Here is a 144,179-nt window from a genome sequence, read left to right as displayed (position 1 = left end):
TACCCATTGGACACCGTTTCTATCGTTGGGCATGCTGATTTTCTTGTTTTTCACCATGTCTCATACCTGAGTATCAAAGAATATGCATCTACTTGCTCCAGTCATATGTGCCTTTTTCTGAAGGGTAGGATACTTTGCATACACCTTAATCTTATTCACTTTAAGTCCTATGCAAAGTATCATGTCCATCAGACACTATTTGCATCATTGGGCATATTTTCTTGTTTTCCACGTCTCATACGTGAGTGTCAAAAAATATGCATCAGCATGGTCCTATTGTATTTGTGTTTTTTAGATGCAACTCTTTGCACATGCATTATATTATCTAATTTAATGCCCATTCAAAGTATCATACCCATCAAACATCAAATTTACATTATGCTTTTTACATATCGATCATGGAAGAACTTTTTGAGGTCCTCTTGATGTGGAAAAAGTAATAAGTGCTGCTTTAGATTAGATTGCTGAGCACCAATGAAATCAAGAACACCAAAGGAGAGAATGTGAGTGATTAACACAAGAGGAGAGAGATGAATCTGCAACTCAAAAGCGGCAAGAGAAGGAGTAGGGAAAAACAAAACAATGTAGAGTAGAAATAAGAAATTAATTTCAAGTAGAGAAGAGCTAGGGTTAATTATAAGAGGTATCCATCAGATGAAGAACAAGTGATAAGAAATCACCAAAAAGAATTTCAGGAGAGAATTCCAATTCTTTGCTTGTATTTTGTAGTTGTGAATATATTGATGGTGAAGATATGAAAAAAGCAAAGGAATCAATTGCTTCTCACATACAGAGAACTAATATGTGCGCACGTCTTTGATGCACATCTTTGACTGACAAAACTTTTAATTCAATAAATACACAAAGCTTTCTTGTAGAAGAATATTTAAATGTTTTAATATATTAATTTAAAATTTAAAAGAGAAGCAGGAGGGAAGGGGAGGAGGAGTGGCAATGAGAGGCTATGAGAGCTGAGGAGGAGGAGGAGGTATGCCAGAGGAGGAGAAGAGAGAGAAGGGCGAGGAGGAGGAGAGAGAGAAGTGGGAGGGGGAATTAGAAACGGTGTATAAAAAAAGTTCTTGAATATCAAAAAGTGAAACAAAAATGGATTTGGAAACATAAGTGCAGGAAATGTAAATCTTCTACCACTTGTTAACCTATGAAACATGAAGTTTAAAAAGTGTGGAGTTTTAAATCTTCTGCTATGAGATATAAGTTCTCCTTTTTGTATTTGACATTCCAAATTATCTTCTTTCTTGTGCACACGACGTTGTCATATCAACATTCAAAATTCTCTTCTTGTGCTGAGGATGTTCTCCAAGTCATTCTCTACATTCTCAAGACTTTCCTCACTTCCTAGGTACCACAGTTCTGAACATTTTCTCTAGAGTTTCCTTGCTTCATAGATACAACTCTTATGACATGCTTTGAACATTCTCTTTCATCATTTCCATCCCCTTTCTTCCTCTTTTCTCTCCTTTCATCCTTAAGTTAGTACATTGCTTCCCTCCCCTCTCTGCTTCATTTCTATCTCCTTCCATCCTTACATTTCCATAGTTTTCCCTTCCTTCCTTCACTTACAATGAAGACTCTTTCATCCCATCCTCTCTCCTTACTTGTGTCTTTGTTGTCGTCCCCTCCTTCATTACTTCTATCCCATCCCTCTGGGCAACCACCTATGCCTTTATGCAATCAAGTTCAATCATCACAGCTCACGCAAAGTCCCATGGGTCAACGAGTATTTCTTCTAAGACTATCACCACCGCCTTTCAGCTTACAAGGAGGCAATGCATCCTCCCTAATTTCAGTTTCAGCAGAGGGGGATGTCATGAGTATCTACAAGCCCATGTCATGACAGCCTTGCTCGCAGACAATGTGTAGCTGTACAGCTTGTACAGGCAGCTGGCATCGAGCTGCCACGTGCAGCAACAGGTAAGGGCTGGGAGAGCAAGAGAGAACCTGCTCTGATAGCAAAATGATGGAGATGGGTGCAGAGAACACAGGGCTATTGCAACCCAATTCCCCCTCATTGTCATACTCACTCAACAGAGTACACAAGTTCTTCTTTACAGTTCATCGAGGCTAGAGAGACGGCAAGGTAGACATCTTGCCTATTTCATCTACACCCTGGAGCACATCGTAGGATTCAAAGACCGGGTCCTTCTCAACAAGGTCTACATTCAAATGGAAGGGCCTACCAAAAGAAATCATGGCAGCCTGAAAGCTTTATACAAGAGCACGCCCATGTCTTGGAAAATTGATGAGCAGCTCCTTTAGACAGCCGTCACATGTAATTTTGAGAGCAAATTCTTTGGGAAAAGACGGCTGTAATGAAGATGAACATTATGCTCAGTTAGTGAGGTTAGCATTAGGGGAACAGCTTAGAGAGCTAATTAGGAGGATATGGGGGAGGACTATAAAAGGCTCATCTCGGCCCCCTCCTGTATCCATATTGGTTTGGCCCCTTGTTCTCTGATTGACTTCCAACTCTTGCCTCCCCCTTTTAGCCTCAGCATCTCTCTCTCTCTCTCTCTCTCTCTCTCTCTCTCTAGTTTTCTCTGTTCCTTACAATCTCAAAGGCTCCCACTTTCCTCCAATTAACCTGTTTCATTCAATTACCATATCATGTTGGCAAATTTACTCCAGGCTTGTAGTCCTATCAAACCCCCGATCACCCAGTCAAGATGCAAATTGTCCAAGTACCAAGCTTAAAACAAAGGGAAAGGAGCCTATTATTATATGTTTTTCCAATCCTGCTACTCCACCAACCCTCAATGGCATCATTGCATTGTGCACAAATAACCAAAGAGGGTTATTAATGTGGCAGTGCAGTATCTTTCACACCCGTCTGCTTCCCTTCATTAATAGCCAATCCTTAACGCCACTGAGCTGAATCCATCAACCTCTCCCAATTTGGTGGTCTCTTGGAGACATGCCTTTAGCATATCTTCTGGTTCTACTGACTGCTGTGCTAATATATGAAAGCTCACTGTTACACCTGACCGAAGGGATCCCTCCCAGGCTGAAAGGAAGCTGGCAGACTTGTGCAAGCCATCGGTCCTCCCAACATCAGGCCATACTAGTCCAGGAGCCTATGTAGTATGAGCTCCTAGACACAAGGCTGTCCCCCCCACATACGCAGCACCTTCATCTGCAAGCTCAGAGTCTAAAACATTGAGCTCATCACTAAAGCAGAGCTGCAGACTTGCAAGACTAGAGTCCTCGCATACAAGCCTCAGTTACCGCCCGTGCGCGCGTAAGAGAGACAGAGAGAAAGAGAGAGGAGAGGGGTGGGGGGAGGGAACATCCCTGCCAATCTGACTGTGGGAAGGGCCCTCCCATGTGTCACCGAATGGGAACCTCACTTGAGCTTTTTGAGTACAACACAGAGATATGCCAGCATCTCTCTGTCTGATGTGCCAAATCCATGCCCAATCTCTCCAGGATGCCTCATCCCATAAAAAAACACATGCACGTAGTGGATAACATCTGATGAGGGCAATTAGAGGTGAAGACCCAGCCAAATGATGGAAATCGCAGGCAGATGTCTGCCTCATCTCCCCTTTCCCTTAGGGATGGATGAAACAAATCCACCCTTTAAAAAGAGATGGAGGCATAGGTTACAAGTCACAAGATCTCGTAGAAAGCCTAACACAAGGGGAGCATGATGAAGTTTCATAATCGGTGGAAGAAGCCTCCTCTACCAGGCACTTCTGTCCTCGAAATGCCCACAAGCACTCATAACAGAGCCCCATCATCATCTACTTGTGACCAACGAGGGGACCTACAACCAGATCGCTTCCCTTGCTTCAGCCACCTGAGTGGAGGCCACCTGACTGGAGGTCTCTGCCAAAGGCTGTGGCCGTCTCTCAGACCTCATCCCCGAGCAACACTGTAAGAACATGCTCCACCATAGACCACGAGCTCCCCCACAATCTTGATGGAAGCTTCCATTTAAAGTATAAACACTTTTTATTCGTTCTGATGGAAAATTGAGCTATACTTTAACATGGGAAGGCCAAGCAGAAGCGAGGAGTCCCAGTGCCCCAACTGATTTAACTAACCAAGTGTCAAAATATGATAAGAGGCTAATGCAAAAGAGAGTCCAAAGTTCACAGGTTGATAGCATGCTCAGGCCAATCAACCGACTATGAAATTTACTACAAAGGAGATCCCGAAGAGACATTACCATCACCCATTCTTAGGGTCTTCATGTACATCGTGATCAGAGAACATAAATGCTCAACATGGGGCCCTACACTCCAGGATCAAATGCAAGTTTCACCAGTGACTTAGAGCCAAATATTTAGCTATGAAGCTTAAATCAGCCCCAGTCCTAGGAAGAGGATCACACAACGCTATACCGTCAAAAAGGAAGACTATAATTACCAACTAGCAAACCAAATGCGACTCGTTTGGCAAAACACCAGCATAAAAGAAAAGAGCTCAACGGAAAAGTAGCCCACTATCATAATTCTATAAGACCTCGCATGATGAGTTGCAGGCTGAAATTTTTCCGTATGCCTTCTAAGAGCCTTCTTTCCACGGATGTTGAGATAAGCATGGTCGGTTAAAATTTTCAACCATTTACGTCTACACAGGTGCCCTAGATTGCTCTCGGATGTTCGAGAGGTAAGTAAATACCCATGCATCATTTATTGTGAACGCGGTACCAAATATTAAAAGCGGATACTAGGGGACACTCTTCAACGCCGAAACTCAACAGTATCATGTGCTTTAACACCACTAACGAAGTCAAACAACATATCGATACGCGATTTCAAAGCAACAATCCCCAAATTATGCTGGTTCAAACGACAAAATTCCTATCGTTTAGTGAGATAACTCGATCATAATCACTCGAACGTTTCAGCAGCAGTATCGCGTTGGCAACCCTTTTACAAAGGCTTATTCTCAACAATAAAACTAGCACATAAGAGATGAAAGAGTACGCAGTTCTTTCCGGCTGCATAACATCTTTTATGGCCAGACAATGGGGAGTAGAATCAGAATCGCCTATTACGATGATCACCTGCCTAAATGTGGGGGCCCCCTGTTCTGAAATTGACTATGGTGAGGCAAAATTGAACAGACTGAACACTTCCCGTGGTAAGGTAAAAACTTGGACACTGGCAGCAACAGTGTCCCAATCCTTCTGAGAGCATGGTGATTCTCAGAATAGTGGAAGATCACCACCAGTCGTAAGAGAGAACTTCCCGGCATTCAAGGTCCACGTCTGGTAGAGAAGCCAAAGATCCATCCTCACCACCCAGTCCTTCGTCCATTTTTATGGCAAAAGACGACGCACTTGACGTTAGACTTGGAGTGAGTTCCCGTTGCGGAGGTTCACACTCGATTTCAGAATCACCAGCACAATGAATGAAGTACAGCTCACACAAGCATAAATCCCAAGAGTCTACGGCCCACGAAAGACGAAGCTGCAAAATGGAAGATATCAAAATCAATGGGCCACAATATAGACGGATAAACGGGCAAGAATGCGAATACTAATACAAGTTCGGCAGCTGGGCACATGCATGACGTTCATCAAACTTTACTCGCTTCCTCGAAGAACGAAAGATTGCTCGACTCCGCAATTGGCAATTTGACATCGCCGACGCCATACCTTTCTCTTGCCAATGGCTAAACCAGCATAGGATGCAGCTTCGTGGAATGCATGCTGGGCACTATCTTTGAAGAGGAAGCTCACGAATGCAGAACAACGGATGCGAACCATCTTGACCTTAGTAACGCATCCAAATCTCTCAAAAAGACACCCGAGCTGGGATTTTGAGGTTGTAGGATCGAAGCCACAAACGAAGAGCGTGCAATCAAGAAACTGTTGAATATCCATAGGGAGCAAAAACGAATTCTCCAACGTAAAGGATCGAGGCTCGAGGCTCCGGATGAGCCAGCGATAAAGAAGTTCGTTAAAATGGGTTAGCGATGGAGGTGCAGCCGAAGATAGAAGCTTCTTACAGTTATAAGGTAAACCGCTATACCATGCAGGGATGCAAGAATGTTTAGGGTAATCTCGCGAAGCTTAACTGCGGGAAGGAACAATGGAAGCCAAGGCCAATGGTAAACGTAGCAGGAGAGAGCAACTCATAGCAACCCTTGGCGTGGGGACGCAGACAAAACAGGACAGCGTTCCAAATAGTGGCGCACTCTCTACTAATAAGGCTAAGGTAGTGGGGGCTGGAGAGAGGATTGCCTTCATGTTAGCATTGTCATAACTTGCTCTACAAGCTTTCTCTTTTTCCCTACTGCAACAATGCGTTTAAAGAAGAGAGCGATCGTAGTCAGATTTCTGATTGGCTAAAGCTACTATATAAGACAACTTGAATCAGAGCCTTGAGGATGATGATGATGGTGATGAGTGTGCATTCAATTCACTTTGGTTCAGTGATGAGTACTTAATTGTGCACAATGTGCCAATTTCCAAATATCCAAATTTCCTTCCATAATTTCCCATTCCTTCAGTCATAAGCAACTACAATGCATACATATAATAAAAATCACCACATTTCTGTTTCTCACCAGTCACGACTCACGATTTCAAAAAATTCTTCGTTACTGCGTGGCCAGCCCAAAGATTGTACAGTAGTTGCACAGTGTGCCTAGACCCTGATTGGATCCTTAACAAATGCACGGCCCACCATTTCTCTCTCTCATGAATTCCATGGTGCATGATCCAATCTTCAAAAAGCATTTCGGATAACATTAATCCATTGGTGCGAAGCTGTACTCACTACGCACTTATGCCCCAATTTATTACTCATCGGTGTACACAATTCCAGCCCTTTTTCCCCTGTGATGAATGCGAGGAAAGTAGAGAAATGTCTGAATAAGGCCTTTGTAATCGTCTCGTTATGAGACAGATCTTTCTTTTATAGAGTGTTTTATTTCGCGAAAAAAAAAGGATAGTAAAAATTTATGAATAGAATCGCGAGGATTGCGCTGTTGAAAATATTCCGTTGCTGCTCGTATCATTTTTAAAGCGGCACCTAATTTCAATATCCGAGCACTTACAATACTTTACTCATTCACGAGTCGTTGCGTTCTGAAAGCGGATGATCGTGGGTTGTTGTAGCTTGGGTTCTCAAGCATTCGTGGAATGTCCACGCTCCCACCTCCATACGCCTTTATCCCTTTGACCGTTGAGTGTTTTATTTTCGCAATGTTAGCAATAGAAATCTCCTCCTTCACAGGTAAGAGGGCTTCCCCACGCAGGCTAGCAGGGCTATGCCAGCCCCACTAGCAGCAAGATTCCACATGCCCATGGTTGCTAGCAATGCTGGTGATCAGTTTTTCTGGCATTGGACTGCTAGCCCAGCAAGGGTGTTTGCAGGGATGCTGGTTCAGCAGTCCAATGCCCAAAGACTCTGATTCGCCATCTCCTTCCTCCATGCCATTTGCTGAAACAATCTGCAGGATGTAACACTCATTCCAAAAGCAGAAATCTCCTCCTACAGCAGGCACGCGGGGACGGGACCTCGAATGCTGAACCAGCAGCCTCCCCAGCCTCAGTCATGACACGGGGAGGCCCTCTAATCTGCTCTCAGGCCCTGTGGACACGCTGCGCATAATGCGCAATGCACAGCCAGTGATGGTTTTCTTAAAGTGGTGGCGCTCGAGTGCTCAAAAGAGGCATTTGATTTTTGAAGGTGCCAAAACCAGCACCAATGCGCGATTTCTGCAAGCTTGCATTGTTGCCGTCTGACTTTGGCCTTAGGCTCCAAAGCTTTAAATGTGGTTGCAACATCTGCCCTGCCAATAAAAAATGGATACTGAGAACTCTCCAACAGAAACAGAGCTCACTGCAAGGAGACATAGCTCACTACAGGACCATCAATAGCTAGTAGTGCGTACTACAAAGTAGTAAATGAGGTAGCATTTTTGTTCACGCGAAAGAATTCGGTCGAGGCTCCAACAATGCATTTTTAACGTTGTGTGCACAGACCCTTAGGGCCTTTTTCCATGTTCGAGAAATGCATTGTTGCTTTGCAGCACCGGTGGCCAGAGGGCTCAAGGCATGAATGGATGTAATTTCGATTGACGTACGTGGTGTTAATTGATGTTGAAAGTAGGGCTGAGGGAAGACTAGAGTCTGGACGATAACTTGGCGGGAGATGGTTGGTAGCCCAAGCTCTGCACATTTGGTGCACCTGGAGTGTGACCTTGAATCAATGAAAAAAGTGTGAAGGTCTCTTAATGCACTCAGGTCTCGAAGGGTTGCTATATAGTTGTCCCCACATGTGTGCAAGGGGTGATCAAATACCCCTATTGAAATATGGTTTTTGTGTGAAACTTGGCATTTTTAGAGCCTCTTGTTGAATGCGCGAAATTCTATGGCTCCAGATATTCCACCTTGAGGCATTCTTTTCACATCTAATTTCTAACTCTTCGATAGTTTACACACTTCAACCATTTAGAACTATCTCATTGTGGAGAAGTCATGCTCTCCCCTATAATATGTTAGCTTTAATTGATGAATTAATTTGATATGTTGATCTTCATGAAGGAAGGAATGGTCATTTTGCTATGCATAAAGATTCCAATGCATCCTTTTATTTTATTAATAGTATTCAATGTCCAATATAGCAATTAAAGACATATGATAAGCTATAGCTAGAAAAACTCAAGAGCTGATTAATGTATGATTATGGAAGAGTGGATTTCTTCATAAAAATATGGCTATTTACACGATAAAAGCGTAAACTCTTCTTTCACTTCATTTTCTTGTAAAAATAATATCACCCCTTTTGCTTCTAAAGAACACCTTGTAGTACCTCTTTGATGCATTGATCTATCTCAATTCTAGAGGATTATTAAATATAAATTCACTTACAATATAAAATAGCAACAAACCCTTTACCCTTTTAATTCTCCAATTAAAGATTTCCTCATCAAGTTATCTAGTTTTGAGTGCCTAAATCATTTTGCAAAAGTCCATTAAATGAGCAAGGATTTTAAACTAGGGTTTTTAGAAAACTTCATAAAATTTAGCTCAATTGTTAATTTTTCATGTTAATAGTTATTGCCATTCATAGTGGTGGAATCCCCAGAACTCAGACTAGCAAAAGCATCAATTTGATATATTATATTCACAATGTATCAACAGAAAAGTTTATTCTTCATCCTTGCTTCACAGCCCACCTTTGAATTAGCGGCAGCACCCCACCCACTAACATAGCCTATGTTTGCAAAGGTCAATGGTGGCACTCCATCCTACTTCATCACACACATATGGGTCAATAGGTGATATCCCCCCCACTCCCAAACCGCGACACAACATCTATCCTCCATCCCCACTTTTAACATTGATAATCACAATTCCCCATTTCTCTTAATCACTTGATGTAGATGCCTTGCCCCTAGCACCTTGACCCTTTGAGTGCCACTTGAGCTCTTACGATGGTTCTTCATGCTAAAATTGCTTAAACATACCATGCTTGGGTTTCTTTCTTCAAGTTATGGCTACTTTCTATTTACTTTTGGACAATTATGTGCGATAACGTTTCAAACATTAACAGGAAATACACATAACATGAATTAAAAGATAAGAAGAGGTTTTGCCACCCAACTCTTAGGCCTTGTCACCCCTAAACCCACTCAAAATCTCCCCTACTTACATAAGGATCACCTTTCATCCTCACATTTAGACACCTACCCACTCAAGCTTGATGCACAAGATCTAAGAGAAAAACATAATATTGACACACAGTCCCACACACAAGAAAAATATAGAAAATTATCAGAACTAAAGGGGTTTATCCAAGGTCTCAATTAATAAGCTGAATATGTTCGCTACAAATCTAAGCATGATTACTCAAAAGTGGAATGAAAAGCTATATTGCAAGCTCACCCTCACATCCAAGCTCCCCTTGAACACACTATGTAAAGAAATATGACATAGCGAAAAGACTGTCTTGCAACAATGATAGTACAATAACAAAAGAATAGACAAATGGAGTGAGATAAGACTTTTATCACCAAATAAGATATTGCTAATGGTGTTGTCCACTTGTGCACTCTCCAACAAACCTTCAATGATGATCCAGGCAAACTCTGGATGAAGAAGGACTCAAGGTAAGTGGTATTGGCATTTGATGCTAAGGCTTGAGTATTGGACTCGTTCTTAGTCAACCGATTCTAGCCACTTGGTGGGTTGGCGGTGGCACATGCATTTTGACTTTTCCACCATTTGACTAAAGTTGAGGACGATGGAACATGTTTGCTTGACTTTCATCACTGACCACTGACCATTGACTACCGACCACCAACCATGCATGCATAAGCAAATTCACATGTGCATGCTCTCGCGAATGCCTTTCTTATGGGGTTGAGGCCAAGTGACGACCCCTTGACCTTGCCACTGGGGCCATTGCCCCCAAACACTCCTCAAGGGGGCATTGCCCCCTGAACCCCTCACTATGTATGTTGCCCCTTGAACCCCTTAATAAGACGTTGCCTTTAGAAGCCCATCAAGGATGTTGCCCCCGAACCCCAAGGAAGTCCTTCTACCATCTCCTAACCATCAAAACAGGCACCATGAGATGGCATACCATGGCTTCTCCTCATAATGGGGGTCTTACAAAAGAGCACTATGAAACATTGGTGGTTATATATGATAGGTGAGCATTGGACATATACCAACACCCCCACTCAATGTCCACTTGAAGGTGAACTAGGTTTTTGGACCAATGCCAAGCTCGTGAAGATGTTGAATTACCCAAAGCCTTGGTGAAGATGCCATCACAATTTTTCTTAGTGCAACAGTACTCCAAATCAGTGATCTCATCTTGGGTCAGCTCCCATACATAGTGGTACTGAATCTCGATGTGCTTTGTGCGAGCATGAAACATAGGGTTCTTAGAGATGGCCATGCAACTCTAGTTGTCGCACCTTAGTGATGTTGGCTCTTTCACTAGAACTCCTATGTCTACTAAGGTCCTTCAAAGCCAAAGTGCTTCACATGTAGCAAAGCAAGCTACCATGTACTCTGCTTTTGTTGAAGCGAGGGCCACCTTAGGTTGCTTCTTACTTATCCAAGAGCAAATACCAGATCCAAGTAAGAAGTTGTACCTAGAAATTGACTTTTTGGAGTCTTTTCCTATTTTCTATGATCTTGTGCCATAGTTTAAGCTTTTTAAGAGCTTGAGACTTACCCCAAAGAAAACAAACCCACATCCTTCTACTATAATTGTCAACAAACATCACAAATTAGAGAGCTCCACCCAAAGCAATAGTAGACATCTTACCATAGAGATCAGCATGTACTAGCTCTAGAGGCTCCTCTGCTCGATTTCTGGTCCTTTCTTGTCTCACGTGGAAATGGCTTCCTTTGTTGCTTGCCCATCAAACAACCTTCACATGGCTACCACATGTTTTTAATTGCATCCAAATGTGCAACGATCTCTTTCTTTTGTGTTTCCTTTAGTCTAGCATAGCACTAATATGTGGCAAAAAATCTCGTGCCATAGTCTTCGTACTCCAAATCTGAAGTGACTGTAACAGTATTCGGCTCATATAGGTTATTTCGACTAGAACATTTTTGCCATCTACATTGCCCTTTGCATATAGTATTTTTGCTTTAGATTTCTTAAGAAAAACTTCCAGATCACAATCACTTTATTATAGCAACAATAAAAAGAACATTTCTTCTTATTTGGGAAATAAAAAATACATCAAATAGCTTCTTGGACTCAGCATTGGTTGCTACAAATGAGATGGTGCTAGTCTTGAACTGCACATTTGGCATCATTCCCAACTTAACATTGGTGGGCTCTCATAGAGGCTGAAGGGAACTATATTATTCATTTGTACCTATTATGTGTCGAGTTGTGCTACTATCCAATACCCACAAACTTTTGCTTAGTGAAGATTTAGCGGTGGAGCACATCTCCTCAAGAGCCATGAATAATTGAGCTCAACTTTAGCATTGTTGATAGTCTCCTTACCCTTCTATGAAGCTAAAAATGGTCCCATTCTTCCCATCATACTAGTTCTTTTTGCCATCTTTTGCAGCATGACCTTTCTTGCCGCAATAATGGCAGACCCTTGAAACTTCTTATTTTTTGTCTTCTTCATCTTTCATATGAAGAATTACCCTAGTTAGCTGTGAAAGAAACATCGCTTTCACCATCACGGCTCTTAATTAGCATCTCCTCCTCAAGTAGTAAAGCACAAAATTCTTCAAATGTAAGTGCAAGTGTTCTAGCTTGAGTGTTAACAGCAGTTACCAGACCGTCAAATGTTTGAGGTAGAACTCAAATGCACCTAGGAGCTAGCTCTTTGCTAATCTTTGCAATGCCCACAATAGCCATTTGATCACACAATTTTTTTATCCTTGTGATGAACGTTGCAGCTATCTCTCCTTTAGCAAGATTTTTGACCAAAAGTTGATTTTCTAAATTTTGAATCGAAGTCCGATTGCACATTTCATATTGATTCTTGATTCTTGATTGCACGTTTCATACTAAGTCTCGGATATGTTCCAAACCTTCAAATTTTTGAGGTAGAACTCAAACGCACCTAGGAGTTAGCTCTTCACTAATCTTTGCAATGCCCACAATAGCCATTTGATCACACAAATTTTTTATCCTTCTGTGACGAATGTTGCAGCTATCTCTCCTTTAGCAAGCTTTTTGACAAAAAGTTGATTTTCTAAATTCTAAATCCAAGTTTGATTGCATGTTTCCTATTGATTCTTGATTCTTGATTGCACGTTTCATGCTAATTCTTGAGCATGTTCCAAGCCTTAGATGCCTCTGAAGTGTGTTGAATTAGAGTCACTTTTGATGATGGCGCAAAGTACATCATCACTGCGCTGCTTCCATGCTAGCATTAGGAGGAACTATGTTATTGGGATTTGCAAGATCAAAAGTGCCAATCACTACGAAGAATTGTTTCCAAGAGCTGATATGAGTCTAGAATTGTACTTATCTTGAACTTCCAAAGAGTATATTTTGTACCATCGAGTTTTCCTTTCATAAAGGCAGGTGATCAAATGCAAATTGTTGGAGTAGGAGCAGTAGTGGCAGGCACTCCAATAGATCCACCAACAATAGCCATTGCACCAAGTGCTAGATCTTTGTCATGACTAGGTTTCTTGCACGATTGCTACTCAAAGTACCTAGTTCTTTGATACCATATAGAAATATGTCAAGGGTGCTTCCCTCAAGCCCTTAGGGAGTCCTTCTACCATCACTTAGCCATCAGATAATGCACATGAGCTCTCATCTAGTGTGCAAACTAGGGGCCTACCAACGTCCAATGCTTACACCATGGTTTCCCCTCATAATGGGGGCCTTACAAAAAAGCACTATAGAACATTGGTGGTTACGTATGAGAGGTGGGCATTGGATGTATACCAACACTATGGGCTTGATATCATGTTCAATTGTGTATTATTAATTTTATGCAATGTCACTGGAGCAAGGAGACACCAAGATGCTATATAGCATATACACCTTCTCTCATCCAAAAAGAGAATGTGATACATTGTATAATGAACATAGATCAAGTTGCCCAAAGTCCCAGACAAGTTCTTCACCAAACTTAAGTCCCATAAGGTTTCCCTAAAGTTCTAACCCAAGAGTTGTTCATGATTACTCAAGTTCCATAAGGATTCCCTATAATTTTGGACCAACCTCATGTACACACATGTCACATCATCTATACATGTTTGTTGATCATACCAATGACCATATCTCCATAGGTTGTGCATTTGGTTATAAAAATTTATTCATAGTCTTTTTGTAGACCACTGAATGTAATCTATCCCCTTTAATTCTTTGAACAACTTAAGTAAATTAATAGAGTCAGAGTCCTTCAATCTCATAAGATAACATTATTTTGATTCTATTTAAGTTTATATGCATCAATATATTCTCTAAGATTTCCATTCATCTATGGCTAGGGTCTTTCTTTGATGCTTAGGAGTGTGATATCTTGATGTTGAAGTGGATCGTGTTCATGGCTAATCAAGCTATTTCATCCCATAAACTCTTGCTTGTTTGTAACTTAAACTTATTTCACCTTTCATTGAATGTTTATATCATTTCTCTATTCGTATGACAATTCCACACGACTTCTTCAATCCAAAAACATTTTATACTTTGAATTTCCAATGCCCATAAGTTCTCATATATCTTGCTTTTTTAATATAAAAATATATAGTCATTGTGATGACCCTTAGACATGATGTTAGCCTAGTATTAACTAGTGATCTTTAATATTTTGAACCCTTGAGATTGTAGCTCTTAATAAGAGTGATGTAACGAAAATAGTACTAAAAATGTATCAATTATTGTCGAGAAAAATATAATACTTACCTTAGAATAACTCATTTGGTGCTGTCAAATGATGACTTTAGATATGAATTTTGAGTGTGTAAAGTTTCACCTAAAATGCATTTCTTTGATAGCCAAAAGTGTTGATAAAGGTTGCATTAGTTTGGACTCCAAATGGTCTCCAAACATATCAGATATGTGCCTTAAAATTTATGTTAAAGATGATCATGGGGTGACCTTTACTGCTTGATGAAGATTGATGATGTGAATCGCATGTCAACTTATGGGTTCACATGTCAATGTATGTGTTCATATTCCTTGATGTGACATTTGATTTTTTTCTTGATGTACATTGCTACCATGCATGCAAGGTAATGCTTGCTATATGGACATGCAACATCATAGATATGTTGGATAGGCTAGCATCGAAGAAAGGATGGCATAATAGATGTCATGCATGTAAGGTAATGCTTGCTATATGGACATGCAACATCATAGATATGTTGGATAGGCTAGCATCGTAGAAAGGATGGCATAATAGGTGTCTATGCACGAGTCACACCGTTCCCCATACCTCAAATAGTACAACACAAAAAACACATAGGTTACATCGTAGAAGCTAAGTAAGCATGTAAGCAAGTCGATAAGTAAGGTTTGAAAGTGCCTTCATAATTTCCATGGACCCTTTAAGGATCTAGAGTTGAGAATATGATCACTCTTAGAAGCCTTACATTAACACATGAAGTACCACACATGCATGGTAGTAAAGTACATAAGCAAAGACACCAAATATTATTTCAAATACAATGAAGCCATACATTCACATGTGAGACAATAAGTTGACATGTGACATGCATCATAGATCTTCCATAGAGGTGAATATTCTATACAAAAACTTGACAAATGTCTATATATTTAATCATCCCCTTATGATGTTCTACATGAACAATGATGTAAGACTCTAAAGCATGATTCACTTATAGAGACTATGCAGATGTTTGAGTCATAGACTTGTGACAATGGCTAGATATGTAGCTACCTACGATGTCACAAAGGTAATTATGAGCTTTGCCTTTTGGTCTTGTGTACTCTAACATCTCCTCATAACTCTCTCTCTCCCTCTCCTAGTCCTCAACCTCAGCCTCTATATATGTATAATTATTGGTTTAAAAATACCAATAATTTTTTGTCTCCTATGCAATAACTCTCTCTCCCTCTCCTCGTCCTCAGGCTCAGCCTCTATGTGTATAATTATTCGTAAAAAAATACCAATATTAATATGTTTATTTGCAATGTATGTAATATGGAATAGCATGTAATATATAGAATAAGAGAGCTAGGGACCCATCTTTGAGGTGGAAAGCTTACCCATGTGCCAACCCTAGGGCCCATATGTGAATTGAATAGGATGGTTGTATATAGTCCATGCAAATAATAATATTATAAGGAGGAGGTAGGATGAGGTGGCAAGCATCTTGTACCAAACCTCTACTTGTCTCATAGATGCTTGTGTGCATTTTAAAATAGGGAGAGGGTCCAAGGAGGAGTGGATAAATTAAAGCACATAGAGCAAGTAGGATCTAGACTTCAACCTTAATAGACACATGTAGGTGAATACATACATGTTACAATGTGCTTTTGAAGTTATAGAAAGAATGCATAAGGCAAATGCTATAGTAGACACATGTAAGTAGATACATACATGCTACAATATTCTTTTGAAGCTATAGAAAGAATGCATAAGTAAAATGCCACAATATTTGAAATTGTTCATAGGGATAACACCTGTCCCTTGAACCGGATTCGGTGTATTGTCTGCTGTGTAGATGACAATGTGCAAAATGGGGCAAAGGGTTGTTGCATTCCATTGAGAGATATTAGGCAAAGATGCCCACATGGAAGATGGCCCCTCCCAATTTATGCATGTGGCGATGCCGATGAGTGGAAAAGTGGATATAAAATGGGGATTCTCTTGCTTGATGCTGACACTCTCACACACACTCTTGCACATGTACTCCTCTAGATAGCTTGCTCGTGCATACATATTGCAATGCCTTACTAGAATAAGTCCTCTTATAGAGTCTCGTATTCAATTCACATCGTCCTCTCCTGTCCCTCATTTTCCTTCACATAATGTCTCTCTTTTGTCTTCCATAACTTCTCATTGTTGATACATGTCCCCATTCTCCTCCTTTCTCCCTTCGTCCTTGTAAGCATATCTCCACACTCACTAATCATGTACCCATAACCCCCTTCATTACTCTTATATTCTACTACATTCTTACTGTGCTCAAAAACAAGCCACCAATATGGTCACCATCAAGCACAACATGATGCCATATGGGATGGTCTTCTAAAATCCTTCACAATGTTGGTTGGGATGCAAATCTTTGCAACACGTCATGAATACCCTTATCAAAATGCTTTGCTCTCTATACCTCACCTCCATTCCTCTCTCCTTGTAGATCTCTATTTGCTGCACCTTTGCCCCCTCTTTACCTTATGTCAACCCCTTCCCCCTCACCTTGGCCCTTTAACTCTCCCTTGACAACTCCCTCACTAGCCTCTTTGTAACCCTTGACTACATTGTCCACCCCAAGCCCCTTGTCCACCATTAGTCTACAACCTCGTGTCTCTCTCTTTCTCTCATCAACAACCTCCTCATCTCTTAGATTTCCCTTTAGCCCCTTGTTGATTGCTCAACCCACCTACATGTGCCACTTGCTAGTGCAATTGCCTTATCTCTCAACCTCTCACACAATATAAATCCTCACTACTCGTGAAATCCCCATGTCCACCCACACTCTCCCCACCTCCTCAATAATTGACCCACACCACTCTGGTGCCCCCCCCCACCTCTGCTCACCACTTCCCTTTCTCCTCACTCCTTGCATTCCTACCTCCATTCCCCCCCACTAAAGAGCTACCACAGTCCCCTCACCAATGCAGAGCCACCCGCGCAACCTTGTGGCATGCCACACAAACATGGTGCCTTTACAAGATTGACAATTCAAAAAAGAATATAGGAAAAAAACCAACCTTGCAAGACAAAGATTGAGAAGAAGGGCACATGGCAACAGCCAGCAACAGTAAGTAAAACTTTTTTGAACCTCTCAAGGATCAAGAAGAGAGTTTGGAGAATAGACACAGTGTCAGCCTGCCAAGATGATAACATGGTTATTGCAGCTGGATGGTCCAAAGAGTTTGAGGAAGATGTCAACTGAGAGGATGCCATGGAAGAGGTATAAGGTAGTGAGGAAGAGTCAGACGATGAACAAGGGAAGGGTACTCAAATAATGGCACCATCTCAAGAGGACACTAGTCAAGGCAAGGAATTTATAGTGGTGCAACATAAGAGGAGACAATCCAAGGCTGCTATAGTACAAGTGAATAGTCTCAACCCCAGGGCTAAAAAGCAGCAAAAGAAGAATGTTAGATAAAGTGTTGATTTTCTTGACTCTCAATGTTAGAGGGCTTATGGACCCTGGCAGAAGTGAAGAGCTAGCCTTCTGGTTGAGAGCTAACTCTTTATCACCTCTTTTTTTAGCATTGCAAGAAGTCAAGGCTTCTAGGAATACTATTGAGGATAGAATTAAAGTGATAGATAGAAGAAGATTTTGGTACTACACTTCACATGAGGAGGGCAAAGGGGGCACAGCTATTGGAATTTTATCTCATTACAAAGATAGCATCACCCAAGTCACTATAGATGACCACAATATATGGTTAATGATGCATTGTTGTATGAAGGAAATTAATCTCTCAGTTATCTCTCTTTATGCTCCTAACTCAGGTATAGAAAGGAGGGCTTTATGGGAATCTCTACAGTGTGCAGATGGCAACTGCATTCTAATGGGGGATTTCAACATGGTAGAGAGCAAGATAGACAGATGGATGGAAAAGGGCACATGCATCAGAGATTCTGAATTACTTTCTTGGGAAGAGGATAAAGAGCACTGGTAGCTAATTGATGTGAGCACAGATAGGGATTTTACATGGTGCAACAATCAAGTTGGGGATAATAGAAGGGAGGCTAGAGATTAGACAGGCTCTATGTCTCCCAAAGTTTACTAAACAATTATCTATCTTTGAGAGTAGAAACATACTCCTCTTTAAGCTTGTTACACCACAAACCTATGTTTTTGAGGTGTGATTTTGATTCTAGTGAGAGAAGCCCTTCTTGGTTTAAAGCTAACCCTAAACTCTTCCACCTAGAGTGTGAAAACTCTAATCACAACAAGGATTGGCATAGTACTTTCTCTAAGCATAGCACAGCCTCATATGCTTGGACACTTGCTGTCAAAGATACTCAAAACATTCTAAGAATAGCTAGACAGTAAAGGGCATAGATTAGAGCTCAAAGAATAGCTTGCATTTAGGATAATATCAAAACTTTAGAGCAAAAAGCTAGAGCTAGAGATGTGGAGGCCCATGCAAAACTGAATAGTGCAAAAAATTTTCTCAGAATACAAGAGCAGATCAGGATAAATGATTCCAAAGTTTATTATAGAGATTGGTGGGCTGGTAAGATTGATAGGCCTACTAAGGAAAAATTCAAAATAATCAAAAGAAAAAGGTGTCAAGAGGAGATCCCTCTCCTTAAAAGGCCAAATGGCTCCCACTTAAATAACATTGAGGAGAATATTGAATACATCTAGCATCATTTTTAGGAACACTCTCCTGCACATGTCCCCTTAATGATGACACTCAAAGAGTAAGACAACTTTGTCAAATTATAAGGGAGAAGGCTATTAAAACTTTTGATCCACCCTACTTAGAGAGACCTTTCAGTTTGGAAGAGTTGAAAGAACCTATGGTAGTCATGGTAGATGGTAAGACACTTGGGGAAGATGGGTTACCTATTGAGTTCTACAAGGTTTTCTGGGAACTAGTTGGCCCATATTTATTACTATTATGGCAAGAAAGTTCAGTGAAAGTTTTTCTTCCCCTTCACTTTAATGGTGGCATTATTAAACTGATCCCTAAAGAGGCCCCCAAAGATGAGATTAAGAACTAAAGGCCTTTAACAATATTAAACTGCAGCAACAAAATTTTTGCAAAATTCTTAGCTCTAAGGATTCAAGGCAAAATGAAATATTGGATTCTTCTAGAGCAAAAGGGGTTTATCAAGGGACATTACCTTCTTGAAGCCATTATTAATATATGGGAAGGATGTGAATATTCTAAAGAAACTAAACAGGATATTTGATTTCTTAAAGTTGACTTTAATAAGGCTTATGAAATGTTGGAATGGGATTTTATAACTCAATCTCTACAGGACATGGGTATGGACCCTCTTTTGTAGCAAGTGTTAAACTTCTACTCACTAATGCAATAGCTAAGATCAATGTCAATGGAATGATGAGTGACCCCTTTTTTCTTAAGAGATCAATTAGACAAGGCTGCCTTTTTGCTCCTCTTCTTTTTGCTATAGCTGTAGGCTCTCTAGGATGGCTTCTTAGAATTCAAATTCAAGAGGGAAGTTTGAAAGGCATAGAGCTGATTAATGGGAAGCAAAGATCTAAATTATCACAAATCAACTTGCAAAGAAGACCCAATCCCCTAGAATTAGCATGAGAAAAACTGGATTGAAATGATTATCAAATCAAAAGTGAGCATACAAACATATTCAAGGTCCAAATATCCAAAGGTGCTAACTAATCTCATCTCTACAAGGAATTTGCCTTGAGGTGTGAGCTTGGCCAACCCAAAATCTAAAATTTTAGCCCTATAATCATCACTTAGTATATGTTGGATGGTGTGATATCTCTCTAAATGAAGCTAGTGTGAGCCCACCCATGCAAATATTAGAATCCATGAGCTAGATGCCCTTTCCAATTCAAAGGTGGTAAGTTCATTGTCATCCACATGAAAAGATCCTTGCTTAGATCTCCCAAGCATGTGCAATAGGAGACAAACATCATGGGGCATGTACGAGGAAAAAATCTACATGCAAGACTCATAACTATGGCTCCTATTCAAAAATAAAATCCATGTATCCTTCCTCTGCTCACCACATGGATATTTTTGACCCTTAGATGCAAGCTTCATCGAGACCTTAGCCCTAAAATCAACATCTAATAATACACTAGATGGCTTGAGAACCCTATGAAAGAAGCTGTTTTGTGCTAGTCCATGCTAATATTCCAATCTATGAGTGAGATCAACATGCAAGCAATTGAACAGAGTAGGCACATGTGATAAAAGTGAGCTTGATGTAGGTGTGGTAGGAGCAGGTAGACATCAAGAGTAGAATGACCTAAGCAAAGGGTGTGGTGAGAGGAGGTAGATGTCATCAGGTTTGTCAGAGAGACAAATCCATGTGCAAGGCATTCCTTTGATTCAAAATTCAAATATCCCTATCCTCCTATTTCCATGTTTTATTAGAGTCTATTGCCCATCCATTAGCTAAAGGGAAGATTTTTGCAATCTGTGATTTCCATAGATGCATGCTTTCCAAGGAGCCTACACAGTTGTTAGCCACACACAAAGTGATAGAACACTTGTCAAAGCCTTGCCATCTCATGAGAGCTTGGGGAAGAGCCATAATACCCTCATCATCCTATCTATCATCACTTGTGGGCTTTCATTGTTCCATCAAAGGAGAGAGCACATTCATAGCATGGCCCATGTCCTCAGGGCATAGGTATGGCTCTCAAGCTATCCACAATAGTCTAATATTTTGGCAACCATGCACATGCTTTTGGAGGTCTCATCACCCACCTATGATCATGAATCTATCAATGCCTCCTTATTCACCAATACCAACAAAACCAACTAACTAGATGCATGCTCAAACTACCTATTGTCTAATGTTTTGCATCCAATGATGGGCAAAAAAAAAACCCCCAAGATAAGTAGACATGCACCTCAATCACACATAGCTTACAATGAAAGCAAAGATCTTCATTAACACAAATTAGCCTACAAAGAAGCCCCAATCCCCTAGAATTAACATGAGAAAAACTTGATTGATAGGTCATAGGATTGCCAAATAGTGAGCATACGAACATATTTAGGATCCAAATATCCAAATTTGCTAGCCAATATCATCTCTATGAAGAATTTTCCTCAAATGTGAACTTTTTCGATCCAAAATCTAAGACGTTAACCATATAATCATCACCTAGTACATGTTGCATGTCTTGAGATCTCTCTAAATGAAGCTCTTTTGAGCCAACCCATGCAAATGTTCGAATCCACAAGCTAGATGCCTTTTCCAATTCAAAGGTGGTAAGTTCATTGTCATCTACTTCAAGAGATGCTTGCTTAGATAGCAAAAGGGTTTGCAACAAGTGGAAGACATCATGGGGCATGTTTGAGGAAAAAATCCACATGCAAGGCTCATAAATATGGCTCCTATTTAAAAATCAAATCCACCTTTCCTCCTGCTGCCATGTGTTAGTCTCCTGTGCTCACCACGTGGATCTTTTTTACCTTTAGCTACTACGAGCTTTACGGAGACCTAAGCCCTAAAATCAGCTTGTAATAATATGCTGGATGGCTTGAGAACCTTGTGAATGAAGCTCTTTTGAGCCAATCCATGGAAATATTCCAATCTATGAGCTATGATTTTCCAAGCACTCTCAATACAACCACCTAAATGAATCTTAGATCACTGATAGATCTTATGGACTATGCTATACTGATCCTTCTTAGTCGTAATCCTTTTTTGCACTTAATACAAATTTTGGTTTTATTAAGATAAAAAAACATTTAACACATCCATGATCTTAGACAGGTTTCTTTGGCGAGTCATGTAATTGTAATCATCGACTCCACATGCTAGTCGTCTACTCAAGAATTGAGGAGTTTCTTCTCGCTACACTTTGATGATCATCCATTTGGTAACATAGCCATCTTGGTTGGCTCCTTCCACTTCATCACATTCTTCCTCAATTCCACAGCATTGTCTACTTCCATCAGTTGACTCGATTTCTTTTCCACTTCTTGCCTACCTATTATCCCATCACCTCCCACTCTCAAATTTGAGAGCCCCACCTTCCATCCATCCACTATGCACTTGCTATTGATCATCAGATCTCCAAGTTAAGGCCACCCTATCCATTATGGTCTATAGCCTCAAAAAAAAAAAGGGCAAAAAAATAGAGGGTCTTTATTGCTTTAAAACATTTAGTACATCAAAAGATTTCCCGTAGACTATCAGTTGTGATTACATCAGTGCTTACATCATGGAATAACAAAAACCTACCATCTTCAAAAATAACTAAGAGTTGCTTCTCAAAGATGGAAGGAGAAGCTAGAGGTTTCCTCTTTGGAATCTAAAGTAGCAGCAGCAGTAGTATCTGTAGAGTGACCATGAGCAACAGCACAGCAAGGCCCTGAGAAGGGTCAATAGACATTGAAGCCAAATCATGCCTTGAAATAGGTAGAACCACTACAAGACCCTAGGTTGAATCAGGAAGGATAGAAGGGAACTAAGCAAAAAACCTAGCACAAGGAAACTAAATGTTGGATCCAAGAGAGGCAGCATCTGAGGTGTCCGCAACCAAGGGGGGGGTTTGCTAGAGAGGCTAACCACAGTAGGATAGAAGGGAGGGACAACATCATCAGTAGTAGCAACAAAAGCGGTAGGAGCTTTGCTTGAAGAGCCATCAAGAGGTAGAGAGGAGGATCCTGAAGAAGAGGGTATCTGTAAAGGAGCACCAATTGATGCAACTTTACTTTGTAAGAAGGGGGGTAGTTTGGCATGCTCATCTGATATGAAACAAGAATGTTTATGTCTGGAGATGTCTGCACTTAGTCTCTAGTGTTCAAGGTTGTATGCAACTAATAAAGAAGTCAAGTCTTCTCCTTTTCTATCCCACCATGAAGCAAACATAGCATTAGTACAAATATCTTTATGATTAAACCGAAAATTATTTCTAGAGACCCAGATGAACCAGATAGAATGGGCCCTTATGAAACCAATGCTTATGCCTTACTTTGCAAGAATCCCCTAGCAATATGGATTTCTAGTTTATAGGTTCACCACACTCCATCTGAATGAACTTCCATGCTCTTCTAGCATGAGGGCAAGCAACAAGTAAATGAAAGACATCCTCCATAGAGTTCAGGCATCTCATACATTTGCCATCACCTTTACCAATGTTGAGCCCTCTAGAGTTAGACCACACTGCTTTGGGAAGAATTAACCAAGCAAGAGAAGACATTTTCTCAGGCACATTCCTATTCCATATTCTGCAAAATCTAAAATACCATTTAGATCTATCATCATTTAGTTTCCACCTATTGTTAAGGGTTCTAAAAAGATCCTCCATATTTGCAGTGGGAGTTGGAATAGGTAGTAAAGAGGAGCGCCCTATCCAGCTGAACTCTGTGTATGCATAGTACTGAGCCTCCCTTCCAACTCACTTCTCCTTTCCATAAGTCTAGTCTGTCCATGATCAATCTCTGATGTCAGTTGGTTAGGGAGAACTCCCTTCTGATTTCAAGCCAAGATTTCCACTCAAAAAGCTCTTTATTCCAAAGCTGACCCTAAGATTGGATACCTTTTTTGAATAAGATAGCTGCTATTGAAAACTGCTCATCTGTCAGAGTGTCAGATTTAAATATTGAGGACACCCAAATAGAGGCAATGGCCATAAATGTTACTTTGCCAAAGAGAAGATGGTAAGCTTTTATTTCTTCAAAAGCTCCCCAAATAAACTTCCATAGGGGACTCCCCTTGGATTTACAAGGTTTAGGGTCAAAAAGAGTAGAGATAAAAGGATAATTTTTCCAATTTGGGGCCCTGCAGGGTCTAATATACCTCATATTTCTCAAAAGCAGTTGTGCCCAATCCTTTTTTGGATGAGGTGCTGCTTTAATAATCCAAGTAATAGAAAGCTTTTTAGTAGCAAAAGAAATATCTATCACCCCTAGTCCCCCTTCTTCCTTGGGCTTGATATACTAGTCCCACCTTACTTTGAATATTTTATTGTTCCCTCCCCATAAGAACGACTTGCATAATCTGATGAATATGTCTAGACCTGTTCTAGAAGGAGAGCAACAAGAGAGATAAAAAATACCAATGGAGTAGAGGCAATGGTTAAGAACCAGTTTTCTTCCAGTCAGGTTGGCTTGAAAGCTTCTCCATTTATCCAGCTTCTTTTGAAATCTATGAATTACCTAGTCTCACCTCTGCTTCATTGTAACCTCAAAGCCCATTGGAATTCCCAAAAGTCTAAGAATTGTCCCTTTTTGAATTTTGAGGCATCCTAACTGATGGTGGAGAACCCATTGCTCCTTGCCACTAAGTGTGTCATACCCTATTTTGGATTGGTTGATAGAAGATCCTAAGACTTGACAAAAAACTTCAAGACAATCCATTACACATCTAACATCCTGATCAGTGTTTCTAGGAGTCAAAGTGGTGTCATCAGCAAACTGCTAGCATACCAGTAAGCTATGTGTGATTGAGGTGCGCGTCGACTTATCTTGGGGTTCTTTTGTAGTAATGGGCTAAGTTGAAGGTGGATGTATTCAGATTTAGGGTGGTACTCATCGAGCACTTTTTGTTTATACTTCAAATTTAAATCTCCCGGGCAAATTTTCTCCTAAACTCTCTAGAAATTTGAATCCTTCTCATTTCTATTCTCACTTTCCTCACCTCTTTCTCTCCTAATCTCCTCCTCCCCTAATCCATCGTCATCAACCTTGACGACCCTAATAGGTCGATATTTTCCTCTCTCCCCACCCCTTAATCACCACCACTGCCTTTATCCCCTAATCCCCTTTCTCCCCACCCCTTAATCACCCAATCACCCCCCAAACTTGCGTCAACTTCCCAAACTTCTGTCACCCCACCCAAATCTTCGTCGCAATGCGACGGAAGAGAGGGATGGGATGCAGATGGAAGGCACAACGATGGAGGAACAAGAATGCGACAAAAGGAGAGGGATGGGGCATGATGGAAGGAGGGGATGAGGGAAGGAGAGACTCCCTTACCTTATTCCCTGGCGAGGTTGCGGTCGCCAAGGAATAAGGGGAGGGGGGTTAGTAAATTAATTTGTTAATTAATAAGGGGAGGGGGTTAGTAAATTAATTAGTTAATTTATTAATTATCTAATTATTTGGTTATTAGTTAATTAGATAGTAAACCAGAGCTCTCCCCTTATTCTTTAGTGGTCGTGGCGGCCAAGGAATAAGGGGAGGAGTTATAGGGGAGGGGGTTAGTAAATTAATTAGTTAATTTATTAGTTATTAGTTAATTAGTTGAGTAAATCCTCTCCCCTTATTCCTTGGTGGGCCGCGGCCAGGGAATAAGGGGAGGGGTTCTAGGGAGCAGGTTAGTAAATTAATTAGTTAATTAATTAATTAGCTAATTATTTAGTTGATTAGCTTTTAAGGAAAAAAGAGAATGAGTAAAATAGTGGACATGAGACGCATCACAAGGTTCGTTAGGACCCGATCCTCCCTGCAAATGTCAAGGATGGTGATTTATTATTGATTTTGTGATGTCCATATTTTGGAAGCTGAAGTCCAAAAAATGCATGAATAAGGTGATACAATAATTGATCCTCACTGTAGTTTTTACAAGTGTCACATGGACTACAACCATATGAATAAAGGTGTAGTCATCCTTAATCTTGCATCCATCTTAGATTTCCTTGCTCCCTCGCATCAATAACATGTGTTAAATAAGAGGAATGTTGTAAGAATTCAAATTAAATGGCAAGAAATTTTGAATGGACTAGTGATTGAAAATATTTATATTATAATATATAATATATAATTATTATAACCGCACATAGTGTGGGCAAGGAGGTGACAAACTTCCTTTCCCAAAGAGTTATAATCCGAGGGAACGAACCCTTCCCTAGGTGCCAAGATAATGCCGAGAATATTAACATCGAGGATGAGTCTCGTGAATGGATAAGAAACTTGCATATTACCTAAATGTCAATAGTCATAATCGTAGTTAAACACCGAGAGATAATCTCTGAAAAATTTGCCAATGTGACCCCGAGAGGATCTACATGTGTCGTTGAGTGGGATGATTCCAACATTCTTAAATCGTCTCCAAATCGTTCTGTAGACTCTGGATAGCACAAAAAGACAACTATCATTAGAGGAAGTCCGAGGAAGAGCACGCAACATTCTTACTTTGGATCCACTTAGCCAACATTACGTGCCTCTCCAACCTCGGGAAAATGGGGGTTTGATCATTGTAGTAAGTCGAGTGAGGCTCTCCAAATCTTCACATGCCAATAAGCCCAAACTTGCAAATCAAGTAGACCATTTTTTCAAGTTGAATAGGTTTGAAACCTTTATATAGTCTTTTTATTGTGAAAAGCACAGAAATGTTTTTAGTGCTTTAGTCAAAACCTCAGCTTTTACATCAAACCAAATCAAAGGCATAAGATGAAACCAGATCAAGGGCTTAGATTCATGATAAGTGGCTCAAGGGGGTGTGAGAAAACCCAAACATCTCCCTAGGCTGCCTACCATAACAAGCTAGGATAAGCCCCAAGTATTCTTTATTGATGAGGTTTCTTCCAACGATATTTGCCAATTCATCGATAGAATACTATATACCACCATTAGTAAAGTTGGAACTTGCAATATTGTCATTTTTGTCAATAAAGAAAACAAGGAAGAGATACATAACACTTTGGAGAAAGTTTATGCCTATGATTTCAAGATCTACAATTGTGTGTATGCATCCAAGACAAGCAAGAGAGAATGTGGATTAAAGATCCAATGCCTCGAATCATTCCTCTTATGCATGCGGAGTCCATATCCTAACCAATCCCTACAACATATCATAAGGGGGACTTCCAAGAGTTTGCATCTCATGCTAGAGGAGAAAGAAATCCATAGGTCCTCTCATCATTAAGTGCACTCCAAAATCTACGAATGTCCTCCAAAAAGTGGAAGTCTTTTGATTACTATGCTGGAATACTTGCAACTGCCTAATTGGGAGGTCACCTTACTACGGATGGGACATCTTTTTGAAGATCTTCTCAGAAAAGGATATTCCACTAATATTATTGAAAGAAAGGCTTGCATGGCACACTTCCACTTGGAGTCCACTTGCAAGCTAATCGAACTCTCAGCTATGAGAAAGAGGTGGAACATAAGAGGATTGGAGATGATGACATGGAAGATCTTTATGGCTCCCAGGATAAAGACGAAGGTGATGCACAGATGATTGCAGATGATGACATGGATGATCTTCTTGGCTCACAAGATTACGCAAAGAAATCACGGACATATATCCTGGTATGACCTTTTACTTTTCTTTTATAAGCATTACATTTAACTATAACCTATCAATCTCACAAGCTTTTGTATTTTTTACAGACAGCAAAGGGGAAGGTTCAGAAGAAATTAGTTCACATGCCAGATTTGAAGTTAGGAGGGCCACAATATTTCCTTCAAGTTTAGTCGATATGGTGATTGCTGGAAAAACTGAAAGTGAAATATTTAACACAATAAAAGGATCATCCAAAGACTTTCCTAACATAGAGAGTCAACTACATCACTTATATGGCAGCTCAAAGCATATGATGATGATGGCACTACATTAAAAATGAATTTGCACATTGACAAGTCTCCTCAATTTTTAAGTAGTACCACTCTCATTCCTTCTTCCATCTCGCCTTCTTCTCTCTCCACATTGCAAAGCATAGTTAGATTGCCCTCTCATTGGTATTCTACAACCTTAGCCATTGCTAAAGTACTTCGTCTCTCATTCTTTCTACCATCTTGCCTTCTCTCATTAGTATTCTCCAATAGTAGCCGTTGCTTAAGCACTTCATCTATCCTTCCCTCATTAGTATTTTGACATTGCAAAGCATAGTCTTGCCCTCTCATTAGTATTCTCCCACCCTAGACATTACTTAAGTACTTCGTCTCTCATTGTTTCTACCATCTTGCCTTCCCTCATTAGTATTCTCTAACTGTAGCCATCGCTTAAGAAATTCATCTATCCTTCCTTCTTCCATCTTGTCTTCTCCTTGCTTAAGCACTTTGTCCCTCCTTCCTTCTGTCATCTTGCCTTCTCCTGAAACTTTCTTCCATCTTGCCTGAGTCTCCTACTCTTGTCTTTGAGAGCTATCTACATATCAATGCATATTTTCAAAGTTGTAATTATAGTGGAGCAATTAATAAGTTCCAATTTGGCTTCGATTGTTGAGAATAAAGCACGTCGGTTGCTAAGAACAAAGCACGTCAAGCAGAGAGAAAAAGACAAGGAGCACCATATGATAGAAGATAAGAAATACGACTTTGCTCTTCAGAAGAGCCAAGAGAAGGAGGAGGTGGCGAAAGTAAGCATGAGCAGAGAAGAAATAAAAACTTTATTATCAACTAGAGAAGCATTAACATCGTATTTGGCTAATCTTTCTCATTGTAGCGCTCATTACAGGTGATTTGCTCAAGATGAAGGACAAGTCATAAGGGACTGGTAAATAAATTTCTAAGAAAGAATCTCAAATTCCTTTTCTTGTGTTGTGACTTTATTACTCACATAAAGAGATGTGCAAAGCAAACAACTAGTCAGTTGCTTCTTAGATAAAGAGCACCAATATACATATCTTCCAATAACTACTATGAAGGAGAAGAGATTTTCCATGGACTTAAATATTGCTTTTCCTTTGGAAAAATGTTTTTTAACATCATTACAAAAATTCCTTAAGATTTTATGAGTGCTTTTGATGTAACCCTACTTTGGATGTAATGTAATGTTAAATTTCATAATTTTAATTTTTTGAATATTCAAAAAACTAATTTTTTTTGCTTTAATAGGTTTTTCCAAAAGTGTTTTTTTCATCCAATTTTTATTATGAAAATGAATTGGGAGAGTGCACCAGTCCATGCAATCGAACATTTCTAATCTTCCTTGTGCACCTACGGGTTTACAAGCTTCATGATGCTATCTTGTGCAGTGGTTCATCCATCCTTGCTCTCGATGACACAATCTTGTTATTGCAACTTAAAACTCTAATCACATTAATCCGATCGAAAAACACCCAAGACTTGTCCTAAATAGACGATGTTATCCCAAAATCTACAGTCGATCGATCAAAAGACCAAAACACTTTATATTCAACATAGACCAAACTCTTTATATTCAACATAGACCTTGCTTGCAAGCCAGAACAATAAGATCAAAACTTTGAAACTATCCACATTCAACACTTACTGTAGTTACAACAAGGCAGAACAATAAGATCGAAGAAACTAAGTGACCCACTTTCAGTACGATATGAAGTTGCAAGAAAGAAGAATGGCTCAAAAAATGCAAGCATTCCACTTGGTATTTTTGCAAACGAGAGAAGGCAGACACCCGCTGTATTGTGTCGCTCCTGCGAGCTTCCCTCCCCCCATCGCTAGCTACCTCCACTCCCTAGCCCCCCCCCCCCCCCCCCCGCCGCGACCACCCCCCGCCCCCTGTCTCTCCACCCTCGCCTTCCGCTCGCCATCCCCCTCACCCGCCGCCTCGCTCGCCTCACCCGCCACCCATCCCTCCGCCTCGCTCGTCGCCTCCCATCCCCCGCCCCCTGCCTCTCCGCCCTCGCCCCCCCGCCCGCCCTCGCTCACCCGCCCCCCTCCCTCACCCGACCCGCCCCTCGCTCACCCGCCTCGCTCACTCCACCCGACCCCCTCGCTCCCCGCCTCCATCCCGCTCCCCCCCGTCCCCCGCGCCCTCACCCGCCTCTCCGCCACTCCGCCTTCCACCCCCCCTCGCCTCCATTCCGCTCCCCCCGCTTCCTTCCGCTCCACCTTTTTTTTTTTTTTTTTTTCGCCTCCACTCCGCTCCCCCGCCCTCCGATTCACCCCTCCGCCCCCGCCACATCACCCCCGCCCCCCCCGCCCTCCCGCGCCACCCGCCTGCCCCGTACCCTTCACCCCGCCTCGCCCGACCCCCCCCCGTTCACCCACCTCGCTTCGCCCGCCCCTCTGCTTCACTTCCCCACCCCGCCTCCACCCTCCGCCTCCGCCACCATCCCTTCCATACCCAGGCGCCATCCTCCCGCTTCGTCTCCCCTTTTGGGGTGGCAGCCTGTTCTTCATCGGAAGCTTGCAGTTAGTCTTGGCGGTATGGCGGCCCCCTGCCCGGATCCGGAGGCCCAGTCGGACCCTCCCTCTCCAGATGCCTACCGCGTTATCCTGACAGAGCAACAATCATCCCGTGTGCAGGAGGTTGCCACTGACTTTGCCCGTACCTCTGTTTACAATAGAGTCATTGGACACTCTCCCTCCAGAGCAGCCATCAGGGACTGGCTCCAGTCCACTCTCCTGCTAGAGGAGGGCCATATTGAGGAGGTGGCCCTTATGGGAAGGGGCATCTTCTGGCTCAAACTCTCCAATGAGAAAGCTGCGAGCAACCTGATTGCCGGTTCCCCCACATCGGTGGATGGAAAGATTATCATGATAGTCCCGTGGTACCGTGGATTTAGCGCAGCAGATTTTGATGTTCGATTCCGTATACCTCGCCACCCAGTGACACTAGTTTTTCCAGGGCTTGCTGCTGAGCTGCGGCCGATTGTCAGGGACTTGGGCTCCCATTTTGGATGGGTTATGCACGACACCTTCGCCGATGCGGTGACCACGGCAGGAGCCCCCCGTGTCCGAGTGGCTGTGGCAGACCCTGCGACCCTCCCTGCAGTGATCGAGATTGTGACAGATGCCGGCAGCATCACCCAGAGCATGATAGTCACCGGACAGCCAGGTCAGTGCCTGAGGTGCCATGGCTTTGGGCACTTGGCGGCTGCGTGCCCACGCTTCGCCAGTTCATCTCGACCCCCCCCGCCCCCGCCTCCTCCGCCCCCGCCCCCGCCCCCCCCCCTGGACAGTCACGTCAGGAGGAGCCGAGGCAGGCGGAGCCCGGTCCAGAGTTAGTGGGTGGCTGGACCGAGGTTAGAAGGAAAAGAGGAAGGAACAAGAAGATCTCGGATAAAGGCAAGGAGGCAGAGGTTACCCTTCCGGCAGCAGCACCCCAGAGACCTGACAGGCAGCCGCCCCAGGGACCTGGGAGAGCTTCTTCGTCGACGGCAGGCCGCCCTTCACAACCTCAGATCCCCCCCTCTCCTGCTCCCCCGCCCCTTTCCACTCAGTCCCAGTCCCCTCCCCAGTTTCCCCTCCCTTCGCCCGGCCCGCAGCCTCAGCCTCCGTCTCTTCCTCCTCAGTCTCCTTCTCCTCCCTCTCAGCCCCAGCTCCAGAGGAGTCCCCATCCCCCCCCTCCCTCCGCCCCCCTCGACTCCTCTACAGTGTTAGCTGCACCCTCGGCTTCCCAGTCGAGGGCAGCCCCTGCTCCGCCTCCTCCACCTGCTCCGCCAGTCGCCTCCGTGGAGCTCGAGTCGCCTGCCCCTCAGCCTCCTCCCCCTCCCCCCCCGCTGGCAGGACACCCAGAGTCTACACCACCACCGGAGTAGACTTCCATGGCCGCTAGCCCCTCAGTGGCAGACTCTGATGGGTCTCAGCTTCAGGAGAGAGTGCTTCCTCGAGACTTTTACAGATCAGGCCCCTGGGACTACTTGGACGTGGCCGACCTTGGGACCTTCCCGGCTTATCTCGACATCAGCATCTTCTTGCTCCGCAAAGGGGCGGATGGGAAGATTGTCGCCTTGGCCCCTAGGGATGGCCCTAGCTTCGCCTTCACGCTCCTCAGCGATGGCACCGAGACCTGGACAGACGACTCGGTTTGGGAGGCGCTTAGAGAGCAGACACACGCCCAGGTCTGTTCCTGGATAGGCCCATCCGGTGGGCAGCTTCTCGAGACTCAGTGGTCCGAGGGCGATGTGCGCTTGCGGTGGCGCTGCGCCGCCAAACGCTTCCGACTGATTGTGATCCTCAGACCTACCCCGTCATGGCCTCTCCCCCAGGATGTCAGAGCTTGGTCCCATCAGAAACTCCGCACCTTCTATGGGATGACCACTTCAGAGATCTCGAGCTGGCTCGAGAAAGCATTTGTTCATGGCACCAAAGGCCTCTCGCCTTTGTTGAAGGTGTTGAAGGACGGGCAGGACGATCCCGTCTCCCCCTCCAAACCTTCTCATAAGCGGCAGCGCCTCCATTCCGACATGCCTGATTCTTCATCGACTTCGACCGCGAGCAGACAGTTGTTCGCAGCCCCCCATCCCTCGCCATGAGCCTACACCTCGTATCCTGGAATGTGAACGGGTTTCACTCTTCTGGCACCCGTGGTCCCAGGAAGCTCATTTTGCGGCAGGAACTTCAGCCTGCAGTGATTGGTCGTTTGGATGTACTTCTGCTCCAGGAGCACAAGCTCTCTGCGGCTCATTCCCGTAGCTGCGGGAAGGTTCTCCCTGGACGTTCCTACACTTACTGGGAGCCCTCGATCGGCGCACAGGGGAGGAGTGGGGGTGTCTGTACCTCCGTGTGCGAGCAGTTAGCCCAGGGAGTTTTCGGTCATGGCACGTTGATCCCAGGCCGAGCCCTTTGGGTAGGCCTGGATTTGGAGGGATCCAAAATTGGAATACTCAACATCTACGCTCCTACAGACCTCCGATGCAGAGCCACTTTCTGGAGGACACTTACAGGGATTCTTCCAGTCATGGATTCCTGGATTGTTGGAGGTGACTTCAACAATCTGGAGTCATTGGAGGACCAGCAGGGCAGAGGTCCGGAGTTTACAGGTATGGCTCAGGCAGAGCAGTCAGCTTGGGACTCCTTCATCTTCGCGACAGGAGGTAGGGACAGCTGGAGAGACCCGTCCTTCCGGCGTTGGCACGGGAGCCTGGACTTCTCTTGGGGCTTCCGCAGGGAAGGAGGCAGACTCCTGGAGAGGCTTGATAGATTCTATGTCAGTGATTGGGCCATCAGTAGAGGCGGTCAGGCGGGTATAGTTCCAGGGACGACACTTTCCGACCATGCGCCGGTACTCCTCTCATTAGATTCGGCAGCCCAGACCCTCCCCCCCCGGTCATGCAGGATTCCCGATTCTATTTTCTCGAGGGAGGACGTGCGTAGCAGTATTTGCAGTCTTTGGGACAGAGATTGGGGGGAGTGCACGGATTTGGTGGACTCAGTTGTGCAGGCTCTGCAAGAGTCCAGCAAGATCTGCCAGCTAGCAGCCCTACAGGTTCGTCAGGAGTGGTGGAGTAGAGAGAGAGCTCTTCGGAGGGACCTCGCATCCATTCAGCGACTCCAGCAGGCTTCCCCGGGCTCGGAGGAGCTTCGGATCCAGGCCCTTCGAGCCAGAGCCCTCCTGGAGGAGCCCTCCTGGAGGAGACACTCCAGCGCCGCTCAGAGTTTTCCTATCACGCCTCTCTCTCCTTCTGGGCTCGGAAGGATGATCGGATGTGCAGAGAGTTCTTCAGGACGCATGGACAGAGAGCTGCAGGTGATCAGCTTCGGAGTCTCAGGACAGCGGATGGTCACATCGTTACGGATTCGGGGGAGGTCCTGGGGTTGGCCACTGACTTCTACAGGACCCTCTTCCAGCAGGAGCCGCTTGCCCCTCGTGCTAGTCGTGCCCGTGAGGAGGTGTGGAGGCACATTCCATCCCTGGTCCAACCTAGCATGCAGGCGATGTTGTTGGCGCCGTTTACCTCGGATGAGATGCTGGAGGCCTTGATGGCTATCGACGGACAGAAATGCCCAGGAGAGGATGGGCTTCCCCGAGCTTTCTTCATTTCCTTCTGGGACCAGATCCATCAGCCCCTCCTCGCAGCTCTGCAGGGGATTTTCAGCAGCGGTTTGATGCCAGAGAGCCTCTCTTCGGGACTGATTTGCCTCATCCCGAAGGGAGGAGATAGACAGGAGATCCGCCAGTGGCGTCCGATCACTCTCCTTACTACCGCCTACAAAATCCTCGCTAAGATGATCAGTGCCAGAGTTCGGCCTCTACTCCCAGACCTCATTCATGACACTCAGACAGGCTTTGTCCAGGATCGCAGTATCTTGGATAATGTCTTCACCTTTTCAGAGGCGGCGGAGTGGGCTCAGCACAGTGGATCACACCTTGCCATTCTACTTCTCGACTTTGAGAAGGCCTACGATCGCGTGGACTGGGCCTTTTTGGAGGGGACTCTGGAGCGGCTAGGTTTCCCCGCAGGATGGATTCAGGGTATCTCAGCTTTGTACAGGACAGCGTCTAGCAGGGTCATCATTGGTGGAGGCAGGATGGGTGAGCGCTTTAGCCTGGAGAGATCAGTGCGTCAGGGTTGCCCCCTTGCTCCTTACCTGTTTCTTTTCTTCGCCGAGGCCATGACTTACTACCTTCGGGCGAGGTCTACCGGGATCCGGGGGGTTCGCCTTCCACTTCGGGAGGACACGGAGCTTCTGGACTCGGAGTACGCAGCAGATGATACAGCCCTTTATGTCCAGGATGATGAGAGGATGCTAGAGAGGGTGCGGATGGCCTTGGAGGTCTTCTGCTCGGCCGCTGGTGCAAAAATCAACTGGAACAAGTCAGTTGGTTTTCTCACAGACCCTGGGGCGTGTTCTCAGTGGGGGCGATTTCTGGGTTTCAGATGGATTCCGTGAGGACAGACAGCTAGATACCTTGGCTTCCAGGTTGGCCTAGACATCACGCCAGCTCAGCAGTTTCTCCCGGTGCTAGACTCCATCCGACGGAAGCTGGCTTTCTGGAGTACTGCTAAGCTGTCTCTTGCAGGTCGTGCCTTGGTAGTTAACCAGGTCCTTCTAGCCACGGCTTGGTATGTGGCTTCATGCTGGTGCTTCTCGAGATCCAGCGTGGCACAGCTCAGGAGGTTGGTTCGAAACTTCCTTTGCTCTGGGGAGGATGGTCTTAGAGATACCAGAGCCAGGGTTGCTTGGCAGACAGTCATTCTTCCGCAGGTTGAGGGTGGCCTGGGGGTTATCGATCCAGAGCTTCAGAGTCAGGCCTTGTTAGGCAAGCTTGTCATCCGCGGTTTGACCCCGGGGGGGCAGACGTGGAAGATGTTACTTCAGCAGGGAATAGGCTCTTGTGTCCCGCGCCGAGGTGGAGAGTGGCCACCATCCCTCAGGTGGATCTTCACTTCTGCCCCGCTCACTCAGCCCCGTTCTCCACTCGTTCGTAGCCTCCTCATGGTTTGGAGGCGGCTTTGTCTCAGTCTCATACAGTCCCAGCCCAGCTGTCAGGAGGAGATCGATCGCCAGCCGCTCGTCTGGAATGGGCAGGTCAGAGACGCCGAGGGCCTTCAGTTGGGGGAGAGATCACATATCAGGTGGGACGGCTGGATGAGGGGGCCAGCCCGGTCCCTTCGGGTTTGGAGGGATACGTACAGACATCTGGAGATGACCGATCTTGCAGTCGCAGCTGGAGGTGCACGTGGAGTCCAGGCGAGACGCACGGAGATTGACGGAGCGATCCCAGCCGCTTGGTTGGCTCCACCTGAGCCTCAGGTCCTCATGCCTGGAGACACCCGTTGGCTAGGACAGTTCACCCCCCGTGGCATCCCACTGGTGGTCCAGGACGTTTGGATGACTCCTCTATCGCCTTCTTCGCGGTTTTAGGGGATGGACGACTCACGAGAGAGGATGCGCTCATCGACCCCCTACTCCCGTGGCAGAGGGTTAGGGTCGTAGGCCTTCTGGGGAAGGTCTGGCGTACCGACCCTAGTATCGAGCAGGACCAGTTGCAGCTTTGGCGTCTTTGGCTATGGGAGGGGCGGGCCTTGTCAGAGCTTGAGTGGGACCCAGGAGAGTGGTGGTGGCCAGAGATTGTGACAGGACAGGGGCCGACTTCCTTCTTCGCTTACAGCACGACTCTGGGCAGGCGAGTTCTCGGGAGGATGCAGAGCCGCCCCCCCACCCAGCGACCTAGCTGGTACGCACAGGGTATTTCCAGGTTCTTTTTGCAGGCATTCTGGAAGGCCTTGTGGGAGAGCTGGCGGCCGCGGAAGATCTCATACTTCCTGTGGCTTCTTGCCCACAAAGGTCTTCCAGTGGGGAGCTGGTTGAGGCAGATAGGCCAGGACGGTTGCTGTCAGATTTGCCATGCGGACGAGGAGTCACCAAAACACTGCCTGTGGAGCTGCACGCGCGCCCAGGAAGTGTGGAGGTGGACCTTCGGGCTTCTTACCCGCGCAGCACCAGAGCTAGGAGTGATCACTTGGGGCGCGTTCTGTTGGTGCAGCACCGCACCTGGTCTTCATCACTTGTTCGAGGCATGCCAGCAGGACCCCACCTTCCTTATCACACAGGGGACGTGGGGGCCGCTCGAGGGTATCCCACAGCACCTAGCAGAGGCTGATACAGGAGTTCGGGAGAGGCAGCCAGTCTGGGAGATTATCAGCAGCATTACAGGATGGCACATCTGGACCTCGCGCTGCGCGCAGATCCTCGGTGGCACTTCCTTATCGACTGCCCAGATCATGGCGGAGATTTGGAGTGAGATTATTCATACCCTCAGAGGCCAGTGGGACCAGATTCAGGGAGACTCCCGGGCTGGTCAGGAGAAGCGGAGACGCTTCCTCCAGGCTTGGGACACACAGAGCCTCTTCTTCGAGCAGACTACGCAGGGCCTTCGGTGGCACTACTCACCACCCCGATGGCTGTTCATTCACACTCAGCATATCCCTCCGTGAGAGTATGATTTATTATGCTACCTTTTAGGGCTGCGTCCGGTTTGTGAACGCAGCCCGTCAGCTATAAGCTGACCTCTTGTATTTTGTTCTCGAAGTAATATAATTAGCACTGTTTTTTTGGAAAAAAAAAATTTTGCAAACGAGATGATTGGAAGGGCCAAGGGCCATAGTACAATCAACGGGACATGTGGGATGATGGATTGATGTGTGCGGAAGGAGCGCTCATGGTAGGGATGGCGCTACAGTACGGGGAGGTGGATGGCTAAGAGTGCAAGAAAGGCATGCCATAAATGGATATGTGGGGAGGGAACGTTCATGGCAGGGATGGCGCTGCGGTGCAAGGAGGTGAATGGTAAGAAGGCATGCCATGTGGGTGCTAAGAGTGCAAGGAAGAGGTGCCACATGGCATATTTATCCGAGTGCCATGTGGCACCTTAGAAATAAGTATATATAGATAGATAGATGATTGTTGCAAAGGATTGAACATGAGTACCTTAGAGTATCTCCTTAATGATCTACTTATATGGTATATTGATCTTTTTTTAACTAAAGATTTGAGTATTTTGCTATGGAGTGCAAGGAAGAGGTGCCACATGGCACATCCATCCGAGTGCCATGTGGCACCTTAGAAATAAGTATATATAGATAGATAGATGATTGTTGAAAAGGATTGAACATAAGTACCTTCGAGTATCTCCTTAATGATCTAGTTATATGGTATATTAATCTTTTTTTCACTAAAGATTTGAGTATTTTGCTATGATGTATTCTTTTATATGTTTGTCATCGGGTGACAAGAATATGCACACAATATGAAATACAAAACTAAGTAATTTAGTTTTCTCATATGCTGCCTACACATGGTAGCTCCATTGCTTTGCCCACACTAAATCCCTAGAATTAGTTTATCATCAAAGGATGAAAGACCATGCTCTCAAGACCAAATTATGGTCTTTTTAAGCTCACCACATGAACTACGTCTCAATTATATGGAAAACTCTCTTTATTATGGCGAAAATGTACTTTGAAGTTCTCCATTCGAGTCATATCCAGGGAATTGGAAGACGCCATATAATGCAAAAGGTAGCAACCTTGGCTACAACGCAGTAGTCCATAAGCTACAGATTACTCGGAATCCTAATCAATACATTGTCGTTCAATGTTAAAATACATGCTGATTGAAAGGATGTACACAGGAAATTTTACATGTCAAGCGATGGTATTCTTCGTTGCCCTCACTCTTCTATTGACTAGTTCCTTGATCTCCAAATACGAGCCGCTTGGGCAGAAGCGCTGAGCTACGCAGCAACCTGTTGCTGTAGCAAAGGTTCGTGGATGTATTTAACATGGGCGAGGTCCTCGTTGCAGCTGGCGGGAAGGAGCTGCTGGTAAAGTAAAGTGAGGTTGGGAATGGCGGCGAGGCCACGCTGCAGCTAGTTTTGGACATCATGATGCAGTCCCTCACGGGAGAGCCAGTTAACTGCCCCTCATCTAGAATTGTGCCGACTGAAATGGATTGCGATCTCAGCTGAGAAGGAAGCAGCTGATGCGGTTTCACGTTGTTGGTTGGCATCGAGACGCTGGGAATTTCGAAAGTATCCACTGTTGGAGGTGGTCGACGCCATTGTGGGAGAGGTCCGGCGAGGAGCAGATTCTGCAACAGAGGTCCGGCTTGCATGACGGCTTGGAGGAGCTTGCCTTTCTCTGGCAGTGATTTCAACATGAATTCAGGATCGGCCTCGGGAGGCTCCGGAAGATGCGACCGCAACGGTGGTGGACGTGAGAAGTCCCCAGATCGCTCAAGCGGAGCAAGAATTGCGGCAACAGCCGATCCCTTCTTTATGCAGGGCTGAAAATGCTCGTTCGAGACGAGAGGAGGCAACCACGCTCCAGCAATTGTCTGGTTGCGCACCACCCCAAACGACACCGAGGACGCAGCGCCAGCGCCGCGCATCATCCTTGACGATCGACCAGAACCTAGCGAACATACGTCCGGGAAAATCACTCCACGAGACGATGGCAATTGGCCCAGAGATGACTCGGAGAGAGTAGAATCCCATGATCGAAGCTGTTGCTCTTGCTCCAGCGCCAAACAGCGCTGCTGCTCGAGCTGTAACATCAGGCTTTCTTGTTGGAGCAAGTGCGGCAAATCTAAATCTTCAGGTAGAACCTCAATGTTAAAATCGTGCGAGGCTTCAAGCGACATGGAAGCTGCCAACTGCGCTTCTTCTTCCATGGACTCAACAGAGAGGCAGCCGCGAAGTTGATCGGGGAGGTCATTTCCCTCGTGAACCTCGGTTATATGTTGCTGATCAGACTGATGCTCCCGAGCTGGCTGCGTTGGATCATCCGCGGCACGTAATGCTCGATCAAAAGGGTTCTTGCAGCTCTGGATATCGGCATCGTTTTGCTCCACGGGCTTCAGCTCGGGCAAGTCATGCAGATTCCAATGAAGCTCAGACAGATGGGTGCGTGATGATTCGAGCGCCATAGAGCTCGAGACGTGATCCACTTGCAGGTAGCGCGAAGATGAAGATGCCATGGACGACTGCATGTAGCTGTAAGGCAGTCTCTCTTGTTCTGCGAGGTCCGAATCGACAGCATTCGGGGAGCCACTCGTTGGACTGTCCTTTTTGTGCGTAGAGAAACCTGCTACAGCGTCGGAAAGCAGACCTGCAGATCCGGATTGCAGGAACATTTCCTGCACCTTCACGCACTCCTCGCGCGCAGCATCTCTCTCCCGCCGCGCGCGTCTCAATAGTTCCTCCAAATGGCGCACCTTCCCTTCGTAGACTTTCGTTTGAGCTCTGGCAGCAGCTCGGGTAGATTCAAGCTCCATCGTTGAGCACATCAACAGTTGCTTCAACTCCTCTGCGTTCTATCATCAACAGGATCTGTTCTTAGATGAGCAGACTAGCAATGCCATATCGTACACTCGGTGACAATTGATCAGCCTACATTCTTTTACCGAAACAAAGAAGCAATTCAGGCTACATGCTTATACACCGTCAATGCATCAGGGGCTATGCTGATTTCAGCTGACAGTCCCGTAGGCAGTGTCTCTGATCAATGCTCAGAGACTGAACACAAGCTCTGTTTTGCCTTCAATTTTGAATTCCAGAAACTATTGGGGATTACCTCTTCGAATTCAGCTGTTGATGAAGAAATGGGGAGTCTGGGGAGGTTGGCCTCCACAAGAAGAGCAGCCAAGGAGTTATCCATCTCAGCGGAAGTGCCATCCATCTGCTGCTGGGAGGAGACAGTAAAATAATCGGGGTGGTGGTGAGGAGTAGGAAGAAAAGGCGTAGGTGATGAGGGGATTGCGCCTAGAGAAGCGTCGAATTTTGGTAGAGTACCGCGCAAAACTCGGGGAAATGGACTTGGGCGAAAAAGGTAATCGAGAAACTGATGCTGGAAGTGAAGCCACTCCTTGATTACTGGAAAGAGTTCGGTAGAGATGAGCAAGGTGCTGAGGGAAGCGGCGAGTTAGGGGAAGGTCACGCTTGCCCGTCGTTCGCGAAAGCTGGTTCAGAGGTCGGAGGCTGGTTCGAGTCGCGTGGAGTTTGGAGCTAGGAAAGAAGAGCTGCAGTGCCGTCTTCAACCGGTAGCCGAAGGTGCGAGGAGACAATTCAATGCATCGCGTGCAATTTTTGACCATTGTATAGGTTGCCAGCCTTCAACATTGTGTGGGCTGCCATTGTGACCATTGTATGGGCTGAACAAGGGTGCATGTATGCAAAAAAGCAAGCACTAGCTTCACCTATGACTCTCTCTCAATTAAGGTTGTGTCCAAAAGAAATTTAACAAGTTGAATTACATTCATAAGGCCTTCCCTGTAGCTATATGTATGTTTGTGTAAATAAGCGAGTGGTTAGACCAGTACATGACGTTTGTTCTTGATATAGTTTGTTGTTGTGGTTTGTTGGTCCGTATGTAGTCTATAATTGAACCAAAAACAATTGTTGATTGTTGAATTAATTGTGTCATATGTATTTTTGTCATGAATGTAATGAGTTGTTTAGTTTTATTGTTGAAGTTGTTGTAGTTAATGTTGAAGTCTCCTATGATTGTTGTTGTTGTGTTTGGTTGTATGGTGGTTATAATTTCTTGTAGGGAATAGATTAGTGTAGAAGTGGATGTGGAAGGGGAATTGTATACATTGATGAGTGCAAAATTGTCCATGTTTTCGCTTTTGAAGATAGTTAGCAAGCATCCACAACCTTTGTTTTGTATGTATAATTCGTTTTGCAATTCCATTTCTTTTTTGTAACATGTAGCAATTCCTAAGCCATTTCTTTTTTGTAGACATGTGAAGTTAGGTAATGAGAGGATGTTGTATGTGTTATGCAATTCTTGGAAACAAAGTATTGTGGCACTTAATACACTTTTGTCATGAAGTATATCTTGTAAATGTGAGTTTAGGGCCCTTATGTTAAGTGATTATAGTGTTTTTTGTTGGAGAAGTTTGTTTGTTGTGGAACCCATTGCCATTCATTTTGCAAGCGTTGAATTTCTTTGAGAACATTGTTATCTACTTTGATATCATAAGAGTTTCTCAATGTTTGTACATCCTTTACTTGTAGTGTCCTCCCATTTATTTGTGCCTTTTACATACAAACCTAAGATGGCAATAGTACTTGTCACACTAGGATCTCACTAGGATTTTCATAGTCTTGAAGATGAGATTTTCTATGCATAGTGCAAATCGTCGTTCAATGTTTGTTAACTCCCAAGTAGCAATGACTTGGTAGGAAGTACATTTTGGAATATTGTACCGAAGAACAACTTGGGAAATGCAAGTTCTTCACAGTATTTGTCTTTGAAGATGCTCAATGGCGATTGCAATGGTTTGCTTTTCAAAATCAACGACTTGTTAACTTGTGTATATTCCATGAACTAAAATATCGGTGTGAAGGTTTTCATCAATTGTTTCATTGTAGCCTTCTTCTTTGTTTTGGTTTTGTAAGTCTTCCTCCTAAAAAGCCTTGACATGTTCATGCCAAAGGGGATTTATGAACACGTTGTATTGCTTGTACAAAGGTGTTTGCAATAGCTCTTTTAGTGTGACCATTGTGAACGTTGGGCAAACAATCCCACTCATGTAGTTGTGTTTAAATGCAAGCTTTCTTTTGAATGTAACTGCAACTTTGTCGTTCTCGCTCAAGAACCTAGGCAACACTCGTTGTGCTCTATTGACGTCAGCAAATACATTTACAACACTACCATGTAGACCAAATTGACCTTCATATGTCAGTTCTCGAATTTGGGCAAATGGTATTCTGATAGAGACTAAGCCTTGCCTCAACATCATTAAGATTTATTATGTAAGTCGTTTTAGCAACCATCTTCATGTTTTTAGAACATAGCAATGGTACTTTGTTATTGTGGATGTCTTTATAGCACATGGAACAAAGAGAATTACTTGATGAGTGAGAATTGGATATATTTATACCATTGCTTTGGAGAAATATACCGATTTATCTTTCACTTTTTGCAGTTTGAGCAATGGTTGTTGAGGTTGGTATTGGTGTTGTGGCCAGAAGTAGTACATGGAAAGACAAATCTTTTCATTTTGAATATTTTGTTACGAGTAGCTTGTATTGAGTAATTTTTTTCCAAACCATTGCAATGAAATAACAATGCTATATCTTTTGTATATAGTGTTGGATTTTGTTGAACAAGTCTTTGTAGTAGTTTCTCATCTTTGTTTATCAATACATTGTATGTACGTTTTTTATTCAAATGAATTAGTGGAATTATTATGGAAATGTCGTTTGACTCATATAAAAGTAGGCCTTTTATAAGTGTTTGTTTGGCTTTGCCTACAATAATTTTCTTGCACAACTTTATTCCATCGTAGCATACCAAAGTGAATGATGTTCCAAAGATTGCATGAAAGCATTAAAGGATATCTATTATCAGTGCACAAGAGGCCAAAGAGTTTTCCACCAACTTTTGTATGTTATGACTTGTCAACATTGCATCTTCAGCCAAGATGCTCAACATGTGCCATGGTGTATTACTTGCCTCAGATGTAGAGAGAATGTTCTCACAAATCGTAGTTAGCAATTGATCATAACTTAGAGAAGGGAAGAATTGTAGAAGGCAAACAAGTGTGTTTGTGTTCATTGGGTTTTTGCACATAAAATCTTCATTTATCCTTAGTTGTTTGTGTTGAAGACTATCCAATACATCCATACTAGTATGTTACTAACAAATGTTTAGGAGCAATACAATCCAACAATTAAAGATATAAATGTTGCAAGTGTTGTCAAACACAACAAGACAAAGCACCTACAGATGTGCACACAGACGCGTTTACTGAACTAAATAAAAAACTTATGGGCACATCTATTTTTGCATCTAGAGACTCGCATCTAATAGCGCATCTATATAGTAGACACACACGCATATAGACGTGCATTTAGATGCGTAACTAGATGCTCTGCTTAAAAATTTAAAAAATAGACAAACGCATCGTTAAACGCATGTATAGACGTGTTTTTGAACGGTTTTATAAATGCATTTATAGACGCACAAATAGACGCTTCTCGAATAGACAGACGTGTATATAGACACGTTTATAGATGCACTGATAGACGTGCTTTATAATATATTTTTTTAAATTTACAGAATGCTGTGTATGTTGTGTATGTTATATAGTTACAAGAATCCCATTTTTATATTGTGTAATTCAATTCTTACAGCCAACTGCATTTTAATTACAATTCCAAATAAAACATTACAACTCCAAAACGCAATAAAATTAAAAGCTTAAAAAGTGCTTGTATGTACATATAACATGAAGCTAAGCCACATCATGTGGCTTCAAGTCCAAAAAATAAGAGGAGCGTATATACAAGAGGCACGAAGCCAAGCTAGTGGCTTTAAGTACAAAAAAGAGTAGCTAGCACTACTTCTACGACTAATCTATGTTCTCCACGTCCTCGCTCCCTTCCACGCTCCCTTCTGCGCTCCCTTCTCCGCCTCCTTCCTCGCCTTCTTTCTCGTCTTCTTGTGCAGGGACTTGTAAACAAGGGACAACATATATCAATGTATGAAAAATCAAATCTTTACTTATAATATTGACATTATTTAATTACTTTCAAATACCTCAGGGGCCGCTCCAGTAGCCCGGATATACTGCTTCTCAGTAATCAACCCATCATGATAGAAGTGCTTCCATGTATCTCCTCTGTGATTGGTAGCAGTGGTAGGCTGTCTCGACAGGAGTAGGGTATCTGCCCACGATATCAAGCTACAAGATGACACAATTTGCAGAGGGATTAGTACAAAGAAACAACATCCTAATAAACTAAATAAGCAATATAATTTGAGATCGATACTTACAAATTGGGCCTCCCATGAATCAACACCCCCTGCTCCAAAATGCATGCTTCCATATTGCTCCATCTGGATCCTTCGTGCCTCCACGTGCTGCAGATTGGGGTCCTCCCTCGCTGACTTCATTGCTTTCTTCCACTCACGCTTGTGAGCGGTGTGGGGTGAGGCCCCTTGGTGATTGACTTCCCTCGAGCCTGGCAAGCTCCGCTAGTGCCTGCCTCTTAAGCAAAGATCTTTTATTACCAAGTATCATAACAATCTTTGACTTGGCCCATTTATCTATGAATTCGCGATTGGGGGGGTTAGGATACCTAGAGCGAACAGCAGCGAGGGTCTCATCAGCCAACCTCTTTGGCTGGTCTTTGTAGTGGATAAAGCAATCTCTGTAATTGTAAGCAATTACAAAGTGCATGAAGGCCATGATGTCCTTCCCCCGTGCATCCATCAAGATGCCTCCTATCTGAGTGATGTCATAGAATATCGTACCATCACTCAGAGGCACGTCTAAATCATCTAAATCATCATCGTCCCCACCGCCACCCCTCCCAAAGCATTGTGCCATGCATCCCCCATCGCTCTCCCTGCTACTACACCTGTTACCATGTCGTGTCGAGCTAGTACGTTGGCCACTTGTAGCTGGAGATTGCATGAGACTATGTGGACCACTCGTAGCTGGAGAACCAAGTCTCGACTGCACAGAAGTATGCCGACAGCTCTGTGAGACAAAAGGACCTCCAGACGGCATGGGGGAAGGGGCATAAGACCGCATGGTAGAAGGAGCATAAGACGGCATGGGGGAAGGGGCATAAGACAGCATGGGAGATGAGCCCATGCTATGTAGCCGACTGAGCTGTGTTGACTCTGCTGGGTGATCTCAGCTAGTGTGGGGTGGTTTGGAGTCTGTAGTGCCGACTCCTGGGGGGTGTTTAGGGTACTCGTCATATACCCGTATAACTCTGTGGGACTAGGAGGTTGCCCTAAAAGGTTATATAAGTCCCTAAAAATAGACTCCTGGAGATCAGGTGAGCCCAAAGCGCTTCCTGGCCACATGATGAACTGGAAATAAGAAAAAAAGACGATTATTGATGAGGTGAGAAGAAAGGGGAAGAGAAGAGAGGATTACTGTTACAGTGCGTCTATAGACGCGTCTGACTAGTGCGTCTATTTTCGTGTTTAACAGCGCATCTAGAGACGTGGCTATCTGTGTTTGCAAATAGGCTAAACGCGCATCTAAATGTGCCTATAGACGCGGTTTTAGACGCACTCTAAGATGCACCTATAGACGCGCTCCGACAGATGGACTTTTCTAAAAAGTAGAAAAGAACATGCACCCGATATAAAAATGTAACACTGATACCCAAATCATGCATTTTTTGGATATGAGAAAGTACAAATCCAAAGAGAGCAAACTTTCAAAAAAGATCAACTACAAAAAGACTTACCTTGGATAGAGGTATGGAAGGTTCTTCTCCTTTTTCAAAGTTGCTTCTCTTCCTTGTTCGCCCTCTTCTCCTTTAAGCTTGGAAGTAAGTGTGGGTGCCTTCCTCTTAAGTGTAAGCTTGGAAGTAAGTGTGGGTGCCTTTATCTTAAGCATCGAAACTGTGGATCTGCTAATAGCGAAGCAAGCAAGCCGCGCGAAGTATAAGTAATGTGAAGAAAAGCAAAGCGAGCGTGCTAAAAGCAGATTTAAAAGCCGTATCTATAGATGCGTCTAATAGCGCATCTATATATGCATCTAAATACACAGATCAGACGTGGTTTTAGACGCGCTTGTAGACACGCACCATAGAACAAATAGACGTGGTTTTAGATGTGCTTGTAGACGTGCATCACAAAATAGACAGACACAGTTTTGGATGCGCCACAGAGTTTAAAATTAAATATTTGAAGAAAATCAAAATTTTTTGGGTTGTTTGTTTGTAGGATTTCTTCATCTTCAACAAGTAGCTCCAGTGAGGATGAATCCCTCTGTATCCACCATCGCAAAATGTGGTTGGAGCAAAAAATCAAATGTATGTGTGATCGATGTCGAGAAAACATGTATCGTGCATGCAGGATTACACTCAATCACATCTCAAAGTATGGAGAATGGGATGTGACCGTAAACATGGTAAGGGTTTGTAAGTTAAGGTTGATAAAGATACCTATGGGTGTTCATATGTTTGAGTTATGATCCCGTTTTAATTTGATATAGGATGCAGTGCCACACCCGCATATGTTGCCCTATGCTCGCCGTAAGGAGGCGAAGCATCGGCGATATGAGGTGGGATCTTCAGGAGGGACTATTACGGATGCATGAAGTGATGGTGATAGTAGCCCTCCACCATTACCTCATGAAGCCGTGGAGGAGGAGGTGTTTGATGACATGGTGCAGGATTTATATGTCCATCAAGGGAGGGATGATAGCATGGAGCAGGATGATCTTTTTACTACAGCATCTTTTCCACTGTTTGAGGGGTGCACATTCTCTGTTCTATGTGTCTCCCTTGAGTTACTAAACTTGCAAACCATCTATGGATGGAGCAATGCAAGTTTGAATGCATTACTCAAGTAAGCTTTAAAGTCTATTTTGCAAACATGGTGAATTATGCTAGTGGGTCAATTACTCGAATGCTTTTCCTCATTTATGGTCTTCACGTGTAGGCTATTGTGTAAAATGCTTCCAAGGGAGAATAAATTACCGACCTCGGAGGATTAGATTACAAGCGCATCCATGCATGTGTCAACGATTGCGTTTTGTTTCATGGACTACATAAGGATGCAAGAGAGTGTCCCACTTGTGGAGAGGCAAGATATAGAGCAGATCTCAAAACTTTGGATGTGCCTCGTAAGGTTCTGCGACATTTTCCCATAATCCCTCGCTCCAACATATGTTCAAGTGCAAATCTATTGCAGAGATCATGTCATGGCATTCCTCCCATCGATCAACCGATGGAAAGTGGAGAACTCTCGTGGACTCTCCTGCGTGGAAGCATATTGAAGACACATGGCCAAGCTTCAAGGAAGAACCTAAGAGCTTGAGACTTGGATTGGGTATGGACGGTGTGAACCCATTTGGTCTCAAAAGCACCTCTTACAGTGTATGGCCAGTGATATTGGTGAATTATAATCTTCCACCCTCTATGGCTATTAAGAAAGGACATGTTATGCTGTCCCTTCTAATTCCAGGGAAACATAAAGTCAAAAATCCTGATGTTTATTTGGAGCCTTTGATTGACGAGCTAGAGATACGTTGGAGAGGTATTGAAGTGCATGATGTGAGCAGGCCTCCCTCATTACAAGACTTCAACTGCAAAGCAGTCTTGATGTGGATGATGCATGACTTCCCAGGCTATGGCAAGTGTTCAGGTAAGCATTGCACTTCTAATTATGAATAGGCAAAGGATGTGGCACCCTAAACCCACCTTCAACTCTTGATTGCATCTATTGTTCAAGTCTCACTACATCAGGTTACCATGCATGTCCTGTTTGTGGTCCTTAGCTAGTTGCCTCACGGGCAGACGCATTGAATAAGGTCATCTATGAGAATCACCATCGATTTCTCCCACCTGATCATCCTAGATATGTTGCCCCTTGGAATGAAGTCCTCCCACAATCACTCACCGCGGGAGATTGGATGAGAATTTGGGATGGTTCCAGGACTCCTCCACCACTTGGCATGAGCTGGTAAGGGTTTGTAACTATTGTGTGCTATATTGGCTGGAAATAAAGATTGCCCGCTAACACCAACTTTTGTTTAGATATTCCATCTTTTATCATTTACCATATTGGTCCCACCTCAAGATCAATCACTTGCTTGATCCCATGCATATCTTCAAGAATGTGACATCTACCATTTGGGAGCATTTGAATGGGACACGAGATTCCGTAGGCATAAGGGAGGATCTACGTACCACAGGGAGGATGCGTGAAGCTTGGCCACAAGAGAGACTAAATGGGCATGTTTTTTTACCTCGTGCATCGTGAAGGTTATCAAAGCTAGAGATGGCAACGGTGAAGCATGCTATTACTACAATTTGTACTCCCACTGGATGCATGAGGTGTTTGAAGGGAGCCTTTACAAAGAGCAAGAAAAGAGGTGTAGAGCAATTATATGGTTTGAAATCTCATGATTGGCACAAGATGCTCCAAGTAAGTATTTTACGTGCATAATATATTTTTTCTTTCAAATTTGTGAGTGAATAATTATAAGCAACTAATCAACCACCTCCTCGTGGGTTCAGTTCATACTACCTACTAGCATTTCATGTAGTGCATCGAAGGACGTGAAAGATTGTATTTACAAGATGGGCGAGCTTGTGAGGTACTTTACATGATACAAAATATGGTAATGATGTATACCAAAATCAATACGCATCTAATTCCCAATGTAAACGTGCAAATAAATGCCCTAATACACGCGCAAATAAACGCCCTGATAAACACAACGTTAGATGGGCCCGTATTTTCTCAGTTTAGATGTGCATATAGACGTGTTAATACATGCGCAAATAGATGCGCTAATAAACGCAATGTTAGACGGGCTCGTATTTTCTCAGTTTAAATGCGCAAATAGACGTGTTAATACACGTGTAAATAGACGAGTTGTTAGACATGCCCGTAATTCCTCTACTCAAGCAATGCTTATAGACGCACTCGCTATTTTGTGCGTCTACCAAGCGCATCTATAGTTGCTTTGTGTTGTTATGAAACCATTGAATAATATTAAAATACAAGATAGGGACAATGATATCATAAAATAAAGTCATACATTATGCATTTACCTGAAATGCAATAACAAAGCCAGAACTGTTGATGGTGGTAAAGCTTCCACTAGGTTTCAAAGTCCTAAGCTTGCTCTGTGCCATCATGAGATCTTGTTCATATAGTTCAACAAAGAGAACTCCTAGGGAATTTAGTACAATATCAACATACTGCCCATGGATATAAACAGGAACTTGTTCTCCACCACATTGCACAATATCTATAGTCAATGAAGGAATTTGTGCAATCATTTGAGGACTCTTGCAAGAATAGCAGTAAGGTCAAAGAAGATCCTGACTAACACAAACTCCTCAGCACGCCTCACAAACAAACTCAAGTGAATCTAGATTGATGTTGGTGAAGTGGAGAGTGCCAAATACCTGCAATTCAAAAGAAGAAGACCAACAAAATTCAAAGGCAAACATAATGATATTCAAATATTGTTACCTGTGTTCCATATCCAAGAAGTGCCACTTGGCTAACAAATGCATGCTTTAGGTTTGGGCTCTCAGGCACCTCTGCTAAGATGGTGAAATCAAAGACACAAATTGTTCCCTTTGCCTTTAAGAATGATACGTTCTTCAAGATGTACATAACCACTCCTTTGTTGAACTCTTGCACAAGTTGAGTGAGAGTGGATTTTCTTTCCTTTACAAAATACAACTGTATCCAAAATCTTAGTATGATAAGTGAAATTACTATCGAAGGGAATGAAGGGAAAAACAATCATTAACTAATTCAACTTATAACAGCCTTGTCTTAATCCCTTGGCCCATCTGCAACTATGATTTGGTCTGCCATTCCCTTGTCACTTGCAACTTTGATAATAACAATTGCAAGTGTTCCCATGATGTTAGAGATTGACAAACCCAAAGTTGATCATCTCAGCAACCCAAGTAGCATATGTACAAAGTGAGTGATCGGCGGGCTCCAACTGAAGGTTTCCTTCGAAAGGTTCTCCTCTAATGATACACGTGCTAGCATCAACAAGTAGAGAGAAATTTGAAGTCCCACCTTTAGTTGTTCTGCTTAGCACAACACTTGCACCCTCTATTCTATAGAACTCTCCAATTTGCAAGAAGCTCACAAATTGGTGAATGTATGTGGAGAGTATGAGCAATGTGACTGTATGCGAATAGAATTTGTCTTTCAAGTCACCTTTTAGGAATGTGCGGTACTTTGGATTCATGACCTTGTATGTGCCATATTTGCAAAGTAGTTTTCCCTCAAATACAAACCTATATGGTGCACAATTTGATAATTGAGTAATGCCTAGAGACATCAAAGAATTGCCACCCCCTACAAAGTTTTCTTTCAATGGCACAATGGCATTTGCAATACATGGGAAGTTATGTGGTGATGGTTGCAATTTGTTGGCATCATTAATTCCATTGTATGAATTTACTTCATCATTTTCTTCCTTGGATGCAAGTTGCTTGCTTGCTACAAATGCAAGAATGAGACAAAGTAAGTTGCTAATATTGTACTCACATTGGAAACATATGCAATTCAAATTTGCCCCATTATTTGCATGTGTAAACAAATGAGTTTTTTGGCTTCATATTAAAAAATAATACTAACCATACTATTCCTGTTGAGACATCGATGTACAAATAAATGAGCATAAACTAATTTTTTGTATAACAAGTATATGTAGAAACGAACTCCAATTTCACATTTTTTTAAATCAAAAGACCAATTGCAAATGTAGAATCAATAATACATAATCAATTAATTAAAATTTAAGATATCAAAGAAAGTTTCTAGTACATTGATTGTTCAATCAGAATCAATGTTGATAGCTTCACAAGCTCCTTTTTTTGTTGGGGGATTTCTTTCCACAGAACGGTTCACATGCAAAGACTTGCTTGCACATTGTACACAAGAAGTAATTGTTGACTTAAAATTAACATACTTCGGATTCTCTCGTGTAAGCCTTTCAACTGAATACAACATAAGAAAAGAGAAAAAGTAATTACATGTTGCCATTTCAAAGAAACTTACATAAATTGAAATCAACTGGTAATTACCTTGGGCGTACGCCTATTGGGCCACTTCTTGGAATGAATTCTTCAACAATAGTCATGGAGTCTTCTTAATTGGACAATCTTCAAGAGATTTTCTTTAGGGGTTCTACTTGGAGAAGCAAGGAGAAATGCATTTGGCTTAGGACTAGGTGTGGATGTAGTTTTTTCCACATAAGAGCATGGAGAGATAGCAGTTATAGCTACAAAACCAACGAGGATACTAATGAACAAAAAAAACTACATTAATCATTGTATTCAGCAAAGTTTTCTGACGTTACTACTAGGAACTAATCATGTAATGTGGCAATGGCTTACTTGACTCGGTAGAGTTGGATCTCCTCTATGGTGATGCTAGTCTAAAGCTAGACTACACATCAAAGCATCAAATGTAGTAAATGAATTTTATCTCATTCACTTTTATGTGCTGAATACACTGCAATGGATTAGGAGGTGGTTTTGATGATGAGGACTTGATGATTGTAACTTGTGGAAAAGTCAAATGGTAGATATGAAGTGCTCAACATGTAGAGCATGATCTAACGATCATTTTTTATTTTTGGGCCACCTCCAAATTCCACTTGGATCAAAAGTTATGGCTTCCGGAAGAATAGGCCAAACTTTGATCAAGGGAGTGATCAAAATGATGAGGTGTCCAAGGATGAGGTGGTAGGTTGAGGTCACATGTAGAAATGCATTGTGCCTGTGGAGAGGCAATTATGCCTCATTGGCACTCTGCCATGTGTCAGTGTTGATTGTATAGATTATGTGTTCACATAGATAGGCTAGGTATGCCTAGCAAGGTCACATGGCTGGGATGACCTGGCATTGCCACATGGCCAATGACATGGAACATAGGGCTATGCAAGATGATGTGGCACTGCCAACAAGGATGATGACATGGCAAGGCAACCCTATGTGGCTGATGTGGATTGGTGATGTGGCATGCCACCATGGCACTATTAATGTGTCAAATTTGTCAACAGGCCGATGTGGTAGCTTTGCCACTAGGGTGATGTGGTAGATAAGAGGTTGACACGTGTTAACCCAAGTACCAAGCAAACCATGGGTGAGGGGGCAATATTGAATGGCCAACTAACATGACAATTAATCGGTTAAGGTGGCATATAAGGTGTTGATGAGGCATTGGTGGCCATGTGGTAGCTGTGCAAAGGGATGATGTGGTAGATGGACTACCACGTGGTGCTTGGAAAAATCTCAGGTGTAAAAAAAATGCTACCAAAATTGTAGTTTCGAGAGAGTCTCTAGTAATAGTAGCAGAAGCTATTGCAAGTGTTTGCACTTGGTTTTCATTCATTTCCGGGTCTATATAAGAATGAGTCTCATAGCTTGCTTTCTCTGCATTGCTTGGATGTCATTTCTTGGTTTGTGTTGTGGGACTTGAGCTGCCAACGAGTGTTGCGGATGTTGATATGTTTGAGATGGGAGGTGTTGTCCTTGTCTTTTCTGTCTTTTTTGGTGCGAAATCACTGCTGTGTGTGTAGAAATCCTCAGCACTTCAAGATATCAAATTCTTGCTGTGTATTGCATGCTAGACTTTAGCTAACAAGTTTTGCATGAAATTTAAAATCATGAACTCTCTAGTAGCCTTGAATTGTTTGTGGTAATGGCGGGTGTTCTAATGAATCTTCGTATCTCGTTAGTCTCTCTTTCGCCCTCACCCTGAATCGACTCTGCGCGATGGTCCTCTGCTACTATCTCTTGCGTTTTCCTCTCTCTTTGCTTCTACTCATGATGGGCCTTCACATATTGTGTTCTCTATGACATGCATGTTGGCATCATAGCATAGAGGACTGGAACCAAATGGTTTCTCTACTTTGCTCAGTATCATGTGTCACAGTTTTCTTCTCTGTATGTGTCATGTGCAGTGTGAGTGTCAGCCTTCTAGCATTACATGTGATGCTATGGTAGATGTAGAGAGCATCGTGTTCCCTAAGTATGGTGCACAATTTCGATGACTCCCTTCTCTATTGTGCAAGACCATGTGCCATGCTTGTTGTTGCGTTCTTGTTCAGTATGCAAGTGCCCTTCAAACAAGCATGCTTTTATAACTGGCTTATACATTTCTCCCATAATGCTTATAGGTCTGCCATCTCAGACAGTTGTTAGAAAGAATGACTATGCCCTCTAGTGTTTCTACCGATAGTAAATTTTTTATTTCAGACGACTGTAGATTTAATTTTTGGTCTAATACGATATCCTCTATGGAGAGTGACATGTCTCAGTATATTTAAATTTATGTGTGTTTCCCCACAGTGAATTTATGGGGTACTATTAGAATTAGTAAACCTCGTGGGGTGCTTGGGTCTCCAAGGTATGACACTGGTACAAACTATGTGGTAGGAATGTCTGTCCTCCTCCCCAAATTCTCAGCAAAGATTCTTGACCTTTGGCATCTCATGAAAGAGTCCTATTGGAGCTGGTGATGAGTTATTAATTGGAGGAGCCATGATAGAGTCTTGTGGCAAGGAGTTGGCTGGAAATGCGTTTTTATTAGGAGTTGGCTTTCATGTTAATGCTATTTTTTTGTCACCTGCTTCTTCTACAATCACGTTTGATGATACGTGCTCTTTGTGAGGTAGCAAGTTGTTATGTTAGGTTGAGTATTAGCCATCGTCATATGAGTCTTTTCATCATTTTATTGAGTAGAGGCCTTTGTGGTGGCTAAGTTTATGTTGAAAGGTAGGCAAAACTACGATTTCTAGTGTATTGATTTATTTAGATAATGGAACAGTGTTCTACTATTGCAATCAAATTTTCTTTGTCTTAGAAGAGCATGATTAATAAGTAATTTGCAGTTCATTTCATTCTATTGATTAATTCAAATTTTGAGGGCTTGAACAATATTCTTGCTTCCCAATGAGGTCTACTTTGCTTTACATAGCGTGGAACATAAATTGCTTTTCTTTTGTGATGTCCCTATATTTCAAAATACTATGGATAGATAATTAGTCTTTTCTACCACTTTCAATGTTAAGGTCAGCTATGGGATGTAAAGTATACTTTGACATTGCCCATATATTTTCATAGTTTGAGCTCAAATTCCCAAAGTGTAGTGTCAAATGCCCATTTTGACCTTTCTATGTCAAGCTTCTATATTGATTGTTAGTAAATGTTAAGTACCATCTGTTGATTCTCAGATGTTTATAAATGTGGGAATCATGTTGCATGGTTTCCTTTGGCCCTTCTACACAAGGTCCCAACGGCTCTAATTTTTCAAGTTGTAGCATCCATAAACTAGTTGAGAGAAGCGGCAGCAAAGAGAAACCCATGACCAAGACTGTACAAGTGTCTCAGTCCCTGTGTTTGTCCATACATGAGCTATAGCAAGGACTCTATAGCAAATCACCAACTCACTATTGTCTTGTGGAGCTATTGCTAACTACAGTGAAGTGGGTCAAGTTCAATACGTCCAAATTAGACCCAACCATTGTAAAGAAGATGGCACTTGTAACAGAGCCTTCTTTTTCTCGAACTTACAGCTAAATGCTTATTCATATTGCAACACTTTATGAGACTTATGCATCAGCTCAATGTGCCTTACGTAATATGAAACCTTCAATTTGTTAAAATATACTTTTTTATCTTTATAATTATGTTGTAGTATCTATCTATGATTTTAATTGTAAATGTGTAGTTAAGTTCAATTATTTATTTAATGGAGAGACTATGTATCTAAGATACTAGAATGATATGGATCATATGATTATTTGCACTAGGATATTTTTTTCCTATGATAATAATAGATGGAACTTAAGTTTTTATTTCAGAGATCTAGATAAGAAGAATCTAAAAGTGTAGATGTTAGTAATTGCATTTTTCTAGATCTAGTGCTTTGAGACTTTGATCTATAGTAATGAAGTCTAAAAGCTTAGATATGAGTTGGTGATTTTCAACACTGATTATATAACTATTTGCTGAAAGCTTAGATGTGAGGTCTTGATTATGAGTAGCTATTTTGTTATAATTCTTTTGTAGAGATTGTTTTTCCAACTTTCGCACCCCTCGAACTTTTGCAGCTTGCCTATATGTCAAAACCTATCCTAACTTTAGGCTTCTCGTAGCTCAATCAAACCTATTATTAGTAGTTGAGGAGAGATAGTCGATCCTTTGATTATTCAAACTGATTTCATCAGTCGTTCCTACTGTATGGTACATGATGCTCTCACATAAATTTGAGTATTGGTCTCATGCAGTTCTAAATTATTTGCTATTGTGAACACACTTTAGCTTATCTTGATTACTAGTCTTTGTAGGAGTTGGATCATTGTCTTCAGCTTTTGTCCCCTACAAAGTGAGGCCTCACCATATTGACCAACTTTGATCCCTAATACTTGAATTGCCATGCCCCTAATCCTTATGGAGTCTTCAACTGTATGGGTCATTTAGTGCCTTTTTTGTGGATTGGTAAGTGGACTTCCATATAGGCATTGTAGAAGTGAAGGAATCACTAACTTGAACCAAAACTTAAAATCCTATCCCATTAATTACCTATGCAAGATTCAATTGATGATAGGCAGATAAGAAATTAGGACAGTTCCACAATTTCCCTGTTTCATTGGGGATTTAGCGGAAATGGTAATTTGTGTGGGATTGTTTCCTAAAATCAATCCAATTGACTCCCAATGCATAGATATATTGTTGTATATGATATTGCAATTCAAATTACCCAATTAGAGTAACATTGAAGGCATTACTCCATTAAGTTGTAGCGACTTGAGAATTATCATGTGGGAGAAATTCAATTCTCAATTGATTTGGGTGAATTTTAGGTGTTAGTAAAGAATTTTGAGGTATGAGCAATAAAGAAATGCCAATTCATTTGGATGCATTTTAACTCTGAAGTGCCTTAACATGCTATTAGTTGTTTGTAGGTTGTAGTGCTTTCAAAGATCGATTTAGATCAATGAAATCTAAAATCTTAGATGTGAGTTGTTGATTTTGACCAATAATCATATAGCCATTTACTTACAATTCTATTGTAGAGATTCCGTTCCTTGCTTCTGCATCCTTCAAACTTTTAGAGCTTGACTATATGTGAAGACCTCTCTTGATTTCATTTATAGCTTGGGTATAGATTGTAGCTTTTAGCAACCATAATTTACCATCAGGTTTTTTTTTTGCGAATCCATTTTTGGCAATAGGTCATAACTCTAGTTAGGTATTCTACATGTTGCCCTCAAATAGCTTTTCCTCTAAGTAGACCTTAGATGACAGATGAAGGACTTCTTTTTAGTCGTGTTGCATTCTAAGTAATGTTGAGAAAGCTTGCTTTACAAGTGGGGATTGGAGTTGAGAGCATGACTTTTTTATGGGTGAGTATTCTATTTTTAGGAGTTGAGATTACTACCCTTGTGTCATGCTTATATCTAGGGATGTCAATCCTAAGGAGATGTGACATTTCTTGCTAAAACATATACGAGATAATCATCACTAACCTGAAGGTTCAAGAATTGATTCTATCTTTGAGCATGCCTGTAAAGCAATCACTTGTTAGTACTCAAAGCATCAAGACACATCTGATGTAGGCTAGCGTGTCACATAGATCTTCTGGATCAGCAATCCTAACTTCTAGTGAAAGATAGGCTTGAATGGGCTCCAACCCAGCTCGACATTCTTGGAAGGTCCCACTCCCAAGGATGATCCAAATGAACCTAAGCTCATTCTTTCATAAACACAAGGTGCCTTAAGTAAATGCCTCTAACTAAACTTAGTCTAAATGTTGCAAGGGTACATGTCCTAATTATCCCAAGATAAGTATACATAACCATAGGTTGCGTGATCTCCATAACTCTAGCCATGCTATGTCCATACATGGACATAACATTCTCCCAGAAGGTTTGAGAGATACAATTTGGGACTTGGTTTCGAAGAGATAAGTCCTCTTTAGAGCAATCTTTCCAATTAACCTTGAGACTAGTATTCCTAAGCTATTTGTCCCTATAATCCATACCAAAACAATCTTTAGCACCCATATTTGCTAGCATGAAAGATGGGTATAGCGGTATTATAAGCCACATTATAGAGCTTTTAAAGGATAAATATGGTATCTTGAGCACTTTTTCTACTAATTGCAACATATTTTGTTGCTATCTCAACCAATCAATTGTGGTACCAAATTTGACATTCTGTGAGCCAAGCATCCATGGGGCTCTAGGTTGATATTCATATATAAACATGAATGGACTGAGTTTGGTGGCTGAATTCTAGCACTGTTATTAAAAAATCCATCAATGGATGATCTTCTTCTCAATCGGACTACCTTTGGGAAATATGCTCTCAACATGTCTTCCAAAGTCTCTTCAAATATGGAGGTCAACTCCCAATATTGTGAGCTCCCATCTGAGAAGGACAAGGGGAGTGAGACTAGTAGGTGCCCATGATGACTTTTAATTGGGCATTAGTGTTAATCTTTGGGCACAGTGATGGCTAAAACTTGATTAACCTAAGTGTGCGATGGTTGATTAATTTGCATGAGCATAGGGTTATGAAAAAATTTGTGTGTCTATTTCCAAAAGCTTCGTGAAGTCTTCTTTTCAAGAAACTTCTTGCTACCCCGAGCACCTATATAGAAGGGAAGGGAGAGAGCAGGAAGGGGGGGCTAAGAGGAGAGGGGGGGAGGGAGAAGGAGAGGGGTAGGGAGAGCAGAGCAATGAGAGGAGGGGGAGCAAGAGGAGAAGGGAGAGCAAAGCAGAGAGGAGCGAGAGGAGTACGGAGAGCAAAGCAAGAGAGGAGGTAGAGGGGATGTGTGAGCAGTGAAGGGGGGGGAGTGGGAGAGGGGGGTGGCTAAGCTAAGGGGGAGGAGATGGAGCAGGGCTGAGGGAGTGAGGCAATGAGTGGGAGGAGGAGAGGCGAGGTGGAGGGAGGAGGGTATCAAGCAAGGAGGGAGAGATTCATAATTAGTCACGTAGGATTTAGGTTAGTTAGGCTTCTGGCTTCTAGTGACTAATTGACTCTCTCTCGAGCCTTGCTCTCCCATTAGGAGGGATGGATGGAGAAAATTTGCCATGTGGGCAACAAGCAAGATGCCATATGCACAGCAGATCATGAAGGACAAATTGATGTAATGGGATCATATCTAGAGTCCTAAGGTCTAAGGTTGTGTGTGAACACATGGTGTGCCTAGATAGGTGTCAGTAGGTGTGATTGAGTGAATCTAGGTGTGTGGTGTATGATTGAGAGAATCATGGAATTGATTGAGAGATTTGTGGAACTAGATGCTCTACTGTGATGTCATTACTAGATGTAACTATAGCCTATATATTGGGCCTGTCTCTCTTGAATAAACTCTCTCTTTTTCTTCACTTGTTGAATCTTTCTTGCTACTCCAACATGTGGTATTAGAGCCATGTTCACCCTCTTTGAGTGCCATGTCATCATCTTCTTCCAAAATGAAGGATTTCTTCCCTCTCTTTCCACGTTTTTTCCTTAGGCTTGTTCTCCTCATTCTCTAAGCTATTGTCAATGCCCTTTGAGGTCAAGCATCTCCATGATGCGGCAAATCCCTGGCTAGGAGGAATTAGAGAATAGTCGCTTCCTTTGCCTGTGCTGACACATCTACAGTTTGTGCCATTTCATGCAATGTGACTTGCTGGAGCCGAATTTTGTCAATTCCTCTTAGGGGAGGATGGGCGACCTTATGAGCTAGCTGCTATTCAAGTTTGAGTGCATTTGGTCCATAGAAGGAGAAATAAAGAAAAACCAATAAAAAATGATGCATCTCTCTGATGTTCTGACGTGGAATTGCACCAACCCTCTATTGTCTGAGTAGTAATATATATAAGCTTCAATTTGGTTCAAGAAGCCCCTTATTTGGATCTATGGTTAGGGAGATATGAGTGATTTTGAGAGATTTTGGAGTTTATGCTATTAGAATTGTAGCATTTGATGCTTATGCATATATGTTGACCAAGTTTGACCACTATAATGGTGCTTACTTGATGTTTGAAGCTAATTCAAAGATGATTACAGTACCTAGCATAATGAATGAAGTGTATTTACATTTAGATGATTGCATTATGCCATACATTCATGAGCTTCTATGTACAAGAGTAGACACTACCCTTGTTTTACTAACAAGTGGTAAGACCCTCTTCATATTTAATTTATGTGAAGGCATATGGTATGTATGTGATCATGTACTTGAAGTCAACTTGCTTGAAGCTACTCATTTGGTAGCATACCTCATTAAAAGAGAAGGTATAAAGAAGAAGGATGCAAGAAAGATCAAAGGGCAAAGGAGTTACAAAAAGAGCTACACCAAGAACCTCTCCAATGACAATATGCCTCACACTATGGTAGCTTGGAAGAGGAGGAGGAAAAGGACAAGATATGCCATCAAAGGGGGGTATTTCCCCACATCTTCCACTTAGAATGTTTTTGTGTGTGTGGTGGCCAATAAGGGTTCTCTGCCTTGGGATGTCCCCCTTAAATGATTGCTAGTCTTATGTGTTACCTTGTTGGATCTAAGGGTATTCTCATGCATAGTCATTGTCTATCTCCCAATTGTAAACCAACAAACCAAAGTCAGAGTGAGATCATGTTGGGATGAGGATGCCCAAATGAGTCTACTACTGCTGTCACAATGAAGAAGAGCAAAGGCTCATATATGCATCTTCATAGAATGCATTAAGGCCGATCCATATGATGTACTAACATAAATGTTCATGTAGACTGTGGCACATATTGTGGGGGTTATTAAAGGTCACTGTGCCTTTACCCCGGTTATGTACAATACTCAAACACATATATAAATAAATGAAAAAGAAGATTAGGGTGGTTCTGCACCCACTAAAACTTGTGTGGCTCTCTGTCTCTCTCTCTCCCTCTTTCGTTCTTGCTTTCGTTGAGAGCACTCTCAACTGGTATCAGAGCCCCGGTGATCTAGCTGAGCATGTGTGAATGCTTGAAGCTCAACAGCTCTATGGGAGGAAGGAGAAGCTCTGTGGGAAGCTTTGTGAGTGACTTTACTTGCATCCAAGTGTGTAGAGACCTTGGAGGAACCTTTGGAAAAGTCACTTTGGTTTTGCAAAGTGGTTTTGAGAGCCTATTAGGTGTTTTCAAAGAAAAAGTCATTTTTTGAGCTTTTTCTTGTTCCGTTCGATGACAAAAACTCCGTATTGACTTGTAGAGGCAACTATTGCTTGCTTTTAGTGTCCACTTCACTTCAGGAGCTTGGAAACACCTTCATTCTTGAATCTAGGATCATTTCATTGGATTTCTGACTCACTGTGTTAGTTTCTGTGTTTTTCTACCTGGGTGTTGGAACTCAAATTGGAGCAACCATTTGCAGATCTGTCAGTTCCGGTGGACTCAGGAGGTCCTAAAACTTCTATGTTGCTCATCATTCGCACTCAGTGGAGTTTACAAATAGCTCTGTTTCCAAAAACGTTTTTCAGTCGGTGTGTTGGACCCAGTGATTGAGACCACGGTTTCCAAAACCGTCTATCCCATTGCATTCCAGATGCCCAAAAACCCCTACCTACCAGTTCTTATGCAATTGGTGGAGGATTTTCAGAGTTATAGATCTCTATGTATTCAATTTCGTCTCTCTGTTATGCATTTTTCATTCTAAGGTTTTGAAACCTTAGATTTATGCCACATGGTAGTCGGTTGGGATTTTGGAGTTCCAGCAAAAGAGAGATATTTGTAGATTTTCTTGCTGAGTCCAATTATGCAATGGCACCCATGTTTTGAGGCATCTTAGGTTCTATTTTCAGTAGCGGTCATTACCGTGGGACTATGATTTCTTGAGCATACCTTATGCAGATCACTTTGGTTGCAATTTGAGTAGTGTGTGCTCATTCATGGTGTGCATTAATTTGCAATGGATGATTTAAAGGCCATTTGGATGCATTGCAGTCCTTATTGGATGCACTGATAGGCCCAAATTGCCTTGTGGGATGCTATTTTTATGGACACTTTGCACATGGATGTTATTTTATGCTGAGGGACAACTTTGACACATTGCAGGTGATGCACTGATAGTGCTATGCTCTCTTGGATGAGATATTATTAATGCATATGCCAGTGGACGGTGTTTATGCTTGAGTCATTTGGCACTTATTGGCATTTTGGATTGCCATTGCAGTTGGCATTTTCTTTTGAGCCAGATTTGCTCATATGGATGCATAGTATATGCACATGAGTCAGATGCTTTGAGACATGAGTTTTGGTGATATTTCACTGTATTGTGGTATACACATTTGGGTGCACCTGGTATTTGCTATGATTCTCTCTTGCAGGCACTAGCATTTGGGATTTTGCTTTATTTGCATCATGGCATCCTCTTCCATGTCTAAAAAGGAGATTTTCAGCATTAAAAAGTTTGATGGGACAAACTTTTCTTTGTGAAAAGAACAGATAAGGGATGTGCTTATTCAAAAGAAGTAGATTAAACCCTTGGTAGGGATTGAAGCTAAGCCTGCAAATATGTCTGAGGATGATTGGAATGAGTTGGATGCATTAGCAAAGTCTACTATTAGACTTCATCTTGCAGAGTTAGTTTATTTCACAGTAGTAAATGAGCAGACTATGGAAGATTTGTGGAAGAAACTGTGTGCCACTTATGAGAAGGAAACTGCCTCTAATAAACTTTACCTCATGAAGAGGTTGTTTGAGCTGTAGATGAAGGAAGGGGTCTCCATTGCTTCTCACTTGAATGAATTCAATATCATTTTCAGCCAGCTTCAGGCTCAAAAGATGAATTTTGATGCAGAGACTAAGGCAATATTTCTCTTATGTTCATTGCCATCCTCATGGGATACCTTCCGTATAGCTATCAGTAACTCTGCACCTGGTGGAGTACTGAAATTTGATGATGTTGTGAGTACCTTGTTGGCCGAGGAGATTAGACAAAAGTCTATGGACGGCAACAAGCAGGATGCAGCCTTAAATGTGCAAAGGGGCAGATCACAGTTCAGGGGGAATTCCCAAGAAAGAGGGAAGTCTCGTAGCAAATCCAGGGCATGGAACATTGAGTGATACTAGTGTGGCAAGAAGGGCCATATGAAAAAGGATTGCTACAAGCTGAAAAGAGAGCAAAAGGATAAGAAAAAGAATGCAAATTGTAAAGTGCTGTAAAGATGCAGCCAAAGATGCAGCCAGATGATCTTTCTTTTCAATCATATGAGTGACTATCATGAGATTGATACTGCACAATGTGTTGTGGGTTTAGAGGATGAGCTTGGGCATGTTTCTGGATTCATCTAGATATATGATCTTTCTTTTCAACTTCTTAAGGGTGTTTTGCACACCTCAGTGTCCATCCGAATCGTGTGCTGCATGCAACAATATAGGATGGAACTAGGAAAATTCACTTAAGTGTCCTTTATAAAACAACCATCAGACATGTATGATTCACCGAGGTGATTGTTGAGCATCACATTGTAGTAGTGAGTCTAAAATTTAGGTGCATCATGGTACTAGTTTTGCATGTGTAGGAGTGGCTTCCTGGGCATCAAAAATGGAATTAACCTTGCCCTTCCTATTGAGAGCATCTGCAACCACATTGTCCACTCTAGCGACATACTCTATCATGCCTCCAAACTATTGGAAGGGTGTTAACACGTAAGTGTGTACTTCTAGGTGATATGTGAGAGTGCTCTCAATGGAAGCAAGAATGCAAGAGGGAGAGAGAGAGACAGAGAGCCACACAAGTTTTGGTGGGTGCAGAACCACCCTAATCTTCTTTTTCATTCATTTATATATGTGTTTGAGTATTGTACATAACCAGGGTAAAGGCACAGTGACCTTTAACACCCACAACCTCCCACTTAAAGGACAATGTGCCTTTAAGGGAGAACAACCAATGAGCATACTATCCAATGCCCATCAATACATGATAATATTCAAACCGCTGACTAGGTAGACTCTTCGTCAGCATATCTACAGGGTTATCATCTGTATGAACCTTGACAAGCTCTATGCGCTTGTCCTCAAGTACCTCCTTGATGAAATAATACCTGACCTCAATGTGTTTGGTCTTTGCATGAAAGACCGGATTCCGTGCTAGCTGAATAGCACTCATGGAATCACTATGCAATGTCGGTACACCTGTATGAATCCCCAAATCTCCCACTAGCTGATCAAGCCATATAGCCTCCTTGCAACCCTCTGTGGCTGCAACATACTCAGCCTCTGTGGTAGACAAAGCAATGCACTTCTGTGCGTGAGACATCCACGACACTACACCACCTACAAAGCTGAATACATAACCAGAAGTGGATCTCCTACTATCCACATGCCCTGCATAGTCCGAATCTGTGTACCCAAGTACACGCATGTCTCCTTTACCAAAGCAGATGCACATCTCCTTGGTACCCTTCATGTACCTCATGATGCACTTAACTACCTCCCAATGCCTCTTTCCTGGATTAGCCATACACCGGCTAACAACTCCCACTGCAAATGTAATGTCTAGTCTAGTAGCTATCATAGCATACATAAGACTCCCAACCGCTGATGCATAAGGAACCTTGGCCATCATGGCCCTTTCCTCGTCTGATTTGGGACTATCTGTATGACTCAGTTTCACATATGGAGGCAATGGAGTACTCACTGCCTTCCCCCCCTCCATATTGAAACGCTGCAATACTTTTGTAACATAATCCTTTTGTGAAAGCCAAAGGAGCTTCCTACTCTGATCACGCGTGATGCGCATACCAAGAATATGACCTACAAGTCCCAAATCCTTCATATCAAAGGCCTCATGCAACTTGGCCTTTAAGGCATCTAGCTCATAAGTATTCTTACTAGCCAATAGCATATCATCCACATATAGTGCTAGGATTATTAGGCTATTATCCTTAGCCCTTTTAGTGCAGAGGCAGTGATCAATTTTACTCCTTCTAAAACCGTGAAGATTGACATCAGGCAGCCATGCTTTAAGACATGTTGAAAAACCAAATGCTGATACACTGTAATCTCGAGCATCACCACCAATTTAATACATGGCAATGTGACGATATTGGGCATCATAAACAATTGAACATATGGGGATCCCCCCTTCATAAATTCTAAGTTCAATGTATATTGTTCAAGAGGACATAACTTTTGACTTGATTGTCTGATGCCAGTGTGATGGAAAGCGTAATTGATTGATATGTTGTAATCTTTAATGTGGAAGTCTTGGACCTTGGGAAGGAGAAGGCTCTACTAGTCAAAAACCCAGCCACTTCGTGAGACACTTTTTTTTTTTTGGAGTGACTTACCACCCCAGAGGTAACAATGTCAAAGACCCCTAGCAAAAATGAAATATCTCATTAGGCTCAAAGGAAGAGATTCGAACCCATTGATATGCCTATTGGACAAGGGAAATCCAACTACTTAGTGGTGGCAGAATCTTACCTAGCTGCCCCAAACATCATAGTACCACAACTTATGGCACTTACTCCACAAGTACTATTGCAAGCTCCAACAAGGCTTGTCTACTTAAAAATTAATGAAGGGGAAGGTACATCAGATATCTTCCAATTTTGAAGATATATATTGGTATCCACACACAAAATATATTGTCATAGACAATTGCAAAGTAAAGGGTGCTTGTGTTCATGAAGGAGTCACTTGTGAAATATCCAATGATTTTGAGCCATCCTTGGCTTAGAAAAAGTGATGTAGTGAATTACTAGAGGATGGGGCTGATGTCCTTTGGTTTTGGTTGCTCTAAAGAGAGAAACCCCTTTATACAAGCTAAGGATTTAGATGTTGAAGACATTCAAGGTACTGCTTTCAACTCCACAATTGCCTCTTCTACCATAGAAAGTTCTAAAGGCATAAGTGGGGAGGAGATATCAAAGGAAGAGGTGTTTAATCGAAACTCTAACTAAAAAAAGTGGAAATTTAAGAAATATTCAAAGAATTTCTTTAGTTGCTTGCCACCACTGATTAACACCACTTGAGAAAGGCAACTATAATTGAGCATAACATGGATCCAAAAGAGTATGGTAAGCTTGTAGTGTAATGCTATAAGAGGTTTGGGCCCATATATGGATAGATGTATTGTTCAATAAACAATTATGTCCTTGAATAGCATGGGCCAATAGTACCTTGAATGTAAGATCATTTTGATAGTATAGTTAGCACCATAATGTCCCCCACGAAACTTATCAAGGTAATGAGTTATCACTCACTGTACTTCTTCTACATCAAATTGCCAGTATAGGATGACCTCTACAGCATTATAGCACCTATTGTCTTTCCATATTCTTTTTGGGTCTTGGCTTGAAAAATTGTGAGGGAAGGAGTAAGTTGTTAGGAATCATTATGTCACCCCATACCATTGATCATCATGATCCTGGATGACAAGGGGTTCAATTCTTGATTTTTCTCTAGATTAGTTAGTGCATTTTTCAGGTCTGGGTATCCTTCTTTAATTTTAAAAGTGAAATCATATTTTGTCAACCATTTAGCCAATCTTCCCATGGGGTTAGGAGACACCTATTCAAAATTGCCATCACTTGTGATAACCACAACAAACTAGCCCACTACGTAATTATTACAATTCTCAATGAAAATATCAAGGAGAGTGCATGCATGTCAGACATAAGGCACCTTATCTCTACTTCCATCATTTGTTTAAAAGCATACCCTAAGCATGGATTTGGCTTATGAGACCACCTAAGAGTTTGAGGCCCAAAAAGCAAGGGTTAATATAAAAATCTTTAGACAAATCTAGATTTTGGAGAATAGGAGAAGAAGAGTGTTGCTTTGATTTCTTCAAAACCTTGTTTAGATTCTTCATCCCAAGAAACTTTATTCTCTCCTTCAATTGTGTTGTTATGGGGTGGATCATCATGGGCATATTGATCAATAAGCCTCATACAATACCGAACAAAATTCAAAAGGGGGCATACTTGATGCATGATAGTTAGAGGAGGGGGTTGGGGAATCATCTTCTACAATCCCAATCTGATAGAAGCCAAAGAATGGTCACAAAATGTATACATCTCCAGCCCATTATTATTTCTAGAATAAGATCCTCAAAGGGAAGCCCTCTTAGTGGTGGCGTGTTTCTTGTAGTTGATACGGACCCACCATTGTTGTTCTTATTTAGATTGACTACCAGAGAAGGTAGCCACTCAAAGTTGGGCACTGGGACAATAAAACCCGCTTCCACTAGCTTTCTTTACTTCTTCCCACAAAACATCTATCCATATATGGGCCCGAGCCTCTTATAGCATTATGCTACAAGCTTAGAATATTCTTTTAGATCCATGTTATGCTCAATTATAGCTACCTTTCTCAAGTGGTGGTAACCAATGGTAAGTACTTAAGGAAATTCTTTGAATATTTCTTAAAATTTTGCTTTTTTTAGTTCCTTTCAAAAGCAAGCAATCACGTCTTTTGGGGTAGCTATTACCATCTCCTTGATCAAAAGTTGGTGAAGCTTCCATATTATACACCTCTTCCTTTGATATCTCCCCCTTAATTGTGCCTTTAGAGCTTTCTATGGTAGAAGAGGGCAGTACCTTCAATGTCTTCAACCTCTAAAGCCTTATCTTGTATCAAGGAGTTTCTCTCTTTAGAGAAACCAAAGGATGTGCCCCATCCTCTAGTAATTCACTACATCAATTTTCCTATGCCAAGGATGGCTTTAAATCATTGGATAACCTCTCACTCTATCTTTGAAATCACCAATATAGAAATCTAGGAATGCAGTGATGCCATTCACAATGATGGGGAGGTTTTCAATTACTCCAAGTGTGGGCCGCTTTTGACCATTTTCTACCTTTTTGATGAGGATAGTCAATCTTTGTGCATGATAGATTAATTATTTTCATATGAAGGCATAATTATTTCACAAGTGACTCCTTCATCAGCACAAGCAGCCTTCATGTACCTTCCCCTTCATTAATTTTGAGTAGACAAGCCTTGTTGGAGATTGCAACGTACTTGCAGAGTAATTGCCATAAGTTGTGGTATTGTGATGTTTGGGGCAGCTAGGCAACCATTTGTCATCACTAAGTAGTTGGATTTCCATTGTCCAATAGGGATATCAATGGGCTCGAATCTCTTCCTTTGAGCCTAATGAGATCTTTCATTTTTTGTAGGGGTCTCTAACATTGTTACCTCTAGGGTGGTAGGTGGCCCAAAAAGGTTAGCATCTCCCAAAGTGGTTGGCTTTTTGACTGGTAGAGCCTTCTTCTTCCCTTGTTCTCTTCCCAAGGTCCAAGATATAGTTTTCTAAACAAAGAGTGATCAAGGACAAAAGCACCCTTTTCCCTTAGTTTATGGATATAGGAGGGATACAGTTGGGACTTGACATACTATGATGAGGCTCAAGAGATAACTAGAGTCCCTAGATCATGAGGAGAAGAAGAAATATACAAGTGAGCTCTCATTGGGATGACATTCATTGATGTGTAACACACATGCTAGGTTTCTTTGGATTCAATTCCTATTCATCTCTCAATAAAGCCTCTTCATTGAAGTGTGTTGTTTCCCTCCAAGACCTCACATTCTATTATAGATCTCTATGAGCTGAATTGGACTCCCTATATGTAGTCCTACATCTAAATATCATGGACATTTTGAGCTATGAGTAAGTCCTCCTTGTCAAGCACTCCAACATAAGGATGGCTAAGTGTCAGATACGGCTCATTGATTTCCAAGATGATTCCATTCTACTATCTAATGTTCACCTAGATGAGGCAAGCATATCCCATCTACAAATAGGTGAGCCTTATCACTTTGCATGACCACTCTTTTTTAGAGATAGTAGATTACATGATCGCATCATTCACAATGGTCCAGAACAATGACCATCCTTGGGTGGATTCACTTATCCCACAAGATCCTTTATCTTTGTCTCACACATCAGTGACTTCTCCACTTCTCCACTGCCTTTGGGATCCAATCATAATTATGCTTATTTAGCCTATCCATCCCTCACCAAATTCCAAACACCATGGTAGAGTCCATACGCACCACATACAATGACATTCAATTTTGATTATAGTTTATCTCCCAATTTCATCCCGTTGGCCTTTCTACCCTACTCATTGACCTTGAGGACATCACACATCATGAGGGTTGACCTACTCTGATCACCTGTTCCCTTCATGGTATTGCCCTCCACACCTTTCCATACAACACACACTCCATTTTCCCACCACCAGTTGGCTTAATCCCCTGTGAGGACATACAGAGCATGAGGTTTTGCACTTGCCTAAACCTTCATCCTTTTGTAATACGTAATATTTATTTCAATATGTATGAGCTTGCATGCCTACTCATTGGCACTACTGTGCCATAGAACCTAACACTCTGGTGACCTATGCCCTATTATGGACTTATTGGTACTATTGGTCTTTTTGCCATGGAAAAACAAATCTTATATGATGTGCACCCTTTTTTAAACCCTTTAGAGCCATACCATGCATTTTCAGCACAAGCATGGTATTCTTTCTTCCATTGTTGCCTCGTGCATTCGAGGTGCATTGCTACAACAATATTTGGCCATGTGGCCAAGCTTCCATAATTATACACTTCACATTGCTATTGGCCTATGCCTTTTGCTTGGGATTATCCTTTTGGCATTGGTCACATTTGGTTTGTCCATGCTTGGATGAAGTATACATTTATATATGAGGCTTCTTGCCTATAACTATATACTGGGCATCTTGGCAACTATTGCATATATTGATCTCCAAATCCTTTTCATCAATCCCCTTCTTAAGTTAAGAGGCTTATCAAGTCATCCAATATCTTCTACATAATGATCCCTAAATCCTTTCCATAAATTCTCTTCTTGGTCAACATGATAACCAACTCATTTGATTTAATATCCAAACCTATAGTAATAACTAATATGAGAGCACTTATCATTGTGAACCTTATTTGTAATTAGATGGCCGAGGATGGTATCACCATCCAACATCTTTAATTTTTACAAATGTGTTTTGATATTATGGTAGGTCACCATGTCTTGCCATCATAGATGTAATCCAATGTTCTCAAGTGCATCAATTGTGGAATAAATACATTCTTTAGGCTTGCTATGAATAAGTTGATTTTCATCCTAGGCATGCTTGCCTACCTACTGCGCATTTTGAGTTGTTATTGTTGCTCTTTATCCCCAATAAGAAGTGACCTTAGCTTCCTTCTCATAGATAAATTCTTGATGCAACATCTCCATATATAGAAATTGCTTCTCTAACCTCCTAGAGTGTTTGCCACTTTAAAGTCTACCATTGACATCATCTTGCTTATGACAAGTTCAATTGAATTCCAATGCCATGCACATAAAAAGATGTTGTGCCATTCACTCCCATGTTCTCATTGATCAATGTGGCATGTGGATGGTATTATTCCCTTTAATTTAATTTAGACAAGCCTTAATTTTAAGCTTTATGAAATAGTATATGCCCTCTCAAACCTCCCTCTTGGATATGTAAGTGCTTGAATACCCAAAATGAGACCTTATATGAAATCTTTTACCTTAGTAGCCTCGCTTGTCATATAAAATGGATTTGAGGCTTGTAACATAAGAGCATAGATCACCTTAGTGCTAGGTTATGCATAAGACTTTAGATGGTGCATCACAACACGTGTGTTCATGGAAGGATTGATTTAAAACTCTTACCACCTTTGAAGCTCCCAACTATCTAGGACACAAATGATCCACTTTCTATCAAAGGCATCAATGATATGACCATCTAGTTGCCTAATGGATAGATTAAGTCCATATGTGATTTTTTGTTTTTGATAGGATTGGTTAACCATAAATCTCTTATCTAAGCACCAATCTGCAAATTAGATAATTGGATATATCTTTTATGTCAAAAAGTTAGTTCTGCTTACCAAACAGAAAACATCATGGGATTACATATAACATTTTTGTCAACCTTATACAAGCACATATGTCAAAAGATAAGGATACCTTTATGGGAAGTAGCATAGAGAGACATTTACCAAGAATCAAGTTGCTAGGGAAAATAAACTTTTAAAGTTGGTGCATAATGACAATGTAGGATACATGATAGATATACTATCAATTATGGCAGAAAGTACTTTGGAACATTCAAAATATTTTGGTGTTTGTATACTATATGAAGAAAAAGTCTGAATTGTTGGAAAATTTCCAAGAGAACAAAATGCTCGCAAAAGCTCAAAGTGGTTGTTGAATGAAATGCCTTAGATCTACGAATGGGAAGAACCTATCCCAAATTCTTTACAAATTTTTGCAAATAATGGGGTATCCTTAAAGAATTTTCTTTGCTTAAGAACAAACAAAATAGTGTAGCAATACTTAAGAATTGCACCCTTGTAGAGAAATGTATGGAATATGATGTGAAATAAGGACATGCTGGAGAAGTTTAGTAGAATACATATACACTACAATGTACTAATCAACTGCTCACCCCATGATGCTTTATGGGAATCAAACCAAAGGATACATGGTCTAGGCATAAGCCTGGTATTCAACATCTCAAAATTTCTATGTTCACTTGCAAGGTAAATTTCATCAAAGTAAGATGTCATTATGGTTGGTATTCAAAAAATCACAAGGCATACAAGTACAATCCAAGAACCCACAAAATGTTTGCTTCTAGAGATATGGTGTTTGATGAGAAGGTAAGGCCAGCTATATTCCATCTTATCTATAAAGAGATAGAGGGAATATTTACATTCTATTAAAGAAAATGTTAGAGATGCAATGTTGCAAGTGTTCATAGAATGTGGATCAAGGATTTTCCACTTAGCATAGTTAATAGAATGTGTATATGTGTGAGATGGGGCATCCTCAAGGATCTTAGAAAATTCACAAATTGAGTGTGCATCTTGTAGTTAGCATGACCGTGAAGCCTCTTCATTCAAACCAATGTCAAAATGGGCCAAGATGAATCTAATGAAATTGTCAAGGATATGAAACCTAGAAGACTACATGAAGAGAATGTCATTGTCATTATCAAATTCAGTGATGATTGCATTGATCTCCTTGATCTTCAATTTTCCTTTGTCCTCCCTTGGACTCTCTTCCTTCTTATTTGCACCCCAATTTGTATTTTGTTTCTTATCCTTTTGCTCTCTTTTCAGCTTGTAGCAATCCTTTTTCATGTGGCCCGTCTTGCCACAACGGTAACACTCAATGTTCTATGCCCTGGATTTACTATGAGACTTCCCTCTTTCTTTTGACTCTCCCCTGAACTGTGATCTACCCCTTTGCACATTTAAGGCTGCATCCTGCTTATTGCCATCCATAAACTTCGGTCTAATCTCCTCAACCAACAAGCTACCCACAACATCATCAAACTTCAGTACTCTACCAGGTGTAGAGTTTTTTACAGCTATATGGAAGGTATCCCATGAGGATGGCAATGAACACAAGAGGAATATTGCCTTTGTCTCTGCATGAAAATTCAGCTTTTGAGCCTGAAGCTAGCTAAAAAATAATATTGAATTCATTCAAGTGAGAAGCAATGGAGACGCCTTCCTTCATTGGCAGTTCAAACAACCTCTTCATGAGGTAAACTTTATTCAAGGCAGTTTTCTTCTAATAAGTGGCACATAATTTCTTCCACAAAATTTTCATAGTCTACTCATTTACTACTAAAAATAAATTGACTTTGTAAGATAAAGTCTAATAGTAGACTTTGCTAATGCATCCAATTCATTCCAATCATCCTCAGACATGACTGTAGGCTTAGCTGTAATCCCTTCCAAGGGTTTAATCTATTTCTTTTGAATAAGCACATCCCTAATCTATTCTTTCCATAGAGAAAAGTTTGTCCCATCAAAATTTTCAATGCTGGAAAGCTCCTTTTCCGACATGGAAGAGGATGCCATGATGCAAATAAGGAAAAATCCCAAATGCTAGTGCCTGCAAGAAAGAATCACACCAAATACTAGGTGCACCCAAATATGTCTACCACAATGGAGGGTAAGATCTCTTAGTCGTCATCCAAAGGAACAAGAGAATCATCAAAAGATGTCTTTTTGCTCCAAAAACCACCTGCAAGCTTGTAAAGAACCACTTAGAGACTTCTAAAAACCACTTGCAGACTTCTACAAGGCTCCAATATCACGTGGTCAATTCAAACAAGCACCCATAGGCTTGCTCCATCCTCCCATAGAGCTGCAATAGCAGACTCCAGGCTCCAGGCAGACCCACGGGCTCAGCTAGACCACCCACAGGCATCAAATAGACCACTCGGGCTCTGATACCAGCTGGGACTGCTCTCAATGGAAGTGGAACAGAAGAGGGTGAGAGAGAGGGAGAGCCAGAAGATAGACACACAAGTTTTGGTGGGTGTAGAACACCCTAATCTTCTATGTCCATATATATGTGTGTGTTTGAGTATTGTACATCACCGGGGTTAAGGCATAGTAGACTTTAACCCCCACACTTAACACTGGCTACGTTTAAGTGCCATGCAACCAATTGATCATCTATTTCTAGCATGGTGGACCAGTGTGCATTGGCTATTAAAGTGACATGCAACTAGCGAAGTGCTCATCAAGTTCTTTGTATGCACACTCCTCCACCCTTGTGTTTGCTCCACCCTACTACTGCAACTCCTGCTCTAACCTCACCTCCTACGCTACCCTCTTGCTCCAACCTTGTCTCTTGCTCCTACTACTACACCTCTTACTCCACTCTCATCTCCTACTCCACCCTCATCTCCCACTCTACCCTCTTGCTCCATCTCTGCCTCAACCACTATGCCGCACCTGTAGATTATCCCTTTCATGCTCCTAGCTATCAACAAGGTGGTTGCACTTCTCTCTCACAACCAAAGAGTGTCCAATCTCATTCAAGGCCTATCACGACAAGACCATCTAGCCAATTCAATCAAGGTGAATATGGCGTGTTGAGCAGCTCACTAGTTGAGCAAATCTTTTTTGTCTAGGCAACTCACCAGTTGAGCAAAGCTTTTGTGTCTTGAAAGAAAAGTTGAGCAGCTCAACCACTTGTTGGTGAGCTCTTTTTATAATCTAAGAAAGCACATTCTTTTGTAATACAAACTTCTAATATATATACACGCTTTCCTATTCATGACCCTTGTCGATTGTAAGCACTTCCTCCTCTAATCGGACGAAAAATAGGGGAATGTGCAGGGTTTGAGGCAATTAGCTTCCCAATAAGACATGAATGGAAGGTTCCAAAAAGTAGCGAAATGGGTTTTTTGATGAATTTGGATGACAAAAAGCAAATAAGGCCCCATGAAAATCAAACAAGCAACACAAACAAAATGCCCACAGCTTTGGATGTTGATTAAGATATCGAGATCAGGTCGGTAAATTGGTTGTAAACAATCTTTCTATCCGTAAGAGCAATGCTTTCAACGATCGATTCTCTTATCCTGCCCAGAGAATCATTTGGCATTCCATGTTTTCATCTGTGTATTTCCAACTTTCAAACTGTTTTGTTGTGTAGATAGTATTAGTCATCATTAAGTTCCTATTCACTTGGGCAATATCTTGAGCTATTCATTTTATTGTTAGCAAACATGTGTTTTTTGTTAGATCATTTCTTAGTTATTCACATATCCATTCCTCCTTAAGGTGTGCTTCCTACCGTCAATGGTTGGATCTTCTTCAAGGATGCACTAGCCTCGTGACAAATTGGCCATAATGGAATGCATAGCCAACACCTGAAGGTTTCAACTTTGGATTCTGTGACATAGCTGTCCAAAATCTCCCTCTCGCTTTATTTCATGTAAGAAGTAGTTTAGACTAAAGGAAAGGATACAATATACGTGATTAGGAGAAAGTTGTAAGACGGAACGTTTTGGAAGAAGGGTTAGATGGTCATTGATGCGTCATTTCCACTTGGAAACTTGAGGATGCCACCTCTAAATTTGTAGTCATCTGTCATCCAGCAAGTGCCATGAAATTCAATAAAAAGTCAAAGTCACCTCCAAATCATTTAATAGTAATTGCCCCCCCTCGCTTCGAGAGTAAGAGCATCATTGACTAGGAGCACAAGCACGAGAATCACTATTTTAATACACGTATAAACACACACACACACACATGTGTGCGCAAGCACACACACATACAATGATTTTTGTTTTTTTTAATTATGTTCTTAAAAAAATAAAGACATGCAATCCTACAAGAAAATAATTTTTCCAACTAAAAGCACATTGAGACTTGACAAAGGTTGGTCCCTAACCCGTAGTAGACTAATGTGAGTGAAATGTTAGACGGTGAGGAATTGGCGACCAATGTCCATGGTAGAAGCACCTAATTATTGAACGGTTTGAAGGTGCCCAAATGACGTGCCCCCTTCCCTCGCATCCGAGCGAATCATACCCGACCAAATTCACGATCCCCTGGTTGAGAGGGGATCCTGGTCATGGAGCTTGGCTTCAGGCAATGCTGGCTGCCGATCTAATTTCCTGTCCAGCCGCATAATTTTGGTCTTCTGCAGCTAATTCCATGCTAAATTGCTTACTCGTCTGATCCGTGACGAAGGTCCATGTTCAGTCGCATTGACTGGCAACGCAGGAGCCGCAGCTTACCTTGCTTTGGTGCAGGATCGCTCCACCCATCAGCCTCTCACAGCTTTAGCTTCTGCATTCGAAGCCCAAAATGCTTGCCTGGACCGGCGGCTGCTCCCCTGGCTTACTGAAAAACCGCGCTTTGCTTGGTTTGAAGGCGGCATTTCTCCATGCCTCTGCTTTTTGCGAGGAGAAGTGGGCTCCAAAATTCAAATGTGTATGTTTCGGCATTCTCTTCTTCAAAAATTTAATTTTGTTTTGCTCGTTTTCATGGTACTTTCGCGCAGTTCTTCGTCGTGTGCATGTTTTGTTCTTGTTGATATGTTTGCCGTTAAGAAGGACTGAATTTGGACCATTAAAAAAAATAATATCAATCTACAGAGGCCATGGAAGATCACTAATGAGAAGCGAGTTGGTGATCTGTCCACCTATGTGTTGGGTCCTCTGTACGCTCTCAAGAGAGAGAAAGAGTTGGTTTAATGGGAGTTTTGGGTAGTGAGCACTGGCTTGATTTTACTTTACTCGAAATGGGTAAAGAGGCGAGAGAGCACATTTACTTTTGTTAGCTCCATTTTGGTTGTGGAGGCTCAATTTCATACGTTGACACTTTAAAGAGCCACTAAAGGTCTAGGTGACGAAGTCCTCTGCTCTTACTGAAACATTGATAAATTCTTACGGAGCATCGCGTTTTCCCTAGAGAAAGGTCAGGAATTGAACGTGCACTTGTGGGAAACAATATGAAGTAGCGGCACCTCCAGGGTTACTTGCCGAAGTGGTTTTAAGGGAATCTGTAGGAAGACAGGTTCTAGCAAAAAGAAAACTGATGGCTTGCACAAAAAGTGGAGAAGTCTCTGGATTTGGCAAGTTGCATTTTGGAAAATCAGGGTGGCAATTGTGTTTCACCCGTCATTATTGAGTTTGCCTTGCAAAAGAAATGGAAGTAACTCAGCATGCCGTACTTCCATAAATCTTTGAACGTTGGAGTGGACGTCTCATTACATAGATGTTGTGTCATATTAAATCAGGTTGTCACCTGCTAGCCAGCCCCATGAGGGTTTGCTTGATGGACGCTAATGAAGTAGTGCAAATAGCCTTGGGGATGATCAACTTCCTATTTTTAGGAGGTCTTAAATGCTTCTCTTTGAGAGGAGGTGCTGTTGGTGGCCATATACCACGAAGTCAGATTCATGTTGTAGGGATATGCACATGCATTTTAGACACACCCCCTGGCAATTGTAGGGAGATATTCAGTGCAAGATGGATGCGTAAGAGTACCTGTTGGTTCATGACAGGCTGCCTTACTCTCCTCCTCAGCTAGTTGGGATGGCTTGATGGCGCTATTAGAAGTAGATTAACAAGGATAAGAGGTCTTCTAAGCTCAAGGCTGGACATGCTTATTAAGCTACTTGAGCTTGAACATATCTATTGAGAGGAGCTGTTGTAGCAAGTTGTATGTTTTTCTTCAGGAAAAGCTGCTAGAGGCACTGTAAGAGATCTAATAAGGGATTTGTACCTTTCGGTTCACGATAAGCTGCCTCTCTCCCTGCTTATGTAATTGGGATGGCTTAGTGGTAGGGTAATGAGGATCAGTGACCTTCTAGCTCAAGATTGGACATGTCTATTGAGAGGTAGGCTTAGAAGAAATTAAAAAAGGCACACAGTGGGTTTAGATGCATTAGGTGTAGCATGGGACTGGAGCTATACAAGTTGGTACTTGCCATCATTTTGTTTTGGGCATGGGACATGACTTCCACACCATGGAGTGTGCTGGTATGGCATTCTAGCTTATAGCCTAATTGCTTTACTTAGGCTGTAATGATTTATAGCCTAATTGCTTTAATTAGCTTACAGCCTAATTGCTTTAATTAGCCGCTATATAACAATAATATTTAGCTTGGGGTGGTTAAATCGGGGTTAGAAAATTAACATAGTGCATTTCAACTCATACTAGGATCATTTTGGGGCTTGTTAGGAGGTTGACCACCGCAAGTTCTATAAGGGTCTACAATGAAGGCAATTGCAGCCTCTGACTGCCTTTGAAGTTTGGATGGCACCCCTGAATGCAATGGTGCTGCCTTTGTCTCAACAGATGCTGTTGTGGGAGATTTGGACCACTGACCACCCAATACTGTCATCTACCTCCTTCTGGCACCTTCAATCTCTATCAGCTGTTTGCTCTCCTAGAGCTTCAGTGGGCTGCGTAGTGATGCCCTGCAAGCAGACTTCCCTGCTGCTCCAGTGGACATATAATGGTGAGCCATTGTTTTCACCTTGATCCTTGACCTCCTTGCTGCTTCCGTCAGCAGCAAATGGTCAGACAGAAGCCTCCTTGATTCTGGTCCTCCTTGCTGCTCTGATGGAGGCGGTGTTTCTGTTGGAGGTCAACATCTCCTGATGTAACTCTAGTGAGAGAGGGCCTTGCTTGTGGGTGTACCCAGAGAGAGGTTAGGATCTGGCCACCTGGAGGGCTTGTGTGGCCCTGTGTGCTGCAGCCCCAGCCCTATGGGCCCTTTTATGGGCAGAGGTGGGCCTACCTACTGATTGGCCACCTAGGCCTGCTGGTCGGGTTCATAGGCAGAGGGGGTCAGCCCCTATGTGGCTCTTGTGCAGCCCCTTTGTAGCACAGGTGGGGGTCGGACCCCTAGAGCAGCCCAGTCGGGCCAGGAGGCAGGGGCTACAGCCCTATTAGGGGTTGTGCAGCAGCCCCTTTATGCTGGAGGCCAGGCCGGCCAGTAGAGCCCTAGTTGGGCTGGGGCAAGGCAGGGGATCAGTCCCTTATGTAGAGCAGGAGGGGTTGGCCCGTAGGCTTGTGTGTCAGCCCACATACAGGCTGGTTGGCTCCCTAGATGCAGACTGACCAGGGGGGGGCTGGGGCTATATACAGGCCCCCCCTCATTGGTGCGTCTAGTCTCAGTTGATCAGGCTATCTAATGACTATGATTTTTGCATGAGATCTTTTTGCACTGGACATGGGTCCGATTGATGTTGTCATGGGTTGAGACTGGATGAAATCTTTGGGAGAATTTCAGCATGGATTTGAAGGCCTTGACATGCTGCTTTGCACAGGGGTAAGCAAGCGAACATGACAGCCCTGAAAATGCAAGTCATTCAGCTAGACAGTTGGCAAGAGAGCTGAAAAACGGGAATGCCGTCTATGCCCTGAATGTGTTTGTAGCTCAGAAGGGAAGCATTCCCCATGTGGATGACCTGGATATGCAGAAATTGCTATCTGAATTTGCTGATATGCCATCCCAATTGCCTCCCAAAAGGGGTGTGGATCATGCCATTGTTTGGAGCTTGGCAATAAGCTCATAAACAAAGGCCCATACCGCCTTTCTAAAGTTGAGCGGGAGGAAGTGGCAGTATAGGTGCGGGAATTGCTTGAGGAGAACTTCATCTCTCATAGCACTCCTTTTGCCTCCCCAGTGCTTCTGGTGAAGAAGAAGATGGATCGTACCGCATATGCATTGATTACAGGGATCTTAACAAGGCCACTATCAAGAACAGGTTTCCAATGCTCCGGATTGATGACTTGGATGATGAACTCAAGGGTGCTTAGTTTTTCATGAAGATCGATTTGAGGTCTTGCTACCATCAAATCAGGGTGAAAGAAGGAGATGAGCACAAGACGGCCTTTTGCACAAAACGGGGCTTATATGAATTCAAAGGTGATGCCCTTTGGATTGACTAATGGACCGGCCACCTTCTAGGCACTCATGAACAAGATATGGCAGACACTTCTTTTCAGATTCATGCTGGTTTTCTTTGATGATATCCTCAGCCCGTTTGAGGCAATGTACGGATGCAAGGTTGGAATGCCTTCTTCACTTGCAGACATGGCTGTGGAAAATCAGCAAGCACGGAATGATTTGGAAAAGATGGATGGCCTTGTGTAGTTGGCTAACAGGAATATGCGGGATGCCCAAGCCAAGCAGAACAAGTATGTGGATGGATATAGGAGATATCTGTCTTTCAAAGAGGGGGATTATGTCACTTGCGTCTCCATAAGAATGATTATGCCTCGCAAAAAGGAAATACCAATATAAAGCTTGCTCATAGGTAGTATGGTCCTTATAAAATCATCCGCAAGGTTGGAGAGATAGCATATCAATTGGAGCTACCCAATACCTCCCAGATAAATGATGTTTTCCATATCTCCTTTTGCTGAAACCACATGTGGGACAGCATGTGCATGTCTTTCTTGAGTTGCCACCTATGGATGAGAAGGGTCATATCCTTTATGTTCCCGATCGCATTGTGGATTTAAGAGATTGAGTACTCTTCAATAGAGTATATATTGAGTACCTTATAGGATGGAAAGGGCCTCCAGAGGATGAACAGTCATGGCTGTGAAGATCCACACTTTTCGAAAATGCAAATGTGTGCAATGCATGCAGAATTTGAATGCCGATTGGCCCTCCAATGGGGAAGAGCGCCCTCGTGAGAGTACTTGTTTCTTTTTCGACCTACATGCAAGGTGGGAGAGAGATGACGGATGAATGCAATGTGGTAGAAAGAATGCTACGTGAGATTTTCAATGAAAGGGTGATACCCTTTCATTAATGTCCCTTGAGATCACTCAAGTTCCATCTTCCCATTTACACCTACCCTTAGCCTATGACCCATGCACCTACCATTCAATGCACTCTAATGCACCCTTTCCCTTTCCTATTGCCCCTAGGACCTAGACACGTGTGTGCATATCTTTATTACTAATCATTGGCCAATGTTACATAGTTTTGGCGGTACTATTTACACCGCTTGATCGATCATAAATACAAACATATAACCGCACCATCAAATTGGCGCCTAACAATAATAAAGTTCTAATGACTATTAATTAACTAAATAATCATTTCTCTTGTCATGACACTCCCTCATGCTTGAATGAGCAGAAGTCCTCTTCTGGATTATTGCTTGTCTCTTCCTCTTACGTGCACTTTCTCTTGTTACTTCTGCCATTGCATCGCCTCTTTGTAATCTGCGAGTATCTGTGGAAAATGTGTAAAGAACTCTTCTTCCATCCATTGTGCATCACTAGCTGGCTGGTTTTTAAACTTCAGTAAATACATATATCTCTTCTTTCCACGAGTACTCTTCTCTTTATGGTACACGATCTGTTCCGGAGTAAGAACTTCAGTCCCATCTTCAAGTTCAAGTTCTTCTTGATGCTGAGTATCCAAAAACGTAGAAGTATCGCCATGGTATCTCTTCAAATTGCTCACATGAAAGATGTTCTTCATACGCCAGTGGGCTGGTAACTTCAGCTCATACGCTCTGGATCCTTCTTCTGGATATAAAGCTGCTGAAATCTGAAATGGACCATAAAACTTCGGTGCTAGCTTGACATGTTTGGTACTTCCTCTCACTGAATTGATTCTTCTTTTATCAATCTTCAATAAAACCCAATCATCCTCCTTGTAATAAACTTCTTTTCTTTTTTTATTGTCTGCCTTGGATTGTTGAACCTGGGCCTTCTTAATATGTTCTTTTACCTGCTCAATAACCTGTGACATATCCTCAGCAAACTGGTCAGCAGCAAAAATTCGCTCCCCCAAGTGTGTTATTGGAGTGGGCAAACATTGCCCATAGATGATTTCAAATGGGGCTTTCTTGGTGGAAGTATGTACAGTGTTATTATAAGCAAACTCTAACATGGGTAAGAACTCTGGCCACCTTCTAGGTTGGTCATGGACATAAGCTCGAAGTAAAGTAATTATGGTTTGATTGGCATTCTCACTTTGTCCATCTCCTTGAGGATGGAAGGCTGTAGTAAATTTCAGTTTGGTTCCGAGATTCTCTAATAGGGCTGTCCAAAAGTTGCTAATGAAACGGCCATCATTATCAGATACAATGGATTTTGGTAACCCATGTAACCCGAAGATTTCCCTAATGAATAACCTTGCTGTTTCAGGAGCAGACAACTCTTTTTTACAGGGAATAAAATGAGCTTGTTTACTCAGCCTATCTATAACAGTGAAAATCTGCTCAAACTGACCAACCTTGGGGAAACCAGACACAAAATCCATTGTAATGTGTTCCCACCTTTCCGAAGGAATAGGCAAAGGCTGCAAAAGACCAGCAGTCTTACTTGTGTCAGATTTAATGCGCTGACATACGTCACATTGTTGAACGAAGGTCGAAACTTCTTTGCGAAGTTTAGGCCAATGGAAGTATCTCTCAATATTGTCAATGGTCCCTCTAATGCCTCTATGTCCATAATATGGACTCGCATGTAACTCACTCATGACTAGATACCGAAATGTTTTGGGTACACATATGGCACGTCCCAAAAATAAGTATCCATCCACGATGGAATAAGCCTCTAAATCCCCGACCTCATTACGTTGAATCTTCCCATAAATGTCAGCGAAGTCCTCATCTAAAGGATAAGCTTCAACCATTGCTCCTAATGATTTCTCCTTAATCACAGAGACATGATTAACTTGGGGCCATCTACTCAAAGCATCAGCTACTAAATTCTCCTTTCTTGGCTGATATTCGATATTTGGTTGCCCAAAGGATTGAATATATTCAGCCCATTTGATTTGCCTTGAAGAGACAATGGGTTGAGAAAACAAGTGCTTAATACTTTCATGGTCAGTCCTAATCTTGAAAGCAGAACCATATAAATAATGCTTCCATAACTTTAGAGCATGAATGACTGCCAATAACTCCTTCTCATACGTGATATATTTCAATTCAGCCCCTTGAAGTTTTCTACTCTCATAAGCAATGGGATGCCCTCCTTGCATCAACACTACCCCAATCGAAGTACCACTTGCATCCGTACATATAACAAAGAACTCTTTGTCCATGTCCGGAAGTGTTAACACTGGTGCAGTCACCAATGTTCTCTTAAGCTCCTCAAAAGCTACTGGTTCTCTTCATGCCTCGGTGGCATGAAAGTGGCTTTCAGTCGCTCCACGAATTTAGCCCATTCATTGGCTCTTTTCCTGTTTGTGACAAGGACCACCACATTAGAGCATTCTTCTGCAGATGCAATGTGGCAAGAGCAAGCTTCTCTTGCTCGGTCTTGTCTTGATGGGCAAAGTATAGCTCAAAATGACGAATCCAATTGAGGATTTTGTCAGCCTCCCTTGCCCCATCATATTTGGGGAACTCAATTCTCTCTCGCGGTTGGAATTTGGACCTCTTAGAAGGGTTACTCAACTCTTCATCCCCGAAGTTTAAAGTCCTCTTAGTCCCTAATCTTGTCATAATGGACTGCTCAATCATATTGCTAAGCTGGAAAACCAGCTTATCAACAGAAGTCTCCTCTCTTCCTCTTGCACTTGGATTATAATCCATGTGTATTGGGTTTTGAGTTGAAGGCGTGAACTCAGTCCCTTGTTCTTGGTTGGTATCATTTCTTCTTTCATTACGAAAGGAGAACTCCCTATCAAGAGGTTCTTGAAGGAGAGACTGCTGTAAATCTATTTGTGGGTTATCATACTCAAGATGTATATAACTCTCACCTAATCCATCCTCTTCAAGAGGGGGTGAAGGTGTTCTTTCTCTCTCTCCTTGGGGTAATGGAGGAAAAGGAATAAGTTCATTGTTATATGTCCCTTCCCCTTCCATTCTTTCCTTTTAGTAATACAAGAGAGAAAATGTCTTGCTGTAATTTCAAAAAAAAAAGGTTTATTTTACAGCAAACTTCAAGTGTTGTAGAGTTGGTGGTACTTATCTGACTCCTGCTTCGTTTGTGTTGAGAAGACACTTAAAATGACCTCCTTTCCCTTCTCTTTCAAGCTTTTCTTCTTGTATTTCTGCTGTAAACTGGTACGTTCCGTTTGGGCTACTTGTTTTGAGCGGATTGGAGCTCTAGATACCGTTATAGGGGGTACTTGATGGGTGGATCACTCCCTTCAAATCTTATTCCGATCTGACTTCCCGTTGGGGAGAACGGGGATCCCTTTTTCTCACGGTTTAAGGGTACATTCACATTGGGGGGGGGGGGGGGGGCCGGGCCGTGAGGACACCCCGTTCACCGTTGAAGGCCAGAATTTTTCAGAAAAATCCCTTGTCTCAGAACCTCGAGATCGGTCAGTCGTGATCCTTTTCCGCAACCTCTCTTGCGACTTCCGTCGTTCGCAACTGTCGCCCTCTTCTTGTCCCGCTCGTGGATCGTCGCGGCTCTGATACCAAATGTGAAGATCCACACTTTTCGAAAATGCAAATGTGTGCAATGCATGCAGAATTTGAATGCCGATTGGCCCTCCAATGGGGAAGAGCGCCCTCGTGAGAGTACTTGTTTCTTTTTCGACCTACATGCAAGGTGGGAGAGAGATGACGGATGAATGCAATGTGGTAGAAAGAATGCTATGTGAGATTTTCAATGAAAGGGTGATACCCTTTCATTAATGTCCCTTGAGATCACTCAAGTTCCATCTTCCCATTTACACCTACCCTTAGCCTATGACCCATGCACCTACCATTCAATGCACTCTAATGCACCCTTTCCCTTTCCTATTGCCCCTAGGACCTAGACACGTGTGTGCACATCTTTATTACTAATCATTGGCCAATGTTACATAGTTTTGGCGGTACTATTTACACCGCTTGATCGATCATAAATACAAACATATAACTGCACCATCAAATTGGCGCCTAACAATAATAAAGTTCTAATGACTATTAATTAACTAAATAATCATTTCTCTTGTCATGACAATGGCACTTGGAGAGTATTGTCTAGGAGTACTGCTATCTTTTACCAGGCTGATCAGCATCACTTGGATGTGCCAACACACTTGTGTAGCAGCCAGTACACGTAATTTTGAGGGCAAAATTCAATGGGAAGGGATGGCTGTAATGAAACGGGAAAAAGGGCTATGTTAGTGGTCCTTTAGGTGGGAGTTGGGGAAGGACTTATAAGTCCCCATCCACCCCTCATTTTGTACTTTTTGATGTGACATCTAATCATATCTACTCCCTCCTCTTTCCTCCTTCCTCCTACGTGCTGCCTACACTATCTCTCCCAATCTCCCTCTATTTGTTTCTTCCCCTCACCCTTCTCTCTCTCTTCCTCTCCCTCTACCCCCCCCCTCCTCACGAGAGAGAGAGAGAGAGAGAGAGAGAGAGAGAGAGAGAGAGGCAAAGAAAACTGTGTATATAACAAGGGAGAACACCCAAAAGAGGGAAGAAGAACAGCTCCAAGTGATGCCAGAAAAGGGGGGAGGCTGGCACTATAAATAGGGTGCATGTAGGCCGACTTGGGGGCCTGTTATGGACGACTTAAGTGGTAAGTATGGCCGACTTGTCCCAGGCCAAACCAGCCCCCTATAAAGGGGGCTTGCTAAGGGCGCCTAGGGTCTGCAGCCCCAAGGCTGCCCCTAGCAGCCCATTGAAATGGGCCTGCCAGCCCTCTACTCTCTTCCTATCCTAGCCTGAAAGGGGACGGGCACACCCACAATAGAAGCCCTCTCTCATTAGATTTACACATGAGATGCCCTTAAGTCTAACAAGCATACCCTAATGCATTTCCCTAGAACTCCATGGAGGATGAACTCCTTGCACTTAGAAACTCCTTTGGGGAGTTTGGTAGAGCTTGTGCATGCTTTCATGAGGCCCAGTTGAAGTTTGTTTCATGGTGGAACAAGTATGGCAAGAGCACTCTGGCCTTGAGGCTGCTTGTCATTAGAGTCCTCTCACAGGACTGCTCATCTAGTGCATGCGAGAGGAACTTGAGTGTATTCTCCCTTATACACACTAAGAAAAGGAATAGACTATCCACTGCTCAGCTTGAGAGTTAAGTACCAAAATTACAGCAAGATTGAAATCTGAAAATTTGAAATTTATTGTTGAAATTTGAAGCATGACTCCTATGACTTTTGTGGTAGGCTTGTGTATGTCCATGCAAACTTGCAGCTCCTTCGGCAAATGAAGACACAAGTCTAATCGAGGTGAACCTAGATAAAATACATGTGGAGTTAACTTAGGATGATGTTTTTATTACGGAATTGTATTTCCGATATTCTCTTGCTATGGAAATTATTTTATTTTAGTCAAGTGTGTTGGAAAGGTCACCTCCCCATCTGTAAGCCCCCATATGAGGAGAGCATGGGGGGGGTGAACCTAGGGTTTGAGCGAGTGCCACACTTGCAGCATCTTGGCTGCCATGTGGGTGCTAGTCAGACAACAAAGAGTGAATTACCTGGAGACATCAGCATGGTTGCGTCAAAAGACACCTTTGTGAAAGGGAGATGGCGGGGACAGGATGTCTTGGATCTGCCCTGGCAGAAAGGATCTGATGAGGAGCATGATTGCGTGGGTCCCATAGTTGCATATGAAACGCGTTTCGTACAAGTATGAAACATGTATGAAACGTGTATACGTTTCATACGTATGAAACCCGTTTCATACAGCCCCAATTATTGATAGATAGTACTAGGAGGATTCAAGATCTTTGGATTCCATTTGTAGTTTGACCTTTTTACCTTTATGGTCCATGGAGGTCTTGGGAAGATCATTGATGACTCTAGGTTTTTTTATGATCAGTATTCAGTATGTATGATCAGTATGATCAGGATTCAGTATGTATGATCAGTATGATCAGGATTCAATATGTATGATCATTCAGCATGTATGTGTGATGATGATCATTGAGTACTCTAGTATGTATGATCATTGATGCCTCTAGCTTTTTGTATGATCAGGATTTAGTATGTATGGTGCTCATACTTGATATGTATGTTTTTTGTATCATGTCTGCACTATGGAGTCACTTACAATCTTTATTTGCACATTTTTGTATATGGCATGATGCATACCCTAGGTATAAATGCACATATTTTCACATTCCGAATGAAACCTGTTTCATTCGTTTTTTGAAACCCGTTTCAAACGTATGAAACCCGTTTGAAACCTCACGTTTCAGAAACTCCTGGCAACTATGGGTGATCCAGAAGAAGAGGCGCTTGCATGGCGGGGTCCTTGGCAAGGTATATGGGCAGGTCTATGGCCTGCAAGCAGGGCTGGCAGGTGGGCGGGGTAGGCAGTCCAAAGGGGTTGGGCCCTGCATGGAACAAAGGACCAGCAAATGGCCCTAAATAGGGCTGGATAGGCAGCCAACCAGCCAACCAACTGGTCGGTTGGTTAGGGCTGCTACAGACCAGCCAGTCGGCCCAATTAGGGCTGGCTGGTCGGTTGGTTCAAGGGGGCCTTGAGCCCTATAAAAGGAGACGCCTTGGGCCTTATTTCATATCCAACTATCCAGCAAGTTCAGGAGCAGACAGGAGCACTAGAAGCCACTCCCTTGGGCCTCACACTGGGGGTGAAGGAGAGTGGAAGGTGTGCCGCAGTCTGAGTTCCCTAGAGGCTGGACCTTGGCTGTCTTCTAGGGCAGCAAGGTGTTGTGATCATCATATCTTCTGGAGCAGCCATTCATAAGCAGGTTGGAGTAGTGGAACAGCTATCTTGGGGCCTACATTCAGGAGGACCAAGGGGACCTGTGTGCTGCAGACAAAGCTTGGCAGGGGCTGCCCACCTAGGTTGATTCACAGGCAGTAAGGTGGAGAAGAACACACTAGACAGAGAGTCTACATATGCTCGAGGTGGAGCACGCGGGCTCGAGTCTAGAGATAGCTAGCAGATAGGAGAAGTACCTTGTGGTAAGATTAGAGGACCACGCCATTGGTGGGACTCTGGATCTATCTCTTTTGTATTGTGTCCATAGTTTTGGACGGAAATATATTATTTTGGTGGTTTCTCTATCTGGCTGGTTCATTGTCTATTGATGAGTGTGCACATCTATTTTATGCACATAAGTTAAGAAGTTTGTGATTCCACATCCCACACCACACTGTGTGAGCTCCTGGGCATTACTATTAGTCTTCCACTGTGCGTACCCTCTGTTGGGTAATTTCTAACAAAGTGTGACTATGGCAAAGTATTCCATAGGAGTGCACCGGATGCGGCGGGGGTCCTAGTGGATGCTTTGTGGGGTTTAGTTGGGGATGCCTAACTATCTGTGTTTTGCAAGGCTAGATGGTTAGTATTGTGGATGATTCCATGTTAATACTAATGTCACTAGTGTTACCGGTGTAATTGCAATTGGTTGCAAGGTGTGTATTTTGATGTCTGTATATCAAGCGTACAATTGTGTTGGGATTAGTTGGTGGGATGATTCATCAATTGATTGTAACAACTAACACAATTGGTGGCTTGAGTAATGATGGTGAGTTGAATAATGAGGAACGGAGATGGTGAAGGTGATTTGGATTGATCGAAATATCGAATGGTTGCTGAAGCCATGGGCCATATTGTAAAGAAATGAATATTAAGCTGTGGTCTAATTTATTTTATTGATTGTGGATGAGGGCATATTAAGACTTGTGATATTTTGAGCTCGTGGAGCTATGTTGAGCAATCCCTCTAATCGTGGATAAGGGATGCTTTTGGATGTACTATTATTGGCTCTTTGCAGTTTGGAATAACAATTATAAATACTCTAGATGGGAAGCAAGAGCCACCATGTAGGGGGGTAGATTGGATCCCATGTAGTGTCACTCTTTTTCTCCTCTCTCCCACTTCTTTCCTTGTTCTTGGTTTCTATGGTTTTGGTAAATCATGAGTTTGTGAGCATGTTTGATTTTCAGTTTTCGTAATAGTTTTGCTTCATCCCAAGCATGAGGATGATGATGTGTATGCCTTTATCGCTGAGAAGCAATAATTGTTATTGCGTGCCACACGATCACAGATCCGTGGGCGAGGAGGAGCTGCAAGAGAAGAGGAGGTTGCATTTATGTTACTTGTAGTTGCACTTGCACTTGCACCTGCCTCTTCTACTTCTTCTTCAGATTATTCATCTTCTTCAGATTCAGACGTTGATGATGAGGACACCGAGGAGGGATCTCAGCCAGTTGTGGACCTTGAAGAGTAGATAGGAGAATGTAGCTAGCTGCTAGTATCTTCTAGCTAGTTAGTACTTTCAAGTTTCAAAGTTAGTGCTTTCTTACTCATAACAACTTTCAAATTGATGTTTAAACTTTGAACACTTGAACTTGAATCTTGAGTCTTGAGTCTTGACTTTTGACCGTTGACTCTTGACCTTTGACTCATTGACCTTGAGGAGTAGATAGGAGAATGTAGCTAGCTGCTAGTATCTGATTCATAACGACTTTCGAATTGATGTTTAAATTTTGAAACTTGAACTTGAATCTTGAGTCTTGGCCCTTGACTCTTGACCTTTGACTCATTGCTATTATCTAGGTAGTATGGTACTTGTCTTTACTCTTTACTATGGTTGACAATTGTGTGCTGAATGATAAATCTGAATTGTGATTAATGGCTGGCTGATATTCATTTATGGGTAATGGTATGTGCATTTCATATGACAATTGTCTGTTGAAAACTTCAATGATAAATTTGATGGCTAAATTTGAATGGCTGCCTGCTATTCTACAGGTTAATGGTAATATTACTGGGATTTCTACATGTTTATCATCATTTGAACATAAAAGATAGATGTGGAACATATTTTAGACATTTTTGGCACTAGAAAGTACAACCAGGAGTTTAAAAATTTTTTCATTTGTTTTGAAACGTTTCATATTTCTACGTATCGAAATGAATCTGGTGACTACGATTGGGGAGATCATCGTATATATTGGACTACGTATTCATGGTCTAGATCTTTTAGGTTGCCTAGAGTTTTGTCTGAGGATTTGCATTGCTATTGTAATTAAAGCTGAGCATCTTTGTAACAAAGAAATATACCTAGGATCAGCCGAGGTAGGGGCTTACCTCATTCACACCCCTTTGGATGCCGGAGTCTTCCCCTATACCCTATCCTTTGTGTGGAATTTGAATTATATGTGTGTGTTGGTTAATTCCTTATAATGGTTATTTGAAATTCTAAATTTACTAAGTAATTTAATAGGAAATTGTGCCTCTGCATAAGCACGACTTTGACAACTGAAATATTACGCTCATCATCCGATTAAAGATAGATGGAGCACAATCAAAAACCCATTCTTGATAGTCATCTTGTTAAGAGTTCTATAGTCCACACTCCTATGCCAAGACCCATCTTTCTTTAAAGATAGAAGAATTGGTGAACAGAAAGGTGAACTTTTAGGTCGTATCAATCCTTTCTCCAATAATTGTTGAGCTTGTTTTTGAATTTTGTCTTGTTGTGCTTTACTCACCCGTACCCCAAGACGGAGGCCTATTAAGTGGTGTGTCCTCGGGTCTCTTAGGTGGTACAGTCTTGGACAAATCCCTTAGAAAGCAATCATCATATTCCTCTAGGAATTCTCTCTTCTCTATAGTGAAGCTATCTTCATTTCCTTCCTTATTTGATTCCCTTATGGAACAAAGAGCATTCTCAAAAACTTTGGGTACCTGAATATGGCTCACTAAGAGAATAAGACTTCCTGTGACTCCGGCTGTATTAGTAACGTCACGTCCATGATGTTGAAGTGTCACCATCTCTCTCAATAATCAGAGGTCGGCTGTGTTTGATAAAGCCATGGCTGTCCCAAAATGACATCCAATCAAAATGGTTCACATATCAGCTCGCAGCTTACTCCCAGTCGGAACAATTGAAGAACTCGGCATTTCCTTGAAAGCTTCCATAGCATTCCTCGCAAGAACCATATCCCAAGTGATGAAGCCAATTTCGATGAGATGATGTTGTGAGTGGAATCTACATAAAAACCTGGTTTGCCACCAATACTATTGCAAGCCTTTAGAAGAAGGTGGCATGGATCATTCTTCTTCGCATCCTCAGGTACCTCCTTCACCTGTGCTTTCCCTTTTTCTGCCTCTTGTTCCTTGCTTTTTATGAAATGGAAAATCCAAAAATTTATGAGCACCATCGCATTTGATGCATAAAGCTTCTTTTCTATCCTTGTCGACCCATTTGCATGGAGGGGCTGAATTACTTTGCTGTCCTATTTTGTTACCTCCTCCGGATTTAGGATTTTACTTATTAACTGAAAAGAATTTCAAATTGTTCGGCTGAAACCTGTCCCTCTTCTTTCTAGATTTAGGGCTCTCTCTTCCTCTGCAAAATCCTCCCTTCTCCATTCCTCTTTTCCTCAATCTTAATGTCTTCAAATCCTTGACATCAAAGCAATTGATTTTATGTCGAATGATCTTTGACAACCCACGTAGATATTTTCGGGGTCGTAAAATGTTTGTACTTTCAGCAAAGTTGTCTAGAAACTGTCAGTATAATCCCTCACTGACTCTCCCATCTTTTGTCTAAAATTCTAGCATTCTATGAAGATATCTCTATCTAAATCAGGAGATAAAAAGTGCTCTTTAATCTCAGTTTTAAATCTATCCCAAGTTTTTGGGAGCATACCTTGCGATGTGAGTACTTGATGCCATAAGGCTGCTTGGTCCACTTCTCTTGAACGCCTAGGCTGATCGATGAACTATCCGAATCCTCTGATGGCATCAATGTATAATTCCTCCCATGAAATTTTACTTTCTTAGGTACAAGGTATCTCTCCTTTCCCATTCCTCTTGATCATAATGTTCTTCATCAAAATCCACATCATCATCGTCGCTTCCTGCTTGCGACATATGCTCAACTCTCGTGAAACCTTCCGGGCTCTGCTGTCTTTTCCTTTGATCTTGCACATACATACCTTCATTTTCTTACCAGCAGGGAGAAAGCCTAACACTCTCTCTCTCTCTCTCTCTCTACTCACAATAACTGAACTGAGATGAAATATTCACTCAAACACACATGGAACTGTGGAGTGAGTGTGAGACTCTGAGGGAGGAATATAAAAGGAGCTTCCGAAGAGGGAATAAATAACCGAATATCTATCTGCCCAATAAAGCTGAATACAATGAAAGAATAAGAAATATATGAAGGGAATAAACCCTCACTACAGAAGGAAAAGGAAATTGTACTGTATAGAGGGGGGAAACCCTCACTAAAGAGCTGGAACTGAGGGCTGCCGTGATGCAGACCAGACCTTACCTGTTGCTGTATCGGATGGAACCGGGCTGAGGATTAGCTGAGGAGGGGGCTGGAAGAGGCTGCTGGACTGCTGCACCTTTCCTGCCCCTGATACAGGCCTGTAGGTTACTGCTTTGCTGAAGGCTAAGCACTGAAGGAAAGGATGAGAAATGAGGCCAAGGGGGCTGCCTTTTATAGGCCTCCTTGGGCCCTAGAAATGGCCGACCAGGCTGGTATGTCCACCGACCAGATCCCTACTCCTGCCCTACTGATCCGACTGGAGTTGGGCCTGCTGGAGCCCTGGACTGCCACGTGGCAATCCCTGGACCTTGCTGATGTGGTGCTGCATCCTGCACCTGCTGCTGACATGGCGTGCTGACTGCGCCTGCACCTGGCTGCGTCTACAGCTAACGTGGAGACTACGTGGCAGTCCACATGGCTGCCCAAGCAATTGCATACGTGGCAACCTAGTATGCCACAGGCTGAGGATGCCCATGACATCCTTCCTTTGGGCAATTCCTCCTCAACATTAGATTCAACTAACTTCATCCTGTCCAAGAACCGGACCGATCTCTTCTTCTTTGTGGGCATGGACTTCTGAAGGGTAAGAGATGGTGTCTCTGAACACTTGGCATTGTGATACTGGGTATTCACCATGGCTACGAGGAAACACTACAAGCTCAACTTCCCGCAATACGATGGTAAACAAGATCCCTTAGTGTTGACTTCGTGGCTCAATCAATTCAAAAGTTATTTTTCAGTGATGCCTACAAATGATGACGAGTGGTACATCCTAGCATCCATGCAACTTACACGCGAGTCGATCACCTGGTGGCTCAAGTGGCAGAAGGACCACCATGACACAGACGAGGAGACACCTCTTTACCAATGGATGGAATTCATGAAAGATCTCCGATCACGGTTCCTTTCACCCCAATACCTAGACAGACTCTAGAGTTAGTTCTAGGAGTTACGTCAGGGAGACATCGAGTCGGTGAATCATTATGCCAACAAACTCACTCAGGTGTTCATATTGTTGCAGCTAGAGGAAAATAAAAAACTGAGCAAGCTCCTTCATGGGTTGCGATTAGACATCCAATGGTATGTTCGTAGTTTTCGGCCACAGGACTATCAGTGTGTATACAAGCTTGCTCATAACTTTGAGGTCATGCACGAGGGTCAAGGACCCAAACAGGTCAACAGTTAGAAGCCCCCGGATTTTGGTGCTCTTAATGGAGGAAAGAAATCGGGCACGAGGCAAGAAGAAAAATTGGATTGCAAAAGACAAGAACAGCCATGGAGGGTACTTGGATGCAGCAGCCCGAGCTACCTATGCCAAAGAAAACCGCTGCTTCTTCATCCAAAATGTAGAAATTGAATGTGTGTTGCACTAACCTAGACTCCAAGTCAACAAGCAGATTAGCATCAGTCGTACAAGAAACAAGTAAATGACTATGCGTGATATGCACTAGAATTGATATTTGCTTGTTGTACCGGTGAGCACTTTGTATCTCATCTTATTCTTGGACTGAGTTATTTTGGAAAAATCTATAACAGAGACAATTGTGTCATGGGGAAAACTAGCAAGGCACTTCCTGAACTGCTTATCTTGTCAACTGGCCGTGAAAGTGTGAAGCACGTATTTTGGGATGGATTGAACCAAGTGCTCTACAAGCTCCCTTGGCTGAGTGCTCTTATACGATAGTAGCCATGTCTTTTTCTCCGATCCTTCAACATTAACATGTTCAAATCTCCTCCATTTTGGAGCAGCAGGGTTGTCTTCCCTCACTTCATGATTCATGGTGATGCCCTTCGGTCTCACAGGGGTACCCGCGTCCTTCAACCGTATGATGCTCTAGATCTTCAAACCTTTGATCGGTAAATGTGTCTATGTTTCTAGATGACATTCTAATTTTCTCAAAGAATCCAGCATAGCATGTGAAGCACGTTCAGCAAGTTCTTCAAGTTTTGAAGGACAACCAATTGTACAACAAGTTGATGTGCAAAGAGATGACCAAGGGAGAGCTACAACATTTACAACAGTATGGTATGAGCCAAAGGGTAGGAAGGAGAATATGGATAACAACACATTGTATACTAATTGTATAATGAAGGAGTGGGTCCCAAATGATGAAGCGGTCTCTCAAGTTTCGACGGAGACAATCATAGTGTCTTGGCATTCAAGGGCAAAGAAATCAAAGAAGCGCATGGGATATGAGGTAGAAGGAAAAATAAAAATACCACAGCAAACTATTTTGCATATACACGAATTTTTAAGGATGCTCGCCATGGAGGAAGTAGAAGGAGACAGCACAAATGAATAATGTCCATGATTAAAGCTAGGCATAGGCATAGGCATAGGCAAAGGAAAAGAAGAAGAAGAGGGAAAGGAAAAGAGATTGGAAGAGGGGAAAGAGAGAAGAAGAGGGAAAGGAAAGAAGGAAAGAAGAGAGAAGAAGAGGGAAAGAAGTGGGAAAGAAGAGGAGAGAAGAGGGAAAAGAGAAAGTGGAGTAGAAGAGGAAGAAGAGGGAAAGGAAAGCGGGAAAGAAGAGGAAGAAGAGGGAAAGAAGAGGAAGAAGAAAAGAGGAAGAAGAGGAAAAGAGGGAAAAGAGGAGAAGAGGACGGAAAAGAGGAGGGAATTAAAAGAGGAGAAGAGGAGGAAAAGAGGAGGGAAAAGAGGAGGAAAAGAGAAGAAGAGGGAAACAAAAGAGAGATTGGAAAAGGGGAAAGAGGGAAAGAAAGAGAGAAGAAGAGGGAAAGAGAGAAGAGGCGGGGGAAAGAGATTGAAAGAGGGAAGGAGAAGGAGAAGGAGAAGGGCCTCCAGGCTGCCCTATTTATAGGGACAGCCTCCCCCCGTTTCTGGCATCACTTGGAGCTGTACTTTGGGTGTTCACCCTTGCTGGATACACCGGTTTCCTTTGCCTCTATCAGTGTCTATTCTCTCTCTCTCTCTCTCTCTCTCTCTCTCTCTCTCTCTGCGTTTTGCATGCTTCCGTGCATTTCACACTCAATACTTCTGTTGGAAACGGGAAGGAGACCGATTGAATTTCATGCATTGATCAGAGTTATGCAATACCTAATAGAGGTGCAGCAAATGCAACCTGATAGGCTGCCTCATAAAGCATGGAATGCCAGCACAAAGCTTCAAAAGAACTACAAAAGTAAGGTCATCTGCACAGGATGGGCAACCGACATATGAAAATGGTTCAGCATATGGAAAGTGGAAGCATATTTGACCATGCCGCCTGAAAAGGTCAGCATGCAAGAGTTTCAACTGTCTTTAGTGAGCACTTTGCGGAATCACTGGTTGACAAGTGAAAAGAGGGTAAAGCTGGAATATTACCAAGACAACATAAATCCCACATGTTGGTCTACATACATGTCCATAGAGACTAATGCTTAGTCTTATATTAGCACACCTATCCCCCTTCTATATCGCAGAAACATCGCCAAGTTCCGTACCATATCTCATACATTTGCCATTGAGCAGGGAGCTTGGATACACCAGCCCAGACATGCTAGAGTCTGTACCCTTTGTGACATGCAGACTGTTGAGACGGAGGCACATGTAGCTCTACAGTGCCCCTGATATGCACATATCAAGGAGGACTACCAGCAGATACTGGGGGACTTCGCTTAGTTGACATCAGTTCTCCTCACTGCCTCTCCGGCAGCATTGGGATCTTTTGTCACTCGTCTTTTTACCTGTCGTCAGAAACTCATAGACTCCTGACCCCTCTCCTTGAGAAGACTCTTTTTACATTGTATCGAGACGGGTCCCATGGGTATTTTTTGGCCCCTCGAGGACGCTAATAAATTCTACTTCTACTTCTACTCTCACAATGCTCTCTCTAGAAACTTGGTCCATCCTTGTGACAACTACTCCTCATCAATCACTTTGGCCCTCCCTCCTCCATAGAGGGTGCAAAGTATGGGCCACTACATGGATTGGCCTATGAAAATTTTTCCATCTAGTCTCCCATATGTCCATGATCTCTCGTAGCCTGCCATAACAAATCTAAAGCTCTAAGTAAAAGAAATTCTTAGCTAATGCTTAGAAAGGCATTTATTTGTTACTTGGATGTACCTGTCTCTTTGCAACCAAGTGCAGCCTTTCATTGCCTCTCCAACCTTCTCCATGAACTCCTTGTGATTTGGGGCTTTTCCACAGTGGACTCCTGTTTGTGGACTCCTGTTACGTCACCATCCCGTGACCCAACCTGCTCATCCCATGACCCGACCTACTTCTCCCTCGATCAACAATGTCGTACGATTTATGTGCCCTTGCCCATGGCGTGAACCAGGTGCATGGCGTGACTACTAAAGAGCCATGACAACACAACTTCAAAGTTCTACCGTACAATTGTACGATTCAGCTGTACAGTAAATTCTTTGATGACTGGACAGCCCTGACGTTCAATCTTGACTCTGCCGTACAGTTGTACAATTCAGTTGTACAATAGAATCAGCCTTCTTGAAATTTCTGATTCACAACTTCTCAAGGGAAGAAAATGTGTCGTTCGAAAGATCCCATTTGGAAATAGGTGGATGTGGAGGAGTTTATGGTGCTTCTGGGACAAAGAAGTGGAAGTGCAAGCACTATGGGGGCACCTTTAGTGGAAGTGTGCCTCGTGTGAGGGCTTATTTGCTTGGCATCTCAGGGAGAAGAGAATGATTGTGCAAGAGATGGCCCAGATGATGTGCTTCTTGGTTTGGGAGGCATTCCAAGTTCATCAAAGAGACAAAGGCTTGAAGCTCCCCACGCTATTTCTGTACATGAAATCTCCTCCCGGGAGTCCCAGTGTAAGTCTTCCATTGAGTGCTGCACGCGGACCACTGCTTGTGCTTTTGTCATCAGTCACTGCAATACCTATACAGGGTGTATCTACAGATGTGCATGAAGCACCATCAAAGGCAGCAAGGGGGAAAAGCAAAGCCCCCAAGGCAGGATGTTTATGGGCTGGTTGGGCTGCAACTTTATATAGAAATGCTTTTAGGGCAAGTCACAGGTTCTTCTACGAGTGTGACCTTCCATTTTATACTGCTCGTACTTCTGCATTTTTAGAGTTTGTGCAAGCACTGGGAGATGCAGGACCATCGTTTAAGCCTCTATCTTTAGAGACACTGCATGCTCGAGACCTGTATCGAGAGAGGTTTGAGGTAGAGAAGGAGCTTCAGCCTCTTAAGGCAGCATGGAGCAGATATGGATGCACTATCTTGTCTAATGGGTAATCAAATACCAAGAGGAGGCCTCTCATTAACATCCTTGTGTCCTGTTGTGTTGGCACTTTGTTTCTCAAGTCCATAGATGCAGCCAATAACTCTCATACAGGTGATTATATTTATGGTCATATTAAGAGGGCTATTGAGGATGTGAGACCTTCGACGCTCTTTTTCTTTGATAGCTTGATCAATGAGTTTCTTGAAACTAGCAGGCATCACGGTACTCTCAAATCCCTTCTTGCTTCGTTTCTGAAAATTATTATTAAGATAATAGTTTTATTTTTTTATGCATCAAAAATTGTAAATTCTAAAAGACAATTGTCATTAACATATTTGACATACCATGCTTTGGAATACATTGAAATATGGAGCAAGGCTGCCCGAAAGCATAAAGCCCTTACTATTTTCAGGAAGCACAGCACATTAGAGATTCCGAAGCCCTCTAAACACGCTTTGCCTTTCTTTTCATTATCTTTGCATGCTTGGTAAAAGTGAAGCCCAATTTGCGATGCATGGTTGTGAGTGAGGAATGGATAGGATGGGATAAGTCCAGGAAACCAAAGGCAATGGCGTTCGAGGACATCGTATTTAATGGAGACTTTTTACATGCAGCTGAGGAAATCATTGGCATTTGTAAAACCCGTCTTTGTTACCCTTCGCCTCACGAACAAAGAGGGCTGCACTATAGGATCTTTTTCATTAAGGCTATTGACAATTCAAGGTAGTCGTAGGACACCTCATCAAAGTACATGGGAATTTACCCAAAAATGAAAAAAATTCTCACTTTTACAGCTCTAAACATTCCATTTCAGTTTCAAACTTTCAAAACATGCAAAAATCCATAGGAATTTGAAATGTACATTGATCACAAATGTTTGCAACGCGCATAATGCCAAAGAGGTCCAAGGATGGAATCATTTATGATACATCATACTAGTAAACATTGATTTGAGAGGATATAAATATGCAAAATACCAGAAAAGGAGGCCATACCTACAGCTTGGAGCCTTAAGCCCTTAATCCAAAATAGGAAGAGTCAGGTATACGATATATAGAAAAAGAAAGAGTCAAGTTGTCAACCTAAAGATCTAAAGGTGGCATAGTGATAGAGGCTTCCCTCTCCTAATCACCATCATCATGCTTCCTTTAATGCATCATTGTCATCATCATGCTCAGGAGCACCCTTTAATGCCTCATTGCCATTATCCTTGTCAAGTCAAAATCCAATTTACGGTTTAGGATTGCACTTTGCTATGGACTTGCTAAGCAAACACAACTTTGCATTAACAAATACAAGGTCATTTGCTTTCTGAACCCCAAGCTTGTTTCTCTTTCCAGAATCCAGATTCAATGTTTCCAAAATTACTCCACAAGCTCTCAACAAGGCAAAGAGCAAGCACCCACCGAGCGTGTGAAAATGGCCAATCGTTGCAAGAACGAAGCATCTGCCACATCATCCTCCCACCTTCAATGATCCTACCCAACCCTTTATACACCTGTCCAACACAATGGCCATCCCCATAAAAAGCCTCAACATAATGAGAACGCGCTTTGCGACCTGAAGCAATATGCCAACATCATCCCAAAAGATGCCATCCAAAACAATAGATTTAAGGCTTTGAGCCCTTGCAAAGTAACGTTCACGAAGCGTTCTCATTTTGACATTGGACATTTTGGTTTTTGTGTGTGTGTATGTGTATATATATATATATATATATATATATGGAGAGGGAGAGAGAGGGAGAGAGAGAGAGAGAGAGAGAGGCTAACTTGTTGTAAAATATTGATTTGCATAGGGTTTCAATGGAAGTTCAGGTTTCAGGAATAAGGTGTGCCACTAGGCTTTTTAAGAGCTTCTATCTCCATGCAATTTTAAATACATTTGCATCAAATTCAATCTACATACAACATGACGACTTTGTATGGATGCAGGATTATTCCAATTATATGAAGAGGAGAAAGAGAGCTAATGCAAAGAGGGATTTACTACAGTGGCGATCATGTGAAGTATATATAGACAACTTTGACAAGGTCTCTTAAAAACGCTATCTGTTAGTGCTCTTTATAGTATGACGTTTACTAAATTTGTGAGTCTTAGGATTTGTTTTTGTTTGATCAAAAAAGTATTTCGCTAGATTTATGATAATAGGATTTAAGACTTCTTATAGAGATGTAGAGAGTGTTTTACTTCATGAATTGTGCCATATGGGTGTGTGTGTGCATGTGTGCATAAATGAAATGCATGTGTGTTTTATCGTACTCTCTTAAAAAATAAAAAATAAAACTACAAAATCCTATGCTTGTACGTGCATGTACATACATGTATTTCGCCCATGAAAAGCTTCTTGTTTTCTAAGGAGCTTCATTATGTAAATGATGTGACTAAGGAGCTTCGTTGCGGACTTGATGTGACTATAATCCTTGCCAGCTATACTGGTCTTGCGGCACTAAAAGCTCATCCAAATCACAAAAGCAACGAAATGGTGGCCAAAAGTATCATAGCAAGTGGTCAGAAGATTGTGACGAGAATTCACGCTGCAAGAAACATAAGAGTATTCTCTTTCTCTTTCTGTTTAAGGGTTGCTCATTTTACCTACAGCAATCATCTCTAAGCATGCTTCCATGATATCGTGTGTAAATATGCAAAAGCTAGTCTAACAAAAGTGGATCCATTTGGTATCCGTTGTAGTTGTGTGTGCTTGGAAAGCTGTCTGAGTGCCCCCCCCCCCCTCTTCTTTTCTTTTTTCACAACACACCACGTTTTTTTGGGGCAAAAGAAAGTATGCATTAAAAGAAAATGTAAATTCAAAGATTCGAAGTATGGAAAGGTGATCCTGCTACCTATCCTCAGAACAAAGGACGAGATATTTGCAGCCGACCAGTATGTCTGAGACTTAGATACAACTTTCTCTCAAGTATGGACATCAATTGAAAGATCTCAACAAAAGCAAAAGAAGGCAGCAGACAAGCACGGAAGGAAGATGAATCTCCAAGAAGGAGACTGAGTGTTACTAAAGTTTGTAAAAGCACGGCTTAGAAAGATGAAAGGAAAAGAGAAAGTATACCCAAAGTTGTCTCCCAGGCATTATGGACCATTCAGAGTTTTAGAGTCCATAAATGAAGTCGCTTTTCTACTAGTGCTGTTAGAAATTCACTGTGCCCACCTGAAAGCCCCCGATTTGAGGGGACAAGGGGCAGTGAGAGGTAGGAGGGCTGGGAAAGAGAGAGACCCAGGCTGACATCATAGGCAACCAGCACATGGGCTGGTTGCTGCCTGCAACAGAGAAATAGGGGGCCTTGTGCCTCCCTTAGAGGCGCCTACAGCTGCATGGACTGGCTGCACAGGGCACCCTTTTATAGGGGCCTGTGGCAGGCCCAGTCGGCCCAACCAGGGCCACTGACCAGGGCCAACCCTGGTCAGATTTCCAGGGCCATCTGGTCGGCCACCAGACAGGGTACCGACCCTGCTGGTTGGTCAACCCAAAGGGCCTGGGCAGTGCCTATAAAAGGCCCACTCCTTCAGTCATTCTAGTATCTAGTGCAGGACAGAAAGCCTCCTTCCTAGGCTGTGCTGTGCACTCAGAGCTGGTTCAGTTTGTGAGAGAGAGTTCCATCAGTTTTCCTCAGCACTTCGCTGAGTTTTGTATTGCTCCCTTGGAGCCAGTTTCTGCCCACCATCCGGTGGATGAATATACTCTTTCTCTCTCTCCGTTTAAGTTATATCTGAGTGAGTGTTTATTGCATCTGTGATCATCTATCTGAGTTGAGTGTGTGGAAGAGTGGGAGAGATCTTGGGTGGAGGTTTGAGTGATTCATTCCCTCCTATTCTCCAACATGGTATCAGAGCCATAGGCTCTCAACTCTTCTTCATCAAAGCACTCTCTGAAGGAAGGAGTCCCTTGGCAGTAAGGCGATTCTGTTTTCAGCTCAGGCTAGCACGGGAGGTCAGTACATCTTTATTGCTTCATTTTTTTTTTTTCAGTTTGCTATTCACCAAGATGGATCAATGTTCAGAAGCCTCTACACCCATTGCTCGCCCTTCCTCCTTCTCCAGTCATCTTCCTTCTTCATTTATTCCCAATTTTGGTGAAGCTGGAAAGCTTGATGGCATGAACTATCCAATTTGGAAAGTCAAGATCCGTAGCCATGTGTTGGCTCGGAAGCTGTGGAAGATAGTGATTGGGACCGAGGAGAAGCCGGAGGACATTGTGGATAAAAGAGGTGAAGTTTTAGTTGAAGCAGATGCGGATGAACTCTGTGCATGGGAGGGATGCTCAAGCCTTAGCAATGCTTATTGACACGACAGCAGGTGCTGCGATTCCTCATATCCAGTTGGCAGAGACGTCTTCAGACGCGTGGGCCATACTGAAGAAGCTGTATGAAACCGATAATACAGCCCGTATCATTACTCTTCAGCATCAGCTTTATAATCTTGATATGAATGAGGGTGATAGTGTGCATCATCTGACAAAGGTGAAAGTAGTGCGGGACCAGCTCGCAGCGGTTGGTCAGAAGGTGGGCACGAGTCAATTGGCGATGCTCACACTCCACAAGTTGCCACGGAGTTTCAAAAGTTTTGTGACTACGGTCTCTACGGGTCAACGGACTAAGCCAATCACCTTTGAGGAGCTTGGCCCACTCCTTCTTCAGGAGGAGGCTCGAGAGAAACTCTTTACGCAAACCGACGAGAAGGCATTAGTGGCCAAAGACAAGCCTGGAAAAGGCAAGCCAAAGGATTTCAAGAAGTCAGAGGACGCTGACCGCAAGAAGAAAATGAAGTGCTATTATTGTGAAAAGCTTGGCCACTCCGCCAAAGAATGCCGATAGAAGAAAGCAGATCAGAAGCGGACGAGAGAAGCCAAGAACAAAGAAGAGCCTAAGAATGATTTTGCCAATGTGACGACTGGACAGTTGTTTTTAATCAGTGAACATTGTTCAGCATATGCAGTCAGTGAAGGTAAAGAGGGTTGGTATGTTGACAGGGGTGCTTCCAAGCACATGTCCAACAGAAGGACTTGGTTCAAAACCATGGAAAGTACACACCCGGATTCCAAAGTTTCTGTCGAAGATAGCCGGACGTGTCCTGTGAAGGGCATCAGTAGCATTCCTTTCGTTACAACCGCGGGTGAGGAGAAGGATATCTCTGGAGTACTTTATGTGCCCAACCTTTGCAAGAATTTACTGTCTGTAAGTCAGATGGACAAAAACAACATGGCAGTTCTCTTTCAAGATGGCAAGGTCACCGTGACATCCAAAGCAAATGGACAGTTGGTGGCTCAGTTGAAGAGAACGGACTGTAGAGCCTCAGTGCAATGTTGGTTCATGCAGACAACGGAAAGTCCAAACTTTGGCATGAGTGCTTCGGTTATGTCAACTATGGAATCTTGGCTGAAATGTCAAACTCGAAGATGGTGGATGGACTTCCACCAATTACAGGCAAGGATGATGTCTGTAAGGCTCGTCTAGAAGGCAAGCAGCACAGGGATAAGTTTCCACAAGAGGCCTTGTTTCGGGCCAGCAAACCACTTGAGTTGGTTCACGCCGATATTTGTGGCCCAATGTCTACAGCATCGTGGGCAGGATCCAGGTACTCACTTCTCTTTGTGGATGATTTCAATAGAATGACCTGGGTATATTGTTTGGCTAAAAAGTCTCAGGCTTTCGAGAAGTTCAAGGATTGATTGGAAGGCCAGAGTTGGAAAAGGAGACAGGGGAGGATGTCAAGACGTTCCGCACAGACAGGGGGGGAGAATTCACCTCAAATGAGTTCAACACATTTTGTCGCAAGCATGGGATCAAGCGACAACTCACCACAACACATACTTCTCAGCAAAATGGGATAGCTGAGAGGAAGCATAGAACTACCACAGAGACAGGGCTTGCTTGCTCTGAGAAAGGAATCTTTCTAAAGCCTATTGGAGTGAAGCTATCAATACAGCCGTACATATTCTCAACCGGACCAAGACGAAGGCCGTCAAGGACAAGACTCCATATGAGGCATTTTATGGTAAGAAGCCCTCTATCACTCATCTTCGCATTTTTGGTTCTAATGCATGGGTGCATGTGCACAAGGAAGACAGGACCAAGCTTGATTGCCGGAGTAGAAAATGTAACGTTGTTGGGTATAGCGAAGAATCCAAGGCCTATCGCCTCTTCAACCCAGTAAAGAAGCAGATCCTTATCAGTTGGGATGTTGTCTTTGAGGAAAAGGAACCTGAACCCCAAGAGGAGCCTCAGATTGAGGAGGAGGAGATTGTTCAACCCCCGAACCCACCCCGCCCCAGGTTGACCATCCCAGAGGTGGCAAAATCAGAAGCTGATGTTCCACAAGATACTCAGGAAGAGCAGGATGTTCCAGAAGAAGTTCGAGTTTCTCCTCCCATAGAGAAGCAGAAAAGGTTGCCCCAATGGTACCTACGAACATTGGAAGAGTCTCGGGTCACCAAATTACCTGAGAGTAGCAGTTCCGGATTGCGTCAGTCCCAACGTCTTCAAAAGGCCCCATCCGTGAATTTTGCGTTGGTGGCTCAGCTTGATGAGCCAAGGACCTTCGAGGAGGCGAAGGACAATCCAGAATGGCACGTTGCCATGAAGGCAGAGATGGATGCTATCCTGAAGAACAATACCTGGGACTTAGTGGCCAGGCCCCCACGACGGAAAGTCATCGGCACTAAGTGGGTATACAAACTTAAATACAAATCAGACGGCAGCTTGGATAAGTATAAAGCAAGGTTAGTGGCTAAAGGTTGTGCTCAAACTGAAGGCATGGATTTTGACGAACCTTTTGCTCCCACAGCCCGCATGGTTACTATCCGGACAGTGATTGCCCTTGCTGCCCAATTTCAGTGGCCTATTTTTCAAATGGATGTGAAGTCCGCATTCCTGACTGGAACCCTGGAGGAGGAGGTATACGTGGAGCAGCCACCGGGCTTTCAAGATCCAGGGTCCCCATTAAAGGTCTGCAGGTTGAAGAAGGCATTATACGGGCTGAAACAGGCCCCCAGAGCTTGGTACCAAAGGATTGATGTATTCTTTCAGAAGATAGGGCTAACTTCTGAGGCAAACCTTTACTTGTTCATTGAGAAGGGATTGCGACTGGTACTCATCCTCTATGTTGATGATCTTATCTTGACAGGTGATCATGTCAAGAAGATTTCACAGGTCAAGGAGCTACTCATGTCTGAGTTTGAGATGACTGACCTTGGGTTATTACATTACTTCCTTGGGATTGAAGTAAAGCAGGCCAAAGACAGGATCTTCATTTCACAGGAGAAATATTGCAGAGAACTTCTGAAGAGATTTCAGATGGAGGATTGCAGGACAGCATTAACTCCCATGGAGGTCGGGCTCAAGCTAAGTGTTCACAACACATCTCAGCCGGTCGATACTCCCTTGTACCGACGATTGGTAGGAAGTTTGCTTTACCTTACCAATACTCGACCTGATATTTGTTATGCAGTTGGGCTATTATGCCAGTTCTCTGCTTCTCCCAGGAAGGGTCATTGGGATGCAGGTTTACGGGTGCTGAGGTATCTTAAGGGTACTTTCACCTATGGGATCACCTACACCAAAGGCATCGAATTAGGCGGGTTCTGTGACAGTGGTGATGCTGACACCAGAAGATCGACAACAGGGTATTGTTTCTTACTTGCATCTGGTGCCATCTCTTGGCCGAGTAAGAAGCAACCCACAGGAGCCCTTTCATCTACAGATGCAGAGTACAGAGCCGCTTGTACAGTAGCTTGTGAGACACTGTGGTTGAGGTGGATTCTGGACGACATGGATGTGTGTCAGGAGGATGCAACAGTGCTGATGTGCGACAATCAGAGTTGCATAGCCATTGCCAAGAATCCATTGCACCATGCGCGGACCAAGCACATCGAAGTTCATTACCACTTTGTTCGAGAGCTCATCATCGACGACGTGATCGAGCTTATCTACTGCTCGACCGTCGACAACTTGTCCGACCTCTTCACGAAGGCACTCCATTGAGAACAGATGGATCACCTCATCAATCGCATGGGGATTGGCCCACAGTTGTGACATTGAGGGGGGGGGTTAGAAATTCACTGTGCCCACCTGTGAGCCCCTGATTTGAGGGGACAAGGGGCAGCGAGAGGTAGGAGGGCTGGGAAAGAGAGAGACCCAGGCTGACATCATAGGCAACCAGCACACGGGCTGGTTGCTGCCTGCAACAGAGAAATAGGGGGCCTTGTGCCTCCCTTAGAGGCACCTACAGCTGCATGGACTGGCTGCACAGGGCACCTTTATAGGGGCCTGTGGCAGGCCCAATCGGCCCAACCAGGGCCACCGACCAGGGCCAACCCTGGTCGGATTTCCAGAGCCATCTGGTCAGCCACCAGACAGGGTACCGACTCTGCTGGTCGGTCAACCCAAAGGGCCTGGGCAGTGCCTATAAAAGGCCCACTCCTTCAGTCATTCCAGTATCCGGTGCAGGACAGAAAGCCTCCTTCCTAGGCTGTGCTGTGCACTCAGAGCTGGTTCAGTTGAGAGAGTTCCATCAGTTTTCCTCAGCACTTCGCTGAGTTTTGTATTGCTCCCTTGGAGCCAGTTTCTGCCCACCATTGCTGGGGTAAAGGCACTGGCCACCCTTGTAACAGTTTTATTCTAGTACTACTAAGTACACTAAGTACACATTGTACTTAGGTACTTAGTGGCCCTAGTCTTATCCACAGATATATATACTAGTGTGTGTACTTGGGGAGGTACCACTTATTGTTTCATCCCCACCCACTGGTGTGTGACTACGGTGAGTGTGTCTCCTTCACTCCCTACTCCAAATCTCTCTCCCTCTCAATCTCTCAACTGGTATCAGAGCCAACGGGCTCTCTCTCCCTCCTCTTCCACTCCCTCCTCTCCCTAGCCTACCCCTTCCGTACGGACCGATCCGTACGGCCGTACGTCGTCCGTACAACCGTACGGACGGATCGCGAAGGCGCGGCTGCAACGGCGCAGGCCAGGGCTGCAAGGCGCGAGGCAAGGGCTGCAAAGGTGTGGCTGCAAGGGCGCAGGCAAGGCGCTAAGGCGCGGCTGCAACGGCGCAGGCCAAGGTTGCAAGGCGCGAGGCAAGGGCTGCAAAGGCGTGGCTGCAAGGGCGCAGGCAAGGGCTGCAAGGCGCGGGCGCGGGCGAGCTAAGCTACAGAAGCAGCAAGAGGCGAAGGCGAAGGCGCCGTCGAGCTCCAGCTGGACGCGGTCGAGCTCCAGTTCCCCCCCCTTCTCTCTCGAAATCTGGTACAGCACTGCTGTACTTGACTTTCAAGTACAGCCAACAGTCAGGGTACCACAGATCGAGGAACATTTCTTTTCTGTTTATCTGTTTTCCACGGGAAAACATTGTCTTTCACAACGGGAAAACATTGTCTTTCGCCACTGGCATTTGAGCCAGGTGTTCTACTTGGGGCAGGGCTTTCACTCGCACTGAGGCTTATCAAATGCCGTAAACAGTGTCGAGACAGGTCTTATCACTTGGCCAGTGATTGTACACAGTGGTGGCACTGAGAGTATGCATTGGACAGATCTGTACTTGATACTTGCAGTGTATGCTTTGTTGGATGCAACTCAATGGATTTGCAGTCAAACGCCTTGTGTGAGCAGTAGCAGTTGATGCCATTTACTGTGTCAATGCACGGAATGTGCTGCCAATTCAAGGGGCTTTTGATGCTATTATGCTTGTGACAAATGCTTTAGCTTGTTGCTGAAAGTACAATCACATTTGGTACAGATTTGGTCGATTTTGACCAAGTTTGACTTTAGTCAAATTTGGGGCTTTTGTAGCCTGACCGGCAATTTGTCAAGTGGAAGCACTCTACATGCATCAGGCTATCTTGTGGAGCACTACTATGCTTTGAAAGTGCAAATTTGACTTACAGTGTTTGGTCAAAGGTCAATCTTTTCAAATTGGAGGTCACATCCCTGATTTTCTTCATGCATTCAAAGGGCTTTTGAGCCACCTTACTTCCAAACTGTAAATTCAGTTGGGGGGGAAGTTTCTGGAGCATATGGAGGTCTAAAATCAGAGATTTTCATCCAAAATCAGAGATTCACTGTTTCTTGACAGTCCTGGACTGTCAAACAGCAAGTTTGACCAAATTTGACTGTCAAAAAGTCACTGTTTCTGCAGCAAGTGGGAGAAAGACTTTCAGTTGGTTTTATGCCACTGAAACAGTACCAAGTTCACTTTTGATCGTACTTCCGCTGCGGGAGAATTTTTTCTTGGAGTGACTAGTGCTTAATTGCACACCTACAGGGAGTCTACTTTCTTTACTATGAGTTCCGGTAGCGACGTGTCGTCCTTGTTTCAGATAAAGAAGCTCGAAGGAGCTAAAAATTACGACATATGGAGGACACAATGCTACAATGTGCTGATGCAGAAGGACCAGTACAAGCCTATAAAGGAGAAGGGTGTTAAGCCCCCCAACGTTACTGATGAGCAGTGGGAGGAGATGGACGGCTTGGCCAGGTCGACCATTATGCTTACAGTTGTTGATTCATTGGTTGTAGGCATCAGGGATGAACCTACTGCGTGGAAGATGTGGCAACGTCTTGAGGATACTTATGCCAAGAAAAGTGCCACGGGAAAAGCTTACTGGCTAAAAAAGCTTGTTGGTCTTCAAATGAAGGAGGGGACAGCTATGTCCACTCATATTATTGAGTTTAACAGCATATTCAGCCAGGTGATCAACCAGGGGTTGAAGCTCGATGATGAGCTGAAAGCTACACTCATCCTATGTTCTCTACCTGAGTCATGGGACACATTCAGGACTTCTACCAGCAACTCAAAAGCCATTCTGTTATTTGCAGATGTGGAGAGTGCTCTTCTACAGGAAGAGATGAACAGAAAGAACAATGCTATTGGGAAGTCAAATGCTTTGAATGCACGCAGCAGGTCCAAAACACGTGGAAAAGACAAAGAAAGAGAGAGGAGCAAGTCCCGCTCTAAGAGTGATCTTGTATGCAACTATTGCGGCAAGAAGGGACATATTGAGAAAAAGTGTTTTCAAAAGAAGAATGACCAGAGAGCCAAAGAAGGCAAGGCTCAAGGCAAGTCTAAGGGCAAAGAAAAAGAGGAGCTGAATGTTACTTATGTTAGTGACAGTGACAGTGGACGTGAGATATGTTTCACCTCTTCACTGGAGGCTCATACACTTCATGCTGGTGATGGATCAGATATGTTTTCCTGGATTATAGATTCAGGTGCTTCCTTTCATGTGACATCCTACAGAAATCTGTTTGTCAGATATGCAGGAGGGCAAAAGGGAGTTGTCTTTCTTGGTGATAACCATGCATGTTCTATCATTGGCATAGGTGATGTCAGGCTTGTTCTTGAAAATGGCCAGCAGTTAATGCTCAAAGGGGTCAGGCATGTTCCTGAGGTGAAGAAAAACTTGATTTCCACAGGGTTGTTGGATGACGATGGTTATCATACCACCTTTGGTAATCAGAAATGGAAAATCAGCAAAGGGGCAATGGCTATTGCCAAAGGTCCTAAGGTTGATACTTTGTATTCACTTCATGGTGGACATTGTCCACATTCTGATGTAAATGCCACCGAGCTACCAAAGATTTCATTGTGGCATAGCCGGCTTGGCCATATGAGTATTAAGGGAATGGAGCAATTGGCTCATTTTGGTTACTTGCCGAGTCTAAAATTTTCAGATTTAAAGAAATGTGAATTTTGTCTCTACGGTCGTCAAGTACAAATACCTCATAAGAGAAGGTCAGATCAGAAATTACAGCTCTTGGAGCTAGTACATACAGATGTGTGTGAGATGCCTACACTCTCTTTAGGAGGTTCAAAGTACATACTGTCATTCATAGATGACGCCACCCGAAAAGTGTGGGTTTACACTCTCAGAAAGAAGAGTGATACGTTCAAGGCTTTCACTAAGTTTGTTGCACTGGTCGAAAATGAGACAGGCAAAAAACTGAAAGCCTTACGATCTGACAATGGTGGAGAGTATTTGTCCAAAGAATTTCAAGAATTCTGTGAGGCAAAGGGTATTCAAAGGGTGTTGTCTGCACCATATGATCCTCCACAGAATGGTACAGCTGAAAAAATGTTCAGGACCATTCAAGAGAAAGTCAAATCCATGTTGTCACATGCTGCACTGCCCCACACATTTTGGGCTGAAGCTGTAAAGACAGCTGTGCACCTTATTAATAGGTCACCAAACAAGAGACTATGTGGTGGTGTGCCTGAACAGGCATGGACGGGTAAGCCTCCGTCTTACAAACACCTACGGGTCTTTGGTTGTGTCGCGTATGTGCATGTACGCAGGGAGGACAGAACTAAACTGGATCCAAAGTCTCTTAAATGCATATTCCTAGGTTACGGTGACAAAGGTGAGATGGGCTACAAGATTTGGGATCCCAAGAACAGAAAGCTTATACGCAGCAATGATGTCGTGTTTGATGAAACCATCATGTTCAAAGAACCTGTTGTACAGCAGGGACCTTTAAAAGTAACTATTGATGATGACAGGCATCATGGGCAACACGAACAGGCTGTAAATCAGCCACAACAGCAGCATAACCAGCCATTAAATGATGCTGCAGCAGGTCCTAATGGACAGCCAGGTATGGCAGAAGACATCCCAATGGATGAAGCACAGTTAGGTGATCTTCCTGACATGCAAATGCAGCCAGGAGACATGGGACAGCCACCTTATCTGGGTGATGAACAGGCTGGACAGCCAGCTCAAGACGATGGTCATTGGGTTAGAAGGTCAACTAGACCGACGCGGCAGCCAGAAAGATTTGTTCCAGGCATTGATTATTTGATGCTCACTGATTGTGGAGAGCCTTCATGCTACAGAGAGGCTAGGCAGAGGGCAGACAAGGTTCAATGGGATCTTGCTATGAAGGCTGAAATGGACAGCCTTCACAAGAATGGCACTTGGGAATTGGTATCCTTGCCTACTGGTAAGAAGGTACTGCCATGCAAATGGGTTTATCGACTTAAGGTCACACCTGGTGAAAAGCCAAAGCATAAAGCCAGACTGGTTGCCAAGGGGTTCAAGCAGGAATATGGTGTTGACTTTGACGAGATATTCTCTCCTGTTGTTAAGATGACAACACTCAGAACTGTATTAGCATTGGTTGCACATGCAGATATGGACTTGGTCCAAATGGATGTCAAGACAGCATTTCTTCATGGTGATTTACATGAGGAAATTTTTATGCAGCAGCCAGAGGGTTTTACAGTGAAGGGCAAAGAGAAGCTTGTATGCAAACTAAAGAAAAGTCTTTATGGTCTAAAGCAGGCACCCAGGGAATGGTATCATAAGTTTGATACATTCATGCGAACCCAGGGTTACAGGAGAAGTGACATTGATCACTGCTTGTATACCAAGAAAGCTTCAGATGGCAGTTTACTTATCCTCATTTTGTATGTGGATGACATGTTAATTGCTGGAAAATCTCATAATGAGATGAATGCCTTGAAAAAGAGATTGCACCAGACCTTTGATATGAAAGATCTTGGTGATGCCAACCATATATTGGGTATGCGGATACTTCGGGATAGGGAAAAGCGGTTGCTATACTTGTCTCAGAAGGAATATATTGGCAAGGTCTTGCAGAGATTTCACATGGAGGGGGGGAAGAGTATTGGTACTCCATTGCCTCCTTATGTGAAAATCAGTGCTTTGGACAGCCCTCAGACAGATGCTGAGAGAGCTGAGATGTCAAAGATCCCGTATGCATCAGCGTGTGGCAGTCTCATGTATGCTATGGTTGCAACCAGGCCCGATATTGCGTTTGCAGTGGGAGTGGTTAGTAGATACATGGCAAACCCCGGCAAGAAGCATTGGAATGCAGTGAAAGGTATCATGAGATACCTGAAGGGTACACAAGATTTGTGTATATGTTTCGGCAGTCAAGATGCAAAAGTGCAAGGTTATACAAACTCTGATTATGCCGGTCACCCTGATACCCGGAAGTCTACTACCGGATACGTTTTCACTTTCACTGGAGGTGCAGTGTCGTGGGTATCTAGAATGCAGCAATGCGTTGCATTGTCTACCACAGAAGCTGAATATATTGCAGCCACTGAGGCATGCAAGGAGGCTATATGGCTATCTCGGTTAGTAGCAGATTTGGGTTATCCATTGGAGATTCCATTGTTGCATTGTGACAGTCAGCAGAGTGCCATACAGTTGGCACGAAATCCTGTTTTTCATGCAAAGACGAAGCACATCGACGTGAAGTATCATTTTATCAGGGAGGTGCTTGAGAACAAGCAACTTCAACTTGTGAAAGTTCACACTGATGACAATCCAGCAGATCTGTTGACCAAAGGATTGGCTGCTGAGCGGTTTGCACACTGCAGACGGCTTATGGGTATAGGATAAGCAGACCAATTGGTCTTGTACATGATGATGTATACTGCTGTTTTTTCTTTACTCTCTCTTATGGGCACACTGCCTTTAAGTGGGAGGTTGTTGGGGTAAAGGCACTGGCCACCCTTGTAACAGTTTTATTCTAGTACTACTAAGTACACTAAGTACACATTGTACTTAGGTACTTAGTGGCCCTAGTCTTATCCACAGATATATATACTAGTGTGTGTACTTGGGGAGGTACCACTTATTGTTTCATCCCCACCCACTGGTGTGTGACTACGGTGAGTGTGTCTCCTTCACTCCCTACTCCAAATCTCTCTCCCTCTCAATCTCTCAACCATCCGGTGGATGAATATACTCTTTCTCTCTCTCCGTTTAAGTTGATATTTATTGCATCTGTGATCATCTATCTGAGTTGAGTGTGTGGAAGAGTGGGAGAGATCTTGGGTGGAGGTTTGAGTGATTCATTCCCTCCTATTCTCCAACAAGTGCTGCCTGAGACTTGGAAGGTTCACAATGCTTTTCATGTGAGTCTTCTAAAGAAGTATCAAGGACCACAACCCACGGAACCAGTTCAAGAAGAGCCACCAGAGGTGGAAGAGATGGAGGAGATTCTACAACCAGAACAAATTGTATATCATATAGAGAAGAAAGGACCCAGAGGCAAGGTTATCCGTAGATACCTTGTCAAGTTTACGAATTATTCGGCACTCGATGCCAAGTGGGTAGATGAGGAATTCTTATCAGAGTATCCTCAAGTTATACAGTTGTATCAAGAAGCATTTCAGTTGAGGAAATCTGTTTAGAAGCCGAGGGGATGTCACCATTTGGGACTTCTCCTAAGAGAATAAAGAGTAATCTTTATCAGAATTGACTTCGGTCAAAGAATGGTGAAGTTGGTTAACCAAGAATAAGTTTTATTGTTTTCCCTCAAACACCTTTCGTCTCGTTCACTTCTTATAGATGTCCTTTCTATTTGAAGAAACTCTCGTATTTTCATCACTATCATCCCGATCCTAGAAGTCTATGGGCTTCAACTGAACACAAGAAAATGAGAGACAGCCTAAGTGCGGAAGCAGCTCTTGCTTATGGATTGGAGGTTAAGTCTTTAAAAGAAGAGCCTCAGAGCTCTAGAACACGCAGATTGTACTTAGTCCATGCTCTTGTGAGAGCCAGTTGTACAAAGTCTTATTCTATTGCAATAAAGACCCTTGGGGGGGGGGGGGGGGGTCCAACCCTTATTTTTGGGCCCTAGGTTACCCTTCTCTCCCAGCACTCTTTCTTGTTGGCGATTCGATTTCTACAGTTTTAGCCTGTTTTCCGAGGAGTGTATGGAATTTCCAGCGCTAGGCATCTTGCCCTGGGAACCATGATTTGCTTCAGAGGAGTCCTGTGTCGATTGCAAACTATCCCACAGTGCCAAAGTGAATTGCTATTTCATCCAGTTTGGGTTACAACGGTGGCTGCTAATTAACTGCACTCTACCTAATTTGGAATAAAAAGACATGGTTTAGCTGCCTCAAGCAACCACCGTTGCATGAGCCAGACCACCGTGATGGCCTTCACTCTACTTAAGCCTCTATTATTCCATTTCACTCACCGTTTTCGACTTCTTTCATAGTTTTGTCCAATTACTCCTTCGTCATTTCCGGCTCCTTTCACCGTTACCTCTCAACCTCTCTCTTGCACTTTTCCTGCAACTTCTATCCCCTCTCACAATGGATCCCCTCCCAAACGTGTCCTCCTGCTCCTCCATCTTTCACAGTCCAAGAGCGTCTTACAGAATCTTTCCTCCCCCAGTCTTGAAACCGTGATGTGCGAGAGCTCCTCACACAAGCATTCCTCCCCTAACCTTGAAATCATGACATACAAGAGCTCCTTACACAATCTTAGAAAGCCCGATTCGAATTCTCTCTCCAACTTCACCAAGTTGATAGATCCACCCGCATGATACACTTGATTTCATCCAGTGATATCCGAGGAGAAGAAACCTCCAGACTGTATTCAAAAGATGGGAGTCAGCCTACCTTGATATCTTGGCTAGAGAACCATTGCAATGGACGTGCATACCAAGCCAAAGTGACTGCGCCGTGGTTTCTATCTCATAGATGACTCCAAAACTAGCCTCAATATTCTCCAAGTAGGCATAGCCCCCATCACTGGTGCAAATATGTCAATGTCCAAAAGATAGCCTTTGTTTCAAGTGGTGTCATAGCAACTCTGCTTGTACTATATGATGAGAGATTGAGGGCCTACTTTGAATCATCTTGGATTCTATAAGTATGCATAGCCTCTCAAAAATCGTCCACTCAGCTTCTACCGAGATTACGCATCCTAGAAAGGTGCTGCATACATGGCCATCCATCTCACCAGGGTATAAAAAATGCATGAAGCATATGAATACTGGCTTGATAAACACTACTCCGTAGTAAGTATATGTAGTAAGTATATGCTTGTCCAATCTCCATTTGCTCCCCTTGGTATATGAAACTAGTATGTGCAGGGCTGGTCGTGAGGTGTTAAATATCATAACCTTGGTCTTTCCAAGGTTAATAGTCAGGCCTCTCTCTTGCAAAACATCTCCAAGGCCTCCAGGTGTTTAGTAAACCCATTGCTAAGGGATAAGAGAACGATATCATTTGCGAATACCAATATCATCAAGTCCGCCAATAGTGACCCTTCACCTCTAAGACAATGAACAAAGATCATGATCTCATTGATGTAAGCCCAAAAAGTGTCGGTGATAGAGGGCATCCTTACTTCATACCAATCACGCTCTCAATCCAGTTCGACATATCTCCTAGGGCCCATACCATTGTTCTGACTGACTCATATAATCTCATCACCCCCCAGTCATGATTCTTAGGATCCTCAACTCCTAGAGCCTCCTAAGCATGCATGTCTATGGGAGTGTGCCAAAAGCCTTTCAAAAGTCCATGAAGTAAGCATGACTTTCTAAAATCTCGATCGCCGCTCCTTTGATGCAGTCCAAAGTCAAAATGTGGTCCAAAGTCGAATGATGCCTCCAAAATCCCGCCTGCCTCAATGACCTCTGTCCCTAAATCTCCCCAAATCTACTAGTCTTTCTCTCTAGTACAGACCTATAGATCTTGGCCAATATGTAGTCAATCATAATAGTGCACTAGTTCCTTGTATCCATAGGGTCCCCAGCCTTGTATATCAATACAGTGTTGGGGGTGCTCCAAGGGGTATAGAAGCCTTGGCATACTAATTTACTAAACATCCGTACCAGGATTGGGGCAAGGACCTCCGGCCCATGAGCAAAGTGCTCCGTCTATAGACCCTCATATGGTGCTGGGCTCTCTTGTTGTGAAGCTTACGCAAAGCAGCTCGCACACTCCATGTGTGTGTGTGTGTGTGAGAGAGAGAGAGAGAGAGAGAGAGAGAGAAAAGAAAGAAAGAAAGTCTATTAACGTCCACTGGAAACCAGACGGTCTATGGGACAGCAAGAAACCCTCTATGGCAGCTTCCAAGGATTGCAAAAAGCAACCCATATTATTTAGAGTACCTACATGATATTCTGGAAGAGTAAACAACGTCTTTTGGTTTTGATTTAAACTCTTTGATTAGAGAGAGAGAGAGAGAGAGAGAGAGAGAGAGATTCACGTCTACAGAAGCCCTCGCGGGACTATGAGACAAAGCACACACACCAAAAGGGTAAACACAAAACATCAGTTATAGACTGAGAGTCTCTTGGTAGTGCATATAACCACTTCCAAAGTTATTATAGATAAGCTACATTATACTAGGTGAGATAGTCAGCCTGTATTACATTAGTTTAAGACTAAGAGTCCTTGGGTTTGGATTTAAAATCTTTGATAAGTGCTTTTCCATCTCTGTAGACAGCCCATTTCCCTTCTTTGCGAGCGTCCTTCACTTTGTTCAATTCTATGGATTTCATCTTGAGCTGAATCAGGGTGAGCTCCTTTGATATCCATACCTTGGTGCCTCTCAACTTATTTGTTTGCATGAGAATCTTGATTCTTGCTTTCATGTCATTGAGTACCACTTTCGCTTGTCTCCCAAGAGGAGCCACAATGGTTATATCCTTTAGGTCCCATTCAATCTGAGGGGTTGCTGCTATGATATTATACATTTTTTTTGCCACGCTCACTTCATGCCAATCTTCAAGTAATCCTCCAATGCGTAGAGATCGAGCATCAGCCGCCCTCTTTTCTTGTTCTTGCACCTGTCCATATACTTCAATTTTGTTGATTTTGCTGTCCATTGTTGCTGAGATTTCCTCTTTGATCAATTTGACCTCATTGGTAGCCATGTCATGGACTTTGGTTACCAACTGTGGTGTAGGTTTTGCTTCCATGTGTATCTGTGCTTCTTGTATGATGTCTTGTTTGCCATTGTTCTCCATCTCCTTCACTTTCTTCCCGAGAGCTGCAACCATAAGTCTAAGCTCCCTTACTTCCTGCTGTAGAAAATAATCTGCTCCTGTGGGTCTGAGCCAACCCTCCGCTTGTAATGCAATGTGTATGGGCTGGGTGTTGCTGCAATGTCGGAGTAGGAGGGTTTTTTGATAGGGGTTGAAACAAAGGTCTTCACCTTTGGGGGCTCCATGATGGCCTGTGAATAACTGGGGGCCCTCTTGCTATCTCTAACACCACACCCCAGACTGAGCCTAGGGATCAGCCCAGCCTGGGGGCTGAAGATAGGTAACTCTTGTACCTCTTGTAGGCTGAGGATGTGCGAAAAGAAGGCTGCCCCCTCCTGCGCGACCTGGGCTTGGGATGAACTGATGTTGCTGACGCTTCTGCTGCCGCGAGGCCGCTCTTTTTCTACTGTTTGCTGTGCTGTTGTGACTGCAGCAGACCCGCTAGGCGGGAGCGGGAAAGGAGACGGGAGGAGCTGGGAGAGCTAGGCGGTGCAGGCGGCGGGAGCGGGAGCCGGGGGGAGAGAGAGAGAGAGAGAGAGAGAGATGAGATAATATGATATGATTGTATTAAACTCTGCATGAGACCCTTCAGGATCTATGGGTCTGGCGATCATTATTTAGCAATAGTGTTCGCTTACATTCGGTGAAAGAAAAATATTACAAACTTGTTATGTAGCAAGTACTTGTTGGGATAGCTTGTGATGGCAGCTCTTCCCTTGGAACATGAGCCGTCTACAAGTGGTTGTTGATATGTGGCGTCTCTAAGTTCTAGAGGGACTTGGAAGTTTTTCCAGCCTTTAATACAACTTCTTCAGTGGAACTGTGTGGAAGGCTTTCTTGACATCTACAAAGCAACAGTAGAGGGCTTGTTTGTTATGTTTGGCTGTTGCTGCTGCAGCCCTTATAACAACCAAATGATCAACCATCGAGTGTTTGGGAGGAAATGTTTCTTGAAATGGTGCTTTGAGCTTGTTCCTCCACTCATTTGCTGATTTGATAGTGCCTTATAGTTTTTCGATTAGGTTGCTCACAATGATTGCTTGATAATTCTTTGCATCTTCCTGTCATCCCCTTATGGATCGGTACAATCCTACTCATTCTAAAGGACACCCTGAAACCGGCCTTCAATAAATTAAAGGGCAGTAAAACTAACAAGTACCAGTCAACATTGTTGCAATAACAATTCAGCAAAAGTATTACCAGCAGATTGGGAGCTAGAGTGCTCCTACACCAGCCCCAAACCTTGGCGCCCCTTTTGGTATTTCTTTAATTAAGCGAGAGACCCAGAATTCTAGGCTACATAAAGGATACATTCCTTCTTACAACTGGGGCATTCCACATCCCATTGGGCATGCACATACCCTGCATAGCCTTTAATGTTCACTGCTCTCACCACTCCTGGCAGTAGGTCTCCATCTCTAGTCCAGGAAGCTTGCACACAGCCCAGAACTGTCACTAGTGACCACACTTGGCTACATAGTTCCCCATAGCTGTCACTAGTGCCCAAAAAGTTAACTATCTACTCAAAGCAGAAAAAGAAAGCATACATAAGCTTTCTTCTCTCTCCAGGAGTGCCATGACTAATAGTCTCTTACCCTATGGGCAAATGCATTAAAATGTTTAATCAGCTCTTCAAACTTCAACCTACAAATAGACTGAGATACCCTGCATGCCCTACATGCCCTGCTTGTTCTCCAAGAAGGCTCGCAGCTGCTGGAACAGCTCATAGAGACCAGCCCAGGCCCAAGACTACTTTGCTATTTACCAATTAAGCCTTGTGACCAGCCAGGGGTCTCTCTTCCAAGACGAGTTATGAAGGCATCAGCTAATGGCTGGCCATGCTGCACGAACGACAGCTGACGACAGCCACAGGTTTGCAGCCTTGATCACCGAGCCTATGTCCATGGTGCTGGCCTTTATGCCGAGCCTGGCCGTCCCGAAATACACTCGCCAATTGTAGGTACGGCCAAATGGACAGCTCTACCTCCAGTCCTAGGTCACGTACTCCAGCTACGTACGCGGGTCCCACAACACCAAGACTAAGGCTTCAAAGGGCACCGCTTGCACCTAGCAAGCTCCCTCCGAGTGTATCCTCCAACATTCAAGATCTCCTCAGCTAGCACCGACCACTCACGAAGCCAACGAAGAATTAAGTGTGACTTGCGACGTCCAGCCAGCCCACAACACACTCTTCCATGCGCCATCTGTAGCAACCTAAAAATCGTTTGAGGAAGATCACCCCCCTAAAGCCAACCAGCCCCATTGTCCCTTTGCATTCACCATCCCGCTGTTGTCCAGCCCGCCTACGTACGTCGACTTGCCAAGAGCTTTCCAAGGAATTTCTTTCGAAAAACATTTGCATGGGCTGGCCACGTGGCTGCCCACGATTCAATTGCCATTTGGAACTCAAATTGCCCCCATGCCTTCTAGTTGGTCATCACCAATGACCAACTTAAGTTACCAACGACCAACCAAGAAAAAAAAAATCCTAAATTTGTACAATTGGACATATTCTAGTCTTACAAAGGTATATTACATTTGCCCTTGCCCCTTGCCCCTTCTATGGGGACCATTCCAATGAACAACTTTGGATCCTTAGGGCTTTTTGCCCCCTCTTGGACCCAACCACCATTTTTAGCCCCAAGGCATAAATTGCTAGGGTTTCTAGCATTCCAAGCAACCTAAGACCTTGCTCCTTGCTTTCCCAAGGTCCTGCCCACATGCAGGGTAACATGCATGCGTCAGAAATCACCATACCCCTCTTGAAACATTGCAAGCGTCCTCGATTGCATTCTGAAATACATGTGAATATACCATCATTAAAGCATGTAATACCATTTATGACAGCATATCGATTGTTCAAAACATAGGATAGCAATCCATATAACCTGCAGAAACAAACTCATAGTGACTAGTACAAGAAGTCCCAAGCTAGACATACTGTCAGCAAGCAATACCTCAGGTGGAACAAACAATGTCACCAAGCGACCTCTAGATATCTGAGCTTGTCTGTAACAAAGAGACAAAGCTAATACCCCTCTCTTGAGCATTAGGCCATGCTCCAGACTTACGCTCTGCTGAGCCTGAAGGAGCCTCAACCAAAGTTGGCTCAAGCTAAAAAGCTTCCAAGCAAAGCTGCAACAACTGAGGTGTCTCTACTAGAGCACCCTCTTCCAGCCACTTCTCATACAATGGTGAATGATTCCAAAACTTCACTAGATAGTGACAGGATACTTTACCTCTAGCTTTCCTTCCCTAATGTGTCAATACCTGCTCTGGAACTAAGATCTCATCTGGCTACACACAGAAGGCATAACTTCTGGCACATCTCCTTGGAAAGGTTTGAGAAGATTCACATTTCAAGCATTATGAATCCTCCAAAGGGCTTCAAGCAGTAAATTACATTACTGATCTGCTAACATACGACGCAAATCCCTACAAAAGCATCCATCTCTTGTCACAAAGCTGGCCAAAGGAAGTCTGCACTGCTTTCACTAAAGCATCAGTACATCGATGCCCTGCACGCTAGGCCTAAATTGCTTGTAACACCAGAGACGACAATACATCTGAAAGAATCCATCTGTGGGAGTATATTGCATGGTGATGTCCATCAGACAACTGATCATAGAGCCGTGCAGAATCCTCAATCAACTCATCACTCAACGCTTATGCTTCTCAGACAACCTAGTCTGAGTGAGGCAGATATCTTAAGGTCTGATAATCTGTCTGCACAGTGAAGTCAGCCCCTAGCAACTAATGCTCCCATGCAGAGAGAGCAAGAGCCACAGCCAGCAAATCTTTCTCAATACTTGCAAATTTCTTTCAGCGCTTTCAGCGTCCATTCTGCAACAAGAGGCAGTGTTGGCCCATAGACTTTTTTGGCAACAACCCATCCATTCTGCAAGAGAATTGCACCAAAGATATTCGCACATACATCACACTAGACAACAAAAGTCTGACCACCATTGCCATTTCCCACAGCAGGGTTTGCTATACCAGCCCGAGTACCCTGCATACCAAGCATGCCTACAAGAGCTCGCAAAGTGCCATCATCCATGCATTCCACTTTGCAATCCTGGCTGCATGCCAGGGTTTCCATTCATAACTCTCAGCATTCCAACCTGCATACCCCCAAGCATAATCCCTTGCATACCTTGCATTCCAGGATGAAAACCAACAGGGTGATTTCCAAGCATTCCTTGGCCATTCCCATGGCAAGCCACTGCTTGAAACACTTAACCACCATGAAAATATTCTGGATCCACTAAGGGATGCGGAATGACTTGCTGTCCCTGATTTGACCTTGAATAAACTGTTGCAATGGAGCATCCTGTCCATTTCACATAGCTATTGGTTGTTTATTCAATGGCATAGGGTAGGTCCATATGGCCGCCAATCAGCATTCTGATCATCATCAACAGAAGCTCCCTCAAGCAAAGATTGTCCATCCTGGGAAGACTCATGTCCGCTATCCCAATCCTCGTCACTCTGTGACGTACTTGCTGAATTTTCCTTGCTGCATTTCAATGACAGCAAGAGATACTTGCACCAGAGGCAACCACAGGCTCACCTCCTTAAAGAAGATGTTGATGTCTCCTCACCAAAGCAACCACAGACTGACCCCCTTGAGAAAGTTGGTGATGTCTCGGCGATGAAACCATGAAACCGGCCTTCAATAAATTAAAGGGCAGTAAAACTAACAAGTAACCAGTCAACACTGTTACATTAACAATTCAGCAAAAGTATAAAGTAAAACTAACAAGTAACCAGTCAACACTGTTACATTAACAATTCAATAAATTAAAGGGCAGTAAAACTAACAAGTAACCAGTCAACACTGTTACATTAACAATTCAGCAAAAGTATAACCTGTAGATTGGGAGCTAGAGTGCCCCTGCACCAAGACAAAGACACAGATTGGCCCCAAACCTTGGTGCCCCTTTCGGCCTTGGTGCCCCTTTCGGTATTTCTTTAATTAAGTGAGAGACCCAGAATTCGAGGCTACTTAAAGGATACATTCCTTCTTACAACTGGTGCATTCCACATCCCATTGGGCATGCACATACCCTGCATAGCTTTACTGTTCACTGCTCTCACCACTCCTGGCAGTAGGTCACCCTAGTCCAGGAAGCTTGCACACAGCCCGAAACTGTCACTAGTGACCACACTTGGCCACACAGTTCCCCATAGAGTGTCCAAAAAGTTAACTATGTGCTCAAATAAAAAAAAGAAAGCATACATAAGCTTTCTCTTCTCTCCAGGATTGCCATGACCAATAGTCTCTCACCCTATGGGTCGAGCATATCCTGATATAACAACTTGTTTCCCATAAGAGAACTGGCATCACAACACATCAAGCACTATGGCAGTCACACCTGTACCATCCCTTTGGCATCAATGACATTACACAGCCCATTTGGCACCCATGGCCAAAGCATAATCTTTGCTGCAAATAACTCTCACCAAGCATGGCGGAAAGGCATCCATTTCAGTTCCACAACACTAGTTCTCAGCTAAGGACAGTTCCTAGCAGCCACTGCTGGGTCACACAGTTTCCCTTAGCTGCCTTAAGTGTCCTCTTGACCTCTTACCTGCCCAGCGATTGGTTAGAAAACCATAAATACCCAGCTAGCATCCGTGCAATCATGAGCTAGGAGAAAGACTTCACACTGCGAATTCTTCTGCCCAGCAAATGCATTAAAATGTTTAACCATCTCTTCAAACTTCAGCCTACAAATAGACTAAGATACCCTGCATGCCCTGCTTGTTCTCCAAGAAGATTTGCAGCTGCTGGAACAGCTCATCGAGACCAGCCTAGGTCCCAGGATTACTTTGCTCTTTACCACTTAAGCCTTGTGACCAGCCAGGGGTCTCTCTTCCAAGACAAGTTGTGAAGGTATCAGCTAATGGCTGGCCATGCACGAACGACAGCTGACGACAGCCACAGGTTTGCAGCCTTGCTCACCCAGCCTATGTCCATGGTGTTGGCCTTTACGCCAAGCCTGGCCGTCCCGAAATACACTCGCCACCTGTAGGTACCGCCAAATAGACAGCTCGACCTCCAGTCCTAAGTCACGTACTCCAGCTACGTACGGGTCCCACAGCACCAAGAATCCCTTGGACTAAGGCTTCAAAGGGCACCGTTTGCACCTAGCAAGCTCCCTCGCAGCAGCTCGCCATCCCGGGTGTTCTCCAACGGCCAAGATCTCCTCAGCTAGCGCCCACCACTCACGAAGCCAACGAAGAATTAAGTGCAACTTGCGATGTCCAGCTAGCCCACAACACACTCCCCCGTGCGCCATCTCTAGTAAGCCAAAAATTGTTTGAGGAAGATCACCCTCCCAAAGCCAGCCAGCCCCGTCGTCCCTTCGCGTGCGTCATCCCGCTGTTGTCCAACCCGCCTACGTACGTCGACTTGCCAAGAGCTTTCCAAGGAATTTCTTTCCAAAAACGTTTTCATGAGCTGGCCACGTGGCAGCCCACGATTCAATTGCCATTTGGAACTTAAATTGCCCCTAGGCCTTCTAGTTGGTCATCACCAATGACCAACTCAAGTTACATTTTCCCCATGCCCCTTCTATGGGGACCATTCCAATGACCAACTTTGGACCTTAGGGCTTTTTGCCCCCTCTTGGACCTGACCACCATTTTTACCCCCAAGGCATTAATTGCTAGGGGTTTCTAGCATTCCAAGCAACGTAGGACCTTGCTCCTTGCTTTCCGAGGGTCCTTTCCACATGCAAGCCAACATGCATACGCCAGAAATCACGCCCTCGTGACACACCCTTATTCTAGAGCCATGATCGTAAGCCTAGTAAGCATTTTCTTTGTCTTCTTGCCTCCCCTTGCCAACATTTTTGCCACTAGCCCTTGCACGTCTGGAGCTTTCCCATTGGCTAGCTTTTTGAGGCCTTTACCCACGTCCTCCTCAGTTATAATTGCTTTGATAGTATAGTTGTGTTTGACAAACCGTATCATGTCTTCCCATTGTGCTTTCCTCTCTTGAGGTTAGTTTCCATGCAATTTCTGAAGAACTTTCTTGGATTTCATTTCTGCTCCTCAAAGCTCTGAAGCTGTTTGCTCTTGAGAAATATCATTTTCTTATGCCTTACCAACGGTTTATATGTTTGTGTTTTGTCTTATTTCTCTGCTGTGTCTACTGTTTCCCAGGGTTTATTTGCATCATCCTTACAATCCTCGTCATACTAGTGATTACATGGCATCCCACACTCCTTCCCTTGCTTTTAGTGAAGCATTTTTGGGCTGCTGACAGCAACATATCTGTTATATATTTGCTCATTTTGTGACATGTAGAACACATTTGTCCATGTGCCATTGCTATTATCTCCCTTTCATAGGTATAAGCCTTTTGTAATCCATTCTTAACTTGGGATGTGTGGTAATTTTCTTTTTATTCACCATCATTACTTGTCCCCATTATGCCTAGACATTGCCCTTAGGTTAGACTAAAGAGACTTCTAGTAAGTTTGATATATTCAATCATGTGCTATGTATATGGATTTGTGATCACATATTCAACTAATGGGTCTACTAATATTCAAATTTCATGATCTACACATTGAAGCATCGGATTCCAATGGGATCTATTCCAGCGGGTTTGTAATTTTGTCTTTCAATTGTCTGTGAAGTGAATTTTGCAAATTTGAGAAGTTTTGTAGATGCAATGCAATGTCTGAATGAAAAAAATAATTGCTAATATAATTAACACTTTAGCCTAAGTTTAGATCTAATTAATCTAAACTAACCCTCTCTCCTCCTCCACCTCTCTGCCTCTGCTCCCTGCCTCCCCCCCCAACTCCCTCCACTCCAAGAGGTGTTACAACAGCTTATGGTGGCGTTCTTCCGAATATACACCAGGTCCTACTGCCTAAGAAATCTGCTGAAAATATTTCTCTCAGGCACTTTCCTCATCCTCAGACGTAGGTGGTAGCACATACATAACAGCACCCTGACCACGCTCATTGGTGGCTCGAAGCTTGGCAGGTTCAAAAGTGTCCTTCTGGGGGGGCTTCTGTCGCTAGGGGACATCAGCAAATTTTTTTCCAAGCAGGAGTTTCGCTAGATTTCCTCGGCATGGTGAGCAAAGAGTCTGCAGAGGCTGTTTGCCGAGATGAGAGGATCTGTGGGAGGTCAAAAGAGTGAGGAATGGGAAGACGCCATAGCTGGAGCTCCAAGCTTTCCTCCAAGATTTCTCTCAGCCAATTTACTCGCCTCTGCCCTTCCCCTCAATGCACTCCATCTCCCTTCCTTTGAATCTCCCTTGCTCCTTGCTGCCCCCCCTCATCCGTGTTTCCCTTCCCTTGCCCTTCCATGTCTGTCTCCCTCCCATATTTCTACCTGTGTGACCCCTCACCTCCTATTCCCTCTCGCCCCTTCATCCCCTCACTCCTTCACACTGTTTCACGCTGCTTCGACAAGGAGCACCAGACTCTCATTGGAAAAAGCCATGTCTGCAATTATGTGCATCCGTTCCGATCATTCATCACCAGAATCCCTCCTAGCATGAAAGCTATTGGCAGCAGACCGGTGAGATTTCTCTCCTACAAGAGCTTACAAAGATGTGGTTGTCTTCTGAATTCTCCTTCTGTGCTGCGTGTATTTTCAAATCAAAATCATCAAAGAAACCAATCAGCTCTATGTCGCATTATAGCTCTTCCATATTGACTCATTAGATAGGCTGGCGATTCCGTATTCTCTTGGCGGTGCTCGTGCCCCTTTTTCGAGAGTGAGCGAGATGGAAGAATAGAGAGAGGGGAGAGAGAGTGAAGCACATCGAGAAGAGGTGCCGCTGCAGATCTTTTAAGGAGCCTTTGACCTCCTTCTTTAATTTTTGGAAGTGCCTTGGGTTAATGAGCCCTTCCTTTTCACCCCTCTTACTTTCTCCACACTAATTAATGGTATTTTTCACCAACTGGTGGCTCCTATTCAACTACACTTGATCCTTGAGCTGTCTTGCATGTGTTTCCTCCCGTGTTTTGAAAATTTGATGTGCCATTACAGATTTGCAGCCCCAGTTATCCACATAATGTGAGCAGTTGCCTTCCCATATGGGTGTTATTCCCTCGCATCTTTTGATGTCCTTTCCAGCCTCTTCTTTATTCATTGTCGACTTCCACTTCCTCCATCCATATAGGGTCTCTCCCATCCATTGTTATGATGCCTTGCATTGATCCTGTTCGTGCACTATCTTAATAATAATCTCTTGCAATAATAATTGCATTATCTTTAGAGAACCTGTCTATATCCACCTTTAAATGCATGAGAGCATTTTCTTGGGATATGCAGCTATTATTTTTGTAGATAGGTGATTGTGGAGGTGCAAAATAGCATGCTGCCAATCTGATATTTCCCTCCCTTGCCATTATTTCTAACCACATATATTGTTTATGTGGGTCTTCTTACTTTGCTGTTTTTTCCCACGTCATTCTGATGCGTATGTGTGTTTTTGCATTCCACATTGATGTTTTCGAGAACCCTTGATTTTCTGGGGACGCATTCCCCTCATGCTCCCATATTTCAAAAATTATAAGTATGGTTGTCTCAGCTATTTCCTCTTCTAGTGCGATGACCTTATCCAAGGTCCATCCTCCTATGTTCCACATTTTGATCCTGAGGGTCTCTAGTCCCTATGCGTGTTTCCCTGCCCCCTTACTTTTTTCTGCAATGACAGCCTTTTCATCTTTCATGTATGCATGTGTACCTTCATTTTTTGCTTCTCTGTTTTTTCAAGCTTCGTGAGCTTTTGGGCATATTGACTCCTTGTAAGGTCCTCATTAATCCATACGGAGTGCCCCTTAAGGTGATGTTTTTTGTTGAGCACATTGTGGGATTGAGTGTCCTGAAACTTGGCTAGTATTTGCCTTGTCTTTTCTCCTTTCCTACCTACTTAAAAGGCTTCCTGCCATTTAGTGGTGGCTGATATGTGCATTGTATTTTGAAAAACATTGGTGAGGACTTTCTCCATGTCCTCATCCTCACTTTCTTCTATTCCCACAATCCGGATGTTAAGTGCTTTTTCTTTCTATTCTTGCTGTTCTTTTATTGTAAAAGTTATCTCATCCATTTTGTTCTTGACCAGGTCATCACTAGTGTTCATGATATCCTTTCGGTGGCCCTGTGGAGTTTGCATTTGATCCGTTTCTCAGCACAATTTATCCTGGCATATGTTGTTACATTTTCTGCTCCGTGCTACTTAGTTTGGTATAAGCTGTGTCTATTTTATTCTCCATTTTAAGCATTTTCTGTTGCCTCTCATGCATTTTGTCTGTCATCTGCTTTGCTTCTTGGATTAGCAAAATGTTCAATTCAGTTTTCTTTGGAATCAGTTTTCCTGGGCGGTAAGAATTGCTAGCAAAATTTACAATGTTTTTTTCCTCATTTTAAATTTTTTACGAACAATGCAGGATCTAGTCAGGCAAATAGAGAGGCTTCACAGAAAGAGTTCAGAAGTGATCCATTTCAGTTTATTTGGCAATCTCAGAAAAGTCACTACAGTCAATGGTGGGGCTTTATCTATGATGAGTTCATATTTTCAAGTGAAAAGAGTAGTAGTGGGTTCTCCTTCAATAGTGATTGCAAGAGTGATTCCAACAGCAAGAAGAAGGTGAAGATGGAAGTCACCATAGGATCACCTTCAGACAGGCAAACTCTTGGATTATCACCTTCTGGTTCTTTGACAATGGAAGAGTTAAAAAAGGCGTAAGGCTCTATTTCTTTGGCTCTGTATACAGTTCCTTGTTTTCTTGGAAGTTGACAGCATCTTCTGCTTTTTGACAATGGAAGAGTTAGAAAAGCGGTAGCATTTGTTTCTCATATCGTGAAGATATATGACGAAAGGCTTATGTTGATTTTGGAGCTCTGTAGATTCCGTGTGTCAGCTTTGAAGTGGCACCCAGATCGACATGAGGGTGCATGCAAGGTTGGGTTTACGTTCTTTGCTCTCAATACAATCATTGAATACCTATGTCTATGCTTATTTTGCCGTCAGGAGATGGATATTAATGAGCAAATGCCTGCAGGCTACAGCGGAGGCAAAATTTAAGGATTGTGGTGCAGCGTACAAGTCTTTGTTAAATGCACTGGCCAAAACTTGAAGTATAAACTGCTCAGCTGCGCTTGTGTCAGCATCCCACATTTTCTACCATTTTTAAAACCCCAGCTCATTGAATATGTCAAATTAAAAGCTGATTCATTGAGACACATTTGATGCCTTCAGAATCTAAGGCATGTCTTAAGCTTGAGAAATAATAAGGTATTCTATTTGAAACATCATTAGCATCAGAATATCAGAGAATTAGAATGATTATAACGAGGCCAGAACATGAGACTATACCAGCATAGATTGGTAAAATGATGCCGCCAAAATCAGGAGGGATGGCTTTAATAGATGTGTCTTTGATGCTTAAGATTTAGTTTATTTAGAGGACTTCCAGTACATTGGCCAAGCGTGTTCATGAAAACGCACAAACTGCTTTTCTTTGGGAACCGGCGTTTTATTATGCTCAACGAATGAGAATCATCGGAGCAAATTGTGTGTAGAAATACTAGGTTGAAGAAGATGCGACCATTGATAGTAGGAAGCACACATTAAGGAGGAACGGATATGTGAATAACTAAGAAATGATCCAACAATAAACACATGTTTGCTAACAATAAAATTAACTCAGGATATTGCCCAAATGAATAGGAACTTGCACTATTGCAATGATGACTGATACGGTCGACACAACAAAACAGTTTGAAAGCTGGAAATACACAGATGAAAACATGGAATGCAAAACGATTCTTTGGGCAGGATAAGAGAAGCGATCGTTCAAAGCATTGCTCTTACGGATTAAAAGATTGTTTACACCCAATTTACTGATCAGATATCAATATCTTAATCAACATCCAAAGGTGTGGGCGTTTTGTTTTTGTTGCTTGTTTGATTTTCGTGGGGCCTTACTTGCTTTTGGCCGTCCAAATTCAATAAAAAACCCATTTCGCTACTTTGGAACCTTCCGTTCATGTCTTGTTGGGGAACTAACTGCCTCAAACCCTGCGCATTCCCCTATCTTCCGTCCAAATATCGCTACTTCTCACTATGTTAATCCATCTCCATATGATCTACTGCCCATAAGACTCAGCCACTATACCTCTCTTTGGGTTTCTTCATCTTTTGAAAAAGAGACGTCCACGTCTAGGGAGTTGCTAGCCGAGAGACCATTGGAATTACCGTTGCTTTAGAGTCGAGAGAGAGGTTGCCTTCGCTTTTTCCCTTCGTTCTTTGTCACATCGAGCTACGGGTTGGTTTTGCACGCTTAGGTAGTGAAGGTTCGCTTGAAAATTCAGAATTTTCATTTTGTGAAAGTCCTAAATTTTATGATTGGTCCAACTCGCTTTCTTTCCGTTGAAATCCTCCACCTTTTGCGCTCACTCTCTCTCTCTCTCTCATGATGAAGTTACTCTTGTTGTCATGACCCTTGCCTTGATGTTAACAAGGTGAATGGTATTTAATCATTCAATAGGCCTACTCAAATTCAAAAAAGCGAAAAAGAATACACTGGAGATGATGTGTAGGAAGACTACAAGAGATGAAGGAAGGAGGGAGGGAGAGAGAGAGAGAGAGAGAGAGAGAGAGAGAGAATGCATGCGCTTTCTAAGCAAGGAATTTAATTTTGTAGAAAGCGGTACATAAGTGCAAGTAGTTCCTTTTGTTTTTTATGTTTTATATATCATATGGATTATGCCATTCTCTTTCATTAATAAGAGAGAGAGAGAGAGAGAGAGAGAGAGAGAGACCTCACGGGTCTATGGGACAAAATGCATACCAAAATCATCAATGTCAGTACAACAGCTTAGCAATTATTATAGCATAACTACATTCAAGTACTATATTAAGGGCGGTCTGAATAACATCAGTTTAAGATTGAGAGTCTTTGTGGTTAGGTTTGAAATCTCTAATAAGTGCTTGCCCGTCTCGATAAAATGCCCATTTACCTTCTTTCCTTGCTTCTTTCACTTTGATAAGTTCATTTTCTCTTTGTTTGGGTTGGCGTGAGTTCTTCAGAAACCCAAATCCTAGTACCCTTGAGCTTCTTGGTTTGTCTAAGGATCTTGGTTCTTAAAATCCTTTCTTTGAAATAAATCTGTGCTTGGTTTCCCTTTTGAGTGATAAGACTTATGTCATTTTCATCCCAGTTGATTTGTGGCATTGCCTTCTTGAGTTGGATAATCTTTTCTTCATCAATGCATTCCTCTTCCTCTTCCATTTCAAAATAGCTAAGGCGACTATCTTGCAATTCCCCAATACGTAAAATCTTATTGTTACTTGCTATAGCTTGCTGCTCTCTTATCTTTGTATTATAGCTTGTTGCTCTCTTACCTTTGTATAAACATCACATTTGTCGATCTTGTTATGTATTGTAATTTCTTGTCCCATGGATTTGAGCTTAGTGGTGACCATTTCTTGAACCTTGGCTACAAGCTCTAGTGTAGGAGTTGCAGTATTGTATTGATGTAGGACTTCTTGGATTACCTTTGTCTGCCTTCATTCTCAATTTTGAAACTGTCTTCTCTCGGGAAGCAATGCAGAGCTTTGCATCTCTTAGTTCTTGTCGTAGGAAGTAGATCCGCTCGTGTGGATCAAGCTTGCTTTGAAATCTGTGAAAAATCAACGCATAAGGGGGGGGAGAGAGAGAGAGAGAGAGAGAGAGAGAGAGAGAGAGAGAGAGACATTAAGTATAAGTGGTTCTTTGAGTTTTTAATGTTTCAAAATAATCATATTTATTTGTGTCATTCTTTTTTTATTTGTCTCTTTTGTTTCTGATTAGTTTGTTTATTTTTGCTTAGTCATTTTCTTTCTTTCGTCCCCCCCCTTATTTTCTTTCTCTTTGTTTAATTGACGTATTTTAGTAAGCGTTGGGTTTGCCCAAGAGACTCCGCAGGTCTTTAGAAACCTAGTATAGTTGCTTATATATATATATAACAAAGAAAATAAAAGAGAAACAAAAGAGAAGAAAATTATATATTAGTTAGCTACCTCAATTTTCTTCTCTTTTGTTTCTCTTTAATTTTCTTTCTAGAATTTTGGACTTAAGAATGACCAAATTTAAGTTTGGAAGATTGGATATATTCTAGTCTTATACAGGTATAGAGAGAGAGAGAGGAGAGTTCATAATTTGTGAGAATTGGATGGGCAATTTTTTGAAAAGGTTTTAGTGGAAAGGAGGGCCCTAACTAGTAATGGGCATGCACCACGGGGGCGAAGAAATCAAAGTCAAGATGCTAGACATTAGTAGCCCTAACCTTGTAGGGCCCTCAACGCAGTCCCTTTCCCTCCTTTTGTTAACAATGGATTGATGATAGTTTTGTTGCTTAGTTTTTGGGCGATTGAAATTGGCCCAGTCGAGTGGCCAAATCTACCTCTATGAAAGGGGTACCACATGTGACTTTTCAAGGTGGGTGAGCACTCCTTTCCCACTCGAAAAATGGCGAAGGACTTTCTCTCCTTCCTTGGCCATAAAAGGCTTGGGGAGTTGACATGTGTCAAACGTGGGCAGGTACAATATGTGGAGGTGGATTACGATTCTGCAGATTTTTCAATCCAGTGGCTCTAATTAAAATTCTTGTGACCCAAGCCTTAAAATGGTATGGACAATTAGTAGAATGTACAGAAGCAAGTAGCCAAATCATGGAGGGTTGGCCCTATGTGGATGCGGTAGATGGGGTACTTGGACACACACCAACAAATTAAGAGTCCGTTCTCGCTCCTAGAAGCGCTTGAAAATGCCAAAGCCTTAACACTTGTTGCAGTCTGCTTGCCATACCAAAGTTCAGTGTTGTATTGCCCTGTTTGGAGATGAAAATTTTGTCTCTCCAATCGGGCATTTCGGCACTACGAGGGTGGAAACCTCCGCTCTCCATGTTCACTCCTGTTGCTTCTAAAGGTAGTTTCTCTTTCTTTTTTGCTTCGCATCTCCTTCTCAATGTCTCTTAGTGTTGCTTGAACTCATATGCAACTCCAATATGTAGAAAGCTTGATCTCTCATCGCAATCTTTAGGTGTCTCCCTTCCATCATTCGTGTAGGTGACAAGTGTCTCCCTTCAGGTAATGTTTGTCTAAATGTATTCTCTTTCCACTATTCATTCACTTTGATTACTCCTATCGAATTTCTTGCTCACCCTATTGATTCCATGTTCTTTCCAAGGGACGCTCTATATGCAGCACTCACCTTCAAAGCATTGTAGGAGAATCTTGGACACTTGCATTTCTCAGAGCATACATTACCTTGTCGTGATGCATTTGGATTGCTTTTGTTTATGGAATTTGAAGTTGGATGCCAAACTACGATTTTATATTTCACGTCATTTGGAATCTTGCTACAGTGTCTTATGGGTAGACATATCTGTGTTCACGATGGACCATTCACGTTTAGGAGAAGTTGATATATTGCAATTGATGCAACTTGGAAGCTGTGATGCTTCGAATGCCTTTCTTTTCATTCGATGCATCCACACATAATTGACCTTGAATGAAATGGTTACAAGTGCTATGGGGAAGGCTTGTTGCTTCTCTATTATTAATTACTCGTCGCTCTTCTAGATGCTTCATCACTTTACTCCCATGATTCAAGTATAATAAGAGTCTCCTCTCAAATGCTATGGGGAAGGCTTGTTGCTTCTCTATTATTAATTACTCGTCGCTCTTCTAGATGCTTCATCACTTTACTCCCATGATTCAAGTATAATAAGAGTCTCCTCTCAAATCGTGACGTCTCCAAAAATGTTTGCAATCACATTTCATGTGAAGGTACCCACTGCCCATGCAACCTTCTCCCTTATGCATTCTCTCTCTCTCTCTCTCTCTCTCTCTCTCTCTCTCTCTCTCTCTCTCTCTCCCTCTCTCTCTCTTACACACACACACACATAATTAGTGTAGCAATCGCCCCACTTTTTCTTTTTCTACAATACTTATTTTGGCCCCACCCATTTAGGTTTCTCTCATTGTGTCTGGTTTATTCAATCTCATAGATCCTTTGATCTTTCAAAGACTTTAATAATCTCTCTCTCTCTCTCTAACTCTCATAAGAAAAACTACACCAATGTCTCTACTCCTCTATTTCTCACACACATAAGAAATACTACACCAATGTCTATGCTCCTCAATTCATCTTGAGTGTAGATGCTTGTTTAGTGGGCCCACCCATACAGGTTTTTCTCATTGTATTTGGTTTTTTCAATCTCATAGACCCTTTTATCTTTCAAAGACTTTAATAAACTCACTGTCTCTCTCGATATGGTGAATTACACTATCATTGTAATTGTGAGTATAATGTGAAAAATAAGATACAAATATGGATAACAGAATGTCTTGTCCGATAAGTAGGTTGTGATTTTGCTATATATTGCATTAGACCGATGTCTCGTTTTCTAAAAGTGAATGCTTGCTATCTCATTTTTTAAAGTGTAATTCTATACAACGAAAGAATGAAAAGGCTTGTATTTTTTAGAGTCTAATTTTATTTTAGTAAGGGTTTCTTTAATAGTCTAATTCAATCTTAACAACATGCAATTGTTAGCTTAGGCCTAAACAAAACACATAAGAAAATAAGGGAAAAGTATGTGTTTAAGATACTTTAATTCTATTTTAATAAGTGTTCTTCTTTTCTCTACATCCTTAAAAGAATATGCAACTATTAGCTTCTGCCCAAACAAAAGATATACACACAACAAAATAAGAAAAAATGTAGAACTAAATACAAATGTGAGAGAAAAGAATATGTGGAATTTTTGCTCTCGGGTAAATGTCATATGTTTTTCTCTAACAATCCATATGTATTGATTACTCACCACGTTTAGAGCATGAACTTCTCTCATGAGATTTGGGATGAATATGAGCTGAACTTATTTACAATGCAAAATTTCAAATCTTCTCAAATTTTCCCAAAAGTTATAACCACAGAAACTATTAAAGCCTCAAATAAGGGTGCCGTAACACTTGATACATATTTGAGAAAGAAAGAAATATTAATGTCTTCAGAAGCCCTTGCAGACTATGAGACAAAGCGCACACATAAAAAAGGGTAAACACCAAACATTAGTTGTAGACTAAGAGTCTCGTGGAAGTGCATATACCACTCCTAAAGTTATTATAGATTAGCTACATTGTACTAAGTAAGATAATTGGCCTGTATTACATCATTTTAAGACTGAGAGTCCTTGAGTTTGGATTAGAAGTCTTTGAAAAGTGCTTTTCCATCTCTCTAGACAGCCCATTTTCCTTTTTTGCGAGCGTCCTTGACTTTATTCAACTTTGTGGACTTCATCTTGAGCTGAATTGGGGTGAGCTCCTGTGATATCCATACATTATTACCTCTCAACTTATTTGTTTGCATAAGAATCTTGGTTCTTGCCTTCTTGTCATTGAGCACCACTTTAGCTTGTATCCCAATACGAACCACAATGGGTATGTCCTTTAAATCCCACTCAATCTAAGGGGCTGTTGCTATGATATTATCAAATTTTCCTACCAAGCTCCCTTGATGCCAATCTTCAGGTAGTCCTCCAATGCATAGACATCGAGCATTAGCAACCCTTTTTTCTTTATACTTCACTTATGTTGATTTTATTGTCCATTGTTGTTGAGATTTCCTCTTTGATCGACTTGACCGGATTGGTAGCGATGTCCAGGACTTTGGTTACCATATGTGGTGCAGGCGTTGCTTTCTTATATATTTGTAGTACTTCTTGCATGATTTCTTGCTTGCCATTATTCTCCATCTCCTTTACTTTCATTTGGAGAGTTGCAACCATAAGTATGAGCTCCCTTACTTGCGGCTATGGAAAGTATATATGCTCTTGTGGGTCTAAGTTAACCCTCCGCTTCTGGAGTTGCTACGATGTTGGAGTAGGAGGATGTTGGAGTAGGAGGCTTTCCTGATAGGGGTTGTAACAAAGGTTTTCACCTTTGGGAGCTCCATGGTGGCCCATGAATAATAGCTGGGGGGTCCTTTTGCTGTCTCTAACACCCTAGACTAAGCCCAGGGCTGGGGGCTGATGATAGGCTGTTCTTGTGCCTCTCCTAGTTGACGACACCCCTCCCGCGCGACCTAAGGAGCGGACCGAGCTGCTACTGTGCTGATGCCAACGCCGCGACCTGGCCTTGGGTGCCGCCCTCAAGCTCATTGATAAGCTCGGATCCCTTCTTTGACCATTGTATCATGGGCAAGCATGCCTGTACATCTTTTCGAAGGCAAAGCGTCGTGTTCTTTTACGCACATTGGTCAAAGATCCATTTGCAATAGATGATATCGTAACGGTGCTGCATAATGATGAGCACATGCCACATCTCCCCCTCCCTTTGGCACCGTCGCTCGTCGCTGCACAGACTTTGCATAGGCAACCAATCCATGCACCAGGTACTCCAGATCCACCAAGTAGACAAACATCATCTTGTTCTACCTCATGGTCGAATCCCCCCTCACATCAAACAACGCCTGTTCCACGCGGATCGAGCGAGCACCTCCCACGAGGATATTGAGGTTTTCGCGCAGCCCTCCCAACCCAATTCACCTGTACTCTTAGAGTGCACCCCTCCACCTCACCAGTGTATGGATGCACATCCACGTCGCTCCTCTCGACCCACTCGGAGTATTCCTCCATCTCAACTTCATGATCTAGAGTTCTCCCTTGCCACTACAGTAGCATCCTCGTCTTTCGAGTCGCTCACCTATCTAGACCCCTATGAAATTTTCACACCAGCCGATGATCACGTCCCGGTTTGTATTGCACTAAGTTCCTCAGATGCTCCTCATTGGCAGTTTGGCTCGCTATAAGGCAAGACTATTGGTTCGCAGGCTCACCCAGATCCATGCAGTGGACTATACTGAAACCTATGCACCAGCTATCAAATTGAAGTCTTTACAAGTCATCGTCGGCTTGGTAGCAGTTGAGCATGGCTTGATCTATGTTAAGCACATCGACGGTCGGCAATGACCATTGCATAATCGTGCTCTATGTAGACAATCTATTGATCACCTATAATAACGTGGGCTTGTTGGCTCAGGTTAAGGCTCAACTTTCTCTTGAGTTTTAGATGGCAGATCAAGGCGAGGCTCAGTACTGTTTGGGGATAGAGATTCCTTGTGATCCTCGCACTGGCATACCATACCGACAATTAGGCAGTACCTCGCACTGGCATACCATACCGACAATTAGGCAGGACCATACCGACAAGCAGTTGGGGAGCTGCGCTATCTGGTCACATGTACACGGCCAGACCTAACTTACGCTGCTGCATAACAAGTCTCCCATCGCTCCAGTTCTGTCGTTGATCACTCGTCATCACTCTAGTATACATCATTGATCCCTTGTCACTCTAGTACCTATCCTGTCTGCTCCTCTCATAGCTCCCGTAGGCCTTTTGTCTGCTCCTCCCATAGCTCCCGTCTCCTCCTTCCATACCCCCTCTCATAGAGATTCTATCGTACTATGGTTAGCACTACTACACTAGCAGGGTTGTAGGTACGTTCGTGAATTAGGAACCCCCCGCTGGGCGGAGCCCCCCCAGCTCAAATTTGGGGTTAGCTCAGCCCCAAGGCGGTAACAGGAGATACGTCCAGTAAAGAATGGCCTAGCCTACCCTCTTCAAAATGACCCTCTAATCTAGCAACCTCCAATAATACTTCTCCAGGGAAAAAACATTTACTTCCAAGGGTGTAGAAGAACTTTAGGTTCCAATTCCATAGCGTTTGTTTTCACATTTTGCTTAAGAGAACTCTCATGCCACCCAATTTGTCTCCCATACACGTGTCATGTATTTAGTTATATAACTTTGCACTCCAATGCTAAAGTAAGCACTTGTAAATTAAGATAGGAGTCTGTGTGACACTAATTGGTTTTTTAGCAAGGTTAGCCTATAGTGTCTAAGAGCCTGCAAATCTTTTCAAGTTGTTGAAATGCCTTTGTATGTCACACTTATACTTTGTGAGGAGAACACTTTTGGTTTTTGAGGAGGACATGAGCAAGCATTTGGACTAATTTGTGAATGATTAGACGAGAAAGAATTGGGGAAGTGGGCATTATTGTTTGAATGCAATGCAATTCATTGTAGTTGTCTTTCTTCCAAGGTTGGTTTATCTATTGAAGGCCTTGCTAGTTTGGCCAAAATGATATGTATGAAGTGATCATTGCTTCTCACAGTTCTTGAGGGAGTTCATAAGTCACTATCCTTCCCCAAAGCTTCTTTAGAGGAATGTTTTTTTCATTTGTCCTGACTAGAGCTAAGAAGTGGGTTTTGCCAGACAAAACCCACATCCTGGGAAATTCTTTTGTTGTTCTTTCATTTAATGCAAATTTTTTTGCCCCGATTGGCGAAAACCCAGTTCCTAGCTTTGGCCAATGCAAAATAGTTTTCTTCGTGGTACATAGACCCTTACTCATCTGGCCAAGAGCATTGCAGCAGTGTCCACCTTTGAGTGGTGAAATGCACGGTTAAGATGTTGTGGGATGCAATACCTATATGATTGAAGGTTGATATTAAGGTTTTCAAAGCTAATCCACTCAAGTTATGATAAAGAGGATTTGTGAAGGATCTAAGACCTCCATAATCACGCTCTTTGTACTTTGAGACATGGTCTTCATGTTGTCTAATGACTTGAGTAATTGAGAACTTTTAAGGTCTAAAGCCTCAAAGACAGTTCCTAATCTTGCATATAAAACATGAATGAGGTTTGAAAAATGCAAGCATAAAATATTAAAAGCCATGAAGGTATGTCAGGTGGAGGGCATAATCACCATGGAACAATGTTCCCCCTTCTTGGAATGGTGGAACACCACTCTAGAGGACTAGGCTGTGGGAAAATTTGAAGATAGGTCCAATCGATGGTGTATGCTTTGGCATTATTCTTGAAAGCTTTCAAACACATCCAACTCTCTAAAACCATGGTAGAAAACCAATTTGTCACGTGTTTCGCTCCTGGACCCTATCATGGAAACAAATGCTAACTTGACACCCATAATCAAAGCACAATGGAAACTCTTTTTACTTCATGGGGTGACTAACAAGAAGACATGGGTGTTCTTGAATCCACAAGGTCATATAATGTGGTGACATTGATGTTCGGATCTTATGGATGTTGCATGGAAAGAGGAGCTGAAATGTATAGTTGATTTATATTGCAAATGAATTGTCACTCTCTTTTTGGGGCTGTTGCATGGAAAGTGGAGCTGAAATGTATAAGTCAATGTGCTAAATACTTTTTTGTTGGTTGACATGGGTGGTCTTAGATCCAAAAGGTTATACAATGTGGTCACAATAGTGTTTGGAACTTATGGATGTTTGGATATGTTCTCTCTTTTAACGGTAGGGTCATGTTGGTTGGGACAAAATATAAAAGGCTTTGCATATCTGCTTCCAGTCTTTGCTTGCCTATGTGGACTTTTGAGAGGGCTGAGCAGACCTGGTTGCTGCTCCAACCTCTTATGGAGGACGATGTGGTAGCTTGCACAACTACCACGTGTACCCCCTACTGGTGTTGAACTATTGCCATGTCTCTTATGACTGGATTTAACCTTAAGGGTTTGGTAGTCTACCTTGCAGAAGTATATGGCCACATGCTGTTTGTGGTTGATTGTGGCAACCCGTGCTGCTGCTGAAATTGGACTCAAGCAGACCCCTGTCAACATACGTGCTTGAATTGAGGGCTTGACACAGTGGCAACACCTAACTAACATTCTCAAATCTGCCTTGACTTGCCACCATATCCCATCCCTGGCTGTCTTAGTGTCCATACACTATTGCCACTTCCAATAAGACAATCTAGTGTTGGTCATGGATAGACCAACCACTAGTTTTCTGTTTGTAACATCATCTGAAGCAATTGGGACTTCTTGTCTCCACCTTGGATTGTAATGGCACGGTCTCACAACTGACTAGTGCTCTGTGGTCGACAAGCCATGGTTCCCCTAAGATGATGTTTGCAGGTATAATTGGGTGACAATGAACATCCTCTTCTTTGTCATCCCATGATGCAAAGCTCAACATGTTGTGCTACTACTACTGGATGGATCAAGACACACCTAGGAGCAATTGAAGGCCCACTTTTGCCATCCTTGGTAGGAAGAGAATGGAACACTTAACAACAAAAATCTGAATTTGTATGATATATTCTAGTATTTCAAAGGTATATAGGATATAGGCATGCCATCATCATGCCAAAGTTGTTTCTCTCTAATGGAGGATGTAAAGGACTAGCTTTGCTAACAAATTTGTACTTGTTGCAAGTGGCATCACAAAGTCCAATCTAGTTGTTCTTTGGGTTATGCACTAAAAATTGATAGCCCAAGCCAACAAGGCATCACCTTGATTGTCCCTCTACTCTGTATTTTGGATGCCCAAGGCATTGTCCCTACTCATTCTATATACTTTGTATGCCATGGGTATTGTCCCTACTCCGTCTTGCCAAGACTTTTTCTAACCATCCTAGTCTCACCTTCTCTCACTAGACAAATATGATGATAGACTAGGAGTCTTTCTTTATATTTCCATGGCATTACCCCCGTTTGATCTTGCCATCAGATTGTACACCATCCTTGGAATCCCTTCCAAGCATAACAGTTTAGAGACATTTAAAACCTGTCAGTTTTAGCCTAGAAGGGCTTTGTTGAAGATACTTGGATCTCCTCATACTATGAAATGATTTTATTGTTTTGGAGCAAGTTGCATGGTAAAGAAAGTGAAGGTTTATAGCTTAATTTGAATACTCTATAAGAAAATGAAGGTTTACATCTTAATATGAATACTCTATAAGAAATCCACAAGTGATGACATCATGACTCATTCTCTACAATTTATCTAGTATATACTTTAACGATCCTAAGTAAAATCTACTACATATTAAAAGAATTTGGGTTAGTTATCAAAGACAATTCCTAATCTTGCATATAAAACATGAATGAGGTTTGAAAAATGCAAGCATAAAATATTAAAAGCTAAGAAGTTATATCGGATGGAAGGCGTAATCACCCTGGAACAATGTTCCCCCTTCCTGGAATGGTGGAACACCCCTCTAGAGGATTAGTCTGTTGGAAAAATTGAAGACAGGTCCAAACGGTGGTGTATGCTTTGGCGCTATGCTTGAATGCTTTCAAACACATCCAACTATCTAATACCATGGTAGAAAACCAATTTGTCACGTGTTTCACTCTTGGACCCTATCATAGGAATGAATGTCGAATTGACACCCCTAAATGACACAATGGGAACTCTTTTACTTCATGGGGTGACTAATAAGAAGACATGAGTGGTCTTGAATCCACAAGGTCATATGATGTGGTGACATTGATGTTCGGAACTTATGGATGTTGCATAGAAAGAGGAGCTGAAATATATAGTTGATTTATATTGCAAATGAATTGTCACTCTCTTTTTGGGGCTATTGCATGGAAAGTGGAACTGAAATGTATGTGTCAATGTGCTAAATACTTTTTTGTTGGTTGACATGGGTCGTCTTAGATCCAAAAGGTCATACAATGTGGTCACATAATGTTTGGAACTTATGGATTTTTGGATCTGTTCTCTCTTTCAACGGTAGGGCCATGCTAATTGGGATAAAATATTATTGTTTTGTTTTCAAGTACCATAAAAAGTGGTGGAAGTGGTCTAATTATGTCTTTCTTTGGCCCCTTGGCGCTAGGATTTCTTTCATGGCTATGCTCTTGTTTATCTACCTACAATTTCAAAATATTTGGATAAATTGGAGGGAATTGGAGTTTGAAGTTTATCTTCTCTCCATTGATTTAAAGTTCTAATTAAATATAGCACATGCCAAGTATGGAAACATAGAACTTAGAAGAGGGCAAATGAATAGATGACAAGAAGAAGCGTATTTGGGGCTGCTCGGGCCAATTTGTAGGCTTGCACATCTTTGATGAGTCTTCAATGAGATGCTAGCGATTGGCCACAAAGGCCACAATGGCCCAAAAAGCGTGTTTGAAAAAGCTTGCCACAATGACCCCAAAAAGCTTGCGATAATGGCCACGTTGGCCCCTAAAAGCTCGCCACAATGGCCACAATGGCCCCTAAAAGCTCACCTCGCTTGGAAAAGCTCATGAAAAAACCACTCCCCTTTGTTCCTTTTTCCTTCAATGGATTCCAACCCAATGGACTTGCTTCCATAAATGTCCAACAAACTCCGAAGATACTTTTTGCAATGCTCACATAGTCTACCATCCATCAACACGGCATCCCTTTCCCATTATTGCCTCCACAATTGGTAGATCTTCCATAAATTCTTGTTGGAGAACATAGACTTATAAAACTCTCTTTTTCTTGATATCGATGTGGTGCTTTCATCACAACTCATAGAATTACATTTGCACTCCACTCTAGCAACCACTCATGCCAGCCATCCACATCCGCTTATGCCATCCCAGAATTTAGAGAATCATGTCCCACAACCCACTCCTATACTATCCTGTCAAGACACATATAGTCAAAGAAACAAAGTAGAGGCCAAGCATCGAGGCCCACCAAGACTTCTAAAGAAGATAATGGAGATGGCAAAATGGCATGGTCCATCTTAGTAAGAGGAAGCTAAAGATATCCAAGGAGCAATGGAAAAGGATTGTCCAAGATTGCATAGAGTCTCGCTTGCAATTCATGCAGGAGCAAGCTCAAGACAAGCACTTTAAGGTTTGGCTACAGGCGTTTAGTGGTCTTTTCAACATGTTGCCTTGTAGTAGCTGCTTCCTCTTTTTCTTGTTCACTCAGATCCTCCCTTCTTCTTTTGGGTGATGGCTTTGTTGGCATGGACCTAGTAGAGGGGGCTGATGTGTGTGTGTGTGTGTGTTGTTTTAGAGAGAGAGAGAGAGAGAGAGAGAGAGAGATTTTAAATCATATAAGATAGATATTTATTTCATTTTGTGCTTGGTTTCATATACATACAAACATACACACAACTAAGCTATATATACATATACATCTACATATACATACATATATGTATGTATGTATGTATACATACATACATACATATATATATGTATATGTATATGCATACATATACATATATGTATATGGATATGTATGCATATACATATACATACATACATATATATATATATATATGTACGTACGTATGTATGTATGTATACATACATACATATATATATGTATATGTATGTATACATACATACATATACATATACATATACATATATATATATATATATATATATATATATATATATATATATATACATATATATATATGTATATATATATGTATATATATATATATACATATATATATATATATATATATATGTATGTATGTATGTATACATATACATATATATATACATATACATACATATATGTATGTATACATACATATATATATATATATATATATATATATATATATATATATATATATATATATATGTATGTATGTATGTATGTATGTATGTATGTATGTATGTATGTATGTATATTTTTATACACACACACATATATATGTATACATACATATACATACACACACACACACACACACACACACACACATGTATGTTATGTATGTGTGTATCTATATGTATATTGTGTGTGTGTGTGTGTTGTCTAGAGGGAGAGAGAGATTGATTTAAGATCATATAAGATATTTATTTATTTCATTTCGTGCTTGGTTTCATATATATATATATATATATATACACACACACACACACATACACAAACTTTTTATTTAAATTTTATTTCTTTTGAAAGCCAGAGAGAGAGAGAGAGAGAGAAAAAATTATATTATAGTAATGTGTGTGTGTGTGTGTGTCTCCACGGGTGCACGCATAAATGCAGGCACACATGGATTAAAGAGAGAGAGAGAGAGAGAGATAAGCAGTATATCCACTATCACTTGCTATGTGAGCCACACCCTTATCTTACCATTTTGGCCACACAACTCCTAAGCAACTCATGCACCAATTTGCATGTATTTTTGGCTTTGGAGATGCTGCTCCTAAACCCCCTAATGCATGTCATCGGCCCCCCTTGGAACCCTTGATGACATCCTAGGGGGCATTGCCCTCCCTATCCCCATTTCATGGAATGGGTATTAGCACGCCTGGGTCCAAAGCACGACCAAAAAACAATCTCTAAAAAATGATAAGGCTCCACATATAACATATGCATCCCGTATTTTGGAGAAAATGATACGTGGATTGGAATCTTCATCTCTTCTGTGGCTAATATGGGATTGATCTTTTAGCAATAACACTTAAGAATATGCTTCCTCAAGCTCTCCAATGTATCTCCCCTCCTTGCATGTTGGCCTTGAGGAGCATATGCCACCAAGGGCCCATTTAGATGTGTCCACTTTGAGGTGGAGAATGAAGATGATCCAACATGGTACATGGTAGATGAAGCCAAATCCTTATCTACTAGATGAGAAAGAAAACAAAGTGGTGCCAATCAAGCACATAATTCAAGAGGGGAATATGAACTCAAAACAAAATTTCAAAGAAATAGAGAATGGGTGCAACAAAAGACATAAAGATGCTATAGAAGTAAACAAATAGAGAGTGACTGTGAATTTGCAAATTGGCACAATGTTTTTAAGATCAATGGAGAGGTTGTAGTGGTTGTGGAGAAGCTTATAGACAAGCATAGTAAATAGATTGATGGAACATGATTATTTTCTATATTCTTTATACCTTATGTGTATTTCTGCTTGTTTGGCATGTTGCAGGCCATTTTCTCTATAGGGTAAATGCATGATGGGGTGTAGCTGATCATGGAAAAAATTTTGGCATGTGCCTTAGCATGCACTACTTGGGGGGATTACAAAATTGATGGACTGTCACTATTATGTGGAATAGCCCATGCACTTGCTAGATTTCTTTTACAGAGTGAAAGGGAGGACACCACAACAAAATTGTTACTAGTCACCATCATGCATAGACTTCTTTATTGCACCAATGCCGCTAGCATCATTAGATCTATTGTGTGGTGGTGGCATGCCATGATGCCACTACAACCACCATGTTGGTTCCTACACCTAGCACTGCTTACACATCTTTGAGCCATGAACAAGATTCTTGATGGAGGACATAAGGCCATGCCAACCATAGCATTTGTTAGAACAACTTGCATGGCCAAGTTAACCATCGCCATGGCAAGCTCAATCCGTGCATCTATTGCAACTGCAATGTTGGTTGGTGATGCAAAACACATGCAAAATTGGCATATGTCAACCACCATGATGGCTAAAACTATAGTGTAGGTGCAATGGCCCATGTCAACCATGGTGAAGGTCAAAACTAACCACTCCCACCATCACAATGGCTATAACTAGTCAACTAAACCTAGACATGTCAACCTATATGCAAAACATTTTCTAAAGCCCTTAAATTAAGGACAATATTAAACGTGATTGTATCTTACATTCGTAGAAGCCCAACTCAATTATGCTGTAAAAATTTGTAGAAGCCCAACTCAATTATACCATAAAACTTCGTAGAAGGCCAACTCTTACATGGGATTATATCTTAAAACTTTGTAACATGAGATTATAACACTTCATAACATGGGATTGTATCTTGAAACTTCATAACACGGGAGTGTATCTTATAACTTTGTAGAAGCCCAACTCTGATATAGGATTGTATCTTTAAAAGCTTCGTAGAAGCCCAACTCAATGAAATATTAATAAAATTTACATGTAAAACCTAGAACTCCCTCTAAGGAGGAAGTGTTTACTCTTGACATGGGTCATGAATAGGAAAGCATGTATATATATTAAGAAGTTTGTATTACAAAAGGAGTGTGCTTTTTCAGATTAAAAAAAGAGCTCACCAGGTCATTGAGCTGCTCAACTTTTCTTTCAAGACTCAAAGCTTTGCTCAACTAGTGAGCTATTCAGACAAAAAAGATATGTTCACCTATTAGGTCATACCCACTCCCGCAAGATGGTTTCCATGGCATGGTCGACAAGGGTATGCAGCCTATATATTATATATATACAACAAGACTTTGTCCATGATGGACTCAAATGCCATGTTCACCTTGACTGAATTGGCTAGATGGCCTTGTCGTGATAGGCATTGAATGAGATTGGACACTCTTTGGTCATGGGAGAGAAGTGCAACCGCCTTGTTAATAGCTAGGAACATGAAAGGGATAAGCTGGAGGTGAGCCATAGTGGTTGAGACAGAGGATGGAGCAAGAAACAAAGTTGGAGCAAGAGGGTAGAGTAGGAGATGAGGGTGGAGTAGGAGATGAGAGTGGAGCATGAGGTGCAGTAGTAGGAGTAAGAGACAAGGTTGGAGCAAGAGGGTAGCATAGGAGGTGAGAGTAGAGCAGGAGTTGTAGTAGTAGGGTGGAGAAGTGTGCATGAAAAGAAGTTGACGAGCACTTGGCTGGTTGCATGTCACTTTAATAGCCAATGCACGTCGGGCCCTCATACCGAAAGTAGATGAGCAATTGGTTGCAAGGCACTTAAACATAGCTAGTGCTAAGTGTGGGGGTTAAAGGCCACTAAGCCCTAACCTTGGTGATGTACAATACTCAAACACACACACATATGTATGGATGACATAAAAGATTAGGATGTCTTGTACCCACCAAAACTTGCATGTCTCTCTTTTGGCTCTCCCTCTCTCTCACCCTCTTGCATTCCTCTTCCATTGAGAGAACTCTCAACTAGTATTAGAGCTCGGGTGATCTATATGATGCTTGTGGGTGGTCTAGTTGAGCCCGTGCCTGTGCCTAGAGCTTGGAGTCTATTGTTGCAGCTCTATGGGCGGACAGATCAAGCTTGTGGGTGCTTGTTTGAGATGCCCAAGTGGTATTGGAACCTTGTAGAAGTATGCAAGTGATTTTTGGAAGTCTTTGAGTGGGTTTTTTACAAGCTTACAGATGGTTTTGGAGCAAAAAATGATTCCCCTATTCGTTTCAATGACTAACAGTCTGGAATGACTTGCAGAGGCAAGCATTTCTTACTTTTGATGTCCATGCATTTCAAGAGTTTGAAAGCCCCTTAATTCTTAAATTTGGGATCATTTCATCGGATTTCCGACTCACTATCTCTACTTTAATATTTTTTTACTAGTGTATTGGAACTCATGTTTGAAGCAACCATTCACTGATCTATCAGTTTCAGTGGACTCAGGAGATCCTAAAAATTCTGCGTTGCTCATCATTTGCACTCTAGTGGTGTTTAGAAATAGATCGGTCTGCTAAAACATTTTTCAATTCGTGTGTTGGACCTAGTGATTAGGACCACAATTTCCAAAACAATGTGTTGCATTGCATTCCAGAGGCTTGAAAACCCCTATATGTCAACTCTTGCATGATTCCCTAGAGACTTGGAGAAGTTTTGTCCCTCTGAGATGTCAAATAGTCTGTTTCTCTGTCAAATATCCATTTAAAGGTTCAAACCTTTGATTTTTTAACACATGGCATTTTTTATTAAACGTTAGGCTTGTAAGGTTTCACTTACAGGTCAATTGCAAGCTTGGACTTGGATTTACTTCACATCCAGAGTGATTTTAGGAAGTACTATTTGAGCCACAAAAAGAACAGGTCATGTGATTGATGCTGTGTATGCAAAGATTATGGTCTTTTTGAGGCATCTCACATTTTACTTTTAGTAGTAGTTGTTGCCTTAAGGCTTTGATTGTGAGCATACCTTATGCAAATCACTCTGGTTGTAGTTTAAGCCATGCTAAGCCATGTACACTCATTCATGGTATGCATTGGGTTGCAATGGATGCTTTACAAGACATTTGGATGCATTGTGATTCTTGTTGGATGCGTTGATAGGCTAAGATTGCCTTGTGGGATGCTTTATTAATGGATACATGTTTAGCATATAGAT

General features: G+C 42.7%; 2 protein-coding genes across 3 annotated transcripts; one reads left to right on the top strand and one right to left on the bottom strand.

The window, feature by feature from the left end:
- Window positions 1-4,990: 4,990 nt before the first annotated feature.
- Window positions 4,991-5,909, bottom strand: LOC147903078 (uncharacterized). Its single transcript, XM_087373130.1, has 2 exons — window positions 5,627-5,909; window positions 4,991-5,438 (listed from the first exon to the last, which is right to left on the bottom strand). The coding sequence occupies exons 1-2, from the start codon at window positions 5,852-5,854 to the stop codon at window positions 5,190-5,192; spliced, it is 477 nt and encodes a 158-aa protein (XP_087229256.1). The 5' UTR covers window positions 5,855-5,909; the 3' UTR covers window positions 4,991-5,189.
- Window positions 5,910-74,104: 68,195 nt separating this feature from the next.
- LOC147903077 (uncharacterized) lies at window positions 74,105-125,919 on the top strand. 2 transcript variants are annotated; one of them, XM_087373580.1, is made up of 7 exons: window positions 74,105-74,601; window positions 97,329-97,361; window positions 97,465-97,563; window positions 97,961-98,084; window positions 124,728-125,022; window positions 125,188-125,242; window positions 125,343-125,919. In XM_087373580.1, the coding sequence occupies exons 1-7, from the start codon at window positions 74,476-74,478 to the stop codon at window positions 125,415-125,417; spliced, it is 807 nt and encodes a 268-aa protein (XP_087229706.1). In that variant the 5' UTR covers window positions 74,105-74,475; the 3' UTR covers window positions 125,418-125,919. The 2 variants fall into 2 exon arrangements, with proteins under 2 accessions (XP_087229706.1, XP_087229707.1); XM_087373581.1 differs by lacking the exon at window positions 97,329-97,361.
- The last annotated feature ends 18,260 nt before the right edge of the window (window positions 125,920-144,179 follow it).

Source organism: Dipteris shenzhenensis, chromosome 4, assembly GCF_047967505.1.
Source record: "Dipteris shenzhenensis isolate YYH24624 ecotype China chromosome 4, Dip_SZ_1.0, whole genome shotgun sequence".
NCBI lineage: Eukaryota > Viridiplantae > Streptophyta > Polypodiopsida > Gleicheniales > Dipteridaceae > Dipteris > Dipteris shenzhenensis.
Note: the sequence above shows the minus strand (reverse complement) of the source record. Positions and strands in the feature narration are given on the sequence as shown.

What these genes read in the sequence shown, in the direction of transcription:
- LOC147903078 (XM_087373130.1), bottom strand. Translation starts at nt 5,854, where the DNA reads ATGGATATTCAACAGTTTCTTGATTGCACGCTCTTCGTTTGTGGCTTC. An exon ending in TAGCCATTGGCAAGAGAAAG is followed by an intron (nt 5,439 to 5,626) that starts GTATGGCGTCGG and finishes TCCATTTTGCAG; the next exon opens with CTTCGTCTTTCGTGGGCCGT.
- LOC147903077 (XM_087373580.1), top strand. Translation starts at nt 74,476, where the DNA reads ATGCTTGCCTGGACCGGCGGCTGCTCCCCTGGCTTACTGAAAAACCGC. An exon ending in GGGCTCCAAAATTCAAATGT is followed by an intron (nt 74,602 to 97,328) that starts GTATGTTTCGGC and finishes TGATTTGCATAG; the next exon opens with GGTTTCAATGGAAGTTCAGG. An exon ending in ACGCTGCAAGAAACATAAGA is followed by an intron (nt 98,085 to 124,727) that starts GTATTCTCTTTC and finishes CGAACAATGCAG; the next exon opens with GATCTAGTCAGGCAAATAGA.